Below are 144,179 nucleotides of genomic sequence, written 5' to 3'. Positions count from 1 at the left end.
CAGTCCATATGTTAAAGATGGCTCTACGTCAAAGATAAAGTTCGTCAATCGTATTCCTCTCATCGCACTCTACATACCTAGCCCGCCATATCTCTTGGATCTGCGATTCTTAAGACATCTGGTTTACTACTTATTTAAACATTTTATTGACTTTAAATTCATGTTTCAACTTATTCACTTTTTTCTTTCCTTTCCTTTGCATCATAAAAGTCACAAAGATCAACAAAACAAAGCACGGAAAAAATCTAAAACTGAATAAATAATTAAAAATGCACGGAAAAATAATGTTTCGGAAAAGCGAATGGTTCAAACGTAAGAAAAATAGTATAATATAGTGTTACATAAAAATCGAATGTAAATGTATAGTAGCACATTGTGTGCGAAGCTTTTAGTGAACCATTTCATTACAATATACATTATTGTAGCTGGTACACTGTATGGTGCAGGAATGGTTTTCACCAAACACCCTATGGTTAGTTTTTATCCGGGTAGTTACGGACGATTTTTCAATCTAGTGTGCATTACAAATCGGTACTTGAATTCGATCTCTCCCTATCTCGATGGTCCCTTCAATTTCGAGATGTAGAGAGTCAACTGTATTAAACAGCCGCCATATTGAGTTTGAAGCCACCATCTTGAATATTAGGGTTCCATCTTAAATTTTGGGCCGACATCGTGAAATTTTTGGTCTTCAGTGATGATTTTGTGTGTGTGTGTGTGTGTGTGTGTGTGTGTGTGTGTGTGTGTGTGTGTGTGTGTGTGTGTGTGTGTGTGTGTGTGTGATCCAACTAACCCCCACTCTCCGGCAGTGGTATTATGGAAGAAAGTTTTCTGCAATATCATTTTGATGCTTTTGCAAAAAGCTTTAGTCCGGGAGTTAGAAGGTGATTGCTGATTCTATTGCAGATTCAGAGACCCATTTCAGAATGGCTGGAGAGATACGTCCATTCAGAAGTCACTTTCACTTACAATAAGCCCCGCATGTGTACATTACCGTTATCATTTGGATAATGATAATGCAAACACACTTCCTGATTCAAAGATAATCTTTGAAACTGGCGCGTATTTAGTTCATTTTGTTGTAGTAAAAGTAATCGGAACATTCTCACCGGAATCCATCCAATCCAAGGTAGCGCTGCCATCACCAAGGCAACGTCTTCGTCTTGCCACCGTTGCGCTTGCAGTCAGTCATCATTTGAACACACGTCACTTTAGCTCCCACGAAATTATGAATGTTGAGCCACACGGGATGATTCTCTAATCCCTCGCGAATCACCGATGGCATGGCGGTAGTTTAATAACCATATACGTAAAAAAAAAACATGGAACAAAACTGCAGTTATAGGGACTTTACAATGAAAATCTACTGGAAGGCGTAGCGCCATTGACCGTTCTACGTGGAAACGCGGCACATTCCTACACTCTCGAAAAGAATTTCAGCACCGTTTCCGAACCCGAACTACTTTAGCAGCGGCATTCAAACACACACAATCTTTGAAACCCCCCTGCTATCGCACGTGTCATTTGGAAATGACGATTCTTTTCGAAATCAATAAATCCACTATTGCTGTGTGCATTCGAAATGCAAATATCAAATGCGGGAGCACCAAATGCGGTAAGATTTTCTAACAAGTAACCCGATGTCAGTGGGAGCTTTTTAATTCTAGGTTGGCGGTGGTTTTGACTATGGTTGCTAAGTTGCCTTCGATAACACTGTGTTACCGCGTTTGGAGCGTATTTGGGCACCGTTTGCATCTTGAACGCACACAGCAATATTGAAATTCTCACAGGACAAGCACTCTTTCACACGCGAAATCTATCCGGATGGCGTAGCACCGGCCAAACCGTCAGCAAAAACACAAAAAAAAAACAAATTGGCGAACGCGAAAGAAACGCGACGAGCAAAACAAAACGCGGCTACGCCTACTGCGCTCTCTTTGGTCTTCAGTGATGATTTTCGCACAAAATTTATCAACCATGCTAAAGGCGAAAAATCGCCGCAGTTTGATGTGTCGCATGATGGGGCTTGGTTCAGTTTTATATACTGCCCATGTTCGCATAGTCGACGTAAGCACCATTGACAATGACAGCATACACAAGCTAATAACGCATGTGGATATTTTTGACCAGTTTCATTAAGTAGAGTACAAGACTCAACCGTTAGTTAGATGTCAACGTGGAAAAAATCTTGAACTTCATATTATTCATTGTCAAAATGACAAATGTGTGTTGAAAACTACAGTGGCGCCTACGTCGACTATGCGTATTTGGGCAGTACGTATACCTACGACCAGTTCTACTGATGCTGGTCCCGATCACTGAAATGGCCACATCTCCGGAACGCCTTGGCCGATCCGCACCATTTTCAAAAGCAAACAATGCGGTAAAATTCCGGTTCGATTCGAGCTATAATCCGAAAAAATCGGCCAATAGGAAGTGCCTTAAAAGTGAGTGAACTTATTTTGCGCACAGACCTACATACATACAGACATCGCATCTCAATTTATCGAACTGAGTTGATTGGTATATGTGACTTGACCCTCCGAGCCTTCTATCGAAAATACGTCTTTTGAGTGAACATATAGCCTTTCAGTACACTTTGGTGTACGAGAAAGGCAAAAAGGTATAAGATAAAGACCTTTTTACAATTTCTCATCGTAATAGGCTGATTTACCTCACGCAAATCTGCCAGGAAAAGGCCTACATTTCCACACCAAATTAACAGTGCTGTAATGGTTCATTGCAGCACTGATTTGCGTTGCGTAATAAACCAAAACAGCACTGTTTTCAGTTTTGATCAACTTATTGATGCTTTCAGGACGCTGGTTTGAAAAATTGTGACGACTGCACAGTATAACCTGCCATGATCAGACTTTCTTAAACATGATTATGAACATCAGTGCGCAGTTTGATGAGAAAGTTTTGTTAAAAACTACCCCCAAGTGGTAATTTATGAATTTGCCAAAAACATTGTACTCAACTTGGTGCAGAACTCGATTTTTACGATTCGTGTTGTAAAAATCTTCATTCTGCACTTTGTTGCGTAAACTACTATTACGTCCTCTCAGGCCTAGGTGTCAGAAATGTGGATGCTGTTAGTTGAGGGGTAAAGTCCAAAAAATACGTTTAGTTTGACGTTGACTTATACGAATTCCAGTACTCTCAAGATGAAATTGATGACTTCCATTTGAGATGCCCAGGAAGCTAGCAGTAATATTACCAAATATCATGCGAAAATGAAAACGAATTCCGACATCCCGTTGGGAATAAGATAAACTCTGACAACAATCGTTACAAATCGCCAGGTGAAAGAAATTTCTTGAACACCGAAGATCAATTTGCAAGCACTTTTCGAAGTAAAATTTGCGGGAGGCATAGCACTAGCCGTTTCTTAATTCGTCTGGCCATATTCAAAACAACGTGGAGCAAAGGAAACGCGTGACAGTTTAGGAAACGCAGCCGCCTGCTGCGATCCTCAGGCAACATAAATCGAAGATCTACATAAAATACAAACGATCGATGCCTACTTTCTCCTTGTCCGAACCAACAACCGAAAGCATTCCCGCAATTATCAGGCAAAGCGATAATTTAGTGAGTTTAACCGTAGAGTATGTTTGACTCAGCTGTAAATGTCTGCAATCGGAAGAGCGAGTAGTTGCTATAGCTACATATATCAACGAGGTGAGTGCACAGTTGTTCGAGAATTATCGCGCTCGTGAGAAACGGGAAGAACACATTAGAAACGTTTCATTATTGCTTATTACGCGCCTTTTCCGATCGCCGCGCTCGAAAAGACGACTCGCCAACTCGGTTCACACATACCCATTACCCATCGTTGGCTAAGGTGTTGAAATAACTGAAATTTTGCATGCATAATTTTTAATCGGACAATCTCGCGCTAACTGCGCGTCAATAAGGAAGAATTGGATGATTGTCGAAAACAGGAAATTATTATCGGAAGAATGGTTTGGATGCGGCTACAACCCACGCTACGATGAACGGTAAAGTCGTTTAGACAAACTTCCTAATACTAAACTTTCTACTACTAAAACGCTCAAGCTGGACAAATGCTGCATTCAAAGTGTTAGTAATTTTCAGCGAATAATCTAGCAACGATGAATATGCAACTGCATCAATTAGAGCGACCCAACTTTCCGAATGATATGATCAGAACGCAGCAGCTTGCCTCTACCAAGCTGGAAATTGATGATCTTTCCCTTCATTAGGTTTTGCATGCACAGCGGGTAACATCAAACACTCCACCACACTTATCTGCTAATTGAATAATTTGCGTAGGATCTACATCTTGCATATTGAGCTTATTTTTCATCGTAACTACGCCGACATGCAATTCAAAACAAGATAATTTTTAGTAGCCATTGCCATAGAGCAGAACATATGTAGGGTCACAGTGCCATTGCTAATCTTATGCTGCCAGCTTTATACACTGTAACATACGTGTAGCTAAGTGCAACTTAAAGCGTAGATGCAGTAGCATAGACTCTCTACAGCATAGGTCATTGGAACCAAAAACGCAACTAGTGTTCCATCGTAGTAGCCCTCTAAAGCTCTAAAAATCTCTTAAAATGTTTTGAAAACCCTCTGAATCTCTTTTGATACCCCTTGAATCTCTCTGAGCACCCTGGAACCCTCTCAAATTTTATACAACACAAATATCAATGTATTCGTTCATATTAAATAATATTTTTTTTATTTATTAAGTCTTGATCTTAATGCCTTATTTCCAAGATAGACAGAAATTCCTTCGCGAGTAAGAGGAGCCGATTTCTTAGCTTATGAGTAGTACGCAGATCGCAAGGAATTTCTTGGGCTATCTCGATGCGTACAAAATTCAATCTAGGAATCGCTCAAGAAATGAGCAAGCGTCGCTTTATTCCGGATCCTAGTACGAAACTGAAACAAAACGTCAAATCAAATGGGGCTTGCTGTGTTATTTCAACAATAATCATTTTTGCTGTGTCATTTCAACAATAATCATAAAATCTCAAAATGTTTTCATTTCAAAAAATCCGGAAATTCAGGAAAAATATAAAAGTGTAGGAATGTTCAAAAATAAAAATTAGAAAAATCAAAAACCGAAATTCACAAAACCGAGAATTAAAAAGAATCATCTTTCAAAATATGATTAAATCGATTTTAGATGACGAAAAATGATATTTAGATCAAAATCAAAAATTTGGGTATTAAAGGGTTAAAAATAATTGTTTATATGCCTGTATTTCATTGTTCTAGAACCACCAAAGCCAGTTTCAGTTTTATGAATGAAAACCTTGAGTAGATAACGATTCCTTCAAATATCGCGTGCTTCTTGCTTGCGCATCGAGTATACTTGTCAAGTAAATAGCAATTATATCGCCATGTTACGATTTACGGTCACGATTACAACGAGCATTGCCAGCTTCCGCTGGCTCTTCACAGGAGGATTCTGAACGAGGTAGGCCATTGTTTTCACACCTCAGTCGTGCAAGAAACCATCGAGTGACCCATGTGAAATATTGGTTTCGCAGCCTACCGAGACTGACTGCATTGCCAATCCGCGCTCAGAAAGTATGAATGGAAACCCCGAACAGAAGAAAACAAGAAACTAATTAAACGTAATGTTGCCCATACGTTTGTCTCAGATAAAGTAACGCGATCGTTGCGTTGTGTGGCCTGGCTGGCTGGATGCACCTTTTTTTCAACTTCGTCGAACGAATCCGTGCCGTGCCATATGGTCCTTGCACATGCAAATGTTGGAATGCTCCTGGACTTGAATGCAGCGTACTGAGTTGAGATCGGTGGCACGAGATAAATGCAATTATTTTGATTGTGCAAAATCGGAACTTATGTTTTCACACGGATTGTGTGAGAAACGCTTTTATTTATTTTTCTTTATTATTATCTGATCCTTTTCGGTTCGGATGGGTTTTTGACCCTGTAGTAGGCTGCGAATTGTTTAGTTGCATACCTAGTTAACAAGAACGCTACGCCTACTTGAGTGCGACACATTCGTACAAGTAGAATAAGCATCCCTACAAGTAAATTCATTGACATCTATTCATATTCACAATGTGGCGCCTGAATCATACAAGATTATATCATCGTTTTCTTGGAAATTTTATGTACACTTTCAGATGGCCATATTTTACGCCTAATTACGCTGACGAGGAGATGCAGCCTGGACTACGTTAAAGGAAGAAATGTATGCATAAATGCACGCAAGAGGATTGCTGCAGGCCAAATGACTAACAGTTGTTGCTCTTCCGAAGCTTATCATGAGAATTCATTTGGAACTTGTTCATAAGTAACTTGTTCATAAGCTAATTTATGTGAATTTGCACAACGAAAAAGGAAGACATACACATTATTAGGAATTTGACTTGACTACACTGAATTGAATTAGTAGACTGTACATTTAAAGTGATTCTAGCAGTATCTACCTAATGACTTACAATTCGTGGTTGGTATTCTTAAGGACTGTTCAGTAAAGAAAGTGGACACCTTTTTTTCAATAGAGAATATTTATTTTCGAACAAATTCATAAGTTTATTTCTTATAAACGACAATCAACATACATGTGGCCGAATTCACGTGAGTTTGAACATTTACTTCGCATTTCTGAAGAACGCTCGGACTTTCCTCTTGATACCTCCCATTAGATTCTGCACAACTTTCTCCGTAACCTTTCGTTGTGCCGCAGACCAAATTTTCTTGAAGCAATCAACAGAGCTTACTTCTCTTCCATCTTTCTTGAGATGCCGCTTAATTATTGTCCAGTATCTTTCCACAGGACGCAGTTACGGGAAGTTTGATGGATTTTGCCATTTTTCGTCGAAATCGACTTTTTCCTTTTTGAGCATCTCTAGTGTAGAAGAAGCATAAAAAGCGGATGCCAGATCCGGCCAGATCCGGCCAAAACAATGAAGGATCCGTATGTTTTCGCCTGATGGGTAGAAGTCGTTTTTTTATGCATTCCTCTCTGTTATTTTCACCGTTGATTTTTCCCGTTGTGAAATATGAAGAACTCTTTGAGCCGCATGAACAATTGGCTTGCCACACCAAAAACTTTTTCCCAATTTTTTCAGTTCTGATATACCCTACATCACGCGGCACATGTCTCCCCTGCTCAGCGTTGAAAAATTGCGGTCCTGGAAGTGTACTAGTATGCCAATTCTCGAAACGCCAACTTTTTGGAACACCATTTGTGCAGAATTAAAAGCTAGTCGCTAAGCTTATCCGACCCATCGCTATAAATTTCTCACTTTTTTCCGTTTTCTTTGAGTGTGTTGCCAAAGTGGACAATGTTCTTACACACTGAGCAATAATTCACATTTTTTTGTTTAGTTTTAACTTTAAACTATTGGTGAACAGATGTCCACTTTCTTTAATGAACAGTCATTAGTTGTACTTGTCTAGTCGACCAACAGGTAGGTTAACCGGGATCAAATTGGTCAGTTTAAAACAACTTTTGCGGATAACATTAGTTGCAATTCAAATATTGTCAAACGAATTTCTGCAGAATCTTCAAGCCAAAAATAAATACTCTCCTGCAATTCGTATAATACATAATGCAAAATGTAGTTTTCATGCCCACTCATAACGACTACAAAAAACCACTTAGGTATGATTTGTTTTAAGAAATTGTTTTTCACCGAAAGTAAATTGCTACTGGCACTGGTTTGATTTTCACTCCAATTCAGCCAGTCATTATCATTGTGCAAAGCAGAACCACCGAGAATCAAACGTGAGTGAGCATCACAGAATTTCATGCAAAAACGATCGTCCTTTTTGCCACCACCACCAAAAAAGCGCAGAAAATGAATTTTATGAGAACTTTTATAATTAGCGCCCAATAAAGATCCCGACGCGCAGATAAATGATGTACGACTTCCGAAAAGTCCCGCGCCGGCAACCAGAGCGCCGTGGCCTTTGTTATTAGTGCTGCTGATTAGTTTTCTGTCCGCGCTCGCGCGGTTCTGTTTGGTTAAACCGACCGATCGCTTCATTGCTCTGGATGTAAATTTACCTTCGAGGCGCCCGCCGCTGCCGCCAAGGAGACTTCAGATTCTGCAGAATCATCGCACGATGAGATGGAGGAAAATTTAAATGTGGATCATCCGAGCTGAATGGGCCCTCCTGGCTGCTCTGAGGTAGATTCACCGCGTAGCGCGGTGTCAGAGAGATATAAAAAACACCGAAGTCAAACTCGATTAGCGGTGAGGTTCTTCGTTCATCGATGGAATCAGGCTACCTCAGCAAGCTCGTCATTTTTATTATGTTTAACTAAGGTTCTGGCCTTTTCCTTCTTTTCGGTGGCGCCGGCAAAAGTAATCATAAAAATGGAGACATTTTCCAACAGTTGCCAAGAAACCGTGAGCTATAACCTTTTTGGAGCTATAAATTTGGAAATAACTTCATTTAATTCCGCTGGCTTTTCTATGCGTTAAACATGTCGCTGTATACAGTAGACGTTCGATAACTGCAGCATGTTTACGCCCAATTAACAATTGCAAGTCACAAACAAGCAAGCTTGCTAAATTGTTGCTTGATAATGGTAATGATAGCTTAACTAAAATTATGCTCTACACATTACTGTTTAAATGATTTTTCAATTCAGAAAGTAGTCAATGTTCGACTTTCCTCATCGGTATTAACAATGATAAATTAAAACACTTTTTAAAAGTTTAACAAGCAAATTATTCGACAAGCATTGATTCCTTAACAAAAGAGTTTAACAAAACATTTTTCTGCATCTTATTAAGCCGATGTAACGATAAGCATATGTTCCTGTTCTTCTTCTTCTTGGCGTAACGTCCTCATTGGGACAAAGCCTGCTTCTCAGCTTAGTGTTCTATGAGCACTTCCACAGTTATTAACTGAGAGCTCCTTTGCCAATGACCATTTTGCATGCGTATATCGTGTGGCAGGCACGAAGATACTCTATGCCCAAGGAAGTCAAGGAAATTTCCTTTACGAAAAGATCCTGGACCGACCGGGAATCGAACCCGTCACCCTCAGCATGGTCATGCTGAATACCCGTGCGTTTACCGCCTCGGCTATATGGGCCCTATATGTTCCTGTACAATGTGCTTTTCACTTGTCAAATGAACGCCTTCAACCCGTCATAGCTTGACTCGGAATTTTGTTCGGATAATGGGATAAATCATGACTAAAACTGTTTAGACAACCAAGTCATGAAGAACATTGATTGCCAAGAGACGTAATCAACGTAAAAATGAGGCATTTATTTATTATTATTAGTCTGTAATAAGATATCTTGTACTATTATTTTAATATATTTTATCTTCCGCAGCAGTTCGAATGTACGAGACGCTTGGATCGATGTATTTGACATTAAATGAAATTTTCATTGCTGTCTGTTTACTGAATATTGTTCCCACAGTCATCTAGATAACCAAACAGCATATTTGATGTACATAATATCAAGATTCTCTTCGTGCCTGCCACACAATATACACATGCAAAATGGTCATTGGCAGAGGAAGCTCTCAGTTAAAAACTGTGGAAGTGCTCATAGAACACTAAGCTGAGAAGCAGGCTTTGTCCCAGTGAGGACGTTACGCCAAGAAGAGAGAGAGAATATCAAGATTCTATGACAAAAACATTAAAAAATGTTTAACGGGTCTTCGCCTGCGTATGAGTAGATTACCTAAGCAGATGCTGTGAATGCACTATGTCCAAGACCATACCGCACCGCATATTGCCATACAATTATAAAAATCGATATTTAATAATAAAAATGAAAACATATTCATTTCGCAATTAGTACGTCTGGAAACAATATCTTCAACACTTTTTGGCCGCATTCGATACAACTTTTCGCACCGTGCGATAAAAATACTGACAGCAAAATCAGAATGGAAAACACGTGTTTTGGGCTGAACAGCTGTTGAAGTATAAGGCGTTGTTCAGTTGATTACCACGTGCTGTGCTAATTCACCACTGCTGAACACAAGTTCAGGATTGATCATTATTGAGTCATGGGAAGATTATGTTTTTCTTTGGGTGCTGCATCTCACCATCTCTAGGATGGCACAGTCGCAGATAGGAAGGCATGCGGCTCGCAATCGACAGGTCCCGAGTTCTAACCCGGATTTAGGTAATTTTATATGTAATTATTATTTCATAATAGGTGTTCGCAACATGAGAGCATTACTCTCGTGAGAGTTCAACATTTTTGCATTTTATTTATTTTTTTGCATTTTATTCATTTTTGGCAAAGCTTAATAAAAGCTGTTTAATATTTGTTAAACGCTTTTAACAACAAAAAATAAGTTGGTGCACAGCATGATGCTTTACAACTTCTCCAAATTTGTGTGAACAAAACCCGAACATAGGTTGTAGGTGAAAATAATTCAAATGTTATTCAACATAATGCTGAACTAATTCGTCATAATGGTGCCTGTTAAATGAGTGATTGTTAGTTGGGCGTTTCACTTATCGAATGAAATTCGATAACTGCAACAACTGACAGGAGTCAAAGAGCTGTCAGTTGCTGCAGAATGCAGCGAAAGTGCATTCGGAAAGCATCGCACTGCAACAAAAGAGCATTCGGTAAACATCGCATCGCTGTTGACATTTCATTTTGACCAATTTAGTGATAAATGCACAATACCTACTTGTTGGGCTAATTTACTTCGTAGGGAGACGCCAGCTTCTCTATGGTATAGGGGCTGTCCATAAACCACGTGGTCATTTTTTTGGGACTTTTCCCCCCCCGCGTGGTCATTAGTCCATACAAATTTTTTTATTTGTTCATACAAAATGGTCATTGGCCGAACCCCCCCCCCCCCTAATGACCACGTGGTTTATGGACAGCCCCATACTACTGAATCTTTGCCCGATGGTCTTCCTGGCGATCCGATGAGATCCAATACTAATGGCAACGACCACACTGACGAAAAGGGACTTGTGATTGGAAGCTCAGTACATTGAACTGCTGATCTCTCAATATCATCGGAAGCACCCGCATACTCGCTGATATACTGAAGCGCTGCGGGTTCGGAATCATAGCGCTGCAGCAGGTGCTGGATAGGGTCCATGGTGCAAACGTTTAGAGATTACCATATTTACCATTTAACCAGAACTGCGGCAGCACATACGAGCTGAGAACACCTACCCTGCATCGTGATGGGTGTTATGCAGAGGCGCGTTATCGGTTGAGCAAGTTGAGGATTAAGGGCCGATTCTTCAACATAGAGCTTGCTGACGTTTATTCACCTTTCTCTTTCAAACATGCAGGCGAAATAGGATTTGTTGTCATCAGGAAAGGTTTCCCGATGAAAACAAATCCTATCCCGCCTGCAAGCTTGAAAGAGAGAGGTGAATAAACGTCAGCAAGCATAATAAACGTGAACTACTCACACTCCGAAAGCACTGATGATGACAAGGACGCATTCTACTCGCGGCTCGAACGCGAGTAAATACAACCGCTGTCCAAGCCACGACGTTAAGATAATCATGGTCCACTGCACGAAATTATTCTGGCCTGCTTACTCTCACAGAGAATTTGACGTTTGAGAGGTGTCGGCACCGCTCAAACGTCAAATTTCCCGTGAGAGTAAGCAGGCCAGCAAAAATTCGTGCAGTGGACCATAGGAGACCTATACGCTCAGGTAGGAGGGGTGATGAATTCGAACTGACGATTTGATAGTTCTCACCAGCTGACGGACGATATCGGCCTAGCACCTTCTTCCAGACCAGGAGCTTTTAAAGGGTGTTTCAAGGCATTTCAGAGAGTTTCAGAGGGTTTTAGGAACATATTAATGGCGTTCCTAGAAGCTTTAATGGAGTATCATAGCATTTCAGGGGCGTTTCAAGGGGTTTCTGAAGTCTATTAAAGGGGTCAAAAGGGGTTTCAAAGGCATTTCAAATTGATTATGACGTTTTCAAGGGTGTTTTAATGGGATTACGGAGGTTTCAGGAGCGCTTCGAGACATTTCAGGTCAGTGCCGTATCAGGGGGTCCCAAGAATATTCTTAAATGAAAGGGAATTTCAGGGTCGTTTCAAAAGATATTGTGATGGGCTTTCCGAAAATCCTCTGAAACTTCAAGAAAAGCTTCCTAAACCCCCTGGAAACTCACATGAATCCCATGTAACGCCTCTGAATCCCACCAAAAATGCTCTGGAACTTATTGATAGGGCTCCAAAATTCCCGAAAATGCACCCGTAACGCCCCTGAGTCCCGCCAAAAATGCTGAAACTTCCTGCAATTCATCCAAAATCTCCCTGCAACCCCCACGAACCCCAGTAAAGCACCTGGAGAACCTTTGAAACGGTTCCGGGTCATTTGGCCGTACGCCAATTGTCCGAATGCCGTTTGGTCGAAAAATGATTAATGAACTTATTTTTTTTCTCTGTTCGGAACATAAACCACTGCGACCAATATTTGATCTATTGTGGTATATCCCGTGTCATTTGTATAGTGCATGTCGTATTACTTTATCACCATTGAGAAGTTATAAAGTATTCGGTTTTATTACAGTAGTCATTTTCAACTTGATCGCAAGGGAGGATTCTGGTTGATAGGTTCCGCTTTGAACACGCTCCTTTTTCAGTCAAAATAGGATCCCCTAACGATAAAGTCAAGAAATGATACCGATATTGACCATGCATCGGAACCCTAGTCCTTACTGTTTCAAACTAGTGAACACCGAATAAAAGATTGGGAATACCAATCCATTTGTCCCTGTTTCGAGGTCTATCTCGGACACACCTAAAACCGAGACCTATCACTTTCAACAAGGTGTAAAATGTAATAAGGACCAAAGAGTTTTCCTTTGATTACTAAGTTATGCTGTTCCACTAGTTGGAAGCAGTTAGGACTAGGGTTCGGTTTGGTAGATCTTTCACCGCAACGCAACCCAAAAAGGCGATCTACCCACGCTACGGGCTCCGTTAAAGATCGAGCATATTTTAAACCCCCTCAACCATTCATCCCTCAGCACGGGTCGCCTGACACCTTGGATTGGGGTTACCTGTTTGGTGGACTTTTACCACCGGAACAGGTGGTCCGTAGTGCTATTCTAAGCCGGCAGCTACACGGGCAGAACTTAAGTGACCATGCCACTTTTCCTCGCATCAGTATAACTCTAAAGAACAGTCTATGATTGGAAGAAGGAAAAATCTTTGATAAAATATTGGCAACGCCAACTAATTCCTAAAACTCAAAACTAGAAAGAATAGCCTATGATTAAAAGAAGGAAATATTTCTGATGATTATATTGATAGTTAGAATGTCAGAAACTTCCTCTGGATCCTTTGATCATAATTCGGCCAAATGGCATTCGGCTATGCGACCCATTCGGCCAGATTGCATTCGGGTAAATGGCGTTCGGCCAAATGGCCTGACACCCTCTGAAACCCCCGTAACGCCATTGAATCCCGCAGAAAATGCTCTGAAACATCCTGAAATGCCTCCAAAATTCATCTGAAACCCTCTTGGTTCCCATGTAACGCACCTGGGACCCTCCAAAACCCCCGAAAACGCCTCCGTAACGCCTCTAAATCCCGACAAAAAATCTCTGAAACTTCCTAAACTGCCTCCAAAAGGGACCTCAAACCCCCTCGGACCTCATGTAAAGCACCTGAGACCCTTCGAAACCTCTAAAAATGCCTCTGCAACGCTTCTGAAAGCAGCCTAAAATATTTTGAGACTTCCTGAAATGCCTCCGAAACCAGTCGGAAATCCTCCGAAACTGTCTGAAAAGGTTTCCAATACCCCTTTAGACCCCTGAAAACTCCCCTGAGACTTTTGGTATCCCACTGAAACCGCTTTGAACTTCCTTTTGCTCTCATCTATAAACACTCCCTGACTGCTGTTACAATTGTTATAACTTGGTAATTATTAAATTTTTTTATGCACAATATTGGATCTGAGTAGCATTCCTTCTTTTTATGCAGGGCATAAAAAAGAAGCATAAATTAAAAGTGCATAAAAATAACATGCATAAAAGAGGTGTACATTCTGAACTTGGAAAACTTAATTTAAAGAAATACTTTGGGAACATTGACAACGAGTAATACAGAGTTAGACCATATGACGTGCTTTAGTACCATACACACAACTGAAGGTTTTGGTCTCTTGTGACTTACTTTGATGTTCTGAGCCTAGAAAACTCAATTCAAGGATTCCTTCAGGAGCAGAGCAGAGCATGAGCATGAGCAAAGATGACCGCTTTATTCGTAGTTGCTACTCCGTGATTGACAGACAGGAGCAATCGAAATTGCACAAAGAACCAATGAATAGGGTTTGAGAACTAGGGTATCGCGCTACTTGGGCGGTGGTTTTCTTCGTCTGTTATTTTCGTCTGTTTTCCACTGTAACTCGGTCAATTTTGAACCGATTGACTTGAAATTTTGTACACGGGTAGATACTATACCTATCTCACCGCATTCCAAGAATTGTGTCAATTGGTTCAAGATTGACTGAGTTATAGTGGAAAACAGACGAATATAGAAGCCACCGCCCAAGTAGCGCGATTCCCTAGCTTACCGTTACCATTCTCAATGTCCACAGTTCGAGAGTTCCCAACTACAGTAAGGTCAATAATGGTGAGGAAGAAGTTTTTGTTAGTAGGGTAGGTTCCACACAGTCATGAACTGAACGCAACGATTAGCTTAAACGTACTTGGGAAGGTATCGTTGGATTTCTCCATAATCTTTAGATTTTCAATCATTTCATGCAGACTGCCTCGCTATTATTCACTTCATGCGTGAAACAAAAATCGATCATCCACGTCAGATGGACGCTCAATCTTCCATAAATTCTTGAAGGATTCCCGTAATAAACTCCTGAAGGGTTGGCATTGAGAGCATGTGCTGAAATCCCGGCAGAAGTTCCTGGTAGAATCCTGTAGGGAGTTCTTGAGGAAAGCTTGAATCGAGTTCTCAGAGGATCCCTAGAAAAAGTTCCTGGATAAATGTGTTCTATGTGGATAAATCCAGAAAAAAAAAATCGGGAAGAACCCTGAAGTGATCCTACAAGACGGAAGATAGAAGAAAACCCTGAAGGAATCCTGGAACAGATTGCTCCGGCAATTTCTGGTGAATTCTGGTGAAATTTATGGTGAATTCCCAGGACGGATCCCAGTACGAACTCCTGATGTAATAACAAGAAAGTCTTGGAGGAAACGCAGACGCGTGCTAAGGATGATGTTTAGCGGTGAAGGATGGAACCAGAGAAGAGAAGGTCATCTCCGGAGTCAGAAATTGATAAATATTTCATGCTGTTGGTCGCGACACCTAGCGGTTGAAGTCACACTTTTTATACGGAAAATTTCAACCGTGATGACACGAGAGAGCAAAGTATTTTGGAGGCTGGTACATCAACTCAAATACTGATTCGCAAAACGATTGTGTTTAATAATTATGTACTTCGGGGACAAAGTCATAGTTTCTTATCTCTTAAAACCGTAAATACGCAATACAACAGTGGTTGGAACATTGTTACGTTTGTAAATAGTTGTGAACATTTTGTCAGTTAATTTTCTGTTTTGTACTGTGATTTGTTCATTTGCCCCTAAATTTTAATGTGCATTTGTAGCGCTTCAAACATTTCAGGAGCGAACCAGCACAAAACACGCAAGCCGTCCCCTAACACGGACATCAAATTGTAGACGGTCTTGTGTTGTTGCCCAAATCAGGATGCCCCTTTAGGATTAGAAATTCCTAGACCAAAACAAGCTATGAATGCCGCAACAGATGCTGCGAACTAAAAGGCGAACTGCCAAACAAAATACAATTCTAGGATGACTGATGGACCAAGAATAATTATGAAACCTCGTCATCCTGGCATTGGACTTCGTTATCTGTTTAGATAACTGGGCACAATTTTTGTTATGTGTTGCATGTTTGTGTTTTGTGCATTTGTAATGTTCCATTTTATTTTGCGTATCTAAGTTCCCAGACGTGGGGCCCGATACGGAAAATAAAATGCACATTTATAAGGTTCCAATGTTTCCGTTACATTGGCGCCCAACGTGGGGCCTTGCGCATTTATAAGGTTCCAATGTTTTCGTTATATTGGCGCCCAACTATGTGTCGATTTGTTCTGAGATGCCCTTCTCTTCTCTTATGGAACACGAGCTCGCTCAACTCTACGATGAACCTAGCATCCTGAAAGTGTCCAAAGCTGGACAGGGCATGTTGCAAGAATGCCGGGTAACAACCCTGCAAAGTTTGTTATCGATCAATCATCCGGTTGGGACAAGAAGGCACGGAACGCAGAGAGTACAATGGGCAGACCAGGTGGAACGCGATCTGGCGAGTGTTGAGCGTGACCGACGTTGGAGAGCTGCATCGGCAACTCGAGTATCATGGCGGTAAATTATTGACTCAGTGTCATCTTGAATATGATGTTGAACTAAATAAATGAATGAAACTGGAATTCCATGACGACAATATCAAGTATGTATATTTCTTAAATTCAGTTAAACCATATAACTTTTTGTCACGAAACCATTCAATGTATACTACACATTTACAGAGGAACAAATCATTGAAAAATGAGCCTATATGGTTATGGTATGCAGAAAATGTAAAAAAAAAACATTGGCAATAAAAAGCAGGTTCTGATCGAGTAGAAAAGTACCTATAAATTGCTTACTTCTCATTTTTATATGATCATCCATTACGCGCTCTTTGCAATGCATTAATGGTCAATTAATAAGATTTTTCAACATCAAGATGCAATAAACGGCACAATTGTCACTTTCTGCAGCTAAAATCGCGTGTTTCTCCATTTCATTCGCAATCGATATTGTACGACTGCATTAAACCGTGCGTTTTACGCGCTTCTTTTAGGCGATCATTACATGCTCTCATATAGGTATCCTTCGAAACATCTGGACCTGCAAAGCAAACTAGGAACTTTGCACTGCTTAATCCACCGACCCCGTCGTGGAAAGAAGAAACCCCTTGGGGCCTTGGGCGACTTGGACCACGCGAGTCCCCTTACTGCTGCTAACAATGGATACCTACCGGTCGGTCGCCACGCCAGTGGTAACTGGTTAGGAAGAGATGATGCTGCCGATAACGTCAACCTGGAAGCACAGCAACACAGCAGCAGTCAGTGAGTGGCGAGGACACGTACCTATATTGCAGCTGAAAACCATTTTCCAACCGAAAACAGGAAGCTAATTAAAGCATTTGGGTTAAACGTGCTCACTACCGACGGACGGTGTGGATCGAAGGAGGCTTAGCTAGTGTTGCTTTGCATGCGATGGTTTTACGCTGCGCTGGCTGGGCTGGTGCATTTATGAGGCGTGTAAGCACATTGGATCCCATAGCCCAGCAAATGCAGTGCAAGATTGTGCGTTACAGATAAAGGTAATCGTGTCAAATTTGGACGGTGTGGGAAAATGCTTTATTTGTGCAGGTTTAGGACGTTTTAACCAGCATACACTGAAGGACGTTTAGTAATTACCGAGGCAGTAATGAATTGACATACTAGAACTAAATTGTGGCACAAATGTCCCAAATGGAGGATAACGTGCCTCTGGAGCCGGCCTTCTGATGCCTGTCCGGCATTCAGGTAAGTCTCTATTTTATGTTCGTTGATACGAACAATCGGTGCGACAATAAATGCACAACGAAATTTAAAGCTGCTAACGACGTGCTGATGCGTTGCCAGTTTAGAAACCACCGGTGGGGACAGTCTTAGAAAGATGCAGTAAGCAGTTAACAGATAGAATTATCATTTTGAAATAGTTGAGATAAAATTGCGAGTTAGGTATCATATTTCTATCACTGAATGGAAAAATTTACATTGTAGCCCATTTTGGATTTTTTATTATATCAAATGGCCAATACGCTGAAATTTGAACAATACTGCTGCGTCAACGCCAAATGCAAACTACCTCAGCTCTGCGAACTTACATTTGCGTACAATTATACTCCATCCGGGTACGACTGACTGGCCCTAAGTATTCAAAGATCCCCGCGTGCAGAAAACTCACACATCAATTAGCCACTTTGCAAGAAGCGAACCCTTATCTTGCGAATTCTATCAATTCAAATTTAAATTCATTTCTTTGCCAAGGCCCTGATGCACTTGACGGTGCAGTTAGAGGACTGCAGAACAGATGACCGTTTCTCACGCCTGCGGGCCTCGAAGCGGTCGGTTGCATGCCAGTATGCATTTCATTTTCGCTCGGGAGTCGTCGTCGTCATGCTTCATCTCATCACATCGGGCGTAATTAAGCGTTAAATAGAGCCACCCGAGAATGCGTGCATAAATTTTCTCGGAACGACGTTGATGAAATCTTAAGGAGCGCCAGGCCAGTCAGCCGTCCGTCTGTTAGCGCGATGCCTAAAGTGTAATTGAAACGAATAAATTCACCGATTGTGGTGCGCTTCTTTGAATCAAACGATTGCGCCGCGCGCTGGCGTTGAGGTAAGAATGAATATCCATCAAAGATGGATCTACGAACTTTAAAAACAAATTAAAAGCAAATTTAGTGTTAATTTATCTGCTGACTGCCTGAGAGAGCCTAGGTTTCAGGTTGGCTTTTGGCTCCGCAGAATCGTTTTCTGCTCTGTGGTGAAGTTGGTTAACGCTCCCTGTCTAGCAAAGAGAGGAGACGTGGGTTCAAATCACACAGAACTTCGCGTTTTTATTTTTTTTTTTCACAATTTCCAATATCAATCTGTCTATGTTTCATCACATTTCAGGCCAAACATGTCTAAAGGACCTATCTGCAGAAGAGAGGCTCTCTTTGGTTTCCCTCTCTTTCGTTAATATCTCAGCTGTTTATTTGTATTATGATTGTCTCCTTGCATTGAACGATGGTCAAAACAATCGTCTTCTGATTTGTACTGCAAAAATAGTTGAGAAGTGTACCATTGCTTTGTAATACTTGAAAGAGAAAGTGAACAAAGAGAGCCTCTCAAATGTAGATAGGACATATTGAAATGTTTGGCCTGATTTGTGCCAATGAACTTTAGGGTTTATGTATGTCTAACATCCTAACTAGAAAATTGTAACAAAAATATAACATAATTATAACAAACCATAATATTTATAACTCATTATGATGTAATGATGTTCGACACCAAGGATGTTTTCGAAAGTCTATAACTCAAATATATCAGACAGTTAGTCTGATAACTGATTGTTAGGGACAATGGAAATTCGCGGCAAAATTTCTTAAATTTCGTAGAATGCTATTGTGAATTTCGCGGCAATTTCGCGATCCCCTATTTTTGACCGTTTTGTTGCAGAAAACTCCAAATTTGCATGTCATATGAATAATTTGCTTGGTTTTGTGAGGCGTACTCATAAATTCACCGAGGGGTTGGTGTTGAAACACCTGTTTCGGTTTCGGCTCAGGTTCCAGCCCACTTGCACCATAGTCACGTCACCAAAACTTTTTCTGCTGCACAGGGGTTCGTTTCACGCTGATTGACCACTTACACCCTTTTTTGAATTTAAACTAATTTATTCAAACTTATCTTATACTAAACTCATTTACAATTTAATTTTCAGTTTTTTTAACAGACGACCATAAGCGTCCTTGCGCAATCTCTACCAATTTAAAAAATGCCAACCCGTCTGCTGCGATTGCAGTGCGCGTGGTGCGTATGTTGCCACGGCAACCCACTCACATGGTCGTGACGTCGGGCGTCGGCGATACCCGAGTAAAAATGCTCGTGCTGCTTATACTGTTCGCAACAGTATATGTAAACTTGATATACTTTTCTAGTTGAGGTGAGCTATCCAAAAAGAAAACATCAACATTCGAGATGATTCTCAGTCAAAATAAAATCATTTCCCAACAACACTCTAACATCCAAACTTGTGTATATACAGATTATATACAGTCTGCGGTGGGCAAGTGATTACAATTATCACTTCCTTCCTTGCCCTTACATTTCTTCGTAGTTGGCGCCATTCTCTTGAATAGAAGACATCGAAACCGATACTGAAGAAGTTTATCTCATTGATTTTTTTGTGAGTGCAACTGATCTGACAATACAGAAATAGCATCTAGGGTTATTTGTCAATTTTTGAATAGTTTATATTGGAATGTACTGGAACGGTAATAGAAAAATATCCACTCCAGTGATCGTCTAGATACAGTTATTTCTTACACTTCCCACTGATTTTGAATAGCCTTAAATTCAATTTTCTAAGTGAAATTCAAACATTTGTACCGGAAGTCGGGAATCCAAATGTTAAAAGTATTCTTAAGCTAGCTCGTTCTAATGTTGTCCGACTCTCGCGCTAATTGTAGAACAGTTTACATTGAGAGTTGTAAATCTAAGTTATCTATTACAAATGTCAGATTTATATTTTTTTAGTTTCCTGTGAGTTTCAGTAGATTTTCGGTGGAGTTTCCGGAGGTGTCAGGTATATTTCAGAGGCGTAAATATCAAGAGTTTTCAGAGAATTGAAGATGGATTTCGAATGAATACTCGTTGGATTAAGGAGACGCTTCTGAAATACCCTGGAAAGCCCCTGCGACCTCCTGGGATTCCCCTGAACATACATGGAACGCATTAAAACCTCTGTATCAGTTCTGAAATCCGTTGAAAACTCCTGGAACGCTCCTGAAATCCACAGGAACAATTCTGGAACGCCTCTGAAACTACTGGAACGCCCCTAAAACCCCCGGAACACCCATGGAATGCTATGAAATCCTTTAAACATCACTGTAAGCCCTGGAAGGTTCCTAAAACCCCTTGAAACGTCCGATAATACTCCTGAAAACCCCTAAAACTTCTGAAACTCCTGAAACATCCTTGGAACGCTCTTGAAATTCATCGGAATATCCCTGGACTGCCCCTGATGGCTCTTGGAAAACATTTGAAACCTCCTGAAACATTCCTGATACCCCTGCAATGCAACTGAAATCACCTGAAACGACCCTGAAAACCTTGGAATGCCGTTGGAACTACAGTAAAACCTCCATGAGTCGATATTGAAGGGACCATCCAGGATCAGTAAAGGCGGCAGTCTGCACCGACAGGTAGTACCTGTGCACTAGCTAGGGATTTCCCAAACCCAACCGGAACGAATGGCCCAGAAGTGTACCAGACGGCGTGACCCTTTTCAACCCGACGGTTTCAAAATTGAACAAATTTGTGTGACTTGTTGATTTGTGTATCGAGCCCTGAAGATGGTCCAATAGTCGGACCGAAACGTCGGCGATGATCAGTAATTAATCAACGCAAATTGTTAGACTGCAAGCCGAAATTTTCCATGAAAATCAACAACTATCCAGTCGAAACCTATTAACATCCACTCATGGAAATATCGAGAAGTGGAACAGAAATCCTTTGTATGACTTAATCATTTTATGGCTATATCGGTCTTTTTCTACTCATGTCGAATTCGTTTTTGATTCAGTTCCAACCTGGGTTGGAACTGGATGAGATCACAGTTTCAACCCCAACCCGACTTCGGTTTCGCTTGTACTAAAGTTTGTTTGAGTTTGTTTGACGTCTGTTTGTTTACACATTTTCCGCCAATCCAGTTCCAACCCAGGTTCAAAAACGAATTCGACATCAGAGTGGACAGTTCACTATTAATTTGAAATGGCAGTTGATGTTTGTTTATATTCTGCATTTTCCGCGTAACATCCGGAAATAACTTGGTTTTTCGTCTCCCCGTTGTTTTGAATCCATCGGCCGAATCGTGAAATTCCTGTTAGCGCTACGGTTACAGATCCGGATCCATGCCAAAGTGAGATTTTTTCTTAAATCGGAGTTTCGCAGGAAGACTTGGAAGAAATTGAAGTGTTTTTTCTTCTGCAGTGGGTGAATTGTGTGTGTCTGGTGAACCGGGGAAACATCGACATACGGCACCGGTGGTGGGTGGATCATCGACTAGGAAACGCTATCCGGGTGAGAAATTTCCAATCTTTGTTATACTGAAGAATTAGTTGAGTGGATAGTATCTTTTGATTTCTCGGGGATCGACGACGGCGCTTCTAGGGCGTAGAGAGTCAATGGACTTCTTCAAGACATTATGCTGACCTGCTTGCTTACGCTTAATAATGTTTTGACGTTTAGGCAGTGCCACTTCGCTCAGACGTTGGGTTTTCTGTGCGGGCGGGTAAGCGAGGGTTTGTGCAGAAGTCCATGGAGTTTGCTGACCATTGGTATCTTTCTCTCCGAACCGAGCGTTCAGTGGTTTCATGATGAAAATATAATTTTGAATACTGGCTTAAAGACTGTTCGATGCGTATGATGGGGGATGGGATAATTTGGTCATCAGCAGGTTCTCTCCCGTATCCTTTGCAGATGGCGGCAGATCAGAGTGACACTGTTGCATGTAACTAGGTGAATCTATCACTCTCAATAATTACAGCTATAATTCTCAGGTGGTCATTAGCCTGTGTATGTTGGCAACATTCTTTTGTTTCTTGACTTTTACTGCGAGTCCTATTTTGGTACTCTCCTGCTCACTCTCACAGGGATTTTGAACACAGTGCTCGAGTACATTGTTATCGCTGGCGTGCGCAGCTTTTTTATGGTATACCAGTTGAGTACCCTCTATAACCTTCAGAATGTTTTATGTGATTTATGGAAATCATAGCATTCAAACTTACATTTTGATCTGGCTGTTTCCAGAATGAAATATTTGATCATAGCAAGATCAATATTTCATACAATTTGCTCTATTTTTTCGTTCTGTTTTATTGTTTACTATTTATAAACGTTTTATTCCTGGAGGATTCAGGTAAATATACTATTATTAACATATAGGAGGATTCAGGTAAATCTATCATTTTTCCTTTTCTATTTTAGATATGAAAATTGGGTGTTCAAAGAGGATCAAGTTGGAAACCCGGCATCAACCAAAAAATATTTTGTGCACCTAAACGTTGACCCAACGTTGACCAAACGTTTCCTTTGAACTTTACCCTTCCACTAACACCCAAATTCCCGTGACGCCTAGGCCTGAAAGAATGTAGAGGTCTCTATGTACTTTCATAGGTGTCCAACTATTCTTCCTTTCCCATCCCTCGGCTGTCGCAAGGACGTGGCCAGGACAGCACTCGACCGTTGGAGGATTGCGTCAATCTTGTCTAAGAGTCAGAGATTAGTCCCAAATCTTTGTGCTTTGGTAACGGACAGGAAGGATGCAACCCTCATAACAGCGATCCAGGGCTGTACCACCTACGAATTTGTGCGACTTGCTTAATGCTAACGCTAATGCTAATATCGATCTTTTTCTACTCAGAGTGTAAGGGAGTAGAGATCAAAGTAGATAATGAAATGATAGATATGATAGTATTCGCTAGGTTGCGAACAAGCGTTAAAATTTTTATAGAAGGTGAAATTAGGCAAGTAGACCATGTATTGAACGAATACATCGAATGCATGAAACTTCTGCCGTACGACCTGTGCTTTTGAACAGATCGGCTTGGTTGATAGTTCATTCTAAAAAAGCTACCGATCCATAGAACTTGTGGTGATGAAAACAGAACAATACATAGGTAGTCGGGTGCCTGAAACTTTTGCCAGTCTTGGTATACCTGGTATACTTGGTATAAGGTGGTATGAACTACCAACCAAGGCGATCCGTTAAAAAGCACAGGTCTTATGTACGGCAGAGGTTTCACGCATTCGATGTATTCGTTCAATACATGGCCTTCTTGCCTAATATCACCTTCTATAAAATTTTCACACTTCTGGAGCTCGATTTGAATAGGTCGTATGTGCTTTTGTCGACATAAAAATCGATCAGTTTATTTTAGTCATTGTAGCAATATGACAGATATTTTGCAAACTTTTGATGATGGAACAGAAAGCCTGTTTTGTGAGGATTCTGCTGTATGTATCAACTTTGCTCAATTTCAACGGTTCTCGCTATAATAAGCGAATCCAACTGATCGAATTTTTAATCGACAAAAGCACATACGACCTATATTCAAATCGAGCTCCAGACTTGTTCGCTACCGAGCAAATACTTTCATATCTATCATTTCATTATTCTCTTTGATCTCTACTCCCTTATACTATGAGTAAAAAAAGACCGATATAGCCATAAATTAATCAAGTTGATAATATATAAATCGGGTGAACAATTACCCGTTAACTTCAATTCTTCTACTGTCAAAGTCTTCCTGACGATTGTTTGACGGTTCGCTAAGGCCGTCATCGGAGCGCGACCAGAAGTGTTGCCAGTATCAACATCCACTCCCCCGTAACATTGGCCACCAGGTCTAGGTTTACAAACCTTTTTAGTACTGCCAACCTAGCCACCGATAGCCCGCTCGTAGTATGAACAATAGCTTGCCGTCATGCTTGCCGTATTCTCCCATAAGCCCTTTGAATCGTTACGACAATAACGCCTCTTGTCCATTCGTTTTCTTCCTTCACTGCTTTTGCTTCGTCACACCGCTCCGGTCGTCTCGTCAGCGTCGGCAAATACTCTTTAAGCCACCTTCTTCGAAACATGTCGAGCTGGAGCTGAACTTGGTGCCATGATGAGCGGAGAGCTCCTGCTGGATCCGTTACTTCGGCAGCACTTTGCTTGACTTCGCTCAAATTGTCCAGCCAAAAATGAGTTGGAGTGAGTGCTTCGCATTTCTCCGACGTTAGCGGTAGATATTTTTGTGGTTGGAATATTTTTGGGTCGTTTCTGTGAATGATTTCATTTTCAATTCAAATCACATCATATTTTTCTTTGAAACACGTTTATTATCGCGAAAGCCAACCAACATACTGACGTTTCTTTTCGAATCCTGATTAGACGCCTACTATGATACAACTTTCTCTATAACGACGGTCTTTAGAATTACAATCTCCACTCTTTGATGCATTTTCTTATGTCATAGTTTCTTGAACAGGATTATATTGCTATCCTATATTTATTATCCCTCATGATCCCTACAGATGTGTGAGAACACGATTATTCACGATAGCTTGGGTTTCCACCATGAACGTTTCCAGCGTCTCGTCATTCAGCTTGCGGTTGTTGTTGTATGCCGTTTCTACGGCTGTTTTGATTAAGCGGACCACCAGCTCCCATTAGCGGAGTTCCGGGCGGATCGAATACCCACTTAGTAGCGGTACCCGTGAGCGTTACGGTCAACTGCTCAATTTGATCTCTCAGAAGTCTTGCGGCACCTAGACAGTTGGTCCCGATGTTGGAATCTCAACTGGTGCTCCTCTTCGACAAATTAATAGCCGAATGCATTTGATGCTCGAATCTGTGGTAAGATTGTTGGCCACTTCGATCGGTCCAAAGATATCCAGGCATGTGTGGGTGTCTGGAAGCCATTCTTGCTAGTGGTAGTGGCGCCATATGGGGAATCTCCGGTGCACTTTTGTAGACCCGCCACCATTGACAAGCTTTAGCTACAGCTTTAACCACCAATTCGAGTCTCGGAATGCAGGCGGACCTCATTCACTATTGTCTCCACGTTACTGTGCAGATATCTACGATGGTAGTTGTCCAATAGTAATTAAGTGAACTTGTGCTTCCGCGGGAGGATCACTGGAAGTTTTGTTTGCACATTGACGTTTGGGGCCGCTTCGATTCTGCCATTGGCATCTAAAATTGGACATAGTTGATATAGAGCACTACCTTTTCCCAGAAATCTTGCTCGGCGTTCGGCTTCGATCGGTTGCGTTCAAGAAACACTATCACTTCCGGAAAAGACTACCACTGTGACTCACAGATAAGCAGATATTCTGCTCGTACTAGTTCTTCCGTATATAGTAGACCAACGAATCCCTCTTGTCGTGTTACTTTCTGCTTGAGGTTCCCAACGAAACGTAAAACGGCGATACCCCGAGTAGCTCGGATATGCTCAGAGAAGCGCTTAAGTTCTACCAGACGTACATGAATACTCGTAGCTTTTTGTGCATAACAGGGGCGTAGCTCTTCTTCTGTGGGTGTCTTCGACGTTTTCTGTACCTACTAGCCATTTGGATTCCAATAATTGAAGAAATGTGGAACCTTCGAACCATATGGCGTTGGCCGTTAGGTTAGGCGTTTCTCCACTTTGTTGCGAGGTCCGCTGGGTTCTGTTTGGTTGGAACGCATCGCCTGTTTCTGATATCGGTGATGGACAGTAATTCATCGAACCTGCACGCGACGAATTGTTATCGTCGATGGTTAGCTCACAGCCAAGAGAAAGCGATAGCTGAGTCACTCCAAAAGACTTTCCTTGAGAAATGTAGAGTAAGGTTTTCTTCCACGAACTGCGGCAGTCGAGCGCCCATGACTGCGGCCTGAAGCAATCGAGTTATGGACTCGGTCCTCAAAGGAGCCACCTTTGCTTTCGATGCAACAAGCACACATTCTGGTAGTCCATCCGGGTTCGACGTCCGAAAATACGCTACTGCACTGTACGCACACTCACCAATGCAACAGCTCGGTGATTTCATCCTTCATCTTGGTCGAGAAACTGAAGAAGTCTTCCTGTGTCAACCACAGAAGCCCAAGTACCCGGTCGAAGTCACTTTGCTTGTCCGTTGCGAAACTTCACCTAAAGTGGTATGAACTTCACTGCGCTTGAATAACTAATTCCTTAGCTCGAAATCACCTTGCTCATGCATGAAACGCATTTCCCAGTTAAAGGTGATATACTGACGATCAGAACATGATATAGGTTTGATTGATATAAGAGATAAAAGATCTTAAAATAATATCTAAAAAATGTTCCTGGAACATCTGCACAATATCAAAATTTGATATTTCAAGATCAAACGCTGCTCGCTGCTATTGGTTAGATCTTACAAGATCTCAATATGATATGATGGTGAAGTTCCAGGAATATATTTTCGATGTTATTATTAGATCTTTTATCTCTTATATTAATCAAACCAATATCACTTTTTGATCTTCATATCAAAATATGCTATTATTGAGCTCTTTTCCTCTACCCGGGTTCCTGGGACACTTTAAGTGCCTCCTCCTCTGTGGACTCATAACTTTCAAGAGAGCCGTGATTATCCACAATGCCTTCCATTGCTGGGGGGTACGCCTATTTAAAGTTCTTGCCATTCTTGTTTTTAATCTATTGGGCTGATGCCGGGGAGCATGCCGAGTCGAACGTAGCAACATCCATCAGATACACTTCAGGTGTTTCGGACGCATCGCTACGCCAAAGGAACCTCTGTGAGTTGCGATCTTCATTGCGTATAAGGATTTGGTGGAACATCTCCTTTATACTAGAGCAGACACCTACCTAGAACTGGCGAAACCGTACTAGAACGCTGGGGAGGGATGTAAGTTGGTCGGGACCTTTCAGTAGTACTAAGTAGAACGAGATTCCGTTCACGGCTGCCCTAGCATCCCAGATCATGCGAATTTCGCCTGAGTGCTGGTCGTGATCGTTGTCGCCGTAACTGCTGCTGCTGCCCGCTGGAACCTGTAAAGGAGAAACCCGAGACCTTCTTGTATTTACTGCCCCGCAGCCGTTTGTTTACATCGCTGCTGCTAAAACGACTCAAGTTGCACAACACAACGTAGGAGTTTTGGTAAGTGCCTAAAACCCCTGTAATGTCCCTGAATCCCATTGAAACACTCTGCAACACCCTTGGAAACCAATGGAAATCCCTGGAATACCCCTAGAACGCTCCTGAAAATCACCAGAACATTCTTGGAATGATCCTGATGTGCCTTGGAACACATATGAAATCCCCTGGAACATTCCTCATACCCCTACAACGCCACTGAAATCACCTGGAACGTCCCCGAAATCCCTGGAATGCCCTTGAATACCCCTGAAACGCCTTCCCTGGAATGCCCCTGAAACATAGAACCTTGAAATTGCTTGAAAACCACTGGAACGTCCCTAAAACCTCTTTAAACGCCTTGGGAAAATTTCCAGGAAAACTATTGAAAACCCCTGAAACGCCTTTTAAAATTTCTGCATCTATTATTTAAACCTTTCTATTTTCGAAAATTTTAACCTTATGCTAGTTTTTTGCAAGTCAGGAACGCCTCTGAAATCCTTTGAAACGCCGTGGAAGGCCTCAAAATTCCTGGAGCGCCCATGAAACGCCCCTAAAATGCCCTTGAAACCCATTGAAATTCTTGAAACACCCCTGAAACATCTGGAACTCCCCTGAAACGTCCTGGTACACGTCTGTAACATCCCTGAAATCTCCTGCAACCCCCTGAAACGTCTTGAAACGCCCCTGAAAGCACTGAAGGCACGCTTCTGAAATCTCCTGCAACACCCCTTAAATCCATTGTACCCCCACTGAAACGCCCCGGAAACCCCTTGAAAACCTATAGTACTTTTTTTTTTTTTTTTTTTTTTTTTTCATCTTTATTAACCTATAGTACTTATGTTCGTTAAACCTCTTGAAATCCCCCGAAACTATTAGAAATATCCCTAAGAATTGTGCAATTTTCGTGCCAACAGCTACACAAAACTTTCACTTATTTTGTTTTATGGAAAATATTCTAAATTTTGTAAATAAATCTGTGCATCGATTAACAAAACGATATTCAGAAACTGTTCAAAATTTGGGTAGTATTCAACGTATTCAACAATACGGTCGGTCGATCAAGCTTAAGTTTTTCGATTTCCCGACGATACATATTTCTGCGTCTTCTTGATTTGCTCTTAATTTGCCATGCAAAACAAAACCTGTATCTCATCATAACAGCCTACTCTTCCCGTACTGCAATGTGATGTGAGAAAGCGACTGCAGCCATTATCACTCATGTCATCTAGGGTAAATTGATGGGCCGATCGCATGCGTTTCAAAGTGCTTTCCAAATTTAAATTGCACAATTTCTATTAGCAAGTGCAAGTGGCCCTATTTATTTATCACCTTTGTTGATCTTTTTTTTCTTCACTCGGCAATAAGGCTACATGCATGCATGACATCGTGCAACATGCTGTAACTGAAATTGATATGAGAGTTAAAGACGTTACTTTGGTTTTACTTGTGAATTTCAAGTTCTTCCAAGTCTAGCGTTTGCATTAAATTAGTAGGCATGGTAATAAGCCTTGTGGTTTTACTACCCTTTGTACTCTCGACGTAAAATGGTTGAAATGTCACCATCGCAAGATTCACAATGAAGAAAATAATGAGAAGGCAAAGTTTGTCCATCTCCTCTCAAACTCATTTCTCAAGCACTTAAAAAGCCTATTCCTCTCAGAAATAATAGGCAATTATGCACAAGAGAGCGTTTACATAAATTATGCTAAATCATATTCTAAACATCCGTAAATACGATCACAAAGCACGCATTTCACACCCTTTCAGGCACTTTACCGAGCACCAAAGGCATGTTAATTTACGCAGAAGCTTCAAACCTGGCGATAAATTTGAGATAACCAGACCGTCGTATCGTAAATAGCGGACAAAACATTCAAAGCATCAAAACATCATTTCCCAACGGCGGCAGCTCACAATTTGAATGAAAGCCAACGATTACGAAAGCAAGATAACCACATCATGAATCGAAAACGCATTGGAAGCAAACGCATTTTAAAGTGTAATCCAAAACAAAATGCAGATCAGGAAACCCGGTACATGGAAACCCCAGTAGGCTTATCCGATGGGTTGCTGCGTTCCCTCACATTAGACATTATCATCGCACCAACAAGGGATTAGCATGGAGCACGCGGCATGAAATAACGTAATTAAGTCGGGTTTGTAGATTACCACGAGAGACGCGATGTCTGAGTGTGCAATGCAATCTGGCCGTTAGAAGTAGATCTCAATATTTATGTTTTCTTCCTCACATTGGGATTGGGACGAAATATGGGCGAACCGCACACCAAAGTGCCATTTTTAACACATAGTTTCCCAACTTTCTTTTGCTCTAGATGTGGATTATGGAAATATGGAGATAGCATATCTAATGAGAGTAACTACTTTCTTAGCTTCAGATGTACAAGTGTGTAGTAGAATGCTTAGCACGCAATAAGAATGCTAATTCACCAATCGTTGCCAAAATCTTATTCAGCAGAATTTGAAGTAAGACATGCTTATATGTAACTTACAATGTACAACGTACCGCTGATACCAGCATTGGTGGCATCGCATAAGCAGTCTCTTTTAGCATAAATATTATGATTATTATTGCGTACGAATTAACATTTCCAGCATCCCACAATATGTATTTTGAACTGTTTGTTAGTATTGTACAAAAATCAAATCTTCTACCAAAATGAACCCTAGTCATAACTGCTTCCAGCTATGGAACAGCATATTGCAGTAATTAAATTAAAAAACTTAAGTCCTTATTACATTTCATACCTTGGTAAAAGTGAGGTTCTGGCCGAGATGGATCTTGAAACAAGGAAGAATGGGTTAGTATTCCTTATCTATTATTCGGTGTTCATTGGATTGAGGCAGTAAGGACTAGGGTTCCTTCAGGATCTAGGAATTGCCGCAGGCTTCCCTCAGGATGCTTTCGAGGATTTTTCAGTAATTGTTTCAGGAGTTCTACAGAAATTCCACCAAGAATTCAATCAATAATTGCTCCACGGATTTTAATATGGATACCTCCGAGAATTCCCCCGGGATTTCTGGAAGAATTCTTCCCAAGGTTCCTCTAGGGTTTCATCGGGGACATCCATTCTGAATTCCTCCGGAAATTCTTCCAGGAATTATTTCTGCGATTACCTCAGGAACTCTTCTCGGGATTCCCTCAGAAATTCCTTGCTTCACCAAAGTTATCGTCTTTAAAAGTATTCAATATTCTGAGACATGTAATAGATAACATTTAAAACTCATGCGCGATGCCTTTTTGGATTTTTGAAATACTTATCCCATAATCTTTAATACAGAGATTATAGATTCCATACACTGACCATGGTGCATACAACTATAACCAACCGATCTATCAATTCGTGTTGCCAAACGAGAATGACGGCATGATTTTGAACTCTGTAGGAGTTCCTAGGGTCTTTACCAATTGGCGAATTAAAATTAATTTTCACTTAAACTTGTCAGTTCGATAATTATTTCCTTAGGTGAACTGTCAAGTTTCAGTGTTGAACTGTCAAATTTAAGTAAAAATTAATTTTAATTCGCCAATTGGTACAGACCCCTAGTCGAGTTCTTGGAAGAGTTGCAGGCGAAAATCATGGGAAGATTCCTGGAAGAATTCTTGCAGACATTTTTTGAAGAATTTCGTGGAAGAGTTTTATGTGGTTTGTCCCTGGTAAAGCGCATCTCTCAGCGTGTTTAGAGTCTTGTTCCTCATGATGTCAATTGACATTGATAACGCACGCACATTCCCCACTTGGGGTAACGCTTGCCCTATCAACTGACAGCAGCTGACGAGATCATAGTAGGCACCGACTCTTCCATTCAGACGTCAGACGTGCAGTGTATCGGAAATTTTTTATAATTTAAAAACCCAATTGTGTTGATGAGCAACAACAGTTCTGCATATTTTGTTCAGTCTTTGTTTTATGTGATGTAAACTGTTTTGATAATTAAGTTGTTACTTATACTTGTATGTGTGTGAACAAACTTTTGTTTACGTTGCATGCGATATTTACCACAACAAGTTAAATAAAACGTGGACAAAAATCGTTAAACATGAAAAAGTTTTATCTGTTGCATAATGTTTATTTCCGATTTATTTAGGAAGTCAAAGCTAGAAATCGAAAGATAAAGAGTAGGACTTCCAAATGACAAAGAACAATTGGGTTGTTTAGTGAATAAAATATTGCTATTTTCCATAGTCTAATCAAAAGAGCTCATTTTTCTGAGTACCTATTGGGTAGTACGCAGATCGCAAGAAATTTCTTGGTCTATCTCGTTGCGTGGAAAATTCAGACACGGAATCAGAGCTGAAACGAAACGTCAAATCAAATGGGGCTTGCTGTGTTAAATTTCTTGACCATTCCGGCTACGGAAAAATAATGCACTGAACGATGGTTAAATTTACAAAACAGTTTAAATTTTCGTGGATAGAATGACAGTTCAATCGAAAAAATGACAGTTCGACCCGAACAAAAAATTTTCCCCATACAAACTTTAAATGCATTTTAAAAATAGTTCCCGGACTCCAAAAATTATGAAATTTTGGATTTCGACTAATTTTTGGGCGGAGAATCTGATTACGAAATAATTTGAATACCCCTAAAGAACCCAATTGCTGTTTTGTTGAAAAATCTAAAAGTTCTTTTTTAAAAGACTCGGACACTGTCTTTAGACAGAGGCTGTACAGACAAGGACACTTAACACTAGACAACGGACACACGGATCATGCACCAGTGGATACGAAAAAAAAAACTATTCTCACGAAAAGTTTCATCGCCCGGAGCGGGAATCGAGCCTGCACCCCACAGTATGATGCGATTAGAAGTTTGGTGACTCTAACCGCACGGCTACGAGGCTCCACTGAAGAGCCAAAATTGAGCAATTTGTATGGAGATTTCAGTTCTTTGCGCTCCGTCCCGAAAGGGATATAAACTTTATCTTACTCGACAAAAGCCGGCCCCGTTGCACACTGTTTCCAATGACCCAATTTCGACCCAACTTGTAGAAAATATCACTGTAAGAAAACTTGCCGAACATACTTATGATCTATCTGATCAATATTTATAGCTATTTGTCATTTTTTGTGATCGACCATCGTTTATTTGTAGTAACATTTTCTAGATTTTTTTTTGGTAATTTTCAAATGTTCTACAAAGTTTTTTCTTATCGAGATTTTTAGCCCTAGGCTAGTTCATCTCAGGACCCACGCTTCACTTCCCTTCCGAAGGAATAAACCACATTTTGACCACAGGTCCTCGGCGGGATAGTCAAGGGTTCTAACTATAGATAGTAGGGTAAACATAGATACGCGGACATCACTGATGTTGGAAATATATGTTATTAAATTTGTTTCGAGTAAACCGGTCGAGAATATTCAGTAGAAATACGCAATTGGTATTCAACAATATCATATATTTCCTGAAATTTTATAAGCGTGTGAGTGAATAGTATTTTTAAAGAGTGCGACTGTTGGATATGATGTCATGCGCTCCGTTGTAGTTTTTGGAATCGTGACGTCATGCTCGTTTGGATACAGATTTTGACAGTTCGTTTGGATACAACGGATTCATCTTCGCGGATCTATGTTTACTCTACTATCTATAGTTCTAACCATCACATCAGGTCCACTCATTTGAATTATTTTTTGAGTAAACTTGTACATTCTTTTGGCCGGAAAACAATATATTACAAGCTTAGTTTGTTCAAAGAAGTTGTTTGGTAGATAAGAGCCCTTCTTTTGAAAATATTTCTTTTGTGACGAATTTAGGCCGTTACAAATATTTATTTCACTTTTTGTCCCACCACTCTTTGACTGGTCGAGGGGGGGGGGGGGGGGGGGTAAAAATAATAAATCATTTAATTTGAAAAATATTAAAAACTCGTCGGATTTGTTGAAGAATTTTGAGTAAGACCCAAAATTTTGATAAATATTTTTTTATCTGCCCCCTCAAAATGCAAAATCCAGCCAAAATTTTTTGAAGGGGGGGGGAGACAAAAAGTCAAAATAAAATTTGTATCAGCCTTAGTAAGAAAAAAATTAAACAATCTGATGTCTTCAGGAAAGTTTAAGGTAAAACCATTAAAAGAAAACTTACCGAACAAACTATTGTTCTATCTGCTTGACTTTGAAAGGTATAGATCATTTTCTGTAAACGACGCCTCGGTTTTTTCATTGAAACTTTTTCTAGATTTTTTTAGGTATTATCAAATGCTCTATAAAGTTATTGTATAAGATAAAATCTATGTTTTCTCAAGTCAAACTCAAACTCAAAAATTTTTGATTTTTTTAAAAGGCAATTTTTTACCATAAATTCTTAAATATCTAAAAAAAATCTAAGCTATAATGTTGCTGTTGCCAGAAAAAAACATGTATTTTATCATATTACATAACATTATAGAACATTTGAAAATTAGTAAAAATGTCTGGAAAAAGTTATAACAAATAAACTGATTTTATGGGATTGTTCACAAATAATGGCCAATATCAACATGAGTTGAGCGGATAAAACAAAAGTTTATCCGGCACGTTTTCTTACAGTGATATTTTCCACAGTTTTGCTGAAAATACACTGATATTCTATCACAGATTTTTTCTTATTTAAATCATAGGTTTTTTTTATCTGTGTTAACGAGATTTTTAGCCCTAATTATCAAGGGGCCTATGTTTTATCGGGAGTGGAATTCGATCCCAGATCGGCTGCTTTTTTCAGGTAGAAGTACTGTTGTGGATAACAGAAGATAGACACAGTAAATACACGGATACAAATAATGAGATTTACTCGTCATGTAAACTTCATTTTTGTCGTGCAAATTTGTTATGATGGTTTACATGATAAGTCATGTAAGTTTGTGTTATACAGTCGAACCTCCATGAGTCGATGTGCCTTGACTCGATATCGACTCATGGAGGTAAATTTTTCCATACTGAAAAAAAAATTCTGGGTTACTATGATGTTCCTCCCAAAAAGCATCCCAAAGGATTTTTGTTCCACTACTCGATATTTCCTTGAGTCGATGGTCCCTTCATTATCGACTCATGGAGGTTTTACTGTATGTCATATAAACACTCAGAGTCATGCTGAATTACATGCCATATAATGGAAGTTTACATGATATTTCATGAGATTTACATGACATGTCATGTAAACTTCTGTGAAATGCCACGCTCCAATTATGTGCATTTATGTCACAGAAATTTACACTATTTTTTCGATCTATGTAGACCTCAAGGGTGTAGTGATAGGAATTTTCTTAGATCCTTCCCGTAACTAAAATTTCGTGCCAATTGAAAGCACTAACTCGTTTTCCTTCAAAACACGTTTATTCAACTCCAAAGCCAACCAACAAACTGCCCGAGCAGAGGAAAAAAGCTCAATAATATGGAGATCAGAAAGTGATATTCGTTTGTTTGAGATAAGAGGTAAGGGGCTGCTCATAATCCACGTAGACCAAATATTGGCCATCTCAGACGGGGGAGGGGGGTCTTTCATAAATACGAAAATTTTTAAATTTATATGGTGCAAACTATGGCCAGACACCCCCCCCCCCTCCCCCCAAAAAATCTACGTGGTTTATGAATGGTCCCTTAAAATACTGAAAACAATATCTCAAATTTACTCCTGGAACATTGTCGTCATAGCACATTTTGCTCTTGGTAAGATCTAACCAATAGCAGTGAGCTTTTTGATTGATCTTCAAAGAGCAAATTTTGCTCTTGATCAAAGGGTTCAAGAACAAATTTTTGATATTGTTTTCAGTACTTTTACCTCTCATCTCAAACAAGCCAATAGCACGGTGTGATCGTCAGCTCTTGCACTCTACTCGGGTGACGTTTGCATTTCCATACTAACTAGATGCCTACTATGATTGAACTTTTCCTATACAGACGTTCCTCGCAGTTCACATCCCTACACTCTAATTAATTTGCTGATGTAGTTTCCTGACAATACAGTATGCGGCAGGAAAAAATTCGTAAGTGTTTTTCAACTTCAAACCTCATTTTCGTCCATTTGACATTAACCAATCTATGTTTCAACGTTCCATGATCTATAATAGGCTAGTTTTCTGAAAAGTTAATTAAAAAATTTCCCATTTTGGTCACTAACCTTCACAGGGCGGCGCCTGAAGATGAAGACAACCAGAATTTTCAAACCGCAGAAAATCGCACAGGTCGCTAAATTTCGCATCTGATAAAACAAAATTTTTGATTTTCTCTACAATATCATCAAATATATGTACTTATTTCATCTGGTATGTGAAACTACATGGCTCTGGATCAGTGTGGTCTGGTTGTTCATCGAATTTGAGCTAATTTTGTTACTGTTATAGTCATTTTGTTTAATGACCATTGGGCGCGCAGTTTATTGATATCCGCTTATTAGGCCTACATTATCACATGTTAAACATCAAATATGTTCATTTTTATTTTTCAGTGCTAGAATATAGACATTGACTGATACACTGTCATGAAAAAATTGTCATATATATCCCACATTTAGCGTGTAATAGTGCCTTGAAATTTTCGCATTTTTTCCTGCCGCACCCTGTATTTATCAAATTTTATATTTATTATCCCTCATGATCCCTATAAAGGGGTTTGATGGGAATTTCGGAGGAGTTTCCAAGGAATGCTGAGGGATTTTAGAAGAATTTTAAGGTGTCTCGAAGACTTCAGTGGGTTTCAAGGTGTTTTAGGCTGCTCAGGAGGGTAGAAGTTGTTTTTGTAAGCCTCAGGAGACTTTGAGGTTGGTTTCAAGGCGTTTCAGGGGAATTAAAAGGCCTTCGTGCTCTTTCTGGGGGACTCAGCCGAGGATTTCGAGCCATTTCAGAGCGTTCAGAGTCAGGAGCATTTCAGAGGGGTTTGTGTGGGTTGTTTTTTTTTTCTCATGGGGTTTCAAGGCGTTTCAGGACATTTTTTGAGGTTTCGGGGATTGTCAGAACAATATTCAAGCGCATCTGAGTATCTCAAGAGGCTTTTAGATGAGTATCATAGGGATTTCAATGGGTTGCAGGAGACTGCCAAAGGTTTTATGGGGGTTCAGTGGCATCTAAGTAAGGCTTAGATGCGTTTCAAGGCGTTTTGAGATGTTTAAGATGGGCTTTAAGTAGTTTTATCGTGATTCATTAGGTTTCAACGGGCTTCAGGGGATTCGAAAGAAATTTATGGTCTCAGGGGATTTAAAAGTATATCGGTGTTTTCTTTTTGGAGGTTTCAGAGAAGTTTCTGGGGCTCAGGGGGTCAGGGTGTCTAGAAGTCTTTGTTAGGAGTCTTTGAGGGAAGTTTAAGATGGGCTTTAAGGCATTTTAGTGAGTTTCGTGCCGGTTAAATGAAGTGTCAAAGAGTTTCATTCAGCAAGAGATGACAAATTCCGCTTGTAGATTTAATCACCCATAATCAGGGAGTTCTTAGAGACCCAGAACAGTTTCAACTCAACACTGCTGTGTTACCATGAATTTCATCCTTAGTGTTTCAAATGAACAACGATCACTAGTTACGCATGCAGATCCTCCATATACTTAGCGTGGTTCAAAAAATCGTTTTTGCTCCACACCGCTTATTCGATTCCTAACCAGATCATATGCCTTCTCACAAAATTTGAGCTCATTTGGTTGAAAATTGAGACTACACAAGCCCGTCAAAGTTTGTATGGGAATTACTATGGGAAAACGATGTTTTTCGTTCAATCAACCGTAGCATTTCCACAAGTGCCCTATTGGGTAAGTCGACCCTTGGCAATACTAGGCTACTCTATCAGCTACAACTTTGCCGAAGACCGCATTCAAATCGGACGCCTCATTAATTAGTTATCGATTTGTATCCAACTGGGCAAACTTTAACAGTGATCCTCCAGCTTCCCAGCAGGCAACATTGCTGCATATAGCGCCAAAGATAGCACACTGAAATCATGGCTACTATGTTCCACTGCAGAATGCAGTGATGCCCACCGAATAGTTTAACCATCATCAATAAAGATTTCGATTCTGGATAAAAATCGGTAACTAATTAATGAGGCGTCCGATTTGAATGCGGTCTTCGGCAATGTTGTAGCTGATAGAGTAGCCTAGGATTACCAAGGGTCGACTAGCCCACTAGGGCACTTGGGGAAATGCTACGGTTGATTGAATGAAAAACATCGTTTTCCCATAGTAATTCCCATACAAACTTTGACGGGCTTGTGCAGTCTCAATTTTCAACCAAATGAGCTCAAATTTTGTGAGAAGGCATATAATCTGGTTAGGAATCGAATAAGCGGTGTGGAGCAAAAACGATTTTTTGAACCACGCTAATATACATATAATTGGTATCCCGAATGCAAATATATTCTCTATTCTTTCTTTGTTGCACTTGCTATTGAGATTCTTCAAATACATAAGATTAGTGGAAATTGATCAATAAAAAATTATGCATACTATATTTTTTGGGTATTACTCCACCCTCATCATCGGCATCACCAGTAAATGTGAACTATACAACGGTCTATCCCCACCTTTGAAAAATCAAATAATGGAAGATAATTGAGCGTTACTAATGTGTGTTTCCCGTTTCTCACGAGAGCAGGTACGATGCACAAATAGCTGTTACACATATGAGCTGGTATGTTCGCTTTAACCTGTTCTACCAACAAATGAAATATAATTTAAAAAGCTTTTTTTGGTTTGGTTAAGTTGTCATCACTTCTGATTGACAAGTGATAGTTTGCCGTAAATTTTATCGATATAGATTAGTAGCAATCTGTTTAGAATCTGGATGCCAACTCTATATTTTTTTACTATCTTGTAAGGTTGACACCGAATTTGTAACAAAGGAACTAATTTCTTTAAAAAAATATATGTACATTCATTTTTCGGTTGCTCATGAAGTAACCACATAGAACTTAATAAAATCATAGTAAACATTGCCATTCGCTAAACTCAGATAAATGGTGCAATTCTCTTACTTCTCATAACCTACTCCGATTCCACACATCCGACAATAATTCAACGTTTCAACAGGTTTGATCTTCCGTGTGCCGCACACAGTAGGCGATCTCAATTTGCCTGTTTGTCGTCATCATCTGATTCCGATCCAACTGCAGAGGTTTCAACAACGCGTTTCGCCTGGCTCCACTTTTTTCATCCTTATCTCGGTTTCACCATGGGAGAGATTCATGGGAAGAAGTGACCAATAAGTTGTTTTCGTATTACAGATATTCGATCAACGATCAAAACGATCAAATCTGACTATACATGTCAATGGTTGCTCCTCCGTGATTGATCTGAGCTGGTACCAATTGCACTGAGATCCAAATGAATAAGGGCTGGGACACTCCACTTAAGTGCAATTTAAGCAGCTTATACATTCTTGATCAATAACGGCGCCGGCCACGTCCTTTTAGTCAGTTGGGAAGGGAAAGGAATGTTAGAGTGTGCTGGTTGTTGCTACTAAAGACCGAGAGCACCTCTGCATCCCCACAATCAGCACGGCCTGAGGTATTTGTTAGACGGAAAGGATGGGAGATCTGGGAGTCACCGTTAAGTCGGTGATGCGATCCATGGATTGAGATGTTCGTAAGGTGATAGATTGAGTGGTGATTACTATGAAGGATATGTGGCACAGTTCGCTTTGGTTGCATAACTTGTAGGCGTTATATGCACTGTGCTGTGGAAGTTGGAAGGAAGGGAAACGAATTTTTACAGTTCGTTTCTGGTTCCAGCGATGGCTATGAACATATGAGTTGTATATGTAGAGAAAAGAAAGAGAGAGAAAGTGGATAGAAAGATTCAAAGTAGAATGAAAGGGACGAGCCAGGGATTGAACCCATGACCTTCTGCATACAAATCAGAAGCGATAGCCACTAGACCATCAAGCCCGTTAGTTGTTTTCAGAAAAAGTGGATTATTGGCACGGAAACGTGCTCTGACAATTTGTTAGCCTCGTTCAAAATGTACGGTGCTTCATTTTGCAGTTCATTAACTACGTAGAAGAACTCTATAGTGGCCTACTATTCTACATTGAACCAAGAGTGTAGAAAAATACTACTTTGCGCCGGGTGCCAGGGGTAGGACAGTTACATGCAAGAAGATATATTTACTTACCGTTAACTCGCCTCCGAAACATTTGATCAAAATTAAAATATCAGCCATGTGCAATTTGGTCTTGTAAGATATTGTTGTAAATTTTCATTCAAAAACATATTTTACAGAATTAGTAACTATTTTTTGTTGTTTGTCCGACAGTGCATTCTCATAACGAGCCACCATAAGGCGGAATGCGCTTTGTTTGTGCATTCTGTCCGATGGTGACGGACGGTGGTTTGTACGTCCCATACAAGATATGCTGCAGCTCGGTGACCGTCTGTCACGTCTCTGTCATCGGCGGCGACGTCAAGGCGACCGATATGTGTATACAAAGAATAAATCGCAGGCTACTTTGCTTCGCTGCATCCCCTCCAGCTCCACCCGTCGTCATGTCATTTTGCTGCGCAGAGCTTTTTTCCTACACTTTTTAAATAAATATCCATACTAACGCGTCCGTCAGTGGAACCGGGAATTAAATTAAAATATGTTCGCGACAAATAATTACATATGAAATGTTTGGAATAAATTTGTATAATTATGCTTTCATACGACTCTGACTGGCTGGCTGTGATGCATTGAGCAAAACGGCCCGTTTACTTCCACGATGCGCCGCACGGATGGAACATGGGAAACGGCTCTCTAGCTGGGGCCACTTTGATACGGCCGGTGCGCGGTGTGGGACGAGGAAAAGTTCAAGCACAGATGCAAAGAAAATGATAATAAGCAAGAAAACCAGCTCAGGAAGAGACGGAATGTCGCTTCTGTGAGGTGGAGATGTTGTTGGGGCCTGGCTTCGTCTCGTCAGCGCGCATCATATCCATCCAATCGGTTGCTTTGATGCGTTGCATCGTATTTATCCGCTCATGGCTTCCTGAGATGAACCAAACGATTCCATACAGTTATTATGTTTGAACGTTGGCTGCGCGATGATATGCAAAGTGGAATGAAGTAGGCTGAAAAGCAATTTGTTGGTATCGAGAGAATGAGGGGCGTGGCTTCTTTTGTTTTGAACTCAGATATTGTTGAACGTATCTTTGTTTATTCAAAACTCAAATCGTCATTATTGATTGGATATGGAGAATTTTTCATATTCAAAATTGATTATTCCAACGTTCATGCGTTACAAATTGAGTAAGCCTTTCTTGAATAACGCCTTGTAGACAAAGAAAACAAATTTGAATAAATCTCCTAATGAGTTTTCAATGTCGATTGTGAGAAAATTATTTTTGAACCGATATGAAGATTAATGGTTTTGTGTTGACGTCTTTATTTAAAGCGAAGAAATGTGTTATAAAAATCGAAAGGGAAATAATGCTTCGTTGAGCTTGGTTAAGATAATTAGGCACGAGCATGACGATCAGTGGTGCGGTAATTATTCATGAGATTTAGATGTTGACTCGTGAATAGCGGCTCTATTGAAGTTTAAATACACTAAGGTCTTTCTTTACACGGGGGATACGTACCGTGTTAAAAAAACCGTGTAAAAACGTGTCAATTCGCGAATTCGTGTAAAAAACCTAATTAATCAACCTAGCGTTGATGGCGCCTTTCTCGTGCCTTCGAAAACACATTTCAACAAAACTCAAGTGACATATTGATGAATATCGTACTTTCATACGTTAAACAAAAATCCATTACATGGCACCAGAAATCATATTGTATATATAGCTTTGGTGTTTGAGCCTCAAACTTTTAAGGACATATATGAGCGAATCCAAAGATGGCCGTCACAATGTCTGCCTTGCAAATACCGAAAAGACGGATCTCGTCATCTAAACAACAAACAGAGCTGAAAAAGCAATGAGTAGCCTTGCTCACTCGTCATAAACATTGAGTAGCATTTTCGTTTTCGGGCGTTTTGTGGATGACGAGATCGGTGCTCTCAAAAATGCGAGTAAAAAATGCACCTGGACGCTCTCTTATTTCACCTTAAGAAAAAGCCGCTATCTTGAATTTTGAGCCGCAATTTTGTATTTAAGTCCGCCATTTAAATATTCTGGTCTTTATTTTTGAACTCCACACTTCTTCCCCATACCAGATATACCCATATTGCATGGTTTTAGAGCCCAGAACTCCATTGAACATCCACCATCTTGAATTTGGAGCCGTCATCTTGAATTTTTAATCGCCATCTTGGATATTCTGGTCACAATTTTTTGGAGTCCAGAATTCGTCGCTATATCAAATGAACCCATATGACATGAATTTAGTGCTTAAAACGCCATTGAACAGCCACCATCTTGAATTTGGAACCGCCATCTTGAATTTTAGACCGCCATATTTGGTATTCAGGTCACCATTTTTGGACTCCAGACATCTTCTTCACATAAAATATACCCATATTGCATGGTTTAGGGCCTAAAACTCCGTTATACAGCCGCCATCTTGAAATTAGAGCTGCCATCTTGAATTTTAGACCGCCATCTAGGATATTCTGGTCGCCATTTTTGGACTCCAGACATCTTCCATGTACAAAATATACCCTTATTGCATGGTTTTAGGGCCTCAAACTTCGTTATACAGTCGCTATCTTGAAATTGGAGCCGTCATCTTGGATTTCGACCCGCCATCTTGGATACTAAGGTCGCCATTTTTGGACTCCAGACATCATGCCCATCCAAAATAAACCCATATTGCATGGTTTTAGGACCTTAAACTCCATTAAACAGCCGCCATCTTGAATTTGGAGCTGCCATCTTGGATTTGAGAACACCATCTTGGATATTTAGGACGCCATTTTTGGAATCTAGACATCTTCATCATACCAAATATACCCTTATTGCATGGTTTAGGGCCTAAAACTCCGTTATGCAGCCGCCATCTTGAAATTAGAGCTGCCATCTAGGATTTTGGACCACCATCTTGGATGTTCTGGTCGCCATTTTTGGACTCCAGACATCTTCCACGTACAAAATATAACCTTATTGCATGGCCTAAAACTTCGTTATACAGCCGCCATCTTGAAATTGGAACCGCCATCTTGGATTTTGAACCGCCATATTGGATATTGAGGTCGCCGTTTTTGGACTTCGGACATCTTTCCCATACAAAATATACCCATATTACACGGTTTTAGTGCCTAAAATTCCATTAAACTGCCGCCATCTTGAATTTGAAGCCGCCATCTTGAATTTTAGACCACCATCTTGGATATTCAGATCGCCATTTATGGACTCCAGACATCTTCCCCTACAAAATATACCCATATTGCATGGTTTTTGGGCTTAAAACTCCATTAAACAGCCGCCATCTTGAAATTGGAGGCGCCATCTTGAATTTTGGACCGCCATCTTGGATATTCTGGTCGCCATTATTGGACTCAAAAATCTTCACCATACAAAATATACCCATATTGCATGGTTTAGGGCTTAAAACTCCATTATACAGCCGCCATCTTGAATTTGGAGCCGCTATTTTTGATTTTAGACCGCCATCTTGAATTTTGGACCGACATCGTAGAATTTTCGGTCTCCTGTGTTAATATGCGCACAAAATTTGTCAACCATGCTCAAGGTTACAAAATTTGCCGCAATGTTGCGTGATGGGGCTTGATTCAGTTTTATATGTGGCCAGTTCTACCGGTGGTGCTGGTCCGGATCACTCAAATGGCCATAACTCCGGAACGCTTCAACTGATCCGGACCATTTTTAATAGCAAACAATGCGGTAAAATTCCGGTTCGATTTGAGCTATCAATGGGGTTAATGGGAAGTGCCTTGAAAGTGAGTGACCTTTTTGTACACAGACATACATACACACGACACACACATACATACACACATACAGACATCACCTCAATTCATCACGTCGAACAGAGTTGATTGGTATATGTGACTTGACCCTCCGAGCCTTTTATCGAAAATTCGTTTTTTGAGTGAATATTTGGTGTACGAGAAAGGCAAAAACGTGTGAATTCGCGAGTTCGTGAAAAAAAATATTGAGCTAATTCGGGAACCCGCGTAAAAAATCTGAGGGACCTTCAGATATCCGAGGATTTGTTTCAGAGAGTTCAAGGAAGGGAGGGGGTAGTCTAGCAAGGGCGGGTTCTAGGGATTAGTGAGCAAGGGGTGTCAAGGGCGGCTTAGACGGACGAAGCGAAGAATCAAGGATACTGTCACGAAGTGTTCAAGAGGATACACGGCTTTGTCTGGGAGGGGCATAAGGATCAGGGGTGTTCCAGGAAACTTTCAGCAGATCTACATACGTTATCAATGGGTTTTTGTTATCCTTCTGCTGATGCGCAGCATTCTATAGTTCTTTGAAACATGGTTCAGAAAGAAGTTATGTCCATGTTGAAGGTCCTCCATAAACCTTCGCGAATATAGCCCTCAAGATCTACAAGCTTAATCAACAGCTTGTTGTTACATAAATGATACGGTGCAACATCTTACCGATCCATAAGGCATAGATCTGTAGAGATTTAAATCTCAAAGATGTTCTAGGTCATCCAAGAACTTCCGCGAGTAAAGGCCTTAAGATCTACGAGCGTGATCTATGCATTGTTGTTTCATAAATGATACGGTGCAACATCCTACATTGTTCTGCAACGAACAAATTTCCAAAGATGTTCTAGGTCATCCAAGAACTTCCGCGAGTGAATATCTTAAAATCTACAAGCGTAATCGATGGATTGTTGTAACTTTACTGATATGATAACATCCTACAGGTCCATTGAGCATTGTGCTGAAAAGAACTTATTTCCAAAGATATTCTAGGTCCTCCAAAGACTTCCGTGAGTAAGGTTTTAAGATCTACAAGCTAAATCAATGAATTGTTGTTATATTACTACACGGGGCAACATCATGCAGGTCCATGGAGCATTGTTCTGTAACGAAACAATTTTCAAACATGGCCTAGGTCCTCCAAGAACTTCCGCGAGTGAATACCTTAAGATCTACAGACGTAATCGATGGACTGTTGTTACATTCCTGATACGGTGCAACATCCATGGATTGTTTTTCTGTAAAGAAATAGTTTCAGAAGATGTTCTAGGTCCTCCAAGAACTTCCGTGAGTAAAGGCCTTAAGATCTACAAGCATAATCAATGAGTTGTTGCTACATTACTGATACGATACAACATCCCACATGCCCATAAAGCATTTTTTGTAAAGAACTAGTTGCCAAAGATGTTCTAGGTCCCCCAAGATCTTCCGTGAATAAAGACCTTGAGATCTACAAGCGTAATCTCTGGATTGTTGTAACATTACTGGTCCATTGGGCACTGTTCTGTAACAATCAAATTTCCAAAGATATTCAAGGCTCTCCATGGACTTCCGCGAGTAAGGTCTTAAGATCTATAAGCGTAATGAATGGATTGTTGTGAATACCTCAAGATCTGCAAGCTTAATCGATGGATTGTTGTTACATTAACATCCTACAGGTCCATGAAGTAGTGTTTGGCAAAGAACCAATTTCCAAAGATGTTCTAGGTCCTCCAAGAACTTCCGCGATTGAAGGTGGTCTGATACTGATCTACAAGGGTAAGGCTGGAAAATTACGTTTATTACAAATCACAAGCGTGATGTTTCCGTCGTAGTTGTTTGTAATAGCTGTGGATTACCTACAAGTCATTCCATCAGTGTAGAAGTCCTGCCCACCTTCTTTCGGTCATTTATTTTCTTCATTTGTACCGAATTTAGATTTCAAAATGTTGCACCTCTCTGAAACCCCCTGAAGACCCTTCAACCGACAGCCTTAAAATACACAAAAATAAAAAAAAACCTTTAACGGACAAAAGCCCAAGGAAATGCCTGGTAATGCTTAAAGGCCTTAAGTTAACTCTAGACTGTTCTTGGATGCCCTACAATCGACATAGTCAATTATTTATTCAGGTTAGCTCTTTGAACCTCGTGATCAACTATAGTGAATACAAGCCATTAATTACGCTTGTAAATCTCAAGGCATGTACTCGCGAAAGGTCTTGGATGACCTAAAGCATCTTTGGAACAATTTTTCATGGACCTGTAGGATGTAGCCACGCATCAGTAATGTAATAACAACCCATCGATTACATTTAAGGCCTAGATTCACGAGAGTTCTTGGATAACTTAGGATATCATTGGATATTATTACTCTACAAAACTTCCATCTTCCATTGACCTGTAGGATATTACACCACATAGGTAATGTCATAACAATCCATTGATTACGCTTGCATATTTTAAGGCCTTTACTTTTAGATGTTCCTGGATGACCTTGATCGTCGAAAGAAATTATTCCCTGCAGAACAATGCATCACAGACCATTAGGATGTTGCACCGTATCAGTAATGTGTAACAATCCACTGATGATGCTTGTACATCTAAGGCTTTTACACGCGAAAGTTCTTGGGTGACCTAGAACTCCTTTGCTTCATGGACTTGTAGGATGATAAACCATATCAGTGATGTAACAACAACCCATTGATTACGCTTGCAGATCTTAACGGCTTTACTCGCGGAAGTTTGCGGATTTCCTGGAACATCTTTGGAAAGTTGTTCTCTACAGAACCATTCTCCATGGACCTGTAGGATGTTACACCGCATCAGTAATGTAGCAACAATTCATTGATTTCGCTTGTAGATCTTCAGGCCTTTACTAACGGAAGTTCTTGGAAATCCTAGAACATCATTGAAAACTACTTCTCTGCAGAACTATGCTCCGTGAAACTTTAGGATGTTACACCGCACCAGTAATGCAACAACCATTCATTGACTTCGCTTGTAAAACTTCAGGCCTTTACTCATGAAAGTTCTAGGAGGACCTACAACATCATTGAAAACTACTTCTCTACAGAACTATGCTCCGTGGATCAGTAGGATGTTACACCGCATCAGTAATGCAACAATCATTCATTGATTTTGATTGTAGATCTTTCGACCTTTACTCACGGAAGTTCTTGGAAGTCCTAGAACATCATTGAAAACTACTTCTCTGCAGAACTATGCTCCGTGGAACTATAGGATGTTACATCGCATCAGTAATGCAACAACCATTCATTGATTTCGCTTGTAGAACTTCAGGCCTTTACTCACGGAAGTTCTTGGAAGTCCTACAACATCATTTGTAACTATTTCTCTACAGAACTAAGCTCCGTGGAGCTTTAGGATGTTACACCGCATCAGTAATGCAACAACCACTCATTGATTTTGCTTGTAGATCTTCAGACCTTTACTCACGGAAGTTCTTGGAAGTCCTAGAACATAACGGAAAACCACTTCTCTACAGAACTATGCTCCATGGAACTGAAGGATGTTACACCGCATCAGTACTGTAACAACCATTCATTGATTTCGCTTGTAGAACTTCAGGCCTTTATCCGCGGAAGTTCTTGGAGGACCTACAATACCTTTGAAAACTACTCCTCTATAGAATTAGGCTCCATGGACCTGTAGGATGTTGCACCGCATCAGTCATGTAGCAACAATTCATTGATTTCGCTTGTAGAACTTCAGGCCTTTACTTACGGAAGCTCTTGAAAGTCCTAGAGCATCATTGAAAACTACTTATTTACAGAACTATGATCCGTGGAACTTTAGGATGTTACACCGCATTAGTAATGCAACAACCATCCATTGATTTCGCTTGTAGAACTTCAGGCCTTTACTCACGGACGTTCTTGAAGGACCTAGAACATCATTGAAAACTATTTCTCTACAGAACCATGTTCCATGGACCTGTAGGATGTTACACCACATCAGTAAAGCAACAACCATTCATTGATTTCGCTTGAAGAACTTCAGGCCTTTACTCGCGGAAGTTCTTGAAGGACCTAGAACATCATTGAAAACTATTACTCTACAGAACCATGTTCCACGGACCTGTAGGATGTTACACCGCATCAGTAATGCAACAACCATTCATTGATTTTGCTTGCAGATCTTCAGGCCTTTACTTACAAAAGTTCCTGGAAGTCCTAGAACATCACTGAAAACTACTTCTCTACAGAACTATGCTCCATGGAACTTTAGGATGTTACACCGCATCAGTAAAGTAACAACCATTCATTGATTTCGCTTGAAGAACTTCAGGCCTTTACCCGCGGAAGTTCTTGGAAGTCCTAGAACATCATTTAAAACTACTTTTCTACAGAACTATGCTCCATGGACCTGTAGACTGTTACACCGCATCAGTAATGCAACAACCATTCATTGATTTTGCATGTAGATCTTCAGGCCTTTACTTACGGAAGTTCTTGGAAGTCCTAGAACATCATTGAAAACTACTTCTCTACAGAACTATGCGTCATGGAGCTTTAGGATGTTACGCCGCATCAGTAATGAAACAACCACTCATTGATTTCGCTTCTAGAACTTCAGGCCCTTACTCGCAGTAGTTCTTGGAGGACCTATAACACCTTTGAAAACTGCTGATCCACAGAATGATGCTCCATAGACCTGTAGGATGTTACACCGCATCAGTAATTTAGCAACAGTCCATTGATTTTGCTTGTAGATCTTCAGGCCTTTACTCACGGATGTTCTTGGAAGTCCTAGAACATCATTGAAAGCTACTTTTTTACAGAACCATGTTCCATGGACCTGTAGGATGTTACACCGCATCATTACCATGTTACATCGCTACATTACCAACAATTCATTGATTTCGCTTGTAGATCTTCAGGCCTTTACTCATGGAAGTTCTTGGAGGATATACAACACCTTTGAAAGCTACTCCTCTACAGAATTAGGATCCATGGACCTGTAGGATGTTTCACCGCATCAGTAATGTAACAACAGTTCATTAATTTCGCTTGTAGAAAATCAGGCCTTTACTCGCGGAAGTTCTTGGAATACGCACAACATCTTTGAAAACTACTCCTCTACAAAACCATGCTCTATGGACCTGTAGGATGTTACAACGCATCAGTAGTGTAACAACAGTTCATTGATTTCGCTTGTAGAACTTCAGGCCTTTACTCGCGGAAGTTCTTGGAAGTCCTAGAACATCATTGAAAACTATTACTCTACAGAACCATGTTCCATGGACCTGTAGGATGTTAGACCGCATCAGTAATGCAACAACCATTCATTGATTTTGCTTGCAGATCTTCAGGCCTTTACTTACAAAAGTTCCTGGAAGTCCTAGAACATCATTGAAAACTACTTCTTTACAGAACTATGCTCCATGGAACTTTTGGATGTTACACCGCATCAGTAATGCAACAACCATTCATTGATTTTACTTGTAGATCTTACGGCCTTTATTCACGGAAGTTCATGGAAGTCCTAGAACACAATTGAAAACTACTTCTCTACAGAACTACGCTTCGTGGACCTGTAGGATGTTACGCCGCATCAGTAATACAACAACTATTCATTGATTCATAGGGATGCTATCTGTTCCAAGTTGGAACTTCCAACACCTTTGATTCCTCGCATATCAAATCTTGTTAATGAATCATACTAGGCTACGTTCTGTGTCCTGGAAGGTGAGCAAAATCAAGCAAATATTGAAAACTTTAAATTGGCATTTTACTTTTCTTTACCTGCAATTTGCATGTCTTACCATCACTAACTTGATTCTATTAAGTTTTCCCACGGGCACCCCCATTCAAATGCAAAATCCAAGCAGGCGACACCTTCCACACATTCATCCGTCAAAACGCTTCCGGTCGTGCGCTACCCGCGCTACCGAACCGATGAATAAATTTGCCTCCCGTCAAAGCCTACTGCTGCAACTGCGGTGATCGCCCCTCAACGCTTGCTGATCAACACCCTAACACCCGCCTGGGACTTACACAGACGACGCGACGGTGACAAGGGGTATGACACAAGTACATACACCCGGCGTCACGTCGCGTCGGTTGTTGGTGATAGGCCCATTTACCGCGCGGCTAGCTAAAACAAACAGAAACGCGAACAAATGGTTTCAAATTTCACACCGAAATAGGTACCTACCCTTGTTGTTGTTGTTGTTCATGTTGGCTTGCCACACGAACTGTCGTTGCCTGATTGTCGCGTGCTATACCTGGGTTTTGTGTTTCCGCGAAGAATAGGTGTTAAACGGGAAATTGTCGTCGCGCGATGGTTATCAGCAATTCATTAGCTTAATTTGCTTGTAATTGAATATGGTTTTATGGATTTCCTGCGGCCACAGCCAGGAACGGAATGCAGTTTGACGTTTACAAACTTACCTTTCGAGGGGAAACATTGATAGTGATTTGAATAGCTCAGGTTTTACTGATGAAGAAATGTCTGTTCTGATTGTTCGGGAAAATCGAGTTGAAGCAGGACAACACTAGTCTTCCCCTAAAGTTTATTACAAACAGAAAAAGTGAACCCCTTTTTCTGCGTCCGCGTACTTTATAGTATGCTAAACCTTCTACCGTCAAACGAAAGGGGTGAATCACCCTTTTTTTACGAACAGTGCATTTTGACTTTAAAAGGTTGGTATTGTTGGACTGGAGTAACCGAAATGGTTCCAATTCAGGAAACTGTTGTGTGACAGAGACGGACTATAATTTTTCCAGCGGATGAATGTTTTCCAACGTTTGAAGGGGTTAGATCTGCTAAAAAATCAAATTCGTTCGTCAGTTCCTGTTGGAATCCTAACTCGGACACATCTTCACCAGACAAGAGTTCGTTTCTTTCGGAAAATTCTTCGGAAGAGTTTAAAATTTGAAATGCGCATGTTTCGCACTCGGGTTCGGACGTATTCAAATCGTGACTAGTCGGTATGCAAAGTAGAAGGTTTATTCGAATTCAGCCGAAGCATGTTGGATCAGTTCACACGAGGAACTCGAAGCGATGGCATCTCGAACTATTCTCATACCGAAACGTGGAGCGATTACCAATGGATTACTTAGGATTACTTTGGATACCTGGATACATGGAAACTTTTGGATTAAAAACTTTCATAGAAGGTAATCTACAAAAAAAAATATTGAAGACTTTTCTTATTTTATGAGTTTTTTCATATAATTCTCTAGATAATTATAATAAAAATACCCTAACCTTTCGGTGTCATTAAAAAAATGCTGTTTCTTTGAAAATTCTTTATGAAATGCCGGAAGAAATGTTTCAGTGATTGAGTGATAATCTGTATCTTAAAACGCAGAGAACTTGTACCGACATTTCGACCCTCTGAGCAACATAAGCTTTTGAACTGAGCGTATGATTCTTTTACTTTTTAATTCCGCTCGCTAATGCTTATCCTTTGATAGAAACTCAGATATGCATTCCTCGTTAGTCAGGGGATAACTGACACTGAGGAAGACTTCAAGCGGTAGTCGAAATACGCGTGTTTGTCAAAGAATAAGCATTAGAGGGCGGAATACAAAGAATCATAGATGCAATTAAAAAAAAACGTGAACAAGATTTGAAATGATGTCAATAATTGTGTAAATGTGAATATAAAACGCATCTCGAATTTTCAATCTGAAGATGCAATCACTCAAACTCATTTATGCTTAGTTTCTGTTCCTAAGTAAAGTGCTGAAGTAAAATTCCTCCTCTTTTCGCAAGTAATTTTGACAGCAGATCCAGTATGAGAGTACACAGTCTCCACCATTGGCGTATCTAGGATTTTTTCCTAGGGGGTGCCTAGGGGGTGCCAGTTTCAGTGGCTTTCGGGTTGTTTTTGAAACCGATCCACCCTCAATTTCTTAGCATAATGATATACTGCGTCGCGGGAAAAATTAACCCGCAAATTGAAACGCATTATATTTCAAAGAACAGCTTTTTTTTGAAAATTCGAACCGTTGTACTGATTTAACACCTTCACGCATCCTTTGATAATTTCATCGGCAATTCCATTAGAAGTTCTTTTATACATCGTTTTTACAATTTTAATAAAAATTCTGGAGACACTTTTTTCTACATTTCTTCAGTAATTGTGGAAGGAATTCCTGCAGCAGATGGTTTCGGAATACCTTAGGCTATTCCGATGTTACTTGCATAGAAAATTTATTTGGGAATTCCATTAGCAATTCCTTTGGAAATTTTGGAATCTTCGATTGTTACTTTGGGTATTCTTCGGTAATTTCTTTGGAAATTGATTCGACATGTTTCTTAGAGATTTCCTTCGGGAATTTATTTGATAAAAAAAATCTTGGTGGTTCTTTAAAATTCTTTCACGATGATTCTACCGCAATTACTCTTGATGATTTCGGAAAATTCTTTGAGAATTTCTTCGAAATTTTTTTTGTGAATGTTTGTAAAAATTTTTATAAAATGTATTTTGGCAATTTATTTTGAGATTGGATTTCACCAATTTATTTAAAAAGCCTTATTATTTTCTTCACGTGTTCCTCTGAAAATTCTTATATGAATTCTTTTGGCAGTTCTAACTTCTTTTGAAAGTTCTAAATTTTGAAAGTTATAATTCTTTTGAAAGTTCTAAGGTAATTTTGATGGATTTTTTCCGGTAATTTCTTTGGAATTTTCCAGAAAGCTTTCGTGAATTTTATAAAGTTTTCTTTGAGCCAGTCCAGTTGAGAATGTCTGAATTTCGAATTCAGCTATTTTCGGAAGCAAATAATATATTTCGGAATGCTGGCTTTCTCAGTCTTGAGTAAATCAAACGGCAAGTTTTGCAGAAGAGCAAAAATTGCCGTTTTGATTTACTCAAGACTGAGAAAGCCAGCATTCCGGAATCAATATATTCCAGTCGTGCTCATCCAGCAAATAATATAAATACAATAAAATCATGAAGGTATAAACAAATAAACACGATAAAATTGCCTGAAAAAAAATTGCGAAAGAACTGAAAAAAGAAGTACTGAAATAATTTCAGAGGAATAGCCAATGAAATTATAGAAAAAAAAAGTCTAAAAAAATTGCAGAGCAAATTCCAATGAAACTACCGTAGAAATTTTCAAAAAATCCAAACTTTTTCATCATTCTCTTATAGAAATGACCGTACTGTGGTCTAGTGAATACAAAGTCGTTCGAATCCCACCAGAACGCGTTTTTTTTACTTATTCATCTCTCAATTTACTAGTTCTTCCCTTACATTCCTATAGGATTTAACTAGAGGTTTGTCTAGTAATACCTTTTAGGATTTATCTAAAAATTCCAACTATTCCCGAAATTTGTTTAGGGATTTCTCTAGAGAGTTCTATTGGGATTCCTTCAGCTGAAATTCATTGACGAAGGCCAAGAGGTGTTCCAGGAGCAGAGCTGGGCACGCTTGCTATTAACCGTTAACACATTTCGGGCGAACATTTGCCTCTATTTCCGCAAAGGTCACTTAAAAGTTCCCTATCAATACTCTCCAATCTGCAGGTGAGGTGTACCTTTCTAGCGCAATTTAACTGTTGACGGTTAATGACAACTATACGTTAACCGTTAAATTGCGTTTGCCACTCAATAACTCGAAAACTTCAAGTTCAAATTAATCTTTTGAAATGCTTTAATGGTTAACGGCAAGCGTGCCCACCACTGTCCTGGAGTAATACCATGATTAATTTCTAGAGTAATCCATGAATAAAAACTCTAGAGGATTTCCTGGATGAATCCCTGGAAGAATCAAAGATATTTCTGGAAATATCCGAGCTTAGAAGAATCCCAGAAAGCATGCCAGGAGAAATCCCTAGAGGGATTGCTGCAAGTATCACAATAAAAATAATGAATTATAACTTAGGCTAATTCTTCACAACCTCCTAGAGAAACGCCAAGGAGTTCCTGGAGAAATCCCATGAGACATTTATGAGAGAATCCTTGGATAAACGTCTTGGATAAAAATTACCGGAGAGCTTCTGAAAAAATCACAGGAAAAATATCAGGAGGTATTCTTAGAGGGATTCTGGGATGTATCATTGTAGAAATCACAGCAGAAAACCTATAGTAGGAGTTGCTGGAAGAAACTACATATACAGGAATTTCTAGAGAAACCCCACCAGGAATGCCTGTGGGAATCCAAAGAAAATAATCCTTGGAATATCTGGAGAAGTTCCTGCAAGAACCGGTAGAGGTATTCTTGAAAAATCTATAGAGAAGGCCCTGAAGGAATCGCAGAAGGAATCTCAGAAAGCTTTCCTGGAAGAATGCCAGCCATAATGCTAGGATAAATTCGTATAGGAATCACTAGAAGAATTTCAGTACGTATCATAGTACGAATTTCTGAAGGAGTTGCTGAAAGAACCGCAGGAGGAGTTGTTTGAGGTATTCTTCGAGGAAGGAAAAAAGGAGTTTCTGCAGGAATCCCATGAGGATTTTCTGGAGGAATCTTTGGATAAAATCTCTGGAGGAATTCCTGGATGAACCCTTGGAGAAATCTCTGGTTGAACAACCGAAGGAATTACTGCAAGAATTTCAGGAAGTTTGCTTGAAAAAATACCAGCAAAGAAGCCAAGGGAAAGCTCCAGGAGAATCCGTAGCATAATTTCTGAAGTACCACACTTGGAATTTCTGGAAGAAGAATTTCGGGAGATATTATTGAAGTAATTTCTATAGAAATCCTAGAATAAGGAATGCAGGGGGTATCCTAAGACAAGTTCCTCTAACATATGCCTGGAGGAATACCTAATGCTCTTCTTGAAAGAATCGGTGGAAGTATACTAGAGCAATCTCTGATGGAATCGCAGGACCAATTTCTGGAGGAATCTCAGGAAGACTTCCCGACAGTATTGCAGCAAGTTTGTATGGCAGGAGAAATCCCTAGAAGTATTTCTAAAGGAGTCTTAGTGGATATTGCAATTCCAGCTGGAAATCATGGAGGAAGGTCAATAGAAGTTCTTTGAGAAATCCTATCGAATTTCTGGAAGAACCTCTGGAGGAAGTACTGGTTGATTCCTTGAAGATATCTGTGGAGTAATCACCGGAGGGATTATCAGAAAAATCCCAGGTAGATTTTCCGGAAGAATTTTTGGAAGAACTTTCCTTGTATAATTCCTGAAGGTACCACAGTGAGAAGGAGTTCTAAGAGAAATTGCTGGAAGAAACGCAGCAGGAGTTGCTTGAGGAATCCTAGCCACAATTAGTTTTTTTTAAGTTTTGAAAAAATGTATCGATTTTTTAATTTTGGCGAAAGAGTATCTTTTTCTGAGCCACTATGTTTTTTTCCAAAATTTTAAACTCCATTTTGACACCTTAGATCAATTTTAAAGAAAATTTCAATATCACATTTTGACAGCAGGGCAACAGTTTGACAACTACGCCTAGTACAAAATGGAACGACGGGTGGTTCGAGAAATCGCCTCCATACAAACTTCAATTGATTTTTTGAATAGGTCCCCGGGCTACAAAATTCATGAAAATTTGGATTTTGGCTCAGTTTGGCGTGTAGTGTAGATTCAGAATATGGAAATATATCAACACCCCTAAAAAACAATTCCCGGAGGAAGGCCAATATAAGCGAGGAATTCCATGAGGAATTTCTGGAAAAAATCTCTGAATAAAATCTCCATAGGAATTCCTGGAGAATCACCGGAGGAACTTCTGGAAGGATCCAAATTACTGGATCAATCTCTGCAGAAATTTCTAATATGTCCCCATCAGGACTGCCTAGAGTTAGCTTATGGGAAGTTTATGGAAGGAATATCGGGATGAATCCATAAAGAAAGTCTAGAGAAATCACTGTATAAATGGATAGAGTTATTTCTGGAACAATGCATTGATAAGTCTGTTGATTGTTCCTATCAATATCAAAAACTCCAAAACGTACAACTGGTATAAGTAATTCCGGGTGTGCTTAAGTTTTGTTCAAATACGCCATTTATAAATATTGGAATTATTGTGTGAAGTTTTAACTTTTAGGTGACTGTCAAGGAAAAATTCTAGGGGGTGCCAAATTTGTTCTAGGGGTGCCAGGCACCCCTGGAACCCCCCCTAGCTACGCCAATGGCACGAAGTGGAATTAGCCTGTGATTTTAGATTTAGATAATTACAGAACTCTTGTACTGACTTTTCAACGCTTCTCAAGTATCTGATATAAAAATAAAGAACTCTTTTTTAACTACAAAAATAGCTGATTTTTCAACCCATGCCTTCACTCAAAGCTATGGATCTTTTTTTCATTTATCTCACGCAATCCACGTTCATTAAACGAAAGAGGAGGATTTCATCTTCCATAAGTGCTAGTGGATTGCTTGGGAGAGATGAGAAACGATCCACAGCTTTTAAATAAGGTATTGGTTGCATAAGTGCAGTTACGCCCTTTTGAAATGCTGGTGCCGAAATGTGATGTGTTTACGTGAAACTTGATGGTTTTGGATTGAAAATGTACATACATACAATTCTAGTTTTATAAATGGGTACCGTAAACCGGGGTCAAATTGATCTCCGGGTCGAAATTGATCAGACGTTTTTCCGTTAGATAAGGTATGTTTTGTATAGGTATATATAGGTATAGGTAATGGTTTTCTCACATTTATCGTTTAGTATAGGATTCCTACTTCACGATACTTGGAAGGAAACAATGTAAAGTATGCATAATCTAACTGAAAAACGTCTGATCAATTTCGACCCGGAGATCAATTTGACCCCGGTTTACGGTATGTCAAAATACGGGTTTCCACGGTAGATGAAAACTTCTAGGAATATTGATTGCATTTTTTCTTCTCAAGACTTCATTCTTTATAAAAACATTTTGTGATTCCACTTGTAGTTTGCTTGTCCACTTGCTCATCAATGTTCTTAAATGCTCTCACTCATGTATACTAATCAACTTCTTAAAAAAGTAACTGTTCTGAATTTCTATCAAGCAAATTACACTAGTTTACAAAATAAAACGAAAGTCGTGAACTTCTGTCAACGACCAAAATTTTTGAAGCATAATTTAGCGCTGATTTTGAAACCGCGCTTCAAAAAATTTAAAGTAGAACAGCTTTTGAGTTTCAGCTCAATATCGAGTTTTACAACATTTTAAAATATGGAATTTAATAAAATTCAAATATCTTCTATTTTGTTCAACCAATTTTAAATGTTTTTCCATAAATTAAAAGCTTAATATAATACCATTCGATCATCTGCATGCAGGTTTTGCATTAGATTGATGAAATTCAAGATGTTGGCGAGTTTTGGGGACAATCTTCTTAAATTTTAGCAAAATTTCCAAAAAATATATGAAGAAATGTATTATTTCAATAAGAAAAAAAAAACAATTTAAAAATTATTTCTCAACGTTTATTTGACATATCATATGTAGGCAAGTTACAGTAAAAAAAAATCAGCTCAATCGAAGCATTTCCATAATCAATTGAATGAAGCGTGTGAAGTGAGCGACTTTGCTTAAAAATAGAACAAAAATCGATTTCAAAGGTTGATACCTTGTATGGAAAGTCGAAAAAAAATCCGCTCTACTGTAATTTTTTTCCTTCGCGTTTTCGAACTCACGACAAACTAACTACACCAAAAAAGATCATCAACTTACCGAGTTCAAAAATGTTGTAAACTAGTGTTATTAAAAACTTTTTTTAAATGCAATCTGCTTCGATTGATTTTACATTAAATCTTCTTGCAAGTGTGTGAAGTATTAGTCCTTCAGGAATTCCTTGATGATTATGATAATGATAATGATGGAAGAAAATATGCCACAATTACAGAAACCCACAGTAAGAAGTAACATACCTTGTGAGACCGAGAAAGTTGACCACTTTTATTATATTAGTTGTGAAAAATTTCTCCAGTAATATCTTCAGGGATTCCTCCAGGAATTTCACCAGGGAATAATAAAGGAATTACATCATAAATTATGTCAGTAGTTCATCCAGGAATTTCTCTAGGAAATCCTTCTAAACTAATCTAAACAGCTAGTTTTGGTAATCCAAAACTAGCCGTTTAGATTGGTCGTAGACCGAGAAAGCCAGCATCTGTGTACTAGTAGTATTCCGGTCGAAAATCACCTAAAGTTATCCACAATTATCAAACCTTTTTTACTCCTCCAGGAAATACTTCAGTACTTCCCCCAGGAACTGTTTAGTAATCTCCTTAGGAATTCCTCTTGAAATTGCTTCCGGGAGGAATCTGGAGTTCCTTCAGGAGTTTTTCTTAGGATTCCTCCAGATTTTCTCCATGAATTCTATCTGCGATTTCTCCAGGAATTATTCCTGGTATTCCTCTACGAAGTTCTTAAGAGATTCATCCACGAATTTCTTCAGGAATTCCTCTAGGCATTCCATTCCTTTTTGAGATTCCTCCAGAAACTTCGCCAGAAAATCCTCCACAGATTTCTCCAGGAGTTCTTCTGGAGATTCCTTCCGGTTATCTAGCTAGGATATCCTCCAGGGATCCCTCCAAGAATTCCTACAAGATTTTTTTTTTCAGAAATACCTCCAAGAAATCCTCCCGGTTTTCCTCAATGCATTCCTTCAGGAGTTCCTCCAGGCATTCCTCCAGAGATTCCTCTAATAATTGCTACCGGGAATTCCTACAGAAATTTATCCAGGATCTCTTCAAGGGATTCCTCTAAGGTTTTTTTTTTTTCAAGAGGCTCCTACAGGAATTCATTTAAAGATTTCTCCAGGAATTACTTCAGGGAATCCTCCAAGAATTCCACTAGGAATTCTCATAGGCATTCTTACAGGAAATTTTCCAGGCATTCTTGTAGAGATTCATCCTTGCATTTTTACAGAGATTTCCCCAGGAATATTTTCAGTAATTCCTCCAGGAATTCCACCAGATATTACTCCAAGAATTGCTTCAGGGATTCCTCCAGAAATTTCTCCAGGAATTCCTCAGGAGTTGTTCCAGGAGTTTCTCCGGGGATTGTTTCAGGAATTCTTCCTGGGATTCCTTCAGAAATCCATGCAGACATTCATCCAGGAATTTCACCAGGGTCTCGTCGAGGAATTACTCCAGGAATTGCTTTAGGGATTCCTCCAGGAACTTCATTAGGGAATAATCAAGGAATTCCATCATAAATTATGCCAGTAATTCGTCCAGGAATTTCTCTGGGAAATGCTTCAGGGATTCCTTCAATAATTCTACCAGGATTTTATCTAGAAATACCTTCTAGGTTTTATTAAAGAAATTCCTTAAAGAATTCTTGTAGATTTACCTCCAGGCATGGATTCCTCTAAGAATTTCGCTAAAAATTCCTCCAGGAACTTTTTCAGGGATTTTTTCAGGGTTTTCTCCACGAATATCCCCGAAAATTCCTTCAGAAATTCCTTCGAGGATTTCTCCAGGAATTTCTCCAGAAATTTCCCTAGAAATTCCAGCAGGAATTTCTCATGGGATTTTTTCAGAAATTTCTCCCAGAGTTCCTCTAGAGATTCCCCCAGAAATTCATCCAGCAATTCATCAAGGATTCCTGAAGCAATTCTCAAAGGAATATTTCCAGAAATTCCTCCAGGCATTCCTCCAGGATTTAATCCAGGAATTCCTCTTGAAACTCATCCAGGAAATTCTCCAGGAATTATCCCAAGAGTTTCTTCAGCAATTCATCCAGTAATTACTCAAGGAATTGATCCAGGATTTTTTTTTCAAAAAATCTTCTGGGATTTTTTTTGAGAAGTTCTTCCAGGAAATTTTCCGGGAATACCCTTAGGAATTTTTCAGGGTTTCCTTCAGGCATTTTTCCAGGAATTTCTCCTGATATTCCCTCATGACCATGCTGAGGGTGACGGGTTCGATTCCCGGTCGGTCCAGGATCTTTTCGTAAAGGAAAGTTTCTTGACTTCCTTGGGCATAGAGTATCTTCGTGCCTGCCACACGATATACGCATGCAAAATGGTCATTGGCAGAGGAAGCTCTCAGTTAATAACTGTGGAAGTGCTCATAGAACACTAAGCTGAGAAGCAGGCTTTGTCCCAATGAGGACGTTACGCCAAAAGAGAGAGAGATTCCCTCATGAATTGCGTAAGAATTCCTCCAGGGATTTCTCCATGAATTTCTGCAGGAATTTTCCCAGGGACTCCTCCAGAAGTTCCTCTAACGGTTCTTCCATTAAATCCTCTAGGGGTTTCTTCAAAAATTCTTGCAGGAAATTCTCCAGAAATAGCTTCAGTAATTTTTCAGGGATTCCTCCTGGTATTCCTCCAGGAATTTCTCCAGAGAATCCTCCATTGATTTCTTCAAAGATTCTTTCAGGGATTTTTTCAAGAATTCCTTCGTGGATTTTTTCAGGAATTCCTCCAGATATTCTGCCAGAAATTCCGTCAAGATTTTCTCATGGAATTTTTTCAGCAATAGTAAAATAATATAAATCTCCCAGAATTCGTCTGGAGATTCCTCTAGAAACTTAATCAGTTATTCTTTCAAGAATTCCTATAGAGATTCTTCCAGGAATTTCATCATGGATTCCTTCAGCAATTCACACAGGAATACCTCTAGGAATTCCTTCAGGCATTCCTCCAGGATATTATACAGGAATTTCTCCAGGAAATCCTCCGGGAATTCCTCCTGGAATTACCCCAGGACATCCTTCATAAATTTTGTTAGCAATTCCGGGGAATTTCTCCTGAGATTCCATCAGAAATTGCTCCATGAATTCCTCCGAGATTCCTGCACGAATTTCTCCAGGTATTTTCCCATGGATTCCTCCAGGAAATGCTTCGAAGATTCCTCCAGGATTCTTCCAGGAAATCCTCTAAGGATTTCTTCAGAAATTCCTCCAGGAATTCTTTCAGAGATTTATCCAGGAATTGCTTCAGGAGTTTCTGCAGGTAATTCTCCACGAATTTCTTCAGGAATATTCCCAGAAATTCCTCGAAGGGTTCTTCCAGGAAATCGTCCTGGAATTTCTCAAGGGATTTTTTTCTCCAGCAATTCCTACCAGAAGTCCTCTGGGGATTTCTCCAGTATTTTTTCCAGGGATTGCTCCAAGAATTCATCCAAGAAATTTCTTCAGGAATTTCTTCAGGATTTCCTGTTGGATCTCATTCAATAATTCTTCCAGGAATTACGTCAGGAATTTGTTTAGAAGTTTCTCCTGGCATTTCTCCAGGATTCTCTCCAGAGATTTTTCCAGGAATTGCTGCAGGAATTCCTTCTGAGATTTCTTCAAGAACTTCCCAAGGATTTTTTTAAATTTCTATAAGATTTCCTCTAGGAACCCGACTAGAAAAATATATCAAGTTTATAACACATTGTGTTATGATGATATGAAATTTTTCTATAACTTATTTTGTTATAAACTAGATGCAGGATGATGTTAAAATAACTAAATCTGTAACAAAAAGTACACCGGTCTAATCAAAATAATAACCTGTTTTGTTATAATCAGAACAAAATTATAACACAATGTGATATCAATTTTAGCTTCAAAAAACTAGTTTCTATCATATTTTGATACAATTGTGTAAAATGATGTTCTGAATGTCAAACAATCAGAACTAAATTTTTACACAATGAGTTATTGATCAACATTTATAACATAACTAGCTGTACCCGACAAACTTTGTCTTGCCTACTGCGTTTATTGACGTTTCAAATTTCTATCCAAGACCAACTCCCCGTCCCCAAAAAGTTTGGAAGATCGATTTTCAAAAACTCTCAATTTTTACATGTTTTTTGCCTCACAAACCTTCCTTGGGTGGAAACTAACAGAACAAAACTAAGACGATCAAAATCGGACCTTCCGTTGGCAAGTTATGCGCGGTCCCACGTATGCCACTGCATTTTTATATATATAGATATGATACAATTGAGTTATAATATTTTTAAACACCAATGATGTTAAACATGATCATATCACAATGAGTTATAAATATCATGATTTATTATAATTATGTTATACTTTTATTAGAATGTTCTGGTCGGGAACTCCTCAAGAGATTTTTTCTGATTTTTTCAGGCTTTTCGGGCTCGTTTGGAAGTTGACCATCAATGTTAACTTCTTTTCCCGATCAGCCTAGATAGCTGTGTAGTGTCGGTAGCGGTTGTCTCAATTGGTTAAGAATAACACTACGGATCGCCTGATCCAGTGGTAAGAGTCCACTAAACAGGTGACCCCTAATTCATGGTGTAATGCGGTTTTATGCTTACCGTGCCAAGGAATGAATGGATAGGGGGTCTAATAAAAACCTAACTACAAACGGAGCCTGTGGAGCCGCCCTCCACAGTATTCTGCCCTTACTGTGCTAACCGGAGCAATGGTGCAGTTGACCTTGTGTTTCTCCGAGATAATCTGCTATCCTTCTTAAGCCTCAACTGCGAGGCTCAATAAGGGTGGGATTATTTGTATGTTGTTTATTAGCTTTCATTATAACCTATATGGCTCTTCGCATTATGCACACCAAAATTTCTCTTCGTCTTCCAGCAATATTTTTTGCTGAAAGCACATCAACAATTCAGTCATTTACTGAAGTTCAGCATTTGCATTAGTGTTTTACTGCTATTCATCATTTATTTTTGCTGAATTCGTTTCAGCAATGATATTGTTGCTGCTAATCAGCAAATAATCTGACAATTAGCAATCGCTTTGAAATGTCACCGAAAATCAGCAAAACATATTGCTGAATGCATATCAGCAATTCATGATCTTGCTGAATACCAGCAAATCCCTCATCTGTCAGGCTCAATTGTCAACACCATATTTTTTACGTTGTGCCACGACTGCTGTATTTACCGCGCGAGGGAAAAGTTTGATCACCCACAAAGATTATTTTTTCTGCATGTAAAATTGAGTAAAATCAGTTTCACAGGCCTGAAAACACCAATTTTTTGATGATTAATTATTTTGAGTTAAACTCTTGGGTTCAATAGGAGGCAATCAGTGAAGTACTAGATTGAAAGTAGTGAGCTGGATTTTTGTATGGTGAGATGTTCAATTCTCCACTTTTGCAATGAAATGGTGCAAACAGCGTGGGTTATATGATTTCTTGACTAATTTGATGCTGTTTGAGCAAAAGTTTGGGTAACTGTGTTGTTGAAGTTGCATGAAATAAATAATACAACAACAAAGTTATCCAAACTTTTGCTCAAACAGCATCAAATTAGCCAAGAAATCATATAACCCACGCTGTTTGCACCATTTCATTGCAGAAATGCAGAATTGAACATCTCACCATACAAAAATCCAGCTCACTACTTTCAATCTAGTACTTCAGTGATTGCCTCTTATTGATATTTTTCTGGAAATTTTTAATAATTACAATTGCCATACAGCAATATTGTTCGTTATTCTATTGCTGGTTGAGCAGCAAACACTATCTTCCTTTGCTGATTGACCAGCACAACAGCTGTCATATTTTGGAAATTCTGCATTGCTGGATGATCAGCAAATTTTGCTTTGCTGAAAGGATTACTGAAAAACAGCACAAATAAAATCAGCAAAATTTTGCTGACTTCCAGCAATAAAAATTTGGTGTGTGCGTTCTTCACAGTGTCCTCTGTGTATGTTCGTCTCTGGCGTTCTTCAATCGATACCGAATTGGTTTTTATCGCTGTTTTTTTTTCTTGTGTTGTGATTGTAAGAGTTTGATTGTGCCTAGTTTGGGTAGTGGCAATGGTTATGACAGCTCAGATCCATCTTCAGCATAAAAGAACAGCTTTGGACCAAGAACCTTACTTTTGTTGGGAAAATTTCTATGTAGATGTAATGTTCTAATTAACACCTATATGGTTCCGCATTTTGCGTTTGACCCGACTTGCTTTTTTCAGTAAAATTGAAATGACAATCTTGCGTGTCATGCCTCGAGCCCCAAAATGTTTTGATAAAACTGCTTGTTTGCAGCCTTGCTATTCTCATATTTTGGTCGGATTATACTGTCAAGTTTATTCCGTAAGTGAATAATGTCTTCGTATGAAGATCAAACCTATCAATTTGACCTCTTATTTCTGAAATGATTAGAACGCTTTGTCGAGCATCGCACCCGTGATGTTTTTCTAGCAAACATGCCTCTCCATGGGAACCAACATGCTTACCAAAATGGAAAGTCCACTGTGATTTGTCTACACAATGTTGTTTACGATATCGGAAAAGCATTCATTCAAAAACAATTTTGTTTGGGTGTTTTCTCGGATTTCCAGGATACTTTTGAACACGTACCTTTCGATTCCATAATGGAAGCCGCATGGATTGTCCTATTTATCTTTCAATGATTTCCAATTGGATTTACCAAATACTCAAAAACCAACATCTCTTCTCGGCATAACGTCAAGCAGCGATTAGGAAATTGAGTGTTTGTGGATGTCCCCATGCGGGAGTTTTGCCATGACTTTTGAGGAATCTCGTAGCAGAAACGCAATCGAGATAACTCAATGTGGTTTTCCTACTTATGATTTTGTCCATCACAAGCTTTAACAGGCTGCTTCATTTGTATATCTCAGCTGAGAATCCGACTGTGAAACTTTGAATTATTTGATATGTAACTGCCCAGTTTTTACGCAACTGCGTTTCCGAGTACTCGGTAAACTCTTGATTAAGTGAAACTGACCTAACAAGCCTGAATCTTCAGGATGTTCTGTTGTTCTGAACCTGTTGTAAAAGGTAGCTATAGGCTTACTTTAAGCTTTATGCGTTTTTTTACCGTGCCCATTTCAGGGCGCTGTTTGAACCCGTTGTGGTACGCTTATGCGATTTTGTCGACCCTATTCCCTTACCTTCCCTTTCCGTATCCCATCCCTTCTTCCTCCCTTCCTTCTCCCTCAGGTTAATGATGAATAGGCTCGTATTCATGGCAATGGCACAAATTTCCCAAAAGGAGGAGAACGTGCCTCTGGAGCCGACCTACGGATACTTGATACCTGATGCTGAATTAGTAGAATCTTTGGAATATAAAACTCTTTTCTTATCGATCGATTGCACCCCATTTCAACTAAAAAAGAGCTTGAGATTGAGCTTGATCGTCCGGCAGTGGGTGCTAATCCAGTATTGCCAGACCAGCTATATTTACAGAAGTAACCAATAAGATATCTGCCGGGAGTCAGCAGGCATCTTCAGTGTGCGAGTATTGGTGATCTCCTACTTCAGGTCAGGTTGCAGGTCAATGTGGGGAAGGGGAAGGAAGTGATGATTGCAATCGTTTGTATCCACAGCTGACCGAGTATACCTCTGCGTCTGCACAAATTTATGCGGAGTGTTGGTGGGACATGTTTGGCAGAGGGGTCACACATTGATGCGTGGATGCCAGGCCAGTAAGGTGGTAGATTAGTGTATTTATCTAACTGAATGTGGTACAGTTCGCTTGATTGCATAATTTGTAGGCGTTATCTGGTAGATTGAGACACTGTGCTGTGATTGAACCCAGGACCTTCTGCATACGAATCAGAAGCGGTAACCACTAGAACACCAAGCCCGTGTTATTGCACGCCATTTCAACTAAAATGCACTTCAGAAAAAATAAGTTTTATTTTTTTGTTTCTCCTTTTTCAACGAATTATGGAAAACTCATCCAAATAATGTATATTGGGTTAAGCACTGAGGCCATTTTTTTCAATATTTTTGTAGAATTGAACTGAAATAGCTCCGAAATTTTGAATTTCAATGGATTGCAACATTTATCTATTTTTTACTTTAGATATTTACGTAGTCCCCTCCTCGGAAGGGTTCTGTCACATTCGCCCGAAAACCATTCGCCCGAATTCCAAACACCCGAATGACAAACGCCCGAATGTAACAAACGCCCGAAAGTCATTCACCCGAAAAGACCAATCGCCCGAAAAGACCATTCGCCCGAAAAGACCATTCGCCCGAAAGAACATTCGCCCGAAAACCATAATAATCTTGAAACACTTTTCTAAAATCAATTTAGGCATCGTCCTTGCATATGGCTGAACACCAATATCAACTAAAAGTATTTGCAACCATTTTCGTAAGAGGTTTTTGCTTTCTTTCAACACAGTCTGATTTAAAACTTAAACTGTTACAAACATTTTCGGCAATATAGTTGTGGAAACATTTATTGGAATTGTGCCTTCTTTTGTCAATAGACTTTTCTTTCTAGCTTCACCTTCATGGACATTAAATTCAATTTGATGTCATTTTTTACCAGAAATTTACCCTTCTTTCAATCATGGGCTGTTCTTTTAAGTTGTTCTGTTAAGTGAGACCTTGACGTTTTATATTTTTACAACTTATGGATTCCAAACATGGTTTCAAAAGAACAGCTTGTTCAAAAATAAATGCTGAATTCTCGCGATTTTCTTGTTTTTTTTTTGAATCCGTAAGCTCATACGTTTAAATTTTTATCAATTATTGTTCATTTTAACGAAATGTGTTTATTCCGAGTAGATCAGTCGTGACCACTATTAACTTAAAGTGTGCCAAAGTTTTGTCTTTATACTTTCGATCCTCAATGCTATAACAATTAATAACCTATTATGTAATATTTCCACAAGCAATTAGACCTTCTTCAAAACATAGGCCGTTCTTTCAAACTAGACTAATATGATTATTATTGGCGCTAGTCCAGCTGTTCTTACGATTGGTCGGATATAAAGTAAACAATGACCTTAAACTTTCATCATGGCAAACCAGAAAAAAAACTTGTCTAAGAAATTGCATGTAATCGGTGGATGACTTTCGGGCGAATTGTCTTTCGGGCGAAAGATTTTTTCGGCTGTTCGAGTCCGTATGAAGTTGATCATCAATATTAACTTCTTTTCTCGATCAGCCTAGATAGCTGTGTAGTGTCGGTAGTGATTGTCTCAATTGGCTAAGAATAACACTACGGACCGCCTGTTCCGGTGGTAAGAATCCACCAACAGGTGACCCCTAATTCATGGTGTGATGCGGCTTTATGCTTACCGTGCCTAGGAATGAATGGCTAGGGGGGTCTAATAAAAACCTAACCGCTAACGGAGCCTGTGGAGTACCAGGGCGCCCTCCACAGTATGTAGCCCTTACTACGCTAACCGGAGCAATGGTGCAGTGGACCTTGTGTTTCTCCGAGACAATCAGCTGCCCTTCTTTAGTCTCACTTGAGGCTAAATAAGGGCGGGATTATGAAGATGTTGTTAATTAGTTTAAATTTTCACCTATATGGTTTCGCATTATGCGATTTACACAGTGTATTCTGTGTATCCTCGCCTTTGGCGTTTTCCAATCGATACCGATTTGGTTTTATTGTTGCTGTTCTTTGTTGTGCTGCTGTTGCGAAGAGTTTAATCTTACCTAGTTTGGGTAGTGGCTACGGTTAGGATAGCTCAGATCAATCTTCAGCATAAAAGAACAGCAACGATCAATCTTTGCAGACTTATGCAAAATGGTACAGCCCAAGTGGCCTTGGTACAAGAACCTTACTTTCGTAAGGGAAATTTCTATCTAGGAAACCTTGTGAACCCGGTGTTTGCCACTTTCAGTAAACATGAAATGGCAAACTCGCGTGTCATGCCTCGAGCCTGTGTGCTTGTCAACAACGCAATAGTTGCTACACTCATCTCTGAACTAACCACCAGAGATGTATGTGCTATCACAATTGATGTATCTGTTGGAAACCTCAACAGGAAATACGTCTATTGTTCTGTATATTTACCACATGATGAACCATCCCCTACGGATGCTTTCAAACAAGTCATCGCATACTGCACTTCAAAAGGCCTTCCGCTAATTGTTGGCAGTGATGCTAATGCTCACCATATCATCTGGGGCAGCTCAGACATTAACTTGAGAGGCTCCAGTTTGATGGAGTACTTAAGTAGTACAGATCTTGCATTACTTAACATAGGCAACCGCCCAACCTTCATGGTATCTGCTAGAGAGGAAGTGTTAGATATAACGCTTTGCTCTAGCAGAATTAGTCACGAGCTGACCAATTGGCATGTGTCAGATGAAGAATCTTTATCTGACCATCGCTATATCTTTTTTGAACATTTAAATGTTACTTCGCAAACATTGCGTTTCAGGAATCCTCGGTCAACAAACTGGGATCTTTATACTGATTTGGTTGCAGCCAACTTTCATGGATATTCACCATCCATTGACACTCCAAGTGATTTAGATGATGCCGTTGATACTACAACGACCTTCATCATGGAAGCTTTTGAAGAAGCATGCCCTCTACGGTCTGTGAAGATCACAAGAGGAACCCCTTGGTGGAACTCTGATCTGGCGAAACTCAGGAAACAATGTAGAGTGTTTGGGTGTTTTCTTAGATATCGAGGGTGCCTTTGACAACGTGCCTTTCGATGCCATATTGGAAGCCGCACGGAGTCATGGTATATCTCCAATGATTTCCAATTGGATTCACCAAATGCTCAAAAACCGATATCTCTTCTCGACATTGCGTCTAGCAGGGATTAGGAAATTGAGTGTTTGTGGATGCCCCCAAGGGGGAGTCTTATCACCGCTTTTGTGGAATCTCGTAGCAGATACGCTATTGAGGCAACTCAATAATAGCGGTTTTCCTACTTATGGTTTTGCCGACGACTACCTAACATTGTTAGTTGGTATGTGCATCAGCACCCTTTTCGACCTGATGCAAAACGCCCTTCAGGTAGTTGAGGGTTGGTGTCGCCAATATGGCCTTTCGGTTAATCCGAGTAAAACATCTATTGTTCTTTTCACGGAAAGGCGAAACCGAAATGGCGTTCGACCTTTGCGTCTCTTTGATTCTGAAATCGATGTGACTGAACAGGTAAAGTACGTTGGAGTCATTCTTGATTCCAAGCTTTCCTGGACACCTCACATTGAGTTCAGAATCAAGAAAGCTTGTATGGCCTTCGGGCAATGCCGGCGTACTTTTGGTACAACTTGGGGTCTAAAACCCAAGTATATCAAATGGATTTACACAACTGTGGTTCGGCCAATATTGGCTTATGGATGTCTTGTGTGGTGGCAAAAGGGTGAAGTGAGAACGGTCCAATCAAAATTAGGCCATCTCCAAAGGATGTGCTTAATGGCGATGTCTGGAGCGTTCTCTTCAACTCCTACGGCAGCGCTCGAAGTTCTCTTTGACGTTGCCCCACTACACATTCATCTCAAACAAGAAGCCCTTTCTTGCACTTACCGGTTACGGGTACTCGGTCTACTAGAGGAAACTCCTGTGAACCGCAGTTCAACACACACCTCGTTGTTTCCACTTTTGGTGAATTGGGACAAAATTGTCCTTGCTCCAAGTGATCTTACAATTGCTTGTAATTTTCCATATAGGACATTTTCCACGAAATTCCCTTCCCGGGAAGAGTGGACATCTGGTTATCTGGAAAGAAGTATTTCAGACGGCATCGTATGTTACACTGATGGCTCCCTTCTCGAAGGTCGAGCAGGTGCTGGTGTTTATTCTCGTGAGCTAAGGCTGTATCAGTCTTATTCACTTGGTAGACACTGTACCGTTTTTCAGGCCGAAATCTTTGCTCTTATGTGCGGAGTGCAATCAGCACTTCAGCAGCACGTAATGGGCAAAGTAATATACTTCTGTTCAGATAGCCAGGCTGCTATTAAAGCACTTGCTTCGGCCAACTCCAGGTCGAAGATAGTTATCGCTTGTCGAACTCAAATCGAGGAGCTGAATTCAGCAAACGCTGTTCACCTGCTATGGGTACCTGGTCATTCTTCCATCGCTGGAAATGAATTGGCTGATGAGCTAGCTCGCTCTGGAGCATCACATGACTTCATTGGCCCTGAACCAGCTATTCCGATATCGAAGTGTTGGATTAAGCTTCAGATTCACACTTGGGCTGTCACTCAACACAGACAATATTGGAATAGTTTGGAGTCATGTCGTCAAACCAAATTGTATAGTGCTGAGCCAACTCTACGGGTGGCGAAGTATCTAACTAATCTGTCTAAGCAGAATTGCAGCATTCTGGTCAAAGCATTGACTGGCCACTGCCGACTCAGCTACCACATGGCGAATATTCAGCAAGCTGATTCATTTGCCTGTGATAGCTGTGAATCCGATTATGGAACTTCGTATCATTTGATATGTAACTGTCCAGTTTTCGCGCAACTGCGTTTCCGAGTATTCGGTAAACACTTATTAAGTGAAACTGACTTCAGAAACCTGAATCTTCAGGATATTCTGTTGTTCTTAACCCGCTGTGGTAAAGAGCTATAGGCTCTCTTTCGCTTTATGCGTTATTACAGTGCCCTTTTCAGGGCGCTGTTTGAACCCATTGTGGTACGCTTGTGCGTTAGTACCCTCTTCCAGGGTATTTTTCCTATTTCCCTACCTGTCCCTATCCCCATCCAAATCCTTTTTCCTTCCTTTTCCCTCAGGTAGATGATGAAATAGGCTGTTATTTTGGCGATGGCACAAATGCCCCAAATGGAGGATAACGTGCCTCTGGAGCCGGCCTTCTGATAAAATATGTAATATTTCCACAAGCAATTAGACCTTCTTCAAAACATAGGCCGTTCTTTCAAACTAGACTAATATGATTATTATTGGCGCTAGTCCAGCTGTTCTTACGATTGGTTGGATATAAAGTAAACAATGACCTTAAACTTTCATCATGGCAAACCAGAAAAAAACTTGTCTAAGAAATTGCATGTAATCGGTGGATGACTTTCGGGCGAATTGTCTTTCGGGCGAAAGATTTTTTCGGGCAAATGGTCTTTTCGGGCGAATGGTCTGTTCGGGTGAATGGTCTATTCGGGCGATTGGAATTCGGGCATTTGTCATTCGGGCGAATGGTTTTCGGGCGAATGTGACAGAATCCCTCGGAAGGATGTTATATAGAGTACATCCACCCGGGACACCACATATCACATCCACGTGCATAAACCATGAGCATAATTTAAAATACATGTTTTGCTAATGCTTGAAAAAATAAATACAATGTGATAAACCTCCGCAGCATTTTCGGCCAACTCCCCCAATATACACGCAGGTTTTTTCTTCAATTCAACATTTTTTTTTATATTTAGTCTGTCCCTTCCGTCTTCGTTATCGTCCGAAGGAACGCAAGAAAAAAAATACAGGACATAATCCGACACGTTTTCGAACTGGGGGTAGGAAGCTGTCCATCGCACACACGTGGACGTTTCGGGTAAAAAGTTCCTCAAAACGGAAGAAGACGACGGGCGACTCCCACTACTAGAAGAAAAAAATTTCGCAACACATGTGGACGTCCGAAATGGAAGAATAATATTGATCCCTCGCTACATTTGCCATGAATTTGATTCCGGTGTGTGGACGCATTTTTTATTTAAAATATATTATTCTACAACCCCACGTTTGAGGGAAATTCGTGTTTTATAGCTATGCATTATTATTATTATTATGTTTTCAAATTTAGTCCATTGTCATGGAAAATTGACAAGTTTCCTTCGTCTTCTTTCGATTTCGAGCGGAGAATTTGTGAATTTTTCCAAATCAGTGGGGTAACTTTTCAGCATTCTTGTAGGTTGACCCTTGAGGTTTATGATAATAAATCCCATTTTCATGGGCCGTTTTTCAGTTGGCCAAGCGAAGATAATGCCTCCGCCTCCTCCACCTAGCTTCAACTGTGTGGCGATTAATTCGCAAACGGAATTGAATTCGACGTAATTCGAGCATGTCAATTTCATTTCGACAGAAGCTCCTTTTCAACTTCAACGACGACGACAACTGGATAGGGCAGGGCTTCGTCCTGCCAATTTTCGTTTCGTTCGTTTCAAATTCAACAACAAGACGCCTTTTGTCAATCTTGTTGAGCTGGGGAAATTCGACCAAAAGACGATGTCCTCGGCAGGCACAATGAGTCAGGTTTACAATGTGGAATCAAAAGCAAATACAAATTGCGAATGAAAAACGAGAACATTCATTAAACATTTCCTAGGATTGAATCACGATAAGCGGTATTCGGCTGCGATTGTGCTGCCATCTGCAGTAACAAGGACGATGGCAGGTTTTGTCTTGACGATAGTTAACTGTGGAAACTTTCAAGAATAAAATAATTTTAATTTCAATATCATTGAATGTGAAGTCTTAAGTTGAGAAAATTTTAATTGTATTTCCCAAAAACTAGCTCAAATATAAACAAAAGATATGGAAAAAATGTTTCATAAAAACATTTTTCAAGAATATTTAAATGGAAAATAAGAACCTGCACTGCTTTCATTTTGTATATACTGACAGGTTACTATATAGAACTTTCAATAAGTGTAAAAGTAAAAGGAAAAACTTTGTGCAAAGTTTTAGGTATACATGGATTAAGAAAATGAAAATTTCTATGACCACACTTTAAATTGTTCTTTATTTAAAAAAAGAAATAAAAATGGCTGCTGATATCCAACCAACATTGACTGAAATATTTATTTATTTGTCTAAAGGAAACTTCTAAAAGTCAAACATCGTCTCTGAACCGTATCCAATATATTTCAGCATCTTGAGCGTCGTCCACTTCGGATAGTACCTGAATCAGAATAAACAGGAGCTTGGGGTGAAATGCGCCCTTTTTGAAATGGAAGCGGCGTGCAACGTAATATTCATCACACAACACCCAAATGAGCAGAGATGGAAATTTTCTCATCGTGATGCAACTCGCGAGTGTAGTTCTCATGAAGTTTGGAGGCGAATGAATTAAAATTAATAAACTTAAAGCCTCAAAAAAAAAAATCTCATGAAATGGACGATGTAAGAAATACGTTTAACAATTCCTTCAAAAATTCCTCCTGGAATTTCTCTTGGAATTTTTCCGCGGATTCCATGAGTTTTTTTTCTAAAACTCTTCCAAAAATTTCTCAAAGAAAGCCCCTAAAAATTTCTTCAAAGTTTCTTTTTAGTATTCCAGAAAAATACTGTGAAGATTTCCACCCATAAATTTCTATCAGAGTCGCTCTATGCTGTTTAGAAATTTTCCACAAATTCCTTCAGTAATTTCCATGAGAAGTTACTTCATGACCTCGAAATGATGTTTCTTTTTGCGGAATTACTTCAAATGTTTCCCCATCTAACTCATTTAAGGTGAAGGTAACTAGCGATCACTTGGCAAATTCATTCTTTGATTTGAAAATGCTACTTGGTGTTCACTGCGAGTAAGCAAGCAACGAGTAGCATTTCCAAATCAATTTGCATGATGAATCTCTAGGTAGACCTGTGCGCCGACTATATTTTGCTCGGTGGCGGCGTCATCGGCGCGGCGGCGTGAATAGGCGTGACCAAAATTTGACCATAATATCAACATTGGCAAAGCAAATAAGTTGTCATTACGTTCTAGAATTTGTAGTCTGAGCTTTTTTAATGACCATTGATGACATAAACTTTTACCACAGACAGACAGACAGACGTATCACTTGGAACAAAGTGCGATTAAAATCATCGTCACAAAAGTATAATCGCCCAATGCTATTTACGTTGTGTTTCGCAAACCCATTGAGTAGATGGCGGTAGTGAGCAAACATCAAACAGGAGTCCGTTAAAAAGGGAGCCAATGAGAAGTGGGTAGAGGGAGACGTCTGTCTGTCTGTGCTATTACGTTTGAATGAACATCTTTTTTCTGTTCGGGTCCATCACTGCGATCAGTGATTAGACCTTTTATGATATTACCTGTACCTTTAATGTAGTGCATGTTGCATTATACTCCATTGCAAATGGAGGACAATAATACATCGATTTTGCTACAGTTTTTGTTTTGTCTTCTTAGAACCTTCAGAAGCTATCAAATTTGATAATAAAGTCGCACTATTTACACTATGGAATCCCCAAATGATTTCTGGAAGGAACATGGACGTAGCCAGCTTTTCGGTTGGGGGGGGGGGGTGTTGTTGTTTGGCAAGCATCCTTAGCAAATTTGTACCTACTATCTTTAATAACTAAACGCAATACGATGAAATTGAATATGGTAACATTATATTCTAAAAGCCTTATTTAACCCATCAGCAGTCACACTGTTGTATTTTGTACAATCTACATAAATCAACGTGGTGCTGGTAGCGGTGACCAATTTCTGGAAGATTAGCAATCTTTACTTACTCGTGTATTATGTTGCTCTGTTTTTGTTTTGATAATGTCTACAAAACATTCACCGAAAATTATAGCTGACTCTTTTGGAAATTCTTTTTAGGACTAATCTAGAATATTCTGGTTCCTGTATGAGTCCTTTTTGAATTATCTTCCAATACTATTCGCTGGAGGAATTCCTTCAGAAATTTTTGAAATAATTCAAAAAAGTATCAGGTAATCCTGACGAAGTTCTTGGGTACACCCCTAAAAAGATAGTTGAAGGATTGCTGAAATATCCGAAGGAACTCCTGATTGAATTTCTGAAGAGAACCTGCGAGGTATTTCTAAAGAAATCATTTGAGAAATTGCTGGAGCAATCCCTGGAAGAATTCCCGGATAAATCCCTGAATAAACACCTGGATGATTCCCTGGAGCAACTCCTACAGGAATGCCTGGAGGAAGCCAGGGGGAACGACACTTCCTTTGCTAACCGGAAAAATTCGCATTTATCCGTTGCTAACCGTCGTTAACCGCGTCTAACTGCTAGCAGCGGTTTGCGACGGTTAGCAACGGATAAATGCGGATTTTCCAGTCAGAAAAGGATATGACATTCCCTTCGGAGGAAGCCCTGTAGAATCCCTGGAGGAATTCCCGGAGGAATCCCTGGAGGAATTCCTGTATAAATGGGAGAAATACCTAGAGAAAAATTTGAAGAGATCTTATGAGGATATTCTAGAAGAAATCCTAAATTCCTGGAGGATTCCTTAGAGAAAATTCTGAAGAGAAATTCCGGGAGGAATTCTGTAAGAAATCCCTAGAAAAAAATCAGAAGAAATTTCTTGATGAATTCCTAGAGGAAATCTTAGAGAAATTTCAGAAGAAATCCTTGGAGGAATTCTTGGAGGAATCTCCGAAATATTCTTTGAATTTCCTGAAGCAATTCCTGAGAAATTCTGTAGAGAGAACCCTGGAGGAATGCATGGAGAAACTTCTGAGAAAATTCCTGGCGTAATTCCAGGAAAGACCCAGCATAAGTTCCTCGAGAAATTTCTTGGATGAATTCTTGGAGCAATCTCTGGAAAAAATCCTGAAAAAAAAACCTGGGGAAATCAGCAGAGAAATTCTGGGAGAAATTGCTGAAGAAATTTCTGTAAAAAAAACTCCTTGAGAAATTCCAGGAGGAATTCCTGGAATAACCCTTGGAGAAATTTCTGGAGGATTCCGTGGAGGAAATATCTGGGAATATCCCTGGAGGAATTTGAGAAGAAATCCCTGAAGCAATTCCTGGGCGAATCTCTGGAGGAACTCCTGGAGGAATGTCTAGAGGAATCCCTGAAAAATTTCTGAAAGTATTGCTGGAGAATTTCCTGAAAGAATCTCTGAATAAATCCATAAAGGATTTCCTGGAAGATGTCCAGGAGCAATTCCTGGGGAAATTTCTGGACGAATTCCTGAAGAAATTCCTGAGGTATTTCCTGGAAGAAATCCATGAGAAGTTCCTGGAGAAATTCCTGGATATAGTCCTGGAGGAATGCCTGGAAGAATTCCTAGAGGTATTCCTGTGGGAATTGCTGGAGGAATCACTAGATGAATTCTTGAAAGAATTAGTGGATGAATTTCTAGAGGAATCTCCAGAGGAATTCTGAGAGATTTATATTTTTAATTTCAGATAATTTCTGAAATAAAAATCCTTGAGGAAATCCTGGAGGAATTGCTAGCGAAATTCCTGGAGGAATTCCGGGAGAAATCCTTGATGGAATTCTTGAAAATCCCTGGGGGAATCCTTGAAAAAGTTTGTGTAGAAATTCCTGGATAAAATCCTGGAAGAATACCTAGAGGAATGCATAGAAGTTTTTCTTGTGAGAATTGCTGGAGGAAACCATGGTGAAATTCATGGAGTAATCTCCAGAGGAATTCTTGAAAGAATTACTGGATACATTTCTAGAGAAATCTCTAGAGAAGTTCTGGGAAAAATCTATTATTTTTCTATTACTGGAAAAATCCCTTCAGAAAATCCTGGAGGCATTTATAGCGCAATTTCTGGAGGAACTTCTGGAGAAATCCTCCAAGGAATTTCTGAAGGAATCTTTGGGGGAATTCTTGAAGAAATTTGTGAAGAAATCCCTGGAGGAATCTCTAGAGGAATTCCTGGAGGAATACTGGAGGAATCCCTGAAAAATTCCTGAAGGTATTCCTGGAGATTTTCCTGGAGGAATTTCTGAAGAAACCCTCAGAGGATTTGCTGAAAGAATCCTTAGAGGAACTTCTGGAGGACTCCCTGGAGGTATTTTTGAAGGATTTCCTGGAGGAATCCCTGGAGAAATTCGGGAAGAAATCCCTGGAATCCTTGAAGGAATCTCAGGAGATAATCCTATAGAAATACCTGGAGCAACCTCTGGAAAATGCCTGAGGGTATTCCTGGAGAATTTTCTGGGCGAATTTCTGAAAAAATCTCCAGAAGATTTTCTGGAAAAATTCCTGGAGAAATTGCTGACATAATTTCTGAAGGATATTCCCGAACAATTCCTGGATCAATTCCTAGAGAAATTGCTGGAGGAATTCCGGTAGAAATTCTTGGGGTAATTCCTGGAGAATTTCCTGGACGAGTTCCTGGAGGAGTTCTTGGAGAAATTCCTGGATGAAATCCTGGAGGAATCCTTGAAGGAATTCCTGGAGGAATCTTTGGACGAATTCCTGCAACATTTACTGGATAAATTTCTGAAAAAAAAATCCCTGAGAAATTCCTGGAGGAATTTCGAGAGAAATTTCTGTAGGAATCCCTGGGTGCATCCTTGGAGAATTTTGTGGACAAATCCCTGGACATCCGTGAAGAAGTTTCTGGAGGAATTTTTAGCAGAATTTCTAGAGGAATCCCTGCAGCAATTCCTGGAGAAAAATCTGGAAGAATTCTTGGAGGAATTCCTGAAAAAATCTAGAACGTATTCCTAGAGAAAATCCTGGAAGATTTTTTTTACGGATTTCCTTGAGAAATTCCTGGGTGAATTGCAGGCATAATTAACCCACGAGCGCTCGCGCTGTTGTATTTTGTACAACACGTTGAAAAAATCTCGCTTTGTGTACTCAGCATTAGCGTGGTGCTGACGCAGGTAGTCAACCGCGCGAGTTACGGAAGGTTAATAATGGAATTCCTTGATTTATTCCTGGTGAATTTCCATGAGGTATCCCTGAAGATATTCCTAGAGGAATTCCTCGAGGAGACCCTGGAGAAATTCCTGGATGAAATCCTGGGGGAATGCCTGCATGAATTTCTGGAGGTATCCCAAGGAAGAATTCCTGAAGCAATCCCAGAAGAAACTCCTAGATGAGTCCCTGAAGCAATTCCTGGAGGAATCGCTGAAAAAAAAATCTGGAAAAAATCTCTTCAACCGTCCAAGGAGGAATCCCTGGAAAAATTGCCTGGAAAATTTCCTGGAAGAATGCCTAGGAGAATTCCTGGTGGAATTCTTGGAGGATTCCCTGAAGTTATTCCTTGAAAAATCTTTAAATAAATTCCTGTAGGAGTATCTGCAATTGAAGATTTTCTGGATAAATTTCTGTAGGAATTCCTGGTAAAATTATTGGAAGAGTCCCGGAAGAAATTACTGCAGGAATCTCTGGAGGAATGCCTAGAGGAAGTCCTGAAGGAATGGCGGAATTTCTGGAACAATCACTAGATGAATTCCTGGAAGTATATTTAAAGAAATCCCAGCAGGAACTCCCAGAGGAATGCCTGGAAAAAATCCTGGAGGAATTTCTGAAGAAATTCGAGAATGAATCTTTTAAGAAATTTGTAGAATAATAGCAGGAATAATTCCTAAAGAAATTGTAGATTGAATTCTTGGAGAAATTCTAGAGGAATCCTTAGAAGAGTTCCTGGAGAAACTCTAGAAGAAATCCCGAAGCAATTTTAAGAGGAATTCGTAAGGGAATCCCAGAACAGATTCCTGATGTAGTTCTTTAAAGAATACAAGGAGAAATTTCTGAAGGAATCCCAAAAAGAGCTCCTGGGAGAATCTTTGGAGGATTTTTTAAAATCAGTTGTTCCAGAAAGAATCACAGAAGGAATCCCTGAGATAAGCCTGTAGGGAACTACAAAGGCCTACAGAAATTCTTAGAGGAATCCATGGAGGAATCCCTGGAGGATATCCTAGAGAAATGCCTGTAGGGATTATCGGAGGAATCTCTAGAAATGCTCATGGCGGAATCTCTAGAAGAATTCCTGGAGGTATTTCTGGAGGAATCTCTAGAGGCATTTCTAAAGGAATCCCTGGATGAATTTTTAGGGAAATCCCTGCAGAAATTCCCAAAGGAATCCCAGGAATAATTCCTGGAGTAATCTCTGAAGAAATCCGTGGAGGAATCCCTTGAGAAATTCCTGGAGGAATCCATGATGGAATCACTGAAAGGAAAAAATCCAGGAGGAATTCCTCGATGCATCCTTGCAGAAGTATCTGTAAAAAATTCTAGTGGAGGAATCGTGGGAGGAATTCTTGAAGTATTTTTTGGAACAAACCTTGAAACAATCAATATCGGAATCCTGCAAGATGCCTATAGAAAAATACACGAAGGAGAAGCTCGTGGAAAAAAATCCCTTGTGCAATTTCTGAAAGAACCCCTGAAGAAGTTCCTGAATAAATGCATAAAGGAATTTCTGAAGGTGTGCTTGAAAGAATTCGTAAAGAAACCCCATGGGATGAAATCTCAGAAGGAATTCCAGGATGATTCCTCAAATGTATTCAAGCAAAAATTAAAGGAAATTACAGCAGGAACACCTAAAAATTCCAGGTGGCATTCCCGAAGGAATTCCAGCGGGATTTTTGAAAGGAGTTCGAGAAAGAATCATCTAAGGATTTCTAGGAGGAATTACTGAAAAATATCTACTGAAAAAATATCTTTGAAGGAATTCCAGGAGATATCTCTGAGAGAACACAAGGAGGAATTGTCGAAAGAATTCCTCGAAGAAATTCCAGGAGGAATCCCGAGGGAATTCTGAGAAGCATACCCGGAGGAATTCCGTGAAGGATTCTCGAAGGAATTCCAGGAGGAATCACCAAAGGAATTTCAAGAGGAAATCCCCAAGGAATTTCAAAAGGAATCCTAGATGGAATATGAGCAGGAATCCCTGAAGAAATTTTGAGAGGAATCCTCGAAGGAAGAACCCCCCGGAGAACCCCCCGGAGAAACCCCCAAAGGAATTCAAGACTACACTCTGAAGGAACTCTTTGAGGAATCACCGAAGGAATTCCAAGAGGAATCCTCGATAGCATTCCTGGAATTTTTTTGAAGGAACTCTAGGAAGAATCACCAAAGGAATATTAGGAAATCCCGAAGGAATTTCAGAAAGAATCCCCGAAGAAGTTTTGAGAGGAATCCTCGAAGGAAATCCAGAAAGCATCTCCGAAGGAATTACAGGAGAAACCCTCCCAGGAAGAGCACCGTTCGGCGCCAGTTGTGTTTTACGTCGGCTGGGTCTAGGAGCTAAACCTTAAATTCCGACGCCCCAGGGAGTCAGCCACCACACCTGAGGACCCTACATATCGAACCCATCAACACATGGGCCGGGACCTACGGCTTTACTTCCTATCCGAGGGAAGGCGTGATCACGGATTTTATGTCTCAGAAAATCCCATCGGCGTCGACGGGAATTGAACCCCGACCGACTGGGGTGAGAGGCAACCACGCTTACCACTACACCACCGACGCCGACTGAATCAGCATTGTTGTTCGACTAGCATTCCAATAAACGCTGGTAGCACATGGTCTGCCAAATCCACATCAAGCAATCTAGTAGGCGCGAAAACGGTCGTCGCGTCATCACTTCGCGAGCGTCAAAAGATAAACACAAGTTACTTCCTGGGGGCACCCGCTTGTCCACAATAATTCCTAGCTCCACATTTGGCGATCGCGATCCTGCCAGGAAAATAGCGAATCTTCTGAATGATGGCAAGCGGGTGCAGACCCGGATGAGAGTGCCCGTTTGTTTTAGAGCGGTTAAGTTTTCCTGGAGTGTGTGTGTGTGTGAAAAAGTGAGTGAAAATGGAAAGTAATCCGGAAGATCGGATGCCTAGAGCAAACGGCCTGGGCAGGGGTGAGTTTAGATAATTGGCTGGAGATTGCTCTCCTTAAACGAATGTTTTATTACCATTTGCCACCCACCAAAACAAGTAATAATTCTTTCACAAATTTGTCTCTCAATTTGTCAAATAAGTCGATTTACTAAAGTAGTGCCTTTCATACCAATTCTCCCCACAGTAGTAGGCCATGGACGGCCATGCCAACCAAAAGTGGAATGGAAATCTTCCAATTGGATTTGAAGAGTTTTTCATTTGACCGATCCTATTTTCGGACCCAATTTTAGGTTCTTCCATCGTTCTCCCGTTCCCACCACTTCCGTTCGTGTCCAGTCCCGTTGGTTCCTCGCACTGACCGACCGGTTTCCTTATCACCAAAAGACATCGTTATTCCAATTTCAATCTCACATTTAACTTTTAGCACACTCCAGCACTCCAGCAACTGAGGAGGCGCTCTCGAAAGACGTAAAAAGGACTCCGGTCTTGTTAGCCCGAAGTGCTCTTCCACCATCGTCGTCCCACGACCCACGACGGGCCATTTCAAACCCGGCGTGTGGGGTGGGTGGTTCGAAAAGGACAAAAACACACAAAAAGAAGCTAAATAAATTTAACTAACATGGATTCTCTCTTCACATTTTCCTTCTTATTAGAAATTCTTCCTGCGGATACCGCGCGCGTGGTGGTGATGTACACAGAGAAAAATTTCTACTCAGTGGCTGAGTTGGTCTTACTCAGAAATCGAAAAATCCTTTGTTTTCTTACTCAGTTTCCGTTAAAAGTGGGACAACCCATTGCCAATGGGTTGTCCCACTTTTAGCCGAAACTGAGTAAGAAAACAAAGGATTTTTCGATTTCTGAGTAAGGCCAACTCAGTCATTGAGTAGAAATTTTTCTCGGTGTACCTTTTCTTGACGGTCGTCTTTTCGGAAAATCTTCCCCCTCAGCAGTTTTCTTTTTGGAACCCAATCGGTACCCATACCGGTCCTCACATATCCAATTTTCTAATTACACTCTGGAAATCTTTGATTTTTGTGTCCAACAAAGGAGGGCACTTCTCTGTCCAGTATGTATCCGGTTTATCGTTGATCCCAAGTAGGCAGAGGTATGCGTCAATTAGATTCGGCTTTTACGGGGAAATAATCGCCTGCTGTGATTGGTCGACGCTGCCTAGTTCGTTGTTCGAATTTCAAATGCCTACTTTGATTAGTTCTGTGCTGACAAGCAGTAGGATGAGCAGAAGTAGTACATGTCGATTGAAATCTTGACTGAAATCAATTGGATTTGTGTTCAATAAAGTTCAATATCTAATTATCATGGCTACTCATATTTTGAACTTTTATCACATCTGTAAGAGTACGCCGAACCAGAAACATTATTGTTCTGAAATTAATGAAAATAAAAAAAAACTGTTGATTTGCATTCATTTATTTTTTAGCTGATTTTTGAAACTTAATAAAATATTTTTCCTTTCTCATTACAAAAGAGTGCTCTTAATAATCAAACAACAATTCCATCTCATTGTCCATCAGTGACAGCAGCAGTAGATTCCTCTATGCTCACTAACAATGTTGTCATTGAGAAGCACTCGCTCATGTCTGCAATATCGAGATAGCAACCAGCACTTGGCCATCCGCAATGCTACAAAAAAGCACCCCAAAAAAGCGGTAATAAAAAACAGATATAAACATAACAATAATATTTGATATTATAATACGACAAGCCGCAGATTTCGATCCCCTTTTGGCAGTTTTTCGAAATGGATTGTCCTTCTTCCCCTTCTCTATCCTCTCGTTACTCTGTTTTCCACTTTTGTTGAACATTCGTTGTAGTTGGTGTAACTGATTCTGCGAGAATGTCACTTTAATGATAATGCTCTTAGACTGATTTTTGAAAATTCCGAGTTATATCTATTCATATTTCCATATCACGATAGCATGACTAGTCTTGCCAAGCATACTTCTCTTGCACAGAAAAAAAAACTCAGATCTCAGATGGGACAAAATCAATTTATTTAAATGCGAGACATTACAAGCACGTGACCAGTCGAAGCCGTCGTGTTCAATGTTCCGATGTGCTCTGGTTTGGGAAATGTTTCGCTTCTTTTTTATTATTTCTGTGGTCATGATGGCACATTAGCGATAATTGGATACGCAGTTTTCCACTATTGCATTCAAATGGGCTACAATTTGCCATATCCATAAACGGGATTTCTTTTTTGGGGTCGTTCGGTTAACTGAAATTATTATTATTTGCCCTTTATTGGAACGGCATTTCGCCCTTAGACGAGTTTGTCATTATTAACCGAAATTGTCACACAGTAGCGTTGAGTTGGATTCGAACGTTCACTGAGTGATTGGAGAATCATTGATTCATCGCGCTTCACCAGATTGTACAATATCCACTATAAACTGAGCTATTCTTCATTACACGATTCTACAATTTTCAAATCATTCTGATAGTTCTGTATGAGGTAGACAAAGACGGCCTTGGGCCTTGGGCCTTGTCCTTTTCTTCGTTCATTCATTCATCAGGCAAAGCAACAAAAGCACAATTATGGCGACTACTTTCCAAGGCCTTCAATGATGGACAAAATTCAATTGCTGTGCAAATGCCACGTGCAGTCACGCAGTCATCACATCACCCGGCCATGTGGGGATCTTTTTTCAAGAATGATCAAAGAGTGCTGTGATTGAAAATTTGAAAATAGGTCTGTTTTCTTCGCGCGATTATCACGCGGGCAGTGAATCAAAATTCAATCATCGCGCAACAATAATGACAATGTCGCAACCTGTATTTGTTGCGACAATCCACCCCATGCGACATAAGTTTGTCCCAACTTAAAAATAATAGGATAAACATCGTACACCACGAGTTTAGAGATTTTTCAGCCTTGTATAGTGATTTTCGAACGGTAACTTCGAGTAGGTAAACACTGCAACTCTGCTGAAGATCTATCATCAGTTTCGACTTTGGGTTTGTAATAATTGATTATTCGCGAGTTGAAAAGTACGCAACAAATTCAGCTTCCGTTTTGTCTGCAACAAAAATTTTCGAGATCATGTCATTATCTGTTAGGTACCAGTAAGGATAAAGAGTAATCGTCGCGCCTTCTTTGTTGCTTGTTTTGTGCTTCTTTTGTCTGACAATTCTCTTCACTTCAATACTTTCCCGAGCAGAAGGGAATAACAACAGCATAAGAAAATGTGTTATTTTGGCAAAATAATTGAGTAATGAAATATATTATTTTCATGTTATTAACATAACAAATTATGTTATAAACTTAGCTGTCATAAGCGGCAAAATAACAAAAATCATAACATAAAAATGTTACTGAAAGATCAATTTAATAACATGTTTTGTTAGTTCGATAACAACATAATAACAATGAATTTGGGAAATATTTCAATAACAAATGTTGTTATTTGAAAGTTATTGATAACAATCCGAAAGCAAAATTAGTTATGATTAGTTTGATGTCACATAGTAAAAGTTCGGACAGCGGCACGCGTGTAAATCAGAGGGGTACCGCTGTCCGATCACTTTTGCACATTTTTCAACGCCTTGTCACGCCCAGGCCTGTGAACGAAAACATTTTGTACTTTGTACACGTAAAATTTTGCATATTAGTAGTTCCGTGTCAAAAATTGAGCTCAATCCATCAAAGAAAACCATAGTTACAGCATCTCAAACATGGCCATTTTGTATGAAAATCGGCGTTCGTCCGATCAATTCAAGCATAACTTTTCAATCCGACGTAACTCGAGAATATAAACAAATCCGGGTTAACTGGTGCATGCATCATTCAGAAAGCAAATTGAAGAATCCACATCACTGTTTGATGATTTATTGCTTAATTTGTTTAACTAAGCATTTTTTTCGAAACGACGTATCTAACTATTTTGTTTTTTACAACTTTACTGATAGATACACCGTTTTGATATATGAGAAAACCAAACGGCGTATCTAGCCAAAATCAAAAGTAACAGATACACCATACAAAAGCGACGTATCTGGCATGACGTATCTCTAACCAACCCGGTGTATGTGAATTTTTGTCAAAATTCATTGTGAAAATTATATGGAATGAGTAGGTTTTGTTTCCCAGTCAACCAGTGATCGTATAAGATGTTGAATACGATGTTAAAGTGGAGGCGGTATGCGTACATTTTACATGCGCCTAAATGGAGGCATGCACGCATATGGCCTCCGCTTTATCATCTTATGCAACATCCTATACGATTACTGGTTGTCTGTGTTCTTACCTAGTGCGTGCTATATCCCTGGTGATGTTAAGCACGAAAAAACTTATGAAAAGTCTTTTAATAAAAAACTATTTTAGTGAAATGGTCGTCAACATTGACTATGAATTTACTCAGATCAGTGAAAAAGTTAGATACGTCGATTTGAAAAATTATGCTTGTGTTTATACAATAATAAACTGAAATGCTGTAAACAATGGGTTGTAAACAAATTCTTGAATTATGTAGTTTCAATTCCAAAACTTGTTATTGTTGTGCTATTGTTTATTAAATATTTGTACACTCTCAATAGTATAATAATAACTAAATTTGTTCCATGACAACACATGTGATTAAAATATTATTTTATGGTTGTATATCAATAGCTTGATCATAACAAAATAAGATTGTCAAACAAAACATGTTATGGAAAACTTATGCCTTGATAAGTTAATAATAACAAAACAAGATATAAAAACAGATTATGTGATTTGATAGTTATTAGTTTGATATTCCCCTCTGCTCGGGTTGTTTTAAGTAGGATGAAAACGGGAATAACATGTTTAATAAGGGAATGAATATCCTATTCAGCCTTCTTCAAGATGTATGAGGAGGTGGATCCGAGCAAAGGCGGATAACAAAGTGATATCACTTTGATAATAAACTGTGTTATCGGTGTTATCATTTTGTTATTTTTCTTATCATGTTTTTCAATTGATGATAACCAGATGATAACAAATGGCAGCTGTATTTTCGCTCAATTCAAAATTTGAAATAAACTTGATCAAAATCGCCTAACACTTTGTATGGGTGAACCAATAAAAATTTTGGTTTTTGGTGAATAACTGGCAATCCTATGGATATTTTTCAATAGTTTTTTATGCAGATGATAAAAAGAAGGAACATTCCTCTGTCATCAAAGACTTTGATAGTTTTTAATATTTTTTCTGCGGGATATTGGCTATTGCTAATTTTTGCCGTTTCAGTGCGTGTTAATATTTTAGTCATAACAAATTTAGTTATCGTTAATTTTGGTCTATCGCGATAACATAAAAATACTAAATGACAACAAAATATGTTATCTGTTTCCAAACGCAATTTTCAAAGTTTTCCCAAAACTGAGGGTCTGATGAACCTCGAATCTAAAAATAGATTCCGCTTTCCACCTTCAGTGTCTGCAGTACGAAAGCGTAGCCTTTTATTACTCTCACTCTCAATGAGTCCCATTGGTATAGGGGCTATTGGCTGCGACCGACAATCACTCGATCAGGGTTCGAGACCCATCTGGGCGCAATAGTTGAAAACATTGTTTGTAAATTATAAGAAACTTTTTTCAAAAGGTGACGATGTCGGTAAAATAGATTTTTACTAATTTTGGTCCAAAAAATAGCACTGAATGATAACTAATTGATAATAACAAACAGCTGTATTTTTTCATATTGATAACTAAATTTAATGTTGAACAAAATATTGTATAACACAATTAGTTATCAACTTGAACTCAATGATAACTTAACTTCTTATCATTTTGCTGCCAATATTCGCATAGTCGATGTAAGCGCCATTTGACATTTCAACAAGCTTTTGGAATTTTAACAATGAATAAATATAAATTTCAAGATTTTTACCATTGACATCTAACTAAGTGTTAGATTTTGTGATCAATTGAATAACATTAGTCACAAATATGCACACGCGGTAAATATTAGCTTTTGAACGGTGGCATTGCCAGTGGTGGTTACATCGACTATCCGAATATGGGCAGTTTGGTATTCGAGAAGTAAATATGAGTTATCATCTTTGTTACACACTAACTTTTATTTACCGAACTCAGTTATATTTTTGACGAGATTATAACAGCTGAGCTCTCGATGATCATTTCGGTAATTAATTCCATTACTGAGCACTCAGTAATCCCGGAGTTTCAAAGAACTGTCAAAAATAACCGAAGTGATTGCTATGTTATGATGGCGGCTCAGCATTTCTTTTTGAAAACCGTTCAGTAAAACCCCTTTAGCAGGTTGATAGCTGGGGAGCCCAGTATTTTTTTTATGAATTTCGGCTGCATTGAGACTGTTTTTCCTCTACAAATAGCTAAGTATCCCAGTGTCTTCATCAATCAGGACATGTTTTCATTTCATAAAATGCTGAAACCAGCTTTTTATTCCATACAATAAAATTAAAAAAATCAACAAAATAAAACAAAACTTCTGGTTTGGTGGAGCAAAAATTGGCCGCCTGGACTTTGCCGTTTTGAATCGCATACACTAGCTGGCTTTTCTACAAAAAAATAAAAATAGTTAAAATTTTAAAACACACAGTTTTTCTTTTACACCTATCTCACAATGTAGTATCTTCGAAAATTGTAAATATTTTCGTTTTTTACAGCCTTAAAACTATCAACTTTCACTGCGGCAGAGACAACTAAGATGGCGCGTACGTTGAAACTGTTTGACAGCTCTGCTACAAGGCACCAGAGTTTGTTCAGCACTTTTGAACAGTCGTCCGGTAATCAAATGACGTCCGTTCAGTAAAATTCCAAAGACTGCTGACTGATCAGTAATGATTTTTACCGAACGCTTTCACTGCAGGGGAAAAGTCAGATGTACTGAACATATCAGCAATAAATTTTACCGTAGACAGCATATTATTTAAAAAAAAATGCAGTCATCAGTAATGTTTGTTACTGATTTCAGTAGAGGCTCTAGAAAAATACCGAGTGCTCAGCAATTTCATTGTTTTGACGAGTATATCCGCTAAAAAAAGTACCGAACATCGAGTATAGGAATAAGTGTGTTGGCTCTTAATTCAACCTAAATGATAACAAACTCAATTATCAAACGAATGATAACCAGGTTACAGAACTAGTTATCGTTTTGTTATTCGCCTTTGATCGGGGAGAGTTTCAGGATAGCTGTCTGCCCACAGCTTCGTTACATGTTCTGTGGCGTAGTTGGTTAACGCACCATGTGTTGCGATTTAGGAACATGTCGATTCAAATCTCACCAGCACTACAAGCTTTTTTTTCGCATTTTTTTTTTTCATTTCAATTCGTCAATTTTGCAACTCATTTGTTCCTACGAGCCTTAGGCTTTACGTTTTTTTTGATCTTACGACATCGGCTGGTTAGCCGACAGAAACATTCGTCACTGTTGAAAATGATTTGACATTAATGCGAACAACAGAAACATGTGCTCGATGAGATTTGAATTATAAAAAGAATTCCACGTACTCCAGTACGACTCCAACTCACGACTCCCAATTTGCTAGACGGGCGCTATTCTTTCAAGCTACAGAGTCACTCGACTATCTCCGTTGCCGGTAGGCGTAGAACAGAACTCGATTCCACAGTCGCACATGGTTAGCTTCTTTCCACAATCCAAACCAAGACACTTTGTTTACATCTGTTGAAAGATCGTACTTTTTGGTCGAATTTGAGTGTAGTCTTCTGTCATATACTACAGGGAATGATCGAGAAAATCATTCAAGAACCTGGGAATTTCCCCAGTTGAACTTTCTTGCAGTGATCCAGCATTTATTCCGGGACTATATCCAGGAAGTGCTTTGAGTTTGAACACCACATCATCAAGGTTTATTCTGGGATCGTTTCAGATAATTCTCAATAATTTGTTTTCTAGAAGTTCCTTCCGGGATTTTAGGGTTGTCCAGTAAAGTAAATATTTGTTTATTTTTGGTATTCATTCAGTAATTCTTTTCAGGATTCCTCGAGGAGTTCCTTTCTGCATTATCTCGAATTCCAGCGCACAGTTTCTTTGAAGAGAAGAAATTCTCCTCCATTGCCAACCAGCAAGAAAAATATCTTTCTTCGTTGAGAAAGTGCGCCGGAATTCGCCTACAGGGGTTCTTTACGAGATTCATCACAAAGTTTCTTCCGGCATTCTTTCAGGATTCCTTCCGGGATGAACTTTTAATATTCTTCCGGAGATCCCTCTTAGAGTTCTTTAAGAGAAGTAAATTTAAAAACTACTTCCGGCATTACTTCCGTTCTACGAATAGTTGTCTTATGTTATATGGGATTCCAGGTATTCCACATAGTTTCCTTTTGAACATTTTTGAGATATTTTTTCCGAAATTTCCAGCAGTTCCTTCTGGGATTCCGTCAAAATCTCTTACTTAGATTTCTGCACGACACCTTCAGGAGTTCCATCCAGAATTCCTCCATATGTTTCTTCTAAAATTATTACATGAGTTCCTCCTGAGATTCCTCTACAATATCCGATCTGCATTCTTTTAGGACTTCTCCAGTAATTTCTTCTAAGCTTCCTCTGGTTGTTTTCGAAAAATCGAAATGCCGCTTTTTCATTTGGTTCGGCCGCGAGCGCGTCGTCGTCGTCTAATTCACAATGCTCATCTTCGTACGGGGCAGTTCAGGGAAAACGGCAGTAGGATCGGGAGTGTGCTAGTGCGTTGGAGATGCTCGGAAAGTGCGGTCGGTTTTTCGTGGTGGTTGTCGGCGTCGGCGTGCTGAGTGTGTAGTGACGGCTCGGCAGCTGAAGACCGGAACTGCGCGCGCGTTGCCTTGCCTGGTGTTTCGATTATTTTTTTCCATTAGCTCAGTGCTTCCCAAACTGTGCGCCGCGGCGCCCTGGTGCGCCGCGAACCTTTCTCAGGTGCGCCGCAGGATTTTGGATTTTGTGACGAAACAAAAAAAAAACAAACTCTTTATCTGTATTGCGGAACACCTTTAATTTTTTTTATTAGTAAAACTAGTGTCGCTCACATTTTTTTTATCTTTCCTGACTCTTCGATTGTTCCATAGGATTTCTGGCATCCTTTTAAACATATCAATTGAAACCACATATTAAAATTCCAAGTTTTTGAAATTGTTTTTGGAATTCTTAAGCTTCAGCTTAGCTTTTGATGTTACAATAACTTGTCCAAAGTTTTAATTTCAAGAACATCATTTACGTTCTTTTCAGAATAATTACAATAATTACAGGCTTAGCGGCAAGCAGGTTTGCCGATCTGGTAGTGTGAAGAGCTAGCTTTGACCTTTTTCAACCGGACTGTTTCATCAGTACTGCCACATTATCGCTGAGCTCGAATAAGTATGTTATGCTTGGTTCCATCAATGGGGTTATATATGGCCAATCCAGGCCCAAAGGGTTAAGGCGAAACTGGAAGCATTTCCTAATATTTTTGGTTTTTGATTTTTTATTAAATAACGAAGCAATATTTTCAAAATCGGTTTTCGTACACATGTGGAGTAAGGATCAAGCTATCTTCTGAATTTTTTTGTGGTGGAAAATGTTTTCCATTTTTGCAGAAACCATTTTTTAGTGAAATTTTGATCAAAAATGGTTTCTGCAAAAACGAAAAACATTTTCCACCTGGAAAAAATCCAGGAGATACCTTGATCCATACTCTACATGTGCACGAAAACCGATTTTTAAAATATTGCTTCGATATTTTATAAAAAATCAAAAACCAAAAAGTGAGAAAATGGATCCAGTTTCGCCTTAAGTTGAAATTTATGAAAATAAGTTCAATCAAAGCCCAGGTAGGTCTTTACAATCTCTTCATGTGTCCCAGTTTGCAGAAATTTTCCTAAATAAATAAAAGTTTTAGAGACGAATGCCCCCTCTGGGTAAAGTCTCTCAAAACAAAAAACAAAAAAAAATAAATAAATAAAAGTTTTGTTTTGAAATTTCCGCGAAAAATTGAAGCTTTGGTCAAGTTCTGTGTAGTCATTTTCATTCAATAAGAATTCTTTAATTATTGCAAACGCTTTAGAATTTTTGGCTGGAATTGTTGAAATTCAGCAGCTTGTTTTACCTGTACATCTGAGTTTGTTCTTATTTTTAAAACTTCTATGATGAAGTCAACATGATTTTTGAAATCTTACAAATATTTAAACTATCTTTGAGAAATTAATTTAATAGTTTTCCAAATATTGAATTCTGAAAACATGATATTAAAGAAGTGTTTTACGATTTTGTCTTGCACACTGTACACTGCACACTGCAAGTTGCCTAAAATTAAAAAAAACTTTGTTAAAAATTTTGGTGCGCCGCGATATTTCTGGAAATGTCAAAGGGCGCCGCGATAGCAAAAAGTTTGGGAACCTCTGCATTAGCTTTTTGCGCTTTTTGGTTCAGTTGATGGCAGAGGAAGAAGACCAGGCTTCAGTCAGTGTGTGTAGTGACGGCTCGGCAGCTGGAGACAGGATTCGAACGCGCGATGCCTTCGGTACTCCGATTTTTTTTCCTTTCGCATTTTTAGTTCGATTGATGGCAGGCGATTATCCGGTGAGTTTGTTCCTTGTTATTCTCTTTCTATGGATTCTATATCAATTATTATATTAATTCAATTTTATACCATAGGTGATAGTTTGTAATCCATATGTTTATAATATCCTCTTTTTAAATACTTTTTTCATTGACTTTGTATAGTTCGTCACCATGAGTGTCGACTTGGATTTTTGTTCCGTTTTGTCACTTCGGGATGGCATCTTACAAATTGTTTATTTTCCTTGAATTTCTTTTTTTTTTTGTGCAATCTCCTAACGACATGAAGCGAGCAATAGCGCATCAGATGGCATGTTCTGTCACGTCTTTCGTTATGAATCTTGAGTGTCCACCTGACGCGGGTGGCTGATTGTTTGCTTTCCGCGCGGAGTGAGCAATAGTGCTTAAGCTTGTATATGTTGTCGCGTCTTTAATTGTAAATATTATACGATCACCTGACGTGGGTGGTCGATTGTTTGCTTTCCGCGTGAAGCGAACAATATCACTGCAGTCTGCACGGCATGCTTCAACTTCAAAAGGTCTTATCACTTATCAAAGTTAATCCTGACCCAACGATACCTTCCCTACTAACAATCACTCCTTCCTGCAGCCTTTGGTGGAGACGTGCGGTAAACGCCAACTTTCACATAACAAAGGTTGCTATTAACATTCCTTCCCTCTTCCAACCTGACTGCAAGGACGTGGCCGGCGCCGTTATTGTACCGTTAAAGAGAGCCTCTGAAGCGTGCACAGTGAGAATGTTGACCACTCCCAGTCAATTATTCAGTTGATTCATTGTGCAACTGTCATTAGTTCGGGTCAATCACGGAGTAGCAACCATAGATATGTGCAGTCAGTCTAAGCTAAGCTAAGCTAAGCTAAGCTAAGCTAAAGCTAAGCTAAGCTTCCTCTAGTTGTTTTCGGATTTCGTTCAGAATTTCATTGTTTTAATTCCTCCACGAGCACTTTCCGGGATTCCTACTTGAGCTCATTTCGTGTTTCCAGGAGTATCCAGTAATGAAATAAAAATAATTCATCCAGGAGTTCCTTCCAAGATTCCTAAAGTTAATCCTTTGGTGATTCAGAAAAGTTTCAGCAGAGTTTTCAAGCAGTTTCTTCCGTAATTTCTTCAACAGTTTTGTTCCCCAAAATAAATCTGGGAGTTCCTTCTCATATATGATTCTATCCTAAATTCTTTCTGGAGTTCCTTCTGGAAATCCTCCGGAACATCATACCTGGACTTTTCCTCAAATATTTTCTTGGAGTTCCTGCCAGGATTCCTCCAGATGTTTCTTCCGTAATTCCTCTAGAAGTTCTTTCTGGGATTCTTCCAGAAATTCCTTCTGGGATACTTGTAGGACTTACTTCCGGGACTCCTCCAGAGGTTCATTTCGCGATTCCTCCCGGAGCTCCTTCCGACAGGAAATCTTTAAAGAGTTCCTTCTGTGATTTCTACAGGTGTCACATCCGGAATTTCTTCATAAATTCGTTTCGGAATTCTTTCTTTTAGGGTTTCCGTCTTAGATTCCTGAAAATATTTTGCAGGGTTTCTCCAAAAATTTATCTAAAACAATCTGCATTAATTTTTTAAGAGCACATGACCACATGATACTCATTATGGGATTTTGGCACGAATTCTCGATAACATTACAAGGAAGAATTCTGGAAACAATCTCGGAACTCCTGAAGGAATCCTGGAAGAAATTGTTGGAAAGAATCTCCCGCGGAATTTTGAACATACTTTTGGGAGGAGTCCCGAAAGGAACTCACAGAATAATCCTGGAAGGAAGTCCTAGAGGAACTCCAGTATGAACTCCTGGGAATATCTTAAAGAGAACTCCTCCAAGAGCCTCTGAAGGAGTTTCTAAAGAAATATCGTTAGGCGAATTTGCTTTGTGTTTTTTTTTTTGTTAAAGAAGAACGCCCGGATTTATCGAAATACATAGAAACAAGCAAGCAGTTATTAACAGTTAGTATTTTCGGTTCACATTATGAACTGGAATCGGTAAAGCGGATCGGCATAACGGCAACGGCAGTTTTAATACATTCCGTGCTTGCCGTTAGTGTCATTATTGTCATTTTATTGTTCACATTGTGTATAGGCCTTTAGTAGCGGACATAGAAAATGCACCAATTTCAATACAAACTAGTCAATGGCGAACTTGCATCTCAACCGATTGATATTATTTTTTTGAAAAACTCTATTGACGAAGAAATTCCTTACGAAATGTTTTAGAAATTTCCATAGGAATTACCTTATTATTAAAAAAAGGAATAAAGGAATTGCTGTAAAAATCCCCATAGGCATTGTTGAAGGAATTCCTAGAAAACAACGAAGAATATAAGAAAAGTTCGAAAGAATTGCCAATTGAATTCTCGTAGGAATTAAGTGAAGAATCAGCTTTAAGCTCAAATTCTCGTAGGAATGGCTGAATAGACTTTTAAAGGAATTTATGATATGCAGTTACAGGCAGGGCCAAAGAGAAAAGAAAAGTTTAGTATGGCACGGCCTTATTTTCAAAATGCTGACGTCTTCAGTTCTGTTAATGAAACCATATTATGATTTACAATTTATTTATTGGAGACGAGCTTACTAGCCTTCAGTATATGCAATATGCATGCAAAATTCATACAAGAGATTACATACAAGGAGATTAAAAGATTTCATTTCATTTTTCCAACTCATATACCAACCGTATTCGCTATGTTCAATGGAAACACTCTTTTAAGTATACCATCGTGAATATTTTTTTCAGAAAAGCTCGAAATCAAATTCTTCATTTCCATATTCCATCACCAAACATGTTGAGATGACACCGATGGCTTGACCGATGGTCAAGATTCATTTTCCAAATGATTATGATAATGTCTTTTCCCTCTCCATAGCTCGAAAACGACTCTATTTCACCATTAGCAAGGGGAGCTATCATCGTTGATGTCGTCCTCATAGTCAAGACCGAAATCGTATGCGTAAACATGCGAAGAAGCGCGTCACATCGCATCGCTGTTACTTTGTATAATGCAGTCATTTTTCATCTTCATGCTCTGCGTTTGAAACGTTTGACCTCGGGTGAATCAAACTTGTCTGCGGCTTGACGTTTCGCTTTTCTCCTGAGCTGTTGGTAATTCACTTTTTATGACGCCCAATTTTTTACGCATGTCCGGGGCCGCCCTAGCAAATGATTGATTGAATGGTCAGCACACGGTTTGGTGATGGTAGCTTACTTGAATTTTTTGTTTTATTGAGAGACGTTCGGTTTCTATTTAACGATTGCAGGGCCTACTAGGATGGAACATTTGATTACGTGAGTTATGGGTGCTACTAATTGTTCGAATTCGTTTTCCCTTAAGCAATCAAACGAGGATTGCTTCATCGTAGCCGTAGCCCAGGATATTATCCATCAAAGAAACAATAAAATTCGAATCGAGCCCTAAAACGGCAACGATTGAAATTTATTTTGCTATTCCGAATCGAAAACAGAGTCCACCCACTACCGTTGGAGGCTATATATCATACAGACGTAAAAATTGCTTCCTTCCTTCTGTATTCCAAACGGCAATGCAGATTGTGGTTAGGAAATATGGGGGAAACTTGTTTCCTCATAGATCATATGGGGAAAAGTTTTCATCCCCACTAGGTACTTTCGGAAACAATTTTCATGATTTATAGGTTTAAGAGGCTTCAAATTGTAAGCTGCTTTGCTCAAACTTTTGTTTGCAATTTCGAATTGCAATTATTTATTGATGTTCATGTCGACCTTCTATCGATCCATGCCCTAAAAAGATTGATTACAAATAAGAAGCGGTAAAAAAAATGTCACCTTCAATGTTGTCGCCTCCTTAAAATATTCCCGCGGCAAAAGATCAAACGGAAAATGGTAATTTTCGCAGCTCGGTTACTGATTCCCGGTTGCTTTGATCTGTTTCGCCTTCCCCCCGGCCATTTGTCTTTTGTGCCGGACTTCTCTCGTGGTTGTCCAAGTTTTTTCCCTACTTTATGTACACATGTAGGTATCTGCTTTTTTCCGTGCAGGCGTCGTCATCGGGCGTAGGTAATCATCCCGCACACTTTGATCTCACTTGACAACGTGGCAGCAGCGGTTGAGTTCATTGCAAAAATTGCAATTAAAGGGAATAGGTGCAAAATGCGCTTGGGGTATTACGCTCCAACCCAAATAACTGAGGAATTTCGGAGCCAATTGGTCATTGTTTGTTTGTTTGTCTGTTTATTACTGGGGATTGATCATTTTTGCATTCGTATTTCTAGGCCTTCGCCGAAGATACTTGATTTCCATTGCGAAAAGTTCACAGGGAATCGAGCCCACACACTCTCAGCATGATTTTGCTGAAAATCAACTCATGTTTCCGCATTCCAAGTGAAAACATATGATTTTGTAAGATGGTATTAATCCAGTAATTCTTCCTTAACAAATTATAAGGAGTTCTATCCTCTGGAAGTTTATTTTTAAATCCTTCCAGGATTCATCAAAAGTTGCTCAATATTTTTTCCTAGATTTCCTTTTGAGACTTGCTCTTGAAGTTCCACTGGAAGTTCTTACAAATTCTAATCGAGGTTTTGTCTAGTTTTCTTCCGAGAATCTTCAAGCTCTTGCTAGGATTTTCCCAGAGGTTTTTTTTCCGAGATTCCTTCCAGAATTTTCCCGGAAATTCTTTAAGCAATTTTTTCACGGGGTTTTTGCAGGAGTTCTTCCAGGGAATTATAGATGTTCGCGAGCTTTATTCCATACCTTTGTGATTTTCTTAAACAGTTTCATGAAATGCCTTCCTAAGTTTTTGCCAGCATTTCGACAGGAGTAACACCCAGAATATTTTCCAGAGATCCTCGCGATTTTGCATTTCGAATTGTTGCGGAGATTTCTCTCTGGTCTGTTTCAAGGTTTTTCAATAGGTTTTCTTGGGATTCCTTCTGGTATTTCTTTCATATATTATCTGAGGATTTCTCCCTGAGTTTCCACAAGAGTTCCTACCGATACTTCTCCCAAAAGAGTCTCTCGGGATGTATTCATACATTTTGCTCCTCCTGGGATTTCTTTCAGAGTTCTTCCCTTGATAACTCCCAGAGTTTTTGTTTTGAGATTTATTCAGGATTTAGTTCTAAGATTCCTCCTGAGATGTAATCCCGGAGTTTTCCAAGAGTTCTAGCTTATATTTCCAGAACTTCTTCTAGAGAGTTTTCCGTTTTCCAGGATTTCCATTGTGCTTCTATCAGGAATTTCTTAAGGTGATTATCCTGTGAATTCTCAAAGATGTTTTCGAAAAATTTCTATGCCTCCCGGAAACTCTTTTTCTGGAATATCTTCAGAATTTTTTTTATAAAGTTCTTTGCAAGACTTCACTCAGAGATTCGTACTAGATTTGTCACGGAGATTCTGAATTTTGTAAGAAGATTCTCTTTCGATTACACAGCGCAACATTTTTTTGTCTCAAGAGCAAACTTATGTGTCTCCGAAGGATTTTGGACCGCTGAATCCGAATCCAGGCACAGATTTGCTCTAACACGTCACAATTTTGAGCTATACCTCAATTTATAAGACAAAGTATGCGATTTTGGGCTTTTTTGACTGCAAGCCATTAAGCAAGGAAATATTTTTTTAAGCAATCTGTGATATCCTATGGTGGCACGTTCCAAATACTCCCGTTTGTTGCCTTTTATACACTTACCAAACTTACTCCAATGCCACGTCTGAGGCACACCACTCTCCCCACACCGAGAACTACCTCTCTACTCGATTCATCCACTCAGCACCCATGTCAGGATACCACATCCTCCCTTTGCAGGAAATGATTCAAAACCCGTGTAATATCATTGCAAAACATGAGAAACTACATTATATACTTCTAAACTAAACTATCATCATTTTCGAGTAGACTTTCAAAATCCCTTTTTGCTACTTCCTCTCCCTGGAACCAAAAAAAATGAACATTTACGGCTTCAGAGACTTTTAACATCCGTAACCAAGTTCCCGTAACTTCTTTTGTAATTATCCTCGCTGGCTCTTCAAAAACTAACCCTATGGTGTTTCATTTGATTATCAGGTTTGAATATCCATTTTTAGATTGAAAGCAATTTAATATTGAAAAGAGCAATTTCTTGACATATATTGCGATTTTTTTTTTTACACTTAGACTTCAGTGCAATAAATTTCGTCGTTCTCCGATTTCGCTTTCGATTTCGCTGTCGCTCTCTGTTGATGCTCTTTAGCAATTCGCCTGATCTAATGACAGATTTCGCCGGCCGTCGCGATGTTTACCATTTTCTCTCATTGTTCTCGGTCTTCCAGCTGATCATGTTTACACAACAAAATCAGTTGGACAACCGATGTTTACGTTCATCCTTATTGTTCGGCAACCACCAGCTGATCTTGTTTTCACAACAAACCACGCTGATTTCGCCTGAATCTTGGGTAGGAAGCGAAAAGCTGTCGGAGATGACAGATAAGTACGATTTTGGGGCGATTTCAATTCCGTCGCGAAAGTCTGATTACCGTCTTACCCCGCTGGTTCGACACGTTTTAATACGACACTTTTTAATTCGTACCCCGCTTATTCGACACATGTCGAATTAAAAAGTGTTCAAATGTCACACCGATGTACACTGTAAATTCAAAACAGTTTGATATTGCGCTTATACTCGAACCCGCAGCAGCTCCTCTTGCAGCCGCTAATTCCGGAAGTTCTGAGTTGGTGCTTTTCGACACCCAAACTGCCTGGAGACCAACCGGAATGAACTGAGGATGGTAACAATCGTAGAAAGAATGAGCTTTTCATTCGCACCACCGCAATATTTGTTGAAATTATGTTTCATAACAAATCCGGAAATCAAAACAAAAACAAAAATAGAGTTGCCAAATTTCAATGAGCATGATGGTGTAGGGTGACTAGTTTGTCGAATTAAAAGTTTACCCCGGTTATTCGACAACAGTTGGTGTCGTATTAGCGGGGTAATACGGTATTCGTAAAAAATACAATAATTTAGCAGCAACTTGATTTTCTTTCCCGATGACTTAAATGCCGAGAAATGTATCACAGTATTACCATATTTTATAGATGCTGATTAGATCACTGAGCGCTTGTATGGTTCCCTAAATCATCCCCGATTAAGAACCCTCAAAAAGTAATACTATATTTGGGCTTTTAAATTAATCAAAACAAAAATGTTGAGTTAGTTGATAAAATAGTGGTTGCTGTTAAGATTGCTCTAATCAAGCGCACGCTGCCGAGAGCTTCATGAATGAACATCAGAACTCAACGACTCAACTCAAACGTACCAAGTTATTTTTGTGAATGCGACACGCATACTTCGTTTTTGTTTCGCCCTATCCAAGCATGGATTACCGTTCAAGCCGCCATCTATACACTCAGCGAAGTAAATTAGCAAAAGTATACAAAGTACTTTATGAATTTGAGAATGATGAGATCACTAAATTTGTACATAATCCACACGGCCATCAACGTACAAGAATATGTTATTGATAAATATGTATACAATTCAAATTTCGCAGAGCTATGGAGAATCATGGACGAAAACGGCTTTCCTGGGAAGCTGACTAGACTGATTAAAGCAACGATGGACGGTGTGCAAAACTGCGTAAGGGTTTCGGGTGAACTATCCAGTTCATTCGTATCTCGCCGGGGACTGCGACAAGGTGACGGACTCTCATGTCTACTCTTCAACATCGCGCTGGAAGGTGTGATGCGACGAGCCGGGCTCAACAGCCGGGGAACGATTTTCACAAAATCCGGTCAATTTGTGTGCTTTGCGGACGACATGGACATTATCGCTAGAACATTTGGAACGGTGGCAGAACTGTACACCCGCCTGAAACGCGAAGCAGCAAAGGTCGGACTGGTGGTGAATGCCTCAAAAACAAAGTACATGCTGGTAGGCGGAACCGAACACGACCGGATCCGTCTGGGTAGTAATGTTACGATAGACGGGGATACTTTCGAGGTGGTGGAGGAATTCGTCTACCTCGGATCCTTACTGACGGCTGACAACAACGTGAGCCGTGAAATTCGGAGGCGCATCATCAGCGGAAGTCGGGCCTACTACGGGCTCCAGAAGAAACTGCGGTCGAAAAAGATTCACCCACGCACCAAATGCACCATGTACAAAACGCTAATAAGACCGGTGGTCCTCTACGGGCACGAGACATGGACCATGCTCGAGAAGGACCTGCAAGCACTCGGAGTCTTCGAGCGACGCGTGCTAAGGACGATCTCCGGCGGTGTGCAGGAGAACGGTGTGTGGCGGAGAAGGATGAACCACGAGTTCGCTGCACTTTACGGCGAACCAAGCATCCAGAAAGTGGCCAAAGCCGGAAGGATACGATGGGCAGGGCATGTTGCAAGAATGCCGGACAACAACCCTGCAAAGCTGGTGTTTGCAACGGATCCGGTTGGCACAAGAAGGCGTGGAGCGCAGAGAGCACGATGGGCGGACCAGGTGGAGCGTGACCTGGCGAGCATTGGGCGCGACCGAGGATGGAGAGCGGCAGCCACAAACCGAGTATTGTGGCGTACTATTGTTGATTATGTCTTGTCTTAATGATGTGGAACAAATAAATGTATGTATGTATGTATGTACAATTCAAACTTTGAATCGATACCGCGCCATTGAGCGACTTTATGAAATTCACTCTAATTGTTATATATTATTTAAAATGGTGTTTCCTTAGTTTAAACTTATGATATTCGTAAGTTATTTTACCTGAGTGTATTTGACTTGCGGCGCATTCTCTCATTTTCCCGCTCAGTAAGAAAAACACTCTAAAATAAATGCACACTGCGTCACACTTACAAATGTTGCTGAGTGCACAGATTTGCCTTTCAGCTCAAAAAGCTCTTCAAAGTATACTCAATATAGGTATATAGCGCAATTCCAATACAATTACTAATTTGACGACAAACACAGAATTTGAGGTGGCCAACAGCATCCTCCAGATAATATGTACGCTCGAAACCAATTCTTTTTGTTTTCAGTAATCTTATCCTACATTGCATTCTTATATGTGATTTTTAGCGTGCAGGCACTACTGCCTCTCACTCGACTCAACTGCTAAAACATAAACAAACTGGCGAAGCATTTCGAGAACGCATACCTACACATATGCAAAAAATAATGACAGACATGCAGGTATCTCACTTCTGCGTTCTCAGTATTTTTGACCGTGGTGGTGCACCGCTCCGCTGCCGGCCATCGTTTTTGTTTTACGCACGTCAGCACCGTTCGGTTAAATACATCCAGCAGGCAAAATGGGACAAAACCGAACGTCTAAGTATCTGAGCCACAAAATCATCAGCTGACAGCCCACCATCACAAAACCTCGAATATTGGGTGGAGAAAAATTGAAAGAATTTTGTCTTTGCGTTTAGTATCAGCCACGTTAGCCAATCAGTCATCAAGCGAAGCGCAGTCGTAAGAGTCCACTCCTGCACACATCACACACACCATTTGCGGAAATGAACATAAGAATTATTCCTCTCCCATTTTCGTTGTGTTGAGTTACTGAGTTTGAGCAGTGTCAGCAGATTACACTGTTTTCTCGTCAGCGGCCATGATCCAAAGTTATCAATGCTATTTACTGACACTTATTATTATTTACTTCTTTTGCAACTACCGACAGTTATTTATCTCTTTACTAAAAAGAACAAAAATTTACTATGGTTCTCATTATGAATGTAAGTTCCTGATGCACACTAACCCATTGATTGAAATTTTGTTTTGTTTTCTTTTTCTGTTCAAGGTTATCGAATTTTTCTCTATCTTTCAATTAGTACTTTGTTGCACTTCTCAATGTAACAAATATATAACTAGATGAGCTTTCAGCACATTTTTTTTTAATCGTATCGGTCATGAGCTTTACTCGACGCGATGCGTACGTTGGCCATGGGCTTTACCCGACGCAACTTTTCAACCGACTTGGCAATGAGCTATAACTCTGCGCAAGGTATCACTTTATATGCTCTTGTACTGGCCTTGAGCTAAACTCGACCCTGTACTTGTGTTGGCCATGGGCTAAACCCGACGCAACATTAATTACGCTTGGCAATGAGCTCAAACTCTGCGCAAGCAATTTCTTCCATGTGTACTTGTACAGGGTGCGGCAGGAAAAAATGCGAAAAGTTCAAGGCACTATTACACGCTAAATATGGGATATATATTACTATTTTTTCATGACAGTGTATCAGTCAATGTCTATATTCTAGCACTGAAAAATAAAAATGAACATATTTGATGATTAACATGTGATAATGTAGGCCTAATAAGCGGATATCAATAAACTGCGCGCCCAATGGTCATTAAACAAAATGACTATAACAGTAACAAAATTAGCTCAAATTCGATGAACAACCAGACCACACTGATCCAGAGCCATGTAGTTTCACATACCAGATGAAATACGTACATATATTTGATGATATTGTAGAGAAAATCAAAAATTTTGTTTTATCAGATGCGAAATTTAGCGACCTGTGCGATTTTCTGCGGTTTGAAAATTCTGGTTGTCTTCATCTTCAGGCGCCGCCCTGTAAAGGTTAGTGACCAAAATGGGAAATTTTTTAATTAACTTTTCAGAAAACTAGCCTATTATAGATCATGGAACGTTGAAACATAGATTGGTTAATGTCAAATGGACGAAAATGAGGTTTGAAGTTGAAAAACACTTTCGCATTTTTTCCTGCCGCATACTGTATTGGCCATGAGCTATACTCGACGCAATACTTACATTGACCTTGGGCTTCACCCGATTCAATGCTTTATTGTACATCTGGTGGATGGGCTAAAAGCCGATTCAAGACATCGTTTTGGTAATTACATTGTTTCTGGCAACCTTGCCGCAAGAACCTTCATTTCTGTTACAAGGCTCTCTCTTCTTAGCACTCACTATCTCCATGGAGACTTCCATAACACAATGAAAAATACGTTTTTTTTCACTTTCTAAAAAGTTTTCCCTATATGTTTCACCTGATTTTTTTTCGCCATCAACATGGCAGGATCGCCAATGTGATATCCTATGGTGGCACGTTCCAAATACTCCCGTTTGTAGCCTTTTATACACTTACCAAACTTACTCCAATGCCACGTCTGAGGCACACCACTCTCCCCACACCGAGAACTACCTCTCTACTCGATTCATCCACTCAGCACCCATGTCAGGATACCACACAATCAAAAGGTTAATTGGTCATTTAACATCTAAATTAACGACTCATGCAAAATATTTCGTTTTACCTAATCAAATTTGATAGATTTAAGCATTTTATGTTAGTATGAAAACTTGCATGCAACTTTTGGAGGATGACTTGTATGGGAAATATCGTACCTATCATAAATTGCTTAAAACTATCAAATTCGATTTGGTAAAACGAAATATTTTGCTCATGCTCATGTCGTTAATTTAGATGTTAATAGACCAATTAACCTTTTGATTGCTTAAAAAAATATTTCCTTGCTTAATGGCTTGCAGTCAAAAAAGCCCAAAATCGCATATTTTGCCCTATAAATTGAGGTATAGCTCAAAATTTTTACGTGTTAGAGTAAATCTGAGCCCGGATTCGGATTCAGCGGCCCAAAATCCTTCGGAGACACATAATAAGTTTGCTCTTGAGACAAAAAAATGTTGCGCTGTGTAATCGAAAGAGAATCTTCTTACAAAATTTAGAATCTTCGTGACAAATCTAATTAATTAATAATAATTTATTAATAATTAATTAATTTAATAATAATTCAATGCCTCATTCAGAAAGTTCTTTCTGAAATTGTTTCAGAATTTCATCAGATACATCTTCAGAAATTCCACCACAGATTTTTTCGAAAGTTTCTCGAAGAATCCCAAAGAAATATTCGAATGGGTCCCTTCAGCAAATCATACTGGCTATTCCTATGAAATAGCTAAAAAGGCTAATTTTAGAATTAGGATTTGGGATTCCTTTAGAAATCTTGGAGAGATTCCTTTAGAAAATTTTCGATAAATTTATTTAGCAAACTATCCACAAATTCCACAAATCCACAAGATCACCCAGCGATTCCATCAGAAAATCTTCCAGGAAATCTTCAAGAAATTTTTCAAGGGATTGTTTTAGAAAGTCCATAGATTACTTTAGAAATTCCTTTGAAGTTCCCAGGAGAATGTTCCAGAGATTTATTAAACAACTCATCTACAAAACCGTCGAGAATTCCTCCATGAACTGCTTTAGAAAATTCTCCAGAGATATCTTTCAGAAGATCTTTCAAGGGATTTGTCTGGGAAATTTTCCATGGCTACTTCAGAAAGTCCTTCATGAATTTCTTCAAGAATTTCCCCAGAGTTTCCTTCAGAAATTCCTGTACAGAGTTTCCTTCAGAAATTCTTGTACAGAATCCTAAAGAAATTTCTACAATAATTTCTTTAAAAACACTCTATGGGGGTATGCTCACAAATTCATCTATGGAGTGTTTCAGAAATTCATCCGTAGATTCTTTCTGAATACCATTCACGAATTCCTTAGAAACTGTTCCAGAGATTTTTTCGAAAATCAAAAGTTCAAAATTCTTCAGAAATCATTCTCTAAGGATTTCAACAAAAAAAAACTTCTACAGATTACTTTAGAAATTCCTCCAAAGTTTCCGAAAAGGAAGGTTTCCTTTCGGAATTTTTAATTTTTTTTTTATTTGGAAAGGTTTTTCTGAATTCCTTCTGAGACTCCACCAGGATTACTTCAGAAATTTCTGGTGTTTCTCTAGAAAACTCTAGGAATTTTTTTTTCATTACTTTTCCCAAAAAATCCTTCAGATATGTTTTTAAAAATTCTTTCAGAAATTTTTCCAGCGATTTATTCAGGAATTTGTACCTGTATTTCTCACGAAGTCCGCCATAGAGTTCTTCGAGAATTTGACTAGGCATGCCATTGAAAATTCCCACGGGAATGTGTCGATGATTTTTTTTCAGGGATTCGTCCATAAAATACTGCATTGATTCCTTCGGAAATATATCTTCTATTACTATCAGTGACTCCAACAGGAATATGTCCAGAAATACCTGAAGACATTCATGCGCAGTTTACTTCAGGGTTTCCTCCGTGTATTTTCCCAGCAATTCATCCAGTTTTTTTTTCGAAGAATACCCATAGAAATTGCTCCACGGAATCATTAAGGAATTCATCCAGAAATTTTTCCAAGAATATTTTCCAGAAATATTTTTTTTGAATTTCTACATTTCTCAAGCAATGTTTCCAGGAACCCTTACAGAAGTTTTTCTATGTGTTTCTTCGGATATTCCTACAGGAAATGCTATAGAAATACGTCCACGAATTTCTCTAGGAACACTTTTTGAAAAATATTGCGGGAGTATTATGGAAATACTTCTCCAGAAACTCTTTTAAACATTTTAAAATAAATTGTTTCCACCAGAGGTTTCCCAAGGATTTTCTCCAGCTATGATTTTCATTAATTTCTTAAGGAAATCCACCTGGAATTTTCCTGGGACTCCTCCAGGTATACTTCAGGGGATTCTTCTAGGTATAACTACAGGGATTTCTACAGGAATTCCACAGGAGATTTCTTCACTGGAAATCTCTGGAGGAATGCATTGTAGGAATCTCTAGAGCAATTACAAAAAATGTAAAAGAATTTTTGGAAATATTTCTGCGTCTCCGATGGAATCTCCGCAGAAATCTTTCGAGGGATCTCTAGAAGAATTTATTGAAAAATACAAAAGATTTTATCAAGATTTTATTTTATTTGAATTTGTTTTAATTTTTTTCCGCTGTAAGCAATTGGAATGTTGGTCGACTTTCGATACAAAGTTGTTAAAAACACCAGACTTTGTCCCCTCAAAATCCTGCTCTAATCTTCGCCACTTGATAAAAAATGGAATTTGTATGGAGGGGGCGAAGACTAGAGTAGTGGCGAAGTCTAGTGCTTTTACCCTAATATGAAAAAATGGTGGATGACTGGAAACGTCAATGGCTTTTTCTTCTTTATGGCTCTACGTCCCCACAGGGACTTAGCCTGCCTCGCTTCAACTTAGTGTTCTTTGAGCATTTCCACAGTTATTAATTGAAGGGCTCCCTTTGCCTACCATTGCATGAATTTGTGAGGCAAGTACAATGATACTTTATGCCCAGGGAGTCGAGAAAATTTTCTCAACCGGAACGGGAATCGAACCCGAAGTCTCCGGATTGGAGATCCATAGCCTTAACCACTAGGCTAACTGGAGACCCCAACTGGCGACGTCAATGGCATTCCATGCCGAAACTACATACCTATATATTTTCTGAACAACCTTTAAGTGTTATTCTAAATTCTAGATTAGTAAATCTAAGAGTGCCTTGAGGGTTCCATTATTCAGCTCATTGCATCGTAATAAATCATGATCAGTGATTAAGCGTACAACCCGTCAAACGGCAATAAAAGTCATCCCTCTAACATTGTTCCTCCCTTTGCCAGAAGAAAATCCCTGCGTCATCTAGCTCACCTTGCTCGCAGCATGCCACGCCCCATTTAAATTTAAAATCCAATGGCAAAAAGTCATAATTTATACCTCCTGCGTGTTTATTTGCAAACTTCACCGACTACTACGACGACGAATACCAAAAAAAACGACAGGGACGACAAACCATCGCATCGTCGTCGGCAAAACACGGACTGTGGCCATCGCCGCCGACGACAACGGGAAAATGACCACGCACAGGAATTTAAATCCCCGCTGTGATAAATAAAATATATAAAAAAACGAACGCGCTCAGGACGACCAACGATAACGAAGACAGTCAAAGACGGCGACGACTACTACGACGAGGGGTTGCAAAAAGCATTCTCCCGCCGCCAACAAGAGCAGCACCAGCTAGCTGACGACTCACGAGGATGAGGGTGGAAGTTGGTTCTTTATGTCGGGTGTTGTTGGACGGGTGGCCGGCCACCACAGGGAACAGGGACGAGAGGAGGATTCGAAGGGAAGATATTTACGAGGGAAAAACGTGGATTCTGCGTGCCTTCGACGGACGGTATAAACTTTGCACAGTCAGCAGCAGCAGCAACGGGATCGGTTGCGTTCGGCCGACGAAGCAAGCGGATTGTCCGTCAGGCAGGACTTGAATTCGATTGTTTTTGACGAGGGAATAAAAAGCATGACATGCTGCGCGTCTATCGTCCTGTCCTGCGGAAATTCAGGGTTAAATGTGCTGATTTACGTGGAAATCAAATGAACGCATAATCTAAGCAGTTTTGGTCCACTTTGCAAAAAGTTGTAGCTTGTTGAATGTTGAAAATTTGCAACAAGTACTGCTTTGTGGCAGAAATTCAAACCAAATGGCTATTAAACTGAAAGTCCTTGATCTACTAATCAACTTTGCCGAAGCAAGTTAGAAGGTTCTTCTAATTAATCAGGATTCCGAGATAAACGGGGATTTGAAATCATACGGCTAATCATCTAGTGGTTCATGATCAGCAAAACAACTTTGCCGAAGTCACCAGTTCTCTGAATAATCAGGATCCCGAAATAGAATGGGATGGAAATTTCATCTATGAAGTGGTCCATTTTGCCCCATTTTGCCCTTTTTTTTCATACATGAAGAGAATCAAAATGTATTTTCAAACAACATGCACGACTGTAGATCATTGAAAATAGCTGCAGGTGTAATTAGAGGTTCATAGCAATCATAAAAATACATGAAAAATCCCTTCAAATGCTTATTTTGCCCCATATGCCCCAACAACTGCTGGAAATTTACATTTTTACCTAATTATGAATGGATTTTCAATGTTACTGATTTGAAGTTGATTTTTTTTTTGGCATAAACAAAAAGCACCAAATCTATTATCACCAGAAACATCTTTGGGAGTTGTACAATTTGCCCCATTTTGCCCTATTTTCATATAAAAAGGATATTGAAAATGTATTTATAAGAAACAGATATTGTTGAGAATGTTGAAATTAGGTTAAGGAACAAGGCAGCTAAGAATAATCATGCGCGTATATAAAAAATCTTTTCCCTATTTTACCCTACATGCCCCAAAACCTGCTGGATAATAACATATTTTGTATGGCTTTGTAATGTCACTGATTGCAAAACATGAATGAGATAATTTTTGATATAGACAAATGCGGTTTATCGTTTAATACTACAATCATTCCGTGAATGGTACAAATAGCTGTCCATTTTACCCCAATTTGCTCTGATTTATTTTTTTTGTTATGTAATGAATTTATAATTAATTAAATTATTGCGACATTTGCACCCATTTAGACTCGGCCGAAATTCATTGTCATCACAGTCGAATTTCGCACACGACTTCGCAGCGGCTGACATACACAAGTTCGGTTGAGTTCATGACAGGGGCGTCGGATGCACAACAGGTAAACAAAATAAGTTTCATTGTGAAATTTCGCTGGGAAATGATGATTCATTGGATTCTCAAATTATCACAGTAGTCTAAACATTAATGAGAAACCCTATATTATCCCTTATTTTCATTAGTGCTGAAACCAATGTAATCGAAAATACAGTCATATATACATATATGACTTTTTCTATAACTTCAGCTTTTCATGGGGAATTAAGGGTAAAATAAGCATTTGATAAAATTTGTCAAATATGAACAAAACTGATTAAAAAGGCCGTCTTAAAGAACCAATATGTAAATATTAAAGATGCTACATTTAATCAGTTTGGTGCATGTTTGACACATATTAAGATTAAGATTAATGCTTATCATGCCCTCAATTCCCCACCAAAAGCAAGAATTAGAAAAAAGTAAAATATTTTACCTGTCCTTTTGATTACATTGGTTTCAGTACCAGAAGTCGATTAATTCGGACATAAGCAAACACGAGAAATCTATTTATTCATGAGACGACAAAAAATCAGGACAAATTGGGGTAAAATGGACATCTGTTTGTACCTTCCCGTGAATGATTCTAAAGCTAATCGATAAACTGTATTTGTATGTATCAAAAATGATCAATGACTTCATGTTGCAACCATGATGTAGGGTGATGTTACAACACAATACAAAAATGTGATCATCCAGCAGTTTTAGGGGCATGTAGGGTAAAATAGGGAAAATATCTTTCATATATGCACGTGATAGCTGTTAGCTTCCAATTGGACCTAAAACTAATTTCAACGTTCCTTAGCAGTATCTGTTTCTTATAAGTGCATTTTAGATCTCCTTTTTCTATGAAAATAGGGCAAATTGTACAACTCCCAAAGATGATTCTGGTAATAATAGATTCAGTGCATTTTGTTTATGCAAAAAAAAATCAACTTCAAATCAGTAACATTAAATATCCATTCATAATTAGGTAAAACTGTGAATTTTCGGCAGTTGTTGGGGCATATGGGGCAAAATAAGCAATTTAAAGGATCTTCCATGTATTTTAATTATTGCTATGAACCTCTAATTAAACCTGCAGCTATTTTCAACGATCTGTAGTCGTGCTTGTTGTTTGAAAGTACATTTTGATTCTCTTATTGTATGGAAAAAGGGCAAAATGGGGCAAAATGGACCACTTCCCGTGCCGTGCGGTGAATGAATTTAGCATCAATCGATTTCTCGTATTTTTTACATTAGAAATGGTCTGCTTCATGTACCGAAACCAGCGGCGTTAAAAGATCCGTTTTTTGGGTCGATTTTTCCCACTGTGCAGTGCTTGTTATAATTTTGTAAAAGCATACAGTTTTTGATTATTATCCAGAAAACATTCAAACAAGCTGTAACTATTTATAAAGTGCAAAAAAATATCTTAAATTTTGGAAACTTCAGACGCTGCCTCTGGGATTTCTCTATGAATTTCTCCAGGAGTTTCTTCAGATATTTCCAGGCAGTTATTTATGAGATTCTTACGGGGGTTTATTCTGAGATTCTTTCCGAAACTTCGTTTGAGATGCCTAAACACATCTGAGATTCCTTTAGGAATTTCTTCAAGGATATTTTAAGAATATAGATAACTAACTGCACCCGGCAAACTTTGTCTTGCCTACTGCGTTTTTTGACGTTTCAAGTTTCTAGCCAAGACCAAGTCCCCGGTCAAAATGTATGGAAGATCGATTTTCAAAAACTCGCAATTTTTCCATGTTTTTTTGGCTCATAAACCTTCCTTGGGTGAAAACTAACATAACAAAACAAAGACGACCCAAATCTGACGTTCCGTTCTCAAGTTATGCGCGGTCCCACGTATGCCACTGCATTTTTATATATAGAGATAGATATAGATATAGATAACTTTTCGGATTTTGACGGCTACGCAGTCTTGTTAAATCAAAAAGAGTTTTTATCTAACCCGACGTTTCGACACTTTTGATGGTGTCTTCTTCAAAGTCCAAAGTGTCGAAACGTCGGGTCAGATAAAAACTTATTTTGATTTAACAAGACTGCGTAGCCGTCAAAATCCGAATTGCGCAGAATACAGTCGAAATCTACGGTATAGATAAAAATAATAATTGTGGAGCCTCGTAGCCGTGCAGATTTCTGTAGGCAATCTTTTCTGGATAACTCCAGGAGTCGCTACTGTAATTTCTTCAGATACTTTTGGAATTCCTCCGGATGTTCAATCTAGAATTCTCCGAGATGTCTCCAATGGAAAACCTCCAGGACTTTATTAAGATGATATGGGGTCTCCAGATAGCCTAGTGGTTAAGGCTATGGATAGCCAATCCGGAGACGGCGGGTTCGATTCCCGTTCCGGTCGGGAAAATTTTCTCGACTCCCTGGGCATAGAGTATCATTGTACTTGCCACACAATGTACAAATTCATGCAATGGCAGGCAAAGAAAGCCCTTCAATTAATAACTGTGTAAGTGCTTTAAGAACACTAAGTTGAAGTGAGGCAGGCCAAGTTCCAATTCGAACGTCGAGCCATAAAGAAGAAGAAGAAAGGAGCGCGTCCAGGTGTATTTTTGGCTGACGTTTTCTCGTCATCCATAAAATGCTCGAAGTTGATAATGCAACTCAATGTTTAGCACGAGCGAGCGAGCAATAAGTTGCAATTTCAGCTCTGTTTGTTGTTTGGATGACGAGATCGGTGCTTTCGGTATTCGCAAGACAGCTATTGTGACGGCCATCTTTGAATTCGCTCATATATGTCCTTGAGAAATTCCTCCAAAAGTGTTCGAATAAATTCCTAAGGGAATTACTCCAGCAGTTCCTCATGATGTTCATTGAGGAATTTCTTCAATAGTGGTTTTAGGAATTCCTCCAGAAACTTTGAAAGGAATTCTCCCCAGAGTTGTCTCTGGTAATCCTCCAAAAGTCCCTACCGGGATACCATTTTTCTAGGAATTGATTCTGGAAATACTGCAAAACTTCCAAAGGCATTCTAATAGAAACTATGTACATATTAGGAAAATATCAGAAGAAATGATTCCTGAATAAAGAATGGAATGAGAAGGAATTAAGAATGTATGGATGAATCTAGGAGCTTCTGGAGAAATCCCGGAAGAAAATCCTTGGAGTCACAGAAGGAATCTCAGTAGGAATCCTGGAAGGAAACACAGATGGAACCTTTTTAGAAATCCCAACAGAAACTCCTGGAAGAATCCCAGAAGCAGCCTATGAAAGAACCCCAAAGGAGAATCTCAGATGGATCTTCCTGAGCAAAAAATCACAGAGGGAACAACAACAGTCGTATAACAATTATGTATCACCCACAATTATGGGTCATGGCCAATTGAACAGCATGATGAAGTGACTGACTAATAATAAGACAGATCGGTGAAGTACTAGATTTGTAGTATTGAGTTGAATTTTAGTATGGTGAGAAGCTCAATTCTCCGTTTTTGCAATGAAATAGTGCAAAAAGCGTGGGGGTATTGTTTCCTTGCCTAATTTGATGCTGTTTGAGCAAAACTTTGGGCAACAGTGTTGATGTTTTCTCCATTTCTTGCAACATAAACAACATAGTTATCCAAAGTTTTGCTCAACAGCATCAAATTAGGCAAGGATTCGTAACACCCACGCTTTTTGGACCATTTTATTGCAAAAACGGAGAATTGACCTTCTCACCATACAAAAATTCGTAATTAGTTGAAATCTAATACTTCCTCGATCTGTCCTATAACTGTACATGAATCCAGGAAATCATTTCCAGAGATCCCACGAAGTTTCCAGGATAAATTTCTGAAATAATCCCAGAAGGAATTCTTGGAGAAATCTCGGAGGAATCCCAGAAAGAGTTCTTGTGTGCCACCAGCTAGTCATAAATCAGCATGCAATTTTTCTAATCCCGAATTTTAAGCAACAAGGCAAACAGGCCGCGAACTAGACTTAGAAAAAAAAACCTTAGCAACCGTGCACGATTGGTATCTTGGTTGTTGTCAATCACCGATCGCGGTTGCTTTGATGAAATATGTGTTTGTTTAATATGGCGAAATTTGCTTTAAAATTGCAGATTTATATCAAGTACTATCAACTTGAAATTCTTTTTGACAGCATCGCGTTCGCTAACCCATTCTTACTCAAATGGAGCTCAATATATATACTCAATACGATGTAATCTGATCCATTTACCATAACCCTTTCTGACTCATCCCACAGTTCAGCGTCCGAATCGCAATTTTACGCAGTTCTTTGTTCGGACCAAACGTCATCCTTTATGCAATATTTGCAGATTATTAATCATCGTATCCACTTTCTGTCCCGCGTGCCTTGCTCTCGTATGATGAATAGTGCTGTCTAATTCTCATTCATTTTCACCCCTGCCTGCGATCGATCGATATTTCTCTGACCATTTTGGAGACACATTGTGAAAGGGTTGCGTTGCACACGTCCTGGCGGGTGCAAAATTTGTGTTTCACAATAAATAATCTATCATTCATTCGAGGTCCGTTTTTTTCCCTTTGTTAGCTTACTCCCACCCTCAAGACAGCTGACACTACTGCTGCAGCAGCAGCAGCAGCAGCAGCGGAATCCATTTACAATATGAAACGTACGTAATGAGATTATATGTTGATGTATGGGGAAGAGTGGCGTTTACAGACACGTCCCACAGCAGAGAGCAGCAACAGCATTCGACGGGACGCGTTCGTCGAGTCATGGTTGCTACTGGGTGATCCCAGCCCTGCGCGCAGAAGTAGGAGTGGGGAAAATATTTTCAAAAGCGTTATGGGCCCAGATACGACGGACGGGTAACTGGTTGAGCTTATCTAATGGGATTTAGGACACGTTATCAGGCGGGATTAGGCGGCGCAAAAAACATGGAAGCGAGAATCATAAATCTCAGTTAAACAATTTCGAGATTCGGACCAAATTGCCATGCGGGGATGAAGTGGACGAGATTTGCTAAATTTTAATTTATTGAATCCGGTGTCCGTCAAGTTCATTGGTTTCCTTGGATGAGACTGGCTTAGATTCGGTTCCAAACTATTTCCGTCCTCATTAAAATAATGCATCAAAGCAAGCCTAACAACGATTCCCCTGTGTTTCCAGCTTGATTGCAAACGGGCGTCCAAGGGTAAATCAAAGCAAACAAATCTCTAATGAGCACATCAAGCGGAGGAGTGGTGGTGGTAAAATGCGCTCTGAAGATAAATGATTTGTCCATTGCTGTTCTAAATGGAAATATGTAGTCGATTTATGCCCTAGTTGAATGAACAGTCCATTACCGGTCAAACAGTAGGGGAGACATCACTTCATATTCAAGTGATTTAGTTCTGATTCAGTTCATATTCAATAGGTTCAGGTCTGATTCACTAAATTCAAGTGATTGAGGTCTGAGTCATTTTAATCTAAAAGATTGAGACCTGATTCACTTGATGTGCAAGTGATTCAGGTCTGATTCACTTCATATTCAATAGGTTCAAGTTTGATTCATTTCATGTTCAAGTGATTCAGATCTAATTCATTACATATTCAATAGTTTCAGGCCTGATTTAACTCATGTTCAAGTGTTTCAGGTCTGTCATATTTAAGAGGTTATTGCCCGATTCACTTCATGTTCAAGTGGTTCAGGTTTAATTAACTTCATATTCAAGTGATTCAGGTTTCATTCACTTCATATTCAAGTGATTGAGGTCTGATTCACTTCATATTCAAGAGGTTTAGGTATGATTCGCTTTATGTTCTAGTGATTCAGGTCTGTGTCATTTTAATCCAAGTGCTTCAGGTCTGACTCACTTCACAATCAAGTGATTCAGGTTGGATTCACTTCATGTTCTAGTGATTCAGGTTCACTCACTGATTCACTTGATATTCAAGTGATTCAGGTTCCATACACTTCATATTCAAGTGATTGAGGTCTGATTCACATCATATTTAAGTGATTCAGTCTGATACATTTCATGTACAAATAATTCAGGTCTGAGTCATTCTAATCCAAGTGATTCAGGTCTGATTCACTTCATATTCAAGTGATTCAGGTCTAACTCAATTGATATTCAAGTGATACAGGCATGATTCACTTGGTATTCAAGTGATTCAGGTACTTGTCATTTTAATCCTAGTGATTCAGGTCTGACTCACTTGATATTCAAGTAATTCAGCTCTGGTTCACTTCATGTCCAAGTGATTCAGGTCTGATTCACTTGATATTCATGTGATTCAAGTGATGCCCTGATTCACTTGATATTCAAATAGTTCAGGTCTGATTTACATCATGTTCAAGTGATTCAGGACTGATTCACTCAATATTTAAGAGATTCAGGTCAGATTCACTTGATATTTAAGTAATTCAGCTCTGGTTCACTTCATGTCCAAGTGATTCAGAACTGATTCACTTGGTATTCAAGTGATTCAGGTCTGATTCACTTGATATTCAAGTGATTCAGGTCTGATTCACTTGATATTCAAGTGATTCAGGTCTGATTCACTTGATATTCAAGTGATTCAGATTCCATTCACTTCATATTCAAGTGATTCAGGTCTGATTCACTTCATGTTCAAGTGATTCAGGTTCCATTCACTTCATATTTAAGTGATTCAGTCTGATTCATTTCATGTTCTAATAACTCAGGTCCGATTCACTTCATGTTCAAGTGATTCAGGTCTGATTCACTTCATATTCAAGTGATACGGGGCTGATTCAGTTAATATTCAAGTGATTCAGGCCTGATTCACTTGATATGCAAGTATTTCAACTCCAGTTCACATTATGTTCAAGTGATGTAGGGCTGATTCACTCGATATTTAAGAGATTCAGGTCAGATTCACCTGATGTTCAAGTGATTCAGGCATGATTAACTTGGTATTCAAGTGATTTAGGTACTTGTCATTTTAACCTTAGTGATTCAGGTCAGATTCACTTGATATTCAAGTAATTCAGCTCTAGTTCACTTCATGTCGAAGTGATTCAGAACTGATTCACTTGATATTCAAGTGATTCAGGTTTGATTCACTTGATATTCAAGTGATTCAGGTCTGATTCACTTCATATTCAAGTGATACGGGGCTGATTCAGTTGATATTCAAGTGATTCAGGCCTGATTCATTTGATATTCAAGTAATTCAGCTCCAGTTCACTTAAGGTTCAAGTGATTTAGGGCTGATTCACTAATATTCAAGTGATTCAGGTCTGACTCACTTCAAAATCTGCTTGTCATTGGCAAATGCTCATTTTTCCATGCTCACTAGCGTCGCCTAGTGGCAAAATTGCGAAGGATTCCAAGTTATTGCTGATGTTGTTCAGATTTCAGTAAAATATTACCGAACGCGACTAGATGTGTGCTTTTCGTACTGATTCCCCATTATTTTCGCAACCTTTGTCCTGTTAGTCAGAGTCGTCACCGTGAGCTATCGTCATAATCAGCCAGAATAAGAATAAATACAAATAGGAATTCTGCTGACACGTGTGTACCGAATAAACGAACGCTCGCTCGGTCATATCATTAACACGCAGCATCGCTGCCGCATCGTCCGAAACGAAGGTGGAATGATTGCTTCCCCATTAACGGTCCTTTCCCGTAGCAACGAAGACGGATTGTTGGAAGCGAAACGTCGTCGTCGTCTTTACGGTTTCTGTTGAATATTCCATCCCGTTCCATCCAAGTAGTCATAAATTTCGACACTGGGCTAGGGTTGCCCCAAAACAGCAATTGCCGAATCGCGCCCATCACAGCAGTCCGCGAATCGCGCGTTCGAGTAACCCTGACGACCCCTCGGTGTCTGCGATAATAAAGGAGTAGTATGATTTGAATGTCTAGCGTGCGTTTCCATGGCAAAACGACATGCTTCTTCTTCTTCGTTCATATTTCGGTGTGTGGGAGGTTTGCTCAAATACACACAATGACCTCACACCTTCCGCACTATAATTTCCTCAATATAACATATTACGACGAGGCGAGGACGACGCGTCGTTGCTGGATACGTAAAACGCAAATGCTGCACCATTATTTGATCCTGAATGGACTTATCCACCGATGAACCGAATTCATCGCGGTCCGAGAATTTTGACACTAGAGCGGGGTCGTTTCCAATCAGAATCATTCAATTCTGATTGGAACGACCCCGCTCTAGTGTCAAAATTCTCGGACCGCGATGAATTCGGTTCATCGGTGGATAAGTCCATGGGGTGTTTGTTGATTCTTCCGGCATGCAAAGGATCAGGGAAAATTTCACTGGAGTGGGGATTTCCATTTGTCTGTTTATTTTCTTAGTTATATATGAACGCTGTAGATTCGAGATGGGGTTGTAGGTAGAATTGGTTTCTTCGTGAGAAGTGTATGGGGATTCTTCATTACTCGTTTTAATTATAGCCATAGATTTATATTAAAAACACGAAAAAAAAGTTATTATAGGTTTGTAACCGTTCAATGAAACAAAAAAGTCTAAAACGAATCTTTAAATATGTGTAATAGGCGTAACTAACAGCTAGAAATAAAAACATATCGTGGAAAATCAAAATACTGAAATCCTCAAAGTGTACTCCATTTTATAGTAGGCTTTGGTTTCAGAAGGCTAAAACCAATCAAAATGTAAATGAAACACTTTATTTCAGTGTATGTTTATTGTACTTTTCGTTGCCATATAAACGCATCTTATAATTGCAGCCTGCTTTGATTTTCCCTTACTTTAGGTTATCTTCAACCGTACGGGAGCGTGAATTCATCATTGCATCCCCAGTTAGTTATTTCCATGGCAAGGAAAACTTTATTCAACTCATAAATTCAACATAGCAAGCGAGCGATGAGTGTCGTTTTCTTCATACTCTCATCTCATACCCGGTGGTAGAGAACAATATCCTCCCGGAGATGTGCGGCGCATGCGCCAGTTCAAATGTAATGTATGAAATAAAATATAATGTATGGAAAATGTATGCGCTGAATATATAATGTCTGCACACAGAGACCGAGAGATCGGCAGGGAGTGGGTTTAGCAAGAAGAACGGTACAGTCGTTCTTTTATTATGCGATTGTCATTACAGGTGCCATATCTCAACCATATCTACAACTAACAAGCAAGAGTAAAACATTAAATAGCTAATTAAGTATTGTTACGTTCAAGACGGGCTTGGTGGTCTAGTGGCTACCGCGTCTGATTCGTATGCAGAAGGTCCTGGGTTCAATCCGTGGCCGTCCCTTTCCTCCTACATTTTATCTTTCTACATACTTTCACTCTACATATACAACTTATGTATTATCATATGTTCATAGCCATCGCTAAAACCAAAAACGATAGAAAAGCCGTTTCTCTTCCTCCACAGCACAGTGTCAATCTATCAGATGAACGCCTACGAGTTATGCAATCAAGAGAACTGTGTCGCGTTAGCTTCATAGTAATAATCACACAAATCAATCACCTTACGCCTGGCATCCACGCACCAATGTGTGAACCCTCTGTCAACCATATCCCACAAACGTCAGAGTGTTTGCATGAATTTGTGCAGACGCAGAGGTATATTCGGTCTACTGAGGATATAAACGATTGCAATAATCACTTTCTTCCCCCACCCCAAATTAACCAGCAACCTGACGTGGCAGGCGCCATTGTCGCCTAAAAATAGAAGATCACCAACGCTCACACACTGAAGATGCCTGCGAGTCCCCGGCAGCTATCTCATTGGTTCCTCGTGTGAGTGTAGCTGGTCTGTCGATACTGTAGTAGCATCTAACATACGTCAAAGAATTGTCAGTTGCTGCAGAATGCAAAATTGTTGCACTTACCGGTCTTGCAGTTAAAAGGCATTTAGAGCATTCTTTATTACATCAACAAACCTAACCTCAAAAGGACTGACAATTCTCAGGTCGTTTTGACAGATGTAACGTGAGCATGAAAAGGACGGCAACAAGATCGATAAAGTAGAATATGTGATCCGTCTTTTTCGTGCATGTGTGTGGTCTGTCAAAATGACCTGAGAAGTGTCAAACAGTTTTATGGCTAGCTTTGTTGGCGTAATGAAGAATAGTTAGAGCGTTTGCTCCGAGCAAACGCCTACTGTTCAAATGATATTTCTTCTGTATTGACAACTCGTTTTGAAACACGTTGCTAAATTACCGTGCATTTGGAGACCCCACTGTGTACGGTATCCTTCGCTTTCGTTCTTCCCGGGGTGGTGGTCTCGTTTCACGGGATGCTGTTCTGGGTGGGGGTAAGGACGAAGACGGAGACGACGACGGTTGTTGTTGTTGGTTTTTCATGCAAGCAGTTAGCGGAAATGCTAGGTGTGTAGGGTCAAGTGGGGCAAAATGCCATTTTTCAAACTTTCATCTTTTTCAATGATAATTAGCCTCATTTGTTAGGCTTCCAAAGTGGTAACAGCAACTAGACAATATTTGCTCGATACTTCAGCAAAAATCTTCACAAAACTATTGCATTTTCATCAATTTTCAGCGATTTTAAAAACTGATTCGTAAAACGGAAGTGGTGCAAAACGACCATCTGCCATGGGGTAAGATGCCACTTCATCAAAACATTCAAAAATTACGTCCATCAGTTTTCGGGCACTTCCGGCTCCTTTTCCCCCCTCTGTCCGCTTTTATCGTATACTCAATAAATGGAGTGTTACCCCCTCCCCGCAAAACGATGATCGTAATATTTGAATGACCCCTAACATGGAAATCTTAGACATCAACAACCATGCGTCTCCATGTGTGCCTCAATCTCGTTGGAAACACTTGGCTGGTAATTAAATCACCAGAAAACCTTAATTGCAAGCACGAAAAACCGGAAGTTGCCAGTTTTCATTGGGAAATCAAAGGATTTTCCGTGGGTTTGGTGGCCTAGCTTCTAGAAGAATGTTTGATGCAAACATATCTTGACACCATTCACCTATAGCAATGATCAAGTCCCATTCAGGAATGATTTTATGAGTTGGGCCATTTTACCCCATCTTGGCATTTTGGGCTCTGTTCCCCTATGGGGTGGTGGTGGTGTGGTGCGGTATAAAAAGGATCATAAAATAAATTACACATGAAGAGCGTTTCGCTGGTACACAGCAGAGCAGGATGATTAGTTAGTGTGAACCCCTTTTCGTTGTTGTGGCATTATGGTATCGTAGCAAGCGTTTTGCATTTATCTAAAAACATCAAACTGTCTACGAAACAGAATGAATCCTTCATATTGGTTTGATGAAATCGGGGAGAACATTTCAAATCAAAGTAAGCTGTGGATACGAGGCATTCAACTAACCTGTGCCCCAAATACCGTTTTTCTTTTTGAACCTGGGTTGGAACTGGATTGGCGGAAAATGTGTAAACAAACAAACGTCAAACAAACTTTAGTACAAGCGAAACCGAAGTCGGGTTTGGGTTGAAACTGTGATCTCATCCAGTTCCAACCCAGGTTGGAATTTACGTCTTCTATCACAAATAAAGTCGAGCTAGCAATCACTAGAATCGAATCGACAAATAAAACTTATGAATGTAAATTATTGAACTGGATTCGGACTCAGGTTCGCTGATTGAGAGGCACGAACTTTACCTCTCGGCCCTATCACCGAGCTATGAGTTGGACGATAGTTGTGAAAGTGACTTGATGATTTTGTGGCTATATCGGCCTTTTTCTACTCATAGTATAAGGGAGTAGCGGTCAAAGTGGATAATGAAATGATAGATGTAATAGTATTCGCTGGGTAACGAACAAGTGTGAAAATTTTATAGAAGGTGAAATTAGGCAAGTAGGCCATGTATTGAACGAATACATAGGGAATCGCGCTACTTGGGCGGTGGATTCTATATTCGTCTGTTTTCCACTATAACTCAGTCAATCTTGAACCAATTGACACAATTCTTGGAATGCGGTGAGATAGGTATAGTATCTACCCGTGTACAAAATTTCAAGTCAATCGGTTCAAAATTGACCGAGTTACAGTGGAAAACAGACGAAAATAACAGACGAAGAAAACCACCGCCCAAGTAGCGCGATACCCTAGAATAACTACCAACCAAGCCGATCTGTTTAAACGCGCAGGTCGTACGGCAGAAGTTTCGATGTATTCGTTCAATACATGGCCTACTTGCCTAATTTCACCTTCTATAAAATTTTCACACTTGTTCGCTACTTAGCGAATGCTATCATATGTATCATTTCATTATCCACTTTGATCTCTACTCCCTTATGCTATGAGTAGAAAAAAACGATATAGCCATAAAATGATTAAGTTACAATAAGAAGAAGGTTTGCTAAGTTAAAAAGGCAGCTCAGTGTTAGCGCCATGCAAAAAACTTAAAGAACTTCATAAACTGCTTCATAAAATGGTTGAGACGATGCATCTAATGATGCAGAAAAAAAAAATAAATAAAAATCGTGCCAAAAAAAATTGGAAATAATCCATAGAAAATAGGAAAACAATCCATAGAAAATAAGGGTATGAAAGTATAGGAAATGGGCGTGTAAATGATTCATAAAAATTTGGAAACGATCCATAACATTAAGAAAATGATTCATCGTTGTAAAATTTATGAAAAAGTCGTCCATGGTTTTTTAGGATCCAAATCTCTTGAGCTAGCTGAGTTAGATCGGCTAGATGAATCATTTGGATCGTTCAAAGACCTCCCTAAGCGGTTTTGACAAGAGTATCTTCAGAATTTGTGATTTTTCAACTTAAAGCAGGTCAACTCTTATTGAACAACCTAATCTCTAGGATATCAGAACTTGTGGCAAGATCTACTTCGAACATGAATGTTGTATACTTTTTTTTTCGGAGAAACGAGTCATTCGGGGAACTAACCTTCCGGGGAATGGCAGATGGGGAAACGTCATTAGGGGAATCAACAGGACAAATAGTCTTTAGGGGCTGTCCATAAACCACGTGGTCATTTTTTTGGGACTTTTCACCCCCCCCCCCGCGTGGTCATTAGTCCACACAAAAATTTTTATTTGTCCATACAAAATGGTCATTGGCCGAACCCCCCCCCCCCCCCTATGACCACGTGGTTTATGGACAGCCCCTTACAGATTACGCACGTTCTGACATTACATTTTTGTATTTGACTACGAAGTAAATTTTCTTATACATCTCTGAAGAATTTCTTAGGTAATTTTTCGAAATACACTTGGCAGTTCTGGACAAATCCTCGGATTAATTTAATTTTTCACTAGTGATTCAACTAAAAAGATTCTACTAAAAGTTCCAAAGTGTTAGTGAAGTTCAAGTTGGCGCCTAGATATCCCAGATGCTCATGAACACTGTCGGGAAACATACTTTCCTGTTTGATGTTCTATTGGTACATGTTTGAGCTACATATAAGCTTGTTATACTCTACAGTTTAAGACAATACTTTAATCCAATATTCTCAGGAAAGAAACCTGTAAGTATACTTATTAGCAAATTTGATATCTCCATATATTTTATCTCACTTTGACCGTTCAAAGACCTTCCTATGCGGCTTCACTTCTTGGGGTTTGCTTCCTATGCGGGTTTGACAAGAGTATATCTTCAGAATTTGTGACTTTTCAACTTAAGGCAGGTCAACTCTTTTTGAACAACCTAATCTCTAGGATACCAGAACTTGTGGCAAGATTTCACTTCGAACAAGAATGTAGTATTTTTTTTCGAAGAAACGAGTCATTCGGGGAGCTAACCTCTGGAGAAATGGGGTGGGGCATTCGGGGGACTGGCAGATGGGGAAACGTCATTAGGTGCTGTCCATAAACTACGTAGACCCATTATGGGTCATCTCAGACACCCTCTCCCTCCGTAGACTTTTGTTCATACAAAATTTTCGAAATTTGTATAGAGCGTAGACTTTTGCCAGACCCCCCGTCCCTAGGAGTCTACGTAGTTTATGGACAGGCCCTTAGGGGAACCAACAGAAGAAATAGTCTTTACAGATTACGTACGTTCTGACATTACATTTTTGTATTTGACTACGAAGGAAATTTCATGTTAAATCTCTGAAGAATTCTTCTTAAGTATTCTTTCGAAATACACTAGGCAGTTCTGGACAAATCCTCGGATAAATTCTTAAAAAAAAAAACCTTCCACAAAACTCCAGCTGGCGCAATCTTCGACGAAATTCTTATGAAAATTCTCTGAGCAATTGTTGGAACTATTGAAAGAATCTTCCAAAAAAACATCCTGGAGATTTTTTTGGAAGAATACCTGGTTAAATCCTCATAGACATTTTTAGAGAAATCTTAGAATTTCTCCACCATTATTCTCAGAACTACTCTAACTATTTCTTTAGAAATTTTTGTGATCATTTGTCTTGAAATTCACAAATAATCACAAGAGTTTCTAAAGAAATGGTTAGAGGAGTTCTGAGAATAATGGTGGAGAAATTTCTGGAGTAATCTTCGAAATCCTTGAAAGATTCTGTCGAAGAATTCTTGCAGAAGTCTCTGTAAGATTTTTTGGGTGATTTACAAATACATTTTTGACGGAATTCCTAAAGATATTTTGAAAAAATCTAAAGGCGAATTTCTGGAAAACTTTTGGGAGAAATCTATATATCTATCTATCTATATATATCTATATATCTATATATATAAAAATGAATTTCTGTCTGTCTGTCTGTCTGTCTGTCTGACCGCTATGCATTCGGAAACTACTGAACCTATCGATGTGAAATTTTGTATGTGGGTATGTTTGAGGCCGGGGAAGGTTCTTAGCTTGGTGTGAGACCTCTCCGGACCGTGGAACGGGGAGCTCCCATACAGATGAGTTTTCGGGGCACTTCTCTAAGGAGCTGTGTGTCAAAAAACACAGTAGGCAGGCAATACGACGATTGCCGACAGCAATCAACAATGTGCAATAAACATTTCAAAAGTGGTTCATTTTTAAAACTAAAGGCACACGAAATGGAGCGTGAAACTCGCTTTTGACCCCGGAAGAATCTAAATGCTCCAGAAGGAAAAGTCACTAGGCCCCAAGGAGCTGGTCTGAGCCGCGGCCGCTTTCGGGGTGGGCACAGAAAGCTTGTAATGCACCCGGGTCCCAGGGCGTTGTAAGTGTGGGGAAGTTTTCGAATGTGGGTGGTCCTGAAAAGTGGTTAAATTCGCTTAGTACGTACCTATTTTATTTCTATCTACTCTAAGGGGGGTAATGCGACGTGACAGGTATCATATGTGGTAGCATCGTGGCGTCGGGTGGTGTCCAGTAACTGGCACCACGTAGAACTTGACGGTTCGGCGAAGATGACGCTGGACTCCTCTGGACTTGAGGCAGAATGCATGATCTGGTGCTGTAGGTCGGACTTCTGGACAACACGAGGCATGGATTCTTTCAGACAAACTATTTGCTAAAAGCCCAGAATGCAACGGGACTCCAGACGAACTTCATGTTGCCAATTATTTCACGTAGCTGGAATACAAGAGTCGTGAAGGCTTCTGGTACAAAACCTTTCGGGATTATTTTAAAAATGACTCCAATCACTCTGCTTGGGATTCCTCCAGAAATTTCTTCGGGAGTTGTTCCAGGATTACTCTGTGAATTCCTTCAGGGATTCGTCTAAAAATTCCTACAAAGATTCGTCCAGGAGTTCCCCTATAAAGACAACTAGAGATTCCGCTAGAAATTCCTCCAGATATTCCCTTAGATATACCTCAAGCAATTCCTCTAGAGATTATACACCAGGGAATCATCCAGGAACTTCTCCAGGATTTTTTTCAGGGAATTGCAAAGAATTCCTCCAGGGATTCTTCCCGAAAGTTCTCCAGTGATTCTTCAAGAAAACCCTCCAGAAAATCCTCTAAGAATTCCTCTAACGATTTCCCCAGGAGTTCCTTAGAAGATAGCACAAGGAATTTCTCTAGAGATTTACCCAGAAATTCTCTTGGAATTACTCCAGAAATACCGCTGGGAATTTCTCTAGGAATTTATTACTCGCGCTATCTGTCTGTCTGTCTGACCCTTATGCATTCGGAAACTACTTATCCGATCGGTGTAAACATTATGTAGGTAGATATGTTTGGGCCGGAGAAGGTTGTAAGCTTGGTGTGAGACCTCTGCGGATTCCGGAACGGGAGGTTACCATACAGATAACTTTCAAGTCACACTGTTCCATTTTCTTTACGCACAAACTGCTAAAATGCACAACATACCTAAATGTTTCCTTCTTTTTATCAAAGGTTTTTCTTTCAAGTGGCGCTGTTGTGTAGTTTATGGCAGTTGAACTGTAAGTTCTATGGTCGAGTTGTCCGTTTAAGTTACATTGATAAAAAATTGGTTAGCAACCAAACCACCAAACAGCATTCTTTATCTGAGACAAATGTACCAAAGGGAAGATAACGTGCCTCTGGAGCCGGGTTTCCGATGTTTATACAAATGAGTTTACATACTCTTTGGAGCCATACAACTAAAAATTTTGTCTTCATGGTGGGTGGCTATGTTCATTGTAGAACCAGTTAAGAAAATGAACAAAAACATTAGAACAACTGTGCAAGAGCAACAATTAAAATGGACAATACAAGGTTTGCCGGGTCAGCTAGTTTCTGAATAAAAAATCTTCCGCGAAATCTCTCTAGATAACAGAAGGAATTTCCGACAAAATCCATTGATAAATTGGTGGAGGAATTTTGGGGAAAATCTTATAGAAACTTCTGGTGGAATTCCTGTGCCATCATCAGAGAAAGTTTTGGAGAAGTTCTAGAAAAACTTCTAGCTTTGGAGTCACTTTAGATTTCTATTCCGCAGAATCGGTACTTGTTCTGTGGCACAGTTGGTTAAAGTGCCCGTCTAGCGAATACGGAGTCGTGGGTTCGAATCCTACCAGATCGCGTTTTTTTATTGCACAAATTTGATCTCTCAATTTGTCATATATAAACATAGGCACGATATTTACTATTTTTTTTTTAATATGTTTCAGACAAACCGCCTGGAGGACGATCTGCGGACCCTACGCAGAGTGCGGAACTGGAGACAAACAGCTATGAACCGAGTGGAATGGAGACGGCTACTATGGACAGCATAGGCCAACCCGGCCTTAGCCTGATCGGTAAGGTAAGTAATACCGTTGTGCGGGGCTACTTTGGACACTTTTGAATATGGATTTTTTGAATTCAAAATATGGTTCAATTCTGTTTCCCCTTCATTTGGTTGACATTGTTTTTCAAACAGACCCTTTATTGCTTGTCAGGACGCGAAAAAACAACGAATAAACCAAAAAATATATGTATAACGTGTCAGAACATTTGCTCTGTATGCATTGTTTCTACAGTTCATAAACTTCAAAGAATTGATCAATTCATTCAAAATGTATCAACGTAGCATTTGCAATCGTATATTTTATTGTTATACATTATAAAAAACCTTTTCACCTTAATATAGGATTAATGGTCCGTTTTTTAAGGTTGTTTATATAACAATATTCCGCTGCTCATAATACCAAAGATAGCACCGAACCATTCAAAAACGCTTATATTTATTAAAATCATGTACGATAGAGTATGCTTCAGTATTGGTACAATGTTGTTTTCTAAATAACCCTGAAATTTGAAATGCAGTTTTGTTATAGTTAAAAATGTCCAAAGTAGCCCCCATCCAGTTCTATATGAGATGTGTCCGATTGGTGTATGAACAACTTTTTTGTTTATTTATGGATTTAGCTTAAATTTTGCATACATCCTACATACATACTCACGATTATTGTGTGTAAAAATTGTGGAAATCTATTCACTACTATGGAAGTTACAATGTCATACAGTTGAAAACCCATGAAAAGTGTAAAAAAAGCTCCACACGACGGTACCAGCAAAACGGGGTAAAGGGTAATTCCAAGAGATTTTGCAGGATTCTCTCTTTATTCGTCATTGGGATTCTTCCAAGATTGCTTACTGCGTTTCTGCAAGAATTTGTTCTGAGAATCCTCCAGGAGTTTATTCTAAGGAGCTCCTTCTGCATATTATTCAGCACTTTCTTCTGAAAACCACCCAGAAATTTCTATTGGGTTCGTTATAGAAACCTTCCAGGAGCTATTTCTGGAAATCCTCAAGAAGTTACTTCTGAAAATGCTGCAGGAGAATCATTCGTTGTGAGAATTCTTCAGAATTTCCCTCTAGGATTCCTGCAAGAATACTTACAAAATAATTAAAGTTTATCAAACTAAATTCCTAAATTCCCGAAAGGAATTTCTGATTTCTGATCCACGGAACGTTAAATTCTCAGAAGAAATCCATCGAGGGTTCTGGAGAAATTTACAGAAGGCATACAAGGAGAAAATCATAGTAGAAATCATCTAATATGGCATGTGGGAAGAGAGGTTCCATCCAGGATTTCTTAAGGAACTTCTTCAGGGATTTCTCCGGAGATTCTATAATAAATTCCTCGAAAAATTCTACTGAGATTGGTTTGATAGTTCCAGGACTCCTTGAGGAATTCTTACTAGGTCTAGGAACTCGTTCAGAGATTCCTTCAAGAATTCTTGGAAGAGTTCCAAAAAGAACTTCTGTCAGAAAACAAACCCTGGAATAATCCTAGAAGGAACATCCGCATGAATCCCAGATAGAAAACTCCTTGAAGAATCCTACACTCTTAAAAAATTTGGAATTTGCTCGTGACGTAAACCATCAATGTACGTACACATTTGATGACTGAATAACAAACTTTACTAAGTTAACATCCATCATGTAAGTTCGAGTTGGTTGCATAAGATGTCGACCAACTTTTCTGACCCGGTAGGGTAACTCAGGTATGTAAAAACAGTTTCACATTTATCGTCTGCCTCATATCTCGGTAACATGGCCGAGAGATATAGTCCGTGCCTCTCAATCAGCGGAACAGTGTTCGAATCCAGTTCAATACTTTGCTTTCACGTGCTTTATCTGTCGATTCGGTTCTAGCGATTACTAGCTCGACGAAATAATGTGATAGAAGGCGTAAATTTTGCGTACAATGAGTCGCTCCTTTTATGTGCATCCCCAAGTGAACTTAAATGTACATGTTTTTCTAAGAGTGTAAAAGGAGTTCAATGAGGAATCCCAGAAGAACTCCTAATGGAATCGTTGCGGAAACTTTTAAAGGAATCTCGATAGAAATTCCTGAAGAAACCTCGTAAATGATTCCTAAAGAATTTCAGGGCTTCCTACTAGAGGCATCCCAGAAAGAATTCCTAGATAAATCGTGGATGAAATATCTGGAGATAAATCGTGGATAAATTCTGAACAAACCCCTGGAAAAATCTCAGAAGCAGCTGCCTGAGGAAACATAGAAGAAACTTCTGGAGGTACATTGTAATAAATTTCTAGAGAAAACACGGCACGAATTTCAGGCGACATCTCGGAATGTATGCCTGGAGGAGGCTCATTAGACATTTCTGGATGTATCTCAAATGGCACCTCTTAGGAAAAAATCCCAGAAAAAACCTCTGAAGGAATTCTGAATATATTCCTGGAAGAATATCAGTAGGAGCTCCTTGAGAAATTCCATAAGGAACTCCTGAAGCAAGCCCAGGAAGAACTCCTGGGAAAATCACACAAGGAACTTCTGGAGAAATGCCCAGAATTCCTTCAGAAGTTCCTTCTGGGTCTCTTCAGGGAGCTCCTTCTTAGGTTCTTTCTGTAGTTTGTTAAGGTTGTCCTCCAGAAGTTCTCTCTGTCATTCTTCCAGGAGTTAAAGAGATCTTATTGGATTCAAAAAGGGATTCCTTCTGGAATTCTATACTAAAAGATACCTTCTACGATTTCTCTAGTAATTTCTTCCGGGGCTCTTTTCCGGAAATACTCCAGGAAATCCTTGCAGGAATTCTTTACGAGATTCCTCAAGTCTCACGCTTCAGAATTTTGACTCGACTTCCAATAAAAGAATAATGTGAAAAAAGCATAGAGTAGGCTCAGTGTACCAGTTATGGATATACATAGTACCTCAAATTCGCTATAGTCGATTTTTAACCTTCAATGATGCAAATCAATAAGAAATAATTGGGAACAAAAGAACACGTTCTTGCAATCATTCAAACTTCAATGTTTGCTGAAATAATGATATAAATAAATCATTTTCCTTAAGTTTTTGGCATCTTTGCGCCCTATTTCACCACAGTGTACCAGTTATGGCCAATACCATGAGAAATGCATATGCAAATAGTGTGAAGTGGAACTCAAATTAACAAATGTGTCCATAACTGGTACAGGGTTCCTATCATTGGCAAACGCCGTAATAAAAACTAAAAGTAGTTTTGGACCCGTTTCTGTATTTTTCCTGTAAAGTTTGAAAACTAATCAATCATTTGACATATCGATGACAAATAAAAGAAAATCGGGTTAAGTACGGTTCCTTTGAATTCCACTAAGAATTTGCATCCTTTGACAGATACGTATTTCGACCTCAACTGTAAGGTCGTCTTCAGTGTCTTGTACTTGACTCGACTCTGAAGACGACCTTACAGTTGAGGTCGAAATACGTATCTGTCAAAGGATGCAAATTCTTAGTGGAATTCAAAGGAAACGTACTTAACCCGATTTTCTTTTATTTACAGATATTCCCCTAACAAGCCCAGGTTAATCATCAATATCGATGACGTTCGACGGTCTTCTTCTTATTTTTGTAGAAATAGTTTTTCTTAGGTAGTGCGATAACTGATACGTGCACCCTATCTTGATGCAAATCTAACGATTCTTGGATTCAATATTGCTATGCAACGCATACTTGGATCGACATAATTGTGCACGCGAGATTACTCTAATTCCCAAACTTTCCCATATTGGCAGCTTCAGAAGCGAGAATTTTTGAAGACTGAAGAAGAATTGATGATTTGTTCACTCCAATTTGTTTAAAAACTTTTTATGAAATTTATTCTTGATTCTTGATTACATTGTCATCATTTGTAATATGACACAATTTTTTAATAAACTGTCACTTACATTGGCAAATGTAGTGTCTAAATGAATTGCCCTTTTGGTTTTTCACGCTCTGAAAACAATGTTTAAATAATTGTAATACCAAGTGTCAATCTGTGCTGTTTAGAAACATAGTTTTAGATTATATATACGTATCTAGAAAACCATTTTGAAGTAATTTTTATCTCTTTTCCAGATCACAAATCCCGACCCATGCTAAGATCCATGACTTATGAGAGATAAAACCACATTCGGATGACACACGTCCAAACAGCAATCCCAAAGCTTACAATATTGTCTGGTAAGTTTTCATCGCTCACCTCACTAATCGAACTCTTATTTTAGGCTTTTTTCGATGTTTGGAGCGGTGCCAGCAAAAGATGTTTCAATTCGCTCAAACCATCCATACCATCCAACTAATGATGAAATCTGATGGGGAAGACTGAAACATGTCTTATAAACCACTGATAAAAGGTAAATCAAAAATAGATTTCAGTTGTTCGCTTCTTCATAACACAGACCTATGTCTGTGGTGGAAGTTTTGGCAACGAAACAACTGGTCGTCGCAGACGCGCGCAGTCGAAATAAAAACGCAGTTAAAAATAAGTAGATAAAGTGTGGATCGTCATTGACTCGAAAACAACCTCCGAAACGAACTGTTATAAATTAATTACCCATATAAAGCATAACAAGCATGACATGCTTGAGGGCAAAGCAGGCTTCGAATAAATTGCTTCGACATGGTCTTTGGCGCGCGGCCCAACTCTATTTACTGCTTTTCTTTTGAGAAATAATACACCTGATGAACAAAGTTGGCTCTGACTTTTATTTTAATTTCGTCTTTCACTGGGAAAGTAGTCGAATGTTATTCAGATAAAAATATTTCATATATGCGCCGCCAAGTCCCTCTAGTTAATGACACGTTCTAAATTTCCACCTTCTCATTTGATAATCATTTAATAAGTTGTAATTAAATTTAAATGGGACTCTACCTTTCTGCGTCTAGGCGTTAACAGGTTGTGCACTGGAAGCTTTCAACACGCTTATTAAAGCCAGTGAGCTTACGAAATGAGCGCTGTGTGAGCGCTGGGCAGAGTCGGGCTGACATGCTCTGCCATTGCTGCATTCATTGGCTCAAACAAACGCTCAAACGGCAGCCATTGGTGGACGTTATGAGATTTGAATTTATGATTAGACACCGCCTCCTTGATGAATATGCATGAGCTGAGTGTTGCGCTCCGACGGACGAAGACGACGACGACTTCGACGCAGACTCTCTTGGTGCTCTCAATCGGTATGCGCGTTTCAACAGCTTGTCACACTAATGCCGTTTTTCTTTTTTAACCTGGGTTGGAACTGGATTGGCGGAAAATGTGTAAACAAACAACGTCAAACAAAGTTTAGTACAAGCGAAATCGAAGTCGGGTTGGGGTTGAAACTGTGATCTCATCCAGTTCCAACCCAGGTTGGAACTGGATCAAAAAGAAAAACAACATAAGTAGGCTGGTGGTGATGCGGATGGTGACTTTGTTGGAGGAAGACGGAGGAATTTCTTAGCTCGCAGGGATGCCAGGTGATGTTTTCACGTTTGTTTTGAATGTCTTTGACAGCCGATTTTCTTATTCTTCGACTTATTCTTTTTAGCCTTGTGTCACAAATCGTGATGTTACTGAATGCTATGCATTGCCCAATGAACATTTTTTCTGTATTAGAGTGAAATAAACCTCTGTTAAGCACTCACTTCGATTTTAATGATTTTTTTGCTACTCTGTAAGTACCAATATTGTGTGACAGTTCTTCTATGGATTTCTTCAGAACTTGCTCCGACGAAAAAAAGCAAGGATTCCTTCGAAAATGTCTCCAAGGATTCCTTCAGAAATTGACCAAAATTTATATAAAAAAATATCAATAAATTCTCTTAGAAGGTCTCTCACAGATTTCTTCAAACATTTTTCCAGAGATTTCTTTGAAAATATCTCCGAGGTTTCCTGCAGCAATTTCCTAAGGTAGAAATTCTTCTAGAAAATCTTGCATGGATTATTTTAGAAATTGCTCCTTGAATTTCGTCAGAAATTCTTTATTGGTTTCTTTCCAAAAATCTTTCAGAAAGTCCTTCAGGGGTTACTTCCGAAGTTCTTTCTGAATACTTATTTAGGAATTTCTCAATAGAATCATTTTGACTTCGGAAATTCTTTTGAAATAAAAAAAAAATATCTAGAGGGTTTCCATAAAATCTCTAAAAAGCTTCTCCAGAAATAGCCTCAGAGATTCCTTTGAGAATTCCTCCAAGCTTTTTACAAAATTCTACAAAGTTCATTAGTGATTCCTCCAGAAATTTCAAAAGGGATTCTTTTAGAAAATCATGCATAGTTTTTTTCAGACATTCTATAGTTGTTTTCAGGGATTCGTTCAGGAATACGTGCTGAGATTTCTACAGAAATTCCTGTAGATTTTTTTTTATGAAATCCTCCCTTTGTAACTTTTGTAAAGTTTTCAGAGGTTCATTCAGAAATACTTCCAAAGAACTTTTTTTAGAAAATCCTCCAAAAAAATTATTCAGAGATTTATTTATTCTGAAATTTCTGCAAACATTTCTTACAAAATTCCTGCCGGAATTTCGCCACGCATTCTTGAAAAAAAAAAAAATATTTCAAAGATTTATGAAAGTTTCCTTTTGGGATTGCATTAGAAATTTCTTCAAGGATCGTTTTTCAAAACCATCTATGGGTTCCTATTATAATTTTACTAGGGATTCCTTCATAAGTTCATTGGTGAATTCTTTCAGGAAATCTTTCAAGTATTGTTCCAAAAATTTCTCCAAGATTTTCAAAAGAAATTCCTTTAAGGGTTTCAACAAAAAAAACTTCTAGAGATGTTTCCAGAAATATTTCTTATAGTATTCCAGTAGAAAACTTTCCTGGGATTATTCGAGATAATTCCTCAACGGATATATTTAGAAAATTCCACAAGAATTTCTAAGGAAATTCCTTCCAAGAGGTTTTCAAAAAAAATAATCTCAAGATTACTTCAGAAATTCCTCCAGTACAGATCTTCAGTAGTCCATTTGAAATTTTTAAAAACTCTAAAAATTTCTTTAGGGATTCTGTAAAAAAATCTTCATAAAAGCATTCGGAAATTTTGTATGGGTTGCATCAGAAATTTCCCTCTAGAAATTTCTGAAGTAATTCAAGGATTCAATCACCTTTTACAACAGATCTTCTTAGTGATTCCCCATGGATTCCTTTTGGAACACCTTTGGAAATTTTTCTCTCGGATTTCTTCAGAAATTCCTCCAGAGATTCTTCCAAAACTCTTCTTTGTCATTTGAAAATTCCTCGTTTAGAATTTCTTCGAAAAATTATCAAAGATTTCCTTCATTAAATCTTTTATAGATCCCTTATAAAACAAAACATTCAAAGTTTCGTTGTACGAGAGATTATTAGGAAAATCCGGAGATATTCTTACAAAATCTTCTACGAATTCCTGTAGAAATTCATCCAAGGATATGTTCTGCTTAAGAAATTGAGATTCCTCGAAAAGTTTCTCTTAGAAACTTTTTAAAAAATCATAGAACCCATGGATTTTTCAAGACAATTTTGCATGATTTGCTCCACAAGTTTCTTCAAGAACTTCTGCTGAAATTTCTTTAGAGTTTCTGTCAGAAATTTCTCAAGTGTTCTTAAAAAATGCTTCTTGGATTCCTTTAAAAGTTCCTCTAGGAAAGTTTCGGAAAAACTTTTTCGGATTCCTTTAGAAGGATTTACAAGAAATCATTCAGCAATTTCTCAGTGGTTGTTAAAAACGATACCATCAAAGAATTCCTCCAGGATTTTTCCTGTCCTTCAGAGATTTCAAAATAAATTCCTCTAGAATTTCTTTCGGGATTTCACCAGGGAATCCTTCAAGCATTTCACCTCGGATATCTTTAGAGGTTCTCCCAGTGATTGTTTCAGGAATTCCTCCAGGGATTGCCAAACGATTTTTACCATAGATCCTTTTAGGTGTTTCTGCAAATACCTATTCTTTCAGAGATTTTTCCGGAGTTTCTCCATTTAAGAATTCCGCTGGAGATTGCTCCTATAATTCAATTTGGAAATATTGGAAGTATTTGTGGAGGAATTTCTTCCAGGTTCTCAGATTCTTGAAATAAACCCAGGAATTTCTTCAATATTTTGTAGAAAAAAAATCCATGGATTCCTTAATAATTCGACCAGAAATCACTGCAGTTATGGATTCTTTCAGATTTTTTTTCTAGTGGTTCCTATTGACATTCTTTCAGGAATTCGTTTCTCTCGGAGTTTCCTAAGACATTCCTCATGGGATTGCTTCCGGAATTTCTTCTGGGGTTTCTTCAGAGAATACTTCCAGGAATTCTTCTTGGGATTCCTTCAGAAATTCCTCCTGAAACTTTTTTAGTTTTTCCTCCAAGAATTCATCCATACTTTTCTTTAGGAATTGTTTTGGATTCTCTTAGGAAGTTTGAGAAAATCCTCCAGGGATTCCTCCACGAATTGCTCCAAGGATTCCTCAAGGAACTCCTAAAGGAATTTCTCCAGGAACCCCTCTCGAAATTGCTCCAGCAATTTCTTCAGAAATTTCTCTAGAGATTCTTTCAGAATTTTCTACAGACATGTCTCCAGGAATTTCTCCAAGGATTCCTCCGGGAATTACTCCAGAGTTTCCTCCAGGAATTCTTCCAGGGATTCCTCCTGACATCTCTCCGGGCCTTCCTCCACGGATTCCTATGAATTACACTAAGGGTTCCTCTTAGGATTCTTCCTGACATTTCTGCTGGAATTCCGCCAAGAAATTGAGCAGATATTCTTTTAGGAATTCTACCAAGAATTCATCTAGGAATACCTCCACGAAATCCTTCAAAAATTCCTTCAGCAATTGCTCCAGGAATCCCTTCAGGAATTTCTCCCGGCATTCCTCCAGGATTTCATCCAGGAATGCCTCCAGGGACTCCTCCAAGAATTGCTTTTAGAATTCCCTCAAGGATTCCTCCAAAAGATTCTTCCGGAAATCCTCCAGAAATTCAATTTCTCCAGGAATCTTTCTAGGAAACCTCCAGGGAAGTTTTCAGAAATTCTTTCAGGAATTCCTTGAGGAGTTTTCCAAGGATTTATTCAAGAATTTCTCCTCCAGAGGGTTTTCCAAGAATTCCTCCAGGGATTCCTCTGGAAGTTCCTCCAGGAATTCCTCCAGAAATTCTTCCAGGCATTCCTCCAGAGATTCCCTTAGGAATTGCTTCAAGAGACCCTCCTGGAATTCCATCAGGAATTCGTCCAGGAATCCTTACAGGGATTCCTCCAAGATTTACTCCAGGAATTGCGTCAGAGATTCCTACAGCAACTCTTTAAGACATTTCTCCAGGCAGTCCTTCAGAAATTCGTCTAGGCATTCGGGAATAACTCTTCAGATTCCTTCAGAAATTCCTCTCGGAATCTCTTCAAAAGTTTACACAAGGACCCGTTCAGATGTTTCAGAAAGCCTTCCATCTTCTTTTCCTGGGATGCAGCCAAGTATTTTTCCTCCTGAATTACTTCCCGGAATTCTAGTGGAATGTCTCTAGCGCTTTGTATTGAAACTCAGCATAATAATATTTAAGGGATACATACAGGAGCCAGAAATTCTCCAAGGAGTAATCCAGGAATTCTTTGAAATCCTTTGGGAATTCATCCACGGGCTTGTTCAGGAATCCATACACCCATAAAGGAATACCTTCCGAGATTCTTCTTGCGATTCTTTCAGGAATTTATTCTTAGATTCTTTTATTCTCCAATAAATCCCTCAAGAAGTCATCCATGGATTTCTACAGGAACTTCTCCAGAGATTTCTCTAGTATTTTTTCAGTGATGTTCCTTTAGAAAGTTCTTCAGGGATAAATCTTTAAATTTGTCAAGGGATTTCTTAAAAATTCCCCCAAGATTCAGGCATTCTTCTGGGTTTCCTCCAATGATTGCATTAGGACTTATCCACGGGGTATTGAGAGGCATTTTAATGCGATTTAAAGCGTTTCAAAGTATTTCAGTGGCATTATAGGAAGCTTTATATGCATTCAGGTGAGCTTCAGGATGATTTCAGAGGGGATTCAGAGGTTTCATGGCTTATCAGGAGGTTTCAGAGAGGTTTAAGGCGGCTTAAGAGGCTCGCAGATGAATTTCACGGGGTTTCATGGGGGTTTCAGAGACATTTCAAAGCGTTCAATGCATTTCAGGGCGTTTCATGGATTTGAGGGAGGTTTGAGGGAGCTATAGAGGCCCTCAAGTGAATTTCAATAGCTCAGTAAATCTGTTGACCTATACTGATTTTGATATCACGAAAAAAAAAATTTCAAGTCGATTAACCACCTCTAATGTAATATATAGTTATTTATAGTACTTATAAGTTTTTATGTCGACATAATGTTGTCCGGTGGAAGTAATACAAATACAAATAGAAATACTCAATAGAGTTCTTGGAGATCTTTAAACAGACAATGCAATGAACTCAACACTTGACAGCACATATAGGTAGTTGCATGAGGTTGAGTAAGCATAAATTCAATCAATAATGCTCCAATAGAACACTGATTACGCTTGTAGATCTGATGACCTATACTCCAGGGAGTTCTCGGATGCTACTACACAATCATAGAACTTAAGACTTGATAGAACATAGATGCCAGAGGCTGTGTGAGTATGAACCTTAGTCATAAAGCTCTTGAAGACAACCAAATACGTTGGTATATCCGATACTCAAGGGAGTTCTTGGAGATCCTCAATAAACTCACAATTTGACAGCACATAGTTGCATAGGGCTGTGCAAGCAAGAATTTTATTAATAACTAGCTGACCCGGCAAACCTTGTCTTGCCGTCTTGTGGAGGTTTGACAACTGTTAAGCTCAAAATAGCACCGCACTCTAGATTGGTTTCATTTAGATCGTGTTGATTTCCTTCCCAGCTCATGAAAAATCTGTAATTTGTCATTTTTCTTACTTTTCCAGTTTATTTTCGCAATTTTTAATACTTATAAACACAGCCACCATGAATACGAATCGAACCATGCAAGAGTCATGCTGATCGGTTCACCCGTTCGTGAGTTTTGTTGCCTCAAAGAAACTTTGAACTCATTTTTATATATAGAAAATAGAAGCTACAACAGATCGCTGATTACGCTAGAAGATCTGATGGCATAAACTTCAGGAAGTTCTCGGATGCTCTTGAACTTTCAACCCTTAAACGCGCCGTAAACGTCATAATACTTAACTCTGGCTTTTTCCATAAACCGTCTTTATCCCTTTCGGGACGGAGCGCAAAAAAGTGAAATTTCCATACCAATGTCTCAACTTTGGTTCTCCAGAACTCTTTTATTTGCCAACAAAACAACAATTGTTGTTCCTCATTTGGTGGAACTACTCTTCAACTTTCGATTTCTAGCTTTGACTACTTTGATAAATCGGAAATAAAAAATATGCGACAGATAAAACTTTGTCATGTTTTACGGATTTTGTCTACTTTTTGTTTAACTTGTTGTGATAAATCTCACATGCAACGTAAACAAACATTTGTTTGTACACATGCAAATATACATAATAGGTCAATTATTAAAACAGTTTACCTTACATAAAACAAAGACTGAACAGATACTATTGCTCAACAGCACAATTGTTTTGGTTCGTCACGAAATGGTTATTCCTAAATTGCATTTAGGTTACCTTAATGAACGGACCTAATAGTTATTTATGCAACAAGTTGCAAAATGAAGATTTTTACAGCACGAGTCATACATATATCCAACGAGGCTTGCCGAGTTGGATAAATATGACGAGTGCTGTAAAAATCGAGTTTTGCAACGAGTTGCATACAATTTTTTTTGCAATGACAAAAATATTCACTGAGAATTATATTGTCTAGTATGTAGCACAAACATCTTTCAAGGGAAACCACGTGTGAGCATCCACCTGCGCTTTTTTATGATCAGGTAGGCTGTGGCATAGCAGGCACAGCAGAGTTGTCAAAAGTTTTCGCGGTCTCGTCGCGTAATCAAGAGTAGCTTCAGTTGCTGTTACAAATTCTTTTCATCGATACAAATCCTTCGATTGCATACAATTTAGATTTGAACTGTGCAATAGACATAGAGGCGGCGTGAGAATCGACGAAAGACGTGTGCAGGTCAATAACTGCTCCTTTTCACGAATTATATTTGGGTATTGAAAAGTGTTGCATAATATACATAATTATGCAACACTTTTCTGTTGCATAACGTGTTTCATTATGCGACACTTCTACACACCAGGAAAAGTAGGCCGTTATGCCACACATTCCTATTGAGTAAACTTGCGAATTATGATTGTAAATTGCAAAAATAGATTTTATGCAATTTAGTATCATAATTTCTATTTTATATTACTCATTTTGGTACCATAATGATCAACTTTTCCGAACTGGTTCATAATGCAACTGAAATGAGTTGCATAATGAAAAATAGTTGCATAATTTTCATAATGCAACTCATTTGAGTTGCATTATGAACATTATGCAACCCAAATGAGTTGCATTATGAAAAAATCATTGCATAAAATTTTGTATGGAACTCGTTGCAAAACTCGATTTTTTCAGCACTCTTCGTATTTATCCAACTCGGCAAGCCTCGTTGGATAAATGTACGACTCGTGCTGAAAAAATCAACTTTTTGCAACTCGTTACATAAATAACTATTACTTCAATGGATTCTACCTAAATGGAGGTTTGTGTGTAACAATGTTTTATTTTTAATAAGTTAGCAAATTCAAAAGGAAGAACATATATTATTATCTGACATCACTGCACCACCCGGAGTCAGTGTTTGACATATTGGATTGAAATTTCAAATCCACCGTCGCATAATGTGCATCGCGCATTTCCCAAGAAGTGGAAGATGGACTAATAACATTAATTAACGACGAAGAATGGTATGCCTATCGTCACGTTGGTACTGGTTTCTTAAACCAGGTTTTTTTTCGCTCGGCGATACAAAGATTCATGGCGTCACCGAGTGGACATGTACGCGTTCGTTGATGACCTGGTTGGTTGACGACGACGAGGACGACGTTCCACGTCCGCACCTGTTATGGTGGCAGGCAGAAAAGCTGCAAAATGAATAATCATAATAATTACACAGCGTAATAATATTGATTTCAAGGAAAATGCGCGGTGATATCGCCGCGCAATCTTGAGTGCAAACCAAACATCGTCGCAGAGAGTAAATAAATATTCATCATCAGCACCTGATAATGTGCTTTGATCGGTGAGATTAATTACAATCATTAGTGAATATCTCTCGACTGTATAAATAGCATTGAGTAGAATCGAGAAGTGTGCAGTTTTACAGCGTGTTGCAAAATGCGTCTAAGCCTTTCATTATACAATGCTATACACGAGTTCTCGTTGCTTTTTCATTTATCTTGAGCAAATACACTCACCACACGATTAATAACTGAGTGCATGCGCGAGCAATCGATTGTAATATTCAATAATCAATTGTACCACCGTGACTGGCTGCGAGTTTGCGAAAATCTCTCGGCAAATATTTACATGCGATAATGACACCGGCGGTGCGCGAGCTTGAGTTTCCTTGAATGTGATTAGACTAATTGTGCGCAAAACGATTGAGCCAAGCTCCTAAGTGGAATATGATTAGTTTGTAGCACAAATGGGGAACTTTTTGCTAACAAGTGTGGAAATCTGATAGCTAATAGTAAACTTCATGCAACCGTCTGATAGCATTTATTAAGTTATTTCTAATTGGCTTTGGTACCGTCAAGTCACCATTCACCGTGGGTCTAAGAAAATTTGAGGCGAATAAAGGCTGTCGTTTTTCACCAATCTTATAAACGTTGTTGATACCGCTGTTAATTGCTATTATTATTGGTTAGAATTATAGTAATAACCACAAACGTAGAAAAATTTTCACAAAAAATAATGATACAGTACATTTAGTAGAGGATGGGAAGGTCGCCTGATTCCGTGGTAGGTCACCATTCACCGTATATCAGAGCATACATTCTCTTTTGTTTGAACATGATCAAAACCACCTAGCAAAGTCCATTTTCGTCATTTATATTCATTTTGAGTAATAACTTGACAGATCTATTTAGAAAAACGAATGTTCAAATTTTCAATTTTTTATACTTATATGGGGCAATATGGGGCACGGTGAATGAAGACCATTGATTTTTAGGGTACCCATTTACCGTGCCCATTTGTTGCAATTTTTTTTTTTTTTTTATCTGTATTAACGAGATTTTTAGCCCTAGGCTAGTTCATCTCGGGACCCACGCTTTACTTCCCTTCCGAAGGAAGAACTCACATTTTGCGAGTTTGTCGGGAGTGGGATTCGATCCCAGGTCCTCGGCGTGATAGTCAAGTGTTCTAACCATCACACCAGGTCCGCTCCTCTTGTTGCAATTAAAAAAAAAAAAAAAAAATAAGTGGAATCTTACTTTCTTGGTAAACTTGCTTCGATAATGCAAAATATATAGGGAAATTTTCCAATTGTTGCAATGCTAAAAATTCGCCAATTGTTGCACACCTCATAAGAATAACATGGAGTGTGCAACAATAGGCGAGTTTTTAGCCGTGCAACAATTGGAAAATTGCCCTACCTGATAGGTGAATTTAATTGCTTCTTGGTGAAATAATTTCGTAACTACATTTAATACATTTAAGTTAATCACTTAAATCACGTAAGCGCAGTTTTTGATTTTTTTTTACTACGAATGCAGTGAACGAGCAAAATATTGCTTCATGTAAACACACTTTAGTGTCAAAATGGCACTGTAAAAAATTTCTAACCCGCGTTTTGACATGGTAACAACTCATTAGTGTTGTATTGGTGAAATCAAAGTGAAATTGTCATACGATTCCATTGTAATATGGAAATAATGAAAAAATATTCGAAGGCCCACGGTGAATGGCGACTTGACGGTATAAAGACACGGACAACGTCTTCAGCTTAACAATTTAATAATTTTTCTTAAAAGTTTTGCTCCTTTGCACCTGCGTGGTAGTGTTTCTATAGTGGGTCCCATAAGAATTCAATTGGATGTGCCACTATAGAAACCATTGTTAAATTTTACCACCATAATAGGAACCGTGTACCTATAGTTGGTGCAAGTGATTAACAATGGTTTTTACATTTTTCCAGCAAATTCAAATGAAAAACTACCGATTAACGTATCTACACTTATTATTTTGTGGTATTATTATTTTTTTTTAATTATTTTACTACAAGAAGCTACTAATAAGCACCACTATTGGTACGTTTACCCTATACAGAGAGAATTTCGTTTACCAAAATGTAACACCACTGTTTACATAAAAAATGTCATTGTCACATTAGATGCTGCAAGTGTTCGAAGATTAACTAACTCTTCAGCAGCTTCGGAGGGTTTCAGGGGTTCTTCAGAAGGTCCCAGGGGGTTCCACTGAGGTTCCAGGGGCATTTCAAGAGATTCAGAGGGTTCCAGGAGCAAGGAGTCTCAGGCTCACTTCAGGTAGTGTCAGGGGCATTCCAGGGGGCCTCAGGGTAATTTTATTAGTTTTCAGGGATGTTTCAAGGGGTCTCAGGAGGTTTCAGGGGGTCTCAGGGGTCACTTCAGGTTAGGTCCCAGGAGCATTGCATGAGGGATCAGGGGTCGTTTTAGGGGGTCCCAAGGGATTTAAAGGGGTACCTGAAGATCTTAGGAGCGTTTCAGGGGGTCGCAAGAAGTACTTGGAGGTATCAAAGGTGTGTCAGCAGATCTTACGCAGTTTCAGGGGGTTCCATGAGGTCCATGTGGTGCTTCATACTATTGAAACAAACCCCTCATGAAAAATTCTTTAAGCCCCTTTGTAGCGCTCCTGAATCCTCCATAATCCCATTATCCCTTGAAACCCTCAATTTAAATGCCCGTGGAACCCCTTGGAAGACCTTTAAAAGGCTGAAACTCCCTTGAAGCGTCCCTGAAATGCTATGAAACACCCCTCAAATCTCTCGAAATACCGTTAAAACGTTCCTGAAACCCCTGAAACTACCGAAAAAGCCGCTAAAATTCTTGGAAGCGCTCTTGAAACGCCTCGTAACGCTATTTAAAAGCTCCTTCCTCTGAATCGCCTTTACAGGTCCTCCTTCCTGAATCCCCAATAAAGCCCATGGAAATACCCCTGAAATCCTCGTAATACTATTGAAACTCCCCTGTAATACCCGAACGCTCACATAGGGCTCCTGAAATCTCCTGAAGCAACCCCCTGGAACGCCCCAGAAGTTCCCTGGAACTCCATTTTTTGGGTTCTCGGGGAACTTACTGGAAACTCTCTTGGTTCCATCTCAAATGTCCAGGAGTCAAGACCTATTCGCTCGAATATTATTATTATTATTATTATTCGAATATTATTGTTATCAGAGTTGGTAACCACCTATTTCGTCACTGACCAAGGACGAAAAACTAAAAAAGTTCGTCACCAAATAAAACTCCGTCACTTGCATTATTATCAGCGACCGACAAAGAAATCACGACGAGGATGAACCGAAAATAAAACAGGGAACTATAGTTTACGTCATTTGCTTTTGTCTCCTTTTGCAAAGACGAAAATCGAACATGTATTAGCCACTTGGAATCCGACTGCATTGAGGGTACATTACTAATTCAGAGGTTTTCAGACCTTTTGGCTCGCGGTGCACTTTTTGCAAAGATATTTATACACGATGCACTTGACCATTATTGCCAAAGAATACAATTTCAAATGTGCTAAAATAGCTGTTGTATTTTTCTAAGGGACTCCCAGGTGTATACCCTCGTCCTAGAAATATTTTTCCAACATATAAGTAATTATGACACTGGCTTGCATTCGGTTTTCATGACTTATTGGAGCATAGAACGAGTGACACATTAGAATATTTTCTTTTGGGGCATATTCTAGAAAAAAAAAAAAATAGGACGAGATCCTTATGAATGCTGAACGAAATCTTAAGCAGTTTCATATTGAAATTTCTGCAATATAAGTTTTTGGCGCATTCCTAACGAGAATCTTGTCGAAGTCCTGCGTTGACCTCCGTTTGCTTACTGCTATGGTTTTTTATAAACGTTTATCCAAGACCATCACAAGATTTTTTTTTTAAACATCTATGATAAAATCCCTGTAAGCTACTTTGAAAATCAATTTTTAGGGCTTTGGTCTTTTTTTTACAGGATTCCTTTGAAATCATAAACATGTTTTCGGAAGAACTTCTGGTAAACTGATTTCGAGATCATCGAAAGATCCCTGCAAAACCGCAGAAATACTAGCTGGATTGCGTCTGAGATGTTTAGTGCAAGAAGTGGTGCTGTGGAATTCCATGACGAGTTCTTAGAAAACCTTACGATATTTCCATCGAGAAATTTAGTTCATCACTCTTCGTGAATGACTGGTAGCTGGAATCTTCCTAGTTTTTTTTTTTTTTTAATTCGGCCTGAATCATTTAAACTCTTCTTCCGTCCACTGGAGCAGCTCCTAATACTTCAACCGTGAGCCTCACATGCTCTCAATCTTTCTTTGCCTGATTTTTCATCAAGTAGATAATGACTTTATCAATGAATCCAGAACTTTTGAAATGGCACGCCTAAGTAACAGCACAAACAGAACAGCAGTTTCTTAAACTTAAGTTTGCTTAAGAGTGGTTTGTTCCACTCTTATATAGCAAAAATGTTTGTTGGGCGGTGCACTTATCATGGCTTTGTGGTGCACCACCGATCTGAAAACCCCTGTACTGAGTATATTATTAGACTCTCATTGATTCAATTGCATACGAAAGGCGAACCAGTCAAGCTTTTATTGACGATTTGGCATGGTAATAGCGAAAGCATTTTCAAGCGCCCCACCTTCACAAAAATTAAAAATTACAATCTTGCCTAAAAATATTGCAATAATCTTGTACCGACTTTTCGAGCCCTCTAAGCAGAATACCCTCTACGAATGTGTGTAATCAGCTTTGTACCTTTTAATTCCGCCCTATTTTGCTTATCCAAAACTGGGCGTACAAAACTGATTACACCAAGGATTACACTCATTCGTATTGCAATAATGTTTTATCTTAGGAGCCATATACATGGCTTACTGAAAGTTTGGAAATTACTTAAAAGCTTATTATTTTGATTAATCTAAAATGATAGCATAGCGGATTCAAAATTTAAAGTCAAATTTAATCAAGATTAATCAAATTTAATCAAGATATGGAAATGTGAAATCGATTTGCTGCTGAACACAACTCATGCTTTAGAGTTGCTATCATTTCGTTGTTGATTTTGATCCAACTAGCCTTGCTCGTATCAGGCTAATTAGTTATACCGGAAAACCATGTTGTACCATTAAGTAACGTTATCTGCCAAAGTTCTTAGTTCCACTCCTGAAATTTGTCTAAGATCATTCGTAGGTTATACATTTGATTCTTCGTTGAGCAGCCCTCACGAAAACCAACCTTTCATTCACCGACAAAGGACTCCTGAAGAGGTCTTAGTCTGTTTTATTTATAATATTTACGACTCCGTACGCCGAATTTTAAAGGGTACACCCTTTGATGTAGATTGGGCAATGTAGCCATCAACCATTGTTTTTCCTTACATTTCTCTAACTCGCAAAAGCAGTCCACGCCTTCTTGATTTGTGCACAAATGACAATCTTGGTAATGCCATCGGCCGCCATTTGGCTACCAAGAAGTTTTCAACATTTTCAACTGCTTGCCCAGTTACTATAAAGTTGGAAGCTTTGACCGTGTTTACATCCAACGATTTGGTCTTGCTGATGTTAATGGTAAGACCTGCCGCCGACGATGCGTGGATTCGCTGTTATTGATATTCTTCTTTGCGACTTCCTACACGCGCACTCCCACTCCCACGTGTAGCTATAACGGCGCCCTTATACTAATAATGATCTTTCCAAACACATCGCTTACTCAGCGGTCTGCTAAACTGCCACAGAATGATCAGTTCATTCAGAGAAATGCGCCATTGATCCTACAACAACATCCTTCATCATATTATCTTTTTTTGATAGCATCAATATCGATATGGTGCAGTTTCATCTTATTCAAATTCTTTCATTTTCTTTGAATCTCGTTTTATTCTACTAAATCATATGTACCATCAATCCCCGATTTGAGACCTATGACACTTCTCGATATGTACGTTATACTGGTTCACCCTAGCACACGTATGCTGCCGTGTTCAGCATGGTTGTCCCATGTTCTGTAAGAATCCCTATTTACATGGGACAACTGTGCTGCACAAGGCAGTATGCAGGGTAACGAGACTGACACAAATTGTTCCAACGCTAAGCGAAAGTTTTTCGTACAATTTGCAAAACTTTCAAAATAAATGGATTTCATTGGCACATACCAGTCAGGCTTCTTCATATATCAGTATGTAAGAATGAAACTGAATATGTTTTTTTTCAGCTGCGTGCATCATCTTTCCGAATAGCAAAATAAAAGGTGATAATAAAATCCTATAGCTATTCATGGCGGAAAGTCATAGTCCACAAAAGAAAAAAACCATCACGCCCCGTGAATCTAGCAAAACTCCGCCTGCTGGTCGGAATCGTTTTAAAACCTGTTAAATTCGGCATAAATATTCATTATAATAAAATGAATGATAATAAAGCAGCCCACTCAGCGCGGGCGCATTATGAAAATTGAGCGAACAGTTCGAATTAAACGCAAATTCGGGCGATAATGAACGAACGTGGAAAAATGTTGAATGAATTCGTTCTGCGGTTGAGTATATCTGGAGCCAAAGTTTGTGCCTGGGCCGTCCGATTGTTTACTGTTATTTTCCGCTAGGAAAGTTCCATGAATGAAAATGTGGACCACACACAATAGGAGAGTTGGGAGTAAACATGATTTCGCTGACAATGGGGTTTGCTGCAGCAGTAGAAGGGATATCTTAATAGGGGGATTCAACGTAAACCGATTAAACTGATTAAACGTTGTGATCACCAAGGCAATCTTTGATTATTTCATTAGCAAAGTCATGAAACATTCCAAATAAGCAGAAAATCATGGCTTACGCAGCAATTTAATCTGTTTAGTGAGTACCCCTCTCGAGAGTTGTTTTAGTGGGATTCACTTAACAGCGTAAAATGATTAAACTGAATAAACGTCGCCATCCCCAAGGCAATCTTCGATTATTTCATTGGAAATTTCATGAAACATTTTAATAATCAGATAATCATGGCTTACGCAGTGATTTAAACAGTTTAGTGAATCCCTTATTTAAATTTATGTGTTGAAAAAAGTTATTGAATATATAGGTAGTTATAAACAAGTAAGTGGACAGAGGAGATAATACCTAAGAAATTGAATAGAGAAAGCAATGTTTAATAGAAATTATGATGTTGAATATACAGGTTGAATATGTAGGTAACAACTAATATTTGTGACTATGAAGGAATAGCTGTTCGATTGGTGTTGTATCGTGACAGATGTACTGCAAAAAAAAACTGATGATGTTAACTTCAGACATTTTGAATATAAAACAGGGCTCTAAATGGCAAATGACTAGAAGTAAATGTATAATTAATTTTCTTTGCTTACACCGTTTGTCGCCGTCTAGTCGGGCTGACTGGTTAATTTATGCAATTTCCATCATCTTCCATGTTGTACACCTACCGGTAGTCTGCCGAAGAAGTCCAACAAACGGCTTGTACTTTTTACCCGTTGAAATCGAACCGGCTTCGCCTGGCGGCTGCGATGCTCATTCAGCCGGCCAGGCTTATTTGAATTCAGCAAGATGTTTGTAGCTGCTGGAGAGACGGCACCTGGGAAAACGAACATATCGTTTCTACGTTTGTTATTCATCATCTGCACTCTTTGCGATGCCCTCGGAGACACCAGGCAGAGAGAGCGTTTTCTTGGCCATGCTAAATAAAATAAAATTGCAAATCAATCTGATTTGTATGCGATCGTTCAGTTGATGATGACGAACGTTGTTGGTGACCAGGGCCGGATTTAAGGGGGGGGGGCAGGGGGGCCATGGCCCCGGGCCCCCACAATTCAGGGGCCCCTACAAAATGTTACTTCAAATGGGAACAGAAAAAAAGTATTGTGCAATGGTAATTCAATTTTTATCACAAGTACTTCTCCTCTCAAGATGTGTGTGAAATATTATGCTTTAAATTAGGAAGAAGCAGATATATGCCTTCTAATAAAATTCCAAACTTTTCCAGAAAGTTGTTAAGATTTTAAGGTTTGAATTGATCACTCTTGTGAATTTCACAAGTTATTTTAACGAAAATACATGAAAAAATCTTCTAAATTCTGAATGAAATCTTATACGCTATGGAACAGAGAATCGAAAAGTTTCTGCTGAAAATTCGTGTTTATTT

General features: G+C 39.3%; 1 long non-coding RNA gene across 1 annotated transcript; it reads left to right on the top strand.

Annotated features, from left to right (window-relative positions):
- The first annotated feature begins 49,970 nt into the window (after positions 1-49,970).
- LOC134287348 (uncharacterized) lies at positions 49,971-132,525 on the top strand. Its single transcript, XR_009997235.1, has 3 exons — positions 49,971-50,347; positions 122,855-122,988; positions 127,015-132,525. It is a non-coding gene; the product is annotated as an uncharacterized LOC134287348 (long non-coding RNA).
- Positions 132,526-144,179: the final 11,654 nt, after the last annotated feature.

This window comes from Aedes albopictus, chromosome 2, assembly GCF_035046485.1.
Source record: "Aedes albopictus strain Foshan chromosome 2, AalbF5, whole genome shotgun sequence".
NCBI lineage: Eukaryota > Metazoa > Arthropoda > Insecta > Diptera > Culicidae > Aedes > Aedes albopictus.
The sequence above is the reverse complement of the archived record's forward strand: the minus strand, read 5'-3'. Positions and strand labels throughout refer to the sequence as shown.